This window comes from Hyperolius riggenbachi, chromosome 3 (genome assembly GCF_040937935.1).
Source record: "Hyperolius riggenbachi isolate aHypRig1 chromosome 3, aHypRig1.pri, whole genome shotgun sequence".
In the NCBI taxonomy this organism is placed as follows: domain Eukaryota; kingdom Metazoa; phylum Chordata; class Amphibia; order Anura; family Hyperoliidae; genus Hyperolius; species Hyperolius riggenbachi.
Window position 1 is genome coordinate 73,071,851 of NC_090648.1, and position 144,179 is coordinate 73,216,029.

Below are 144,179 nucleotides of genomic sequence, written 5' to 3' on the forward strand. Positions count from 1 at the left end.
TACATTGGGCTCTATTCATAAAACCTTACCGCAAGTTTTCCGCTCAAAACAGCGGATTTTCCCGTCCATTTAGCAAAGTGGGCATTCATAAAAGCTGTTCCCGCATGAAAATCTACAATCCCCCAGCAGAGCGAGAAATTTCCGCCTTCTCCAGTGTTTTTCTAGATTTATCTAGAAAAAAGTAACAAAACGGCCATTCATAAAGATTAGAGGAAGCGTATGTGGACGGGAAATACCGCTTCCTCTGATTTTGCGGATTACATACAAGTGAATGGGACAGACCTCCCAGAGAGAGCAGTGCACGGAGGGACTCTGGGCTCTATTCATGAAACCTTACCGCAAGTTTTCCGCTCAAAACAGCGGATTTTCCCGTCCATTTAGCAAAGTGGGCATTCATAAAAGCTGTTCCCACATGAAAATCTACAATCCCCCAGCAGAGCGAGAAATTTCCGCCTTCTCCAGTGTTTTTCTAGATTTATCTAGAAAAAAGTAACAAAATGGCCATTCATAAAGATTAGAGGAAGCGGTATGTGGACGGGAAATACCGCTTCCTCTGATTTTGCGGATTACATACAAGTGAATGGGACAGACCTCCCAGAGAGAGCAGCGCACGGAGGGACTCTGCCGGGGTGTTTCCACATGCCTTCCGACATTTTACCGCCAGCTTTCAGCGGGAGATCTCCGCTCTTGCATCGCAGCTGGCAAGATTTTTTTGAATGACCACCGAGGGCTCTATTCATAAAACCTTACCGCAAGTTTTCCGCTCAAAACAGCGGATTTTCCCGTCCATTTAGCAAAGTGGGCATTCATAAAAGCTGTTCCCGCATGAAAATCTACAATCCCCCAGCAGAGCGAGAAATTTCCGCCTTCTCCAGTGTTTTTCTAGATTTATCTAGAAAAAAGTAACAAAATGGCCATTCATAAAGATTAGAGGAAGCGGTATGTGGACGGGAAATACCGCTTCCTCTGATTTTGCGGATTACATACAAGTGAATGGGACAGACCTCCCAGAGAGAGCAGTGCACGGAGGGACTCTGCCGGCTGAAGTGTTTCCGCATGCCTTCCGACAGCTTACCGCCAGCCTTCAGCGGGAGATCTCCGCACTTGCATCGCAGCTTTCAAGATTTCTTTGAATGACCACCCAAAAGTGTGAAATACCGCTGCGGTATTTTCCCTCCAGGAGTTTTCTCGCAACAACTTTTTTATGAATAGAGCCCCCAGAAGTGTAAAATACCGCTGCGGTATTTTCCCTCCAGGAGTTTTCTCGCCACAACTTTTTTATGAATAGAGCCCCCAGAAGTGTAAAATACCGCTGCGGTATTTTACCTCCAGGAGTTTTTTCGCCACATCTTTTTTATGAATAGAGCCCATTATATGCATGTGGTGTGCGAATTCTGATAGCTCTGCTGTGCAGAATTTTTCTGCATAGGCCTGCATGCAGATTTTGTTTGTAGTTGAAAACAGGTCCATTGGACTTCTGAACGGAGCAGTGACGGCACACGGCCAGGTCTCATGAGAGAATCAGCTGCTCGCTAACTTTCACTTCCCAGAACGTTCCAAACCTCTCGCGTCTCAGCCAATCCACGCCGCCTGCTGTACCATGACGTCAGCTCCCGCCCCGCTGTGTGTTGTGACGAGAGGAGCCCCGCCTCTGACCTCTTATTGTGTGACGCTGCTGCTGCTGGGTCCTGCTGCTTAGTCACGGTGACTTCTCAGGAGTATGGCGGGGGCGGAGGAGTGCAGCGCCGTGGGCCGGTAAGGTATCGGGGCTGTGGGGAGCGGGGCCGGGGACTGCCCGATAAGGGGAAGTCGGAGCACGCATGCTTCTTAGTGGGACGAGTCTATCAACGGGGGAAATAATAATAGAGATCAAGTGGGAGGAGAGGTGGCATGACTGTACTGCACGTACACTGGCATATATACATATATAGCAGGAAGCAGCTGTCGGGGGGAGACACGCAGCTCGGGCGTCTGGGCAGGCAACCTGTGTACATGGGGGACAGTGATAGGAGCCTCAAACAGGTGGTGGGCACAACTCAGCCACAGGAGCCTGGGAAGGGCAGTGCTAGGCTTTGGTAGTGGCCAGACAGGCTCTGAGACCAGGGCAGCTGTGGCAAAACACTCAAGCATGACAAGAGACGTGGGGGGTCATGCAAGCAGTGAGGAGAGATGTAGTGGGCACACAAGTTTGATGAGAGGTCGTGGACACACAAGCTTTGGCAAGAGACGTAGTGGGCACACAAGCTTGGCAGGAGACGTAGTGGACACACGAGCTTGGCGAGAGACGTAGTGGACACACGAGCTTGGCGAGAGACGTAGTGGACACACGAGCTTGGCGAGAGACGTAGTGGACACACGAGCTTGGCGAGAGACGTAGTGGACACACGAGCTTGGCGAGAGACGTAGTGGACACACGAGCTTGGCGAGAGACGTAGTGGACACACGAGCTTGGCGAGAGGCGTAGTGGACACACGAGCTTGGCGAGAGGCGTAGTGGACACACGAGCTTGGCGAGAGGCGTAGTGGACACACGAGCTTGGCGAGAGGCGTAGTGGACACACGAGCTTGGCGAGAGGCGTAGTGGACACACGAGCTTGGCGAGAGGCGTAGTGGACACACGAGCTTGGCGAGAGGCGTAGTGGGCACACGAGCTTGGCGAGAGGCGTAGTGGGCACACGAGCTTGGCGAGAGGCGTAGTGGGCACACGAGCTTGGCGAGAGGCGTAGTGGACACACGAGCTTGGCGAGAGGCGTAGTGGACACACGAGCTTGGCGAGAGGCGTAGTGGACACACGAGCTTGGCGAGAGGCGTAGTGGACACACGAGCTTGGCGAGAGGCGTAGTGGACACACGAGCTTGGCGAGAGGCGTAGTGGACACACGAGCTTGGCGAGAGGCGTAGTGGACACACGAGCTTGGCGAGAGGCGTAGTGGACACACGAGCTTGGCGAGAGGCGTAGTGGACACACGAGCAGCGGCGAGAGGCCTAGTGGACGCACGAGCAGCGTCGGGAGGCGTAGGGGGCGCACGAGCAGCGTCGGGGGCCGTAGGGGGCGCACGTGCTGCGTCGGGGGCCGTAGGGGGCGCACGAGCAGCGTCGGGGGGCCGTAGGGGGCGCACGATCAGCGTCGGGGGCCGTAGGGGGCGCACGATCAGCGTCGGGGGCCGTAGGGGGCGCACGATCAGCGTCGGGGGCCGTAGGGGGCGCACGATCAGCGTCGGGGGCCGTAGGGGGCGCACGAGCAGCGTCGGGGGCCGTAGGGGGCGCACGAGCAGCGTCGGGGGCCGTAGGGGGCGCACGAGCAGCGTCGGGGGACGTAGCGGGCGCACGAGCAGCGACGGGAGACGTAGGGGGCGCACGAGCAGCGAGAAGAGATGTAGTACAGATGCCTTAGCAAGGCTTGCATCTGATTGGCTCAGCTGATCCAAAACTGTAGTTTGCGTTAAATTAGCATGCAAGCCAGAATTGTGTGCTTCTCATTGACTATCTCTGTTTATGATGTTTCGGGGATGCTCTCAATCTGTAATAAACATGATAAATCTAAATCACTTTTTTTTAGTTAGTTCTTGAAAGCATAAAGTTCATGCTATAATAATTCTAAAGCTTCGTACACGCAATTGATGAAACTCGTCCGAGGCGGTCTACACGGATCGCCTCTGCAGAGAATCCAGTGTGTGTACAGCAGCCTCTGACGCCTTGGCATGCAATCAGCCTAGTGGATTGCTATGGCCAAGAGCACTGTTCTCCCCATTTACTCCCGCCCCCTGCTGCGTGATGTCATTCCTGTGCTTTCTCCATCAGCCCTCCCTCGCATAGCAACAGGACACGCTGCGAGCCTGCAGGCTTGTGACCAGGGATGAGCGATGGATTAAAAGCAGATGAAATCTGAATGAAACCCATTTGGATTTCATCTTCCTAATTACTGCACCTGAGCGGGTGTGTGCCGGGGGAGTTAAACGTACCCAGCATGGGTCTTCATCCGTTTTTAGGCCTCTTGCACACTGCATGCATTTCTGGTTCCGATTTTGCTTTTTAATCGTTTTTTTACCTCCGATTCAGATTTTCAATCTTTAGTGCATGCTGCGTTTTTTGATCCGTTTTTCTGTTGAATGTATTCAGGGAAAATCGGAAACTGAATCGGAAAACAGATTTGCAGTGTGCAGGGAGCCTCAATCCGTCACTCATCCCTGCTTGTGACACGTCTGTACAGCTTCAGCCCTGCAATGACAAATACAAAGCGCAAATTTTTTCCTGTTTTTTACAATTGTATATCAGGCTTAACCACTTCACCACTGAGGGGTTTTACCCCCTGACCACCAGAGCAATTTTCACCTTTCAGCGCTCCTTCCATTCATTCGTCTATAACTTTATTATTACTTATCCCAATGAAATGAACTATATCTTGTTTTTTTCGCCACCAATTAGGCTTTCTTTAGGTGGGACATTATGCCAAGAATTATTTTATTCTAAATGTGCTTTAATGGGGAAATAGGAAAAAATGTGGGAAAAAAATTATTATTTTTCAGTTTTCGGCCATTATAGTTTTTAAATAAAGCATGCTACTGTAATTAAAACCCATGAAATGTATTAACCCATTTGTCCCGGTTATAAAACCATTTAAATTATGTCCCTATCACAATGTTTGGCGACAATATTTTATTTGGAAATAAGGGTGCATTTTTTTCAGTTTTGCATCCATCCCTAATTACAAGCCCACAGTTTATAAAGTAACAGTGTTATACCCTCTTGACATAAATATTTAAAAAGTTCAGTCCCTAAGGTAACTATTTATGTTTTTTTTTTTATTGTATTTTTTTTTTTTAATTACAAAAAAAAAAAAAAATTGGGGAGTGTGGGAGGTAATGAGTTAATTTATTGTGTAAATGTAATGTTTGTATATGTAAAATGCTTTTAGGGTGTAGTTTACTATTTGGCCACAAGATGGCCACAGAGTGTTTGTTTACATGCGACCTGTAAGCGTCCGGAAGGACGCTTACAGGAAGCAGTAGGAGGCTGGGAGACTCACAATGATCTCGCTGTTTCTGAAAGAAGCAGCAGATCATTGCGGGGGCTAGATCAACGAACGGGAATGGATTCTCCCGTTCATTGATCTCCGGGCGGGCGGCGACGTGCACGAGCGGCGGATGCGCGCGCGGGAGCGCGGACAGCGGCGGTAGCGCGGAAAGTACGGATTTCTCCGTCCCTGGTTTTTTTAGGGGGGAAAAATGGGACGGAGAAATTCGTACCGCTGGGGGTAAAGTGGTTAATATTATTAATATTATTATTAATATTTAGTATTTATATAGTGCCGACATCTTACACAGCGCTGTACAGTATATATAGTCACTAACTGACCCTCAAAGTAGCTCACAATCTAATCCCTACTATTATCATATGTCTATGTATGTATTATGTAGTGTAAATACTGTGGTCTAGGGCCAATTTAGGGGTGAGCCAATTAACTTATCTGTATGTTTTTGGGATGTGGGAGGAAACCGGAGTACCCGGAGGAAGCCCACACGGACCCGGGGTGAACATACAGACTCCTTGCAGATGGTGCCCTGGCTGGGATTCGAACCGGGGGCCCAGCGCTGCTAGGCAAGAGCGCTAACCACTACGCCGCCGTGCACCGTGCACCGTGCTAATAACTGGAATATGGTGTTTCCTGAGCAAGTGGATTGACTCTGCCAGGGCTGGTACTGAATGGTAAAAATAAAGTAGGGAAATTGGCTTGTGATTGCCTTGGCAGGGCTGGAGTTAGAAGCAGTTATTTGGTATGTAGACCCCCCGCTGCTCTTAATAAAGTTATATTGAAAAAAACTACAATCTGTACAAACACTGTATTTTACAGATAATGGTCACAATCGGGCATGGGCTGAAATTCGGGTGATATCACCCAGTAATGCTGTGCGGGGGGGGGGGGGGTCAAGCTTACCTATCTGACGTCTTCTTCACTCGTGCCTCCCACGATGCGTTCCAATCCGCCATCACGTGATTACAAACACTTCCTCCTTCCGGGTTGAAGGAGGAAGTGTTTGTAGTCACGTGAAGCCGCGTGGAACGCATCGTGGGAGGCACCGAGGGACTAGCGAAGAAGACGTCAGATAGGTAGGCTTGACGACACACACCCCCCCGCACAGCATTACTGAGTGAAATCCAAATACTAACTATCCGGATCGCCCAAATCCGAATTTCAGCCCATGCCTGGTCACAATAAAAGTATTTCTCATCCCTAAAGCTATGTATACTGTATAGCAGAGTCCCTAGTATCTGGCACCGGTGGGAATCGCCTGATGCCGAATACATGTGCTTGCCGGTTGCTTGAGCAACCGTCCGAAAAAGCGCAAACTGGGACCCATCGTACGGATGCCAGAGAGGCGCTAGGATCTACAGGAGGGCTAGAAGACGCCGATGGAGGCTCTGAGTATTTTATGGTCTGCAAAACCCCCAAAGCACAGTCCCCGTTATCCCCCTCAGGCATACCGGTTGGTTAAGTTCCAGATAACGGGCACTTCGCTGAACGCAGGCTAGATGGAAGTCAGCCGAGGCGGCCGCTTGACTTCTCATCCAAGATTCCAGTATGTGTCCATTGCACATTTATGGCAGCGCAATGTTCCCTTCCTTACCCCACCCGCCAGAATCTGCTGCTCGTGTGCCGCACCCTCGTCCCTCCCACCCATAGCAACAGTACCTGTTGCTATGGGAAGCAACTCTGGTTTCCTATATCTGTTCTTCCTATATCTATAAGTTTGTTCAGCGTTGTTGCCTTGTATTATCACCCACAGGACCAATCTTGATCCACATGGGTGGCCTAAATAGCATGTGTGTACGACCCTTGAAAATGATTATATAGCGCTGACATCATCCACCTTACTGAATATTTATAGTCCTGTGTAAATTATTCTCCCTCAGAGGAGCTTACAATCTAATCCCTATTATAGTCATATGTCCATTATAGTCTAGGGCCATTTTTGGGGGGAAAGCTAATTAACTTATCTGTATGTTTTTGGGATATGGGAGGAAACTGTAGTGCCCGGAGGAAACTCACACAGACACGGGGAGAACATACAAACTCCTTGCAGATAGTGTCCTGGATTTGAACCAGGAACCCAGTGCCAAATGAAGGCTGCTGTGTAGTTTCGCTTGTGCAAAGTCCAGCTGAGCTGTTGTGCAACCTGATAGACAGACAGATGTACGTACCTACCTACCTACTTGCATACCTTTTTAATCTGGATTATAGTTCATTGCTAAAAGTCTTGAGCTGTAACATGTTCATTTGAGTGTACACACTGTAGCTATTGTCAGCTTTAGGGCCGATTCCATGCACGTTTAAAACTCGCCCTGCTTACTAAATAAAAATTAGGTGTATTGGAAATTGTTGTCAAAATTTGCATATGGATTCATCTCCTGTATGGGATCGGACATAATCTCTCGGTCAGAATACCACACAGACGTGCTGTACAGACATTTCGCTAGCCTAGAGGCTAGTGACACATCTGCTATAGATGGAGGGGGAAGGGACACTTTACATAGTGTCTCACAGCGGGCGAGATGAGAAGGAGGGAAATGCATTGGGCAGTAGGTAGGGTGGTGTTGTCGATTTAAAGTTGTCTGGTATGCCTGTACATGTGCTAGATCCTTGGCGGAGAACGTCCCTAAAGCCCAATCTATACGATATGATTCTTTATACGATTCTATTTACGATCCGATTAAATCCAACATGTCCGATCAGGATTCGATTCAATTCGATTTGCCAGTGCAAAACCATGACGACTCAAATTGAATCGAATCCTGTTTGGACATGTCGGATTCAATCGGATCGTAAATAGAATCGTAATCGAATCGTATAAAGAATTGTATCGTGTAGATTGGGCATAACGGCCACATCAGCCTAGTGTCATCTAGTGTGTGTCACTAGCTTTAAACCAATAATATAACTCTTTCCTCATTCATCTTGGCAGTGACAGGCTTTGATGAGCAATAGGGTGGTGCGTTGCCTTCCTAATTGCTGCAGCTTTGCGGCTGGATAAGGGGTTATTTACCCAAAATTCCACCATCCTGCCTGTGCTTCAAATAGATTGGACGCGTTGCAAGCCTCACTACGCGCACTTCCTCCTTCAAGCCGGAAGCGCACTGTGGTGAGGCTTGCAATGCATCCAATAGGATACATGCAAGCTATTTGGAGCGCAGACAGGATGGGGGAATTGTGGGTAAATAACTCCTTATCCAGCCACACAGCTGCAGCAATTACGGCTCATTTTTATTACGAATTTGAGTCCTTACGGACTCGTGATTAGTCTTGAACCCATCCCTGCTGCCAAGCAACTGGTATTACTTTAAAAGGAAATGAATATGGCAGCTTCCATATTCCTCCTTGCTTCAGTTGTCCTTTAAAATTTCTGAGCTGTAGTAGTGGTGATATGCCTTGTTTGTTGCATTATTTCAACCAACATGGAAAATTATAAAAGAACAGGAGGTATCAAAAAGGAGTTGAGTCAGGATTTATGTACCAGTGCCACAGCCCTGCTTTTCAGGGACAGTTAGTGACATAAATCATTTGACGCACTGAAGTGCTGCAGAAGATATCAGCACTATAAAAATGCAAGTTAGTAGTGGAGAGGATGATGTGCCAGTTTATTGTTTACAAAATATATAGAATGGCAGTCAGGGAGTGACATTACATTTATGTACAGATACTCTGATAATGCAGAATAGATGCAGGTAGTAAATGATGTAGTAGTAGGTCCTGGGTGAATATGATAATTTAGTGAGAGGAATTTGGTCATGTAGGTTGCCAGGAAGCAGGTAGGACAAGTATTGCAGAGAACAGGATGAGTCATAGGCTACATTGTATCTTCTAGAAAAGTCATTTTGCAACTGAGCCAATCCATTTCACATTCCACACACAGTGATTAGTCATTATGTCCTATTCTGTTGTGCTGTGTCAACGTGTTCATGTTCACTGAAGCCTTGAAAACAACATTTCAAACTCCTTCCAGCTTTCAAAATAGAAACAGCGCTGCGTAATATGTTGCCGCTTTATAAATACAATAAATAGAAGGCTTTTCTGTGTAAGAACTCATCAGTCTACAAAAGGTGTTGTGGGTTTAATCAACAAATGGTACAGATCCTTGGAAAATCCCAGCTGAAGCAGGAGCTGTGTATTTAAAATGAACTCGAGGTTCCTTTTTAAAGTGAACCAGAGATGGTTCACAAGGCTTGAGTCAGGCCTCTTTCACAGTGTGACGTTAAAGTCGCACATTAGAAAATATTCTAACGTGGACTAACGCACAACAATAGAAAGTCTGTGTGACATTCACAGTGCACACGTTGCGTTGTGTGTAACGTGTAGCAATATTTAGAAAGTGCTGCATGCTGTGCGTTTGCTGCGTTGTGTGTTGCACATGCTCAGTAAGGTGTTTTTTTAAAATTGTAAGGCATGCGCCGTTTTCGTTCCTTCACTGTGCGATGAAAACGGCGCACCAAACGCAGGGCTAAATAACGTCTGTTAGTCTTTCAATGCGTTGCATTTGGGGCACGTTATGCGACCTTAACGTCGCACCAAAGCAACGTCCCACTGTGAAAGAGGCCTAATACTTACCTTGGGCATCCTCCAGCCCCATGCCCTTGCTGTCCTCTTCGCCCCCCCCCCCTCTGGACTGGTGCTACAACTGCCGGTAATCAGTCAGTGGTAGTCAGTCAAGGTCTTTGTAACGATCGGTGTAACACAGAGAGGATCTGATTACCGGTGATCTGCAGTATCACCGAGAATGCAGATATATATATACCCGATTATTGATGATCTGCAGTATCACCGATAATCAGATATATCTCTAACCTCTGGACACCTGAGTGATGAGTGTTTTGGTGCAACAGAAATACTTTGAGGATCGCACCTGTATGCCAGGTGCTAAAGCAATAAGGAGTATTGCAGCGAGTTCCTTCTGTTGGTCTGAACTCTCCGCAGGGAGGAGTCAGGCCGGGTGTAGGAAGGACAGAACGTGAGTGACACCAATGAGGGAGTGTCACTGACAGATCTGTGAACTATCTCTCAACAGGAGAGAGAGTTCTCGAGGTCGGGCAAGCCAGGTCGTTAACACGGACAGATAAAGTACAGAGACAGAAGACTGGTAGAGAATCCAGAGACTAGCCAAGTTCAGCAACAGAGTAACAGAATGACAAGGTACAAAATCAGAGATCAGAGGAATGGTCAGGGAAGCAGGTCATAACAAATAAACAACAATTCCTTGACTAAGGTGTGAGTTCCGTGGTCATAAACACCTTGGAAACTGGTCTAGATAATAACACAGATTATAACAGAATTTCCTAGACTAAGGTGTGAGTTCCGTGGTCCTCAACACCTTGGAAACTGGTCTAAAGTAACACAGATAGTGACAGGGTCTGAGTGCTACCACGTAGTGATCGCAACGCCAGACACCAGAGGAATGACCAGCACCCAGTATATATACACCAGCGCTCTCCAGCGCCTCCCCTAAATGCTGGACCAATGAAAACTGAAAGAATTGTCAGCTGACCGGCCTGGTCAGCTGACACCCCTCTGACTGCTATAAATGCTCTGCCTCTCCGCGCACGCGTCATTCTGAACCTGTGTGGACTATCAGTCCCAGCCACACCAGACCTGTGTTGTACTGCCTCTGCTGTTTTGAATGCGGAATCTGCCGCACCGCTGTCTGAGCGTGCGGCGTTTTCTCCGCGTTCAGCAGTACAGACAGGAGTAGGCCTATGCGTGCAAACCACCGCGTCGGACGCGGAATCCGCCGCCCTGTTCTCTGGGCATGCGGCAGTTTCTCAGCGTTCCGTCAGGCCAGTAAATGCAGGTCCCTGCGCGCAAGCCGTCATGCTGAACGCAGAATCAGCCGCCTTACTCTGAGTACTTGCGGCGGCTTTTCCGCGTTTTCTCACAGTCTTCTGTGCATGCCCAGAAAGCTCCAGGGGAGGGGAGCACGATGAGAGGTGCATGTGCAGCCGAGCTGTGCATGCACAGAAGCCCACAACTGCCCGGATTACCAGGAGTCATAGTGGCTTAATGGAAGAGGCGAGGAGGATGGCGAGGGACTCAATGCCTCTCATGGGGCTGGAGGAAGCCCTAGGTAAGTATAAATCAAGTCTAGTAAACAATCTCTGTTTCACTTTAAAAGGAAATAAATATGGCAGTCTCCATATCGCTCTCACTTCAGATTCATAAATTAAGCCTAGTGTACCATCTCTGGTACACTTTAAAGTGGATCAGAGATGAAAAATTAACTATAACAAGTAACTTATTTATATATCTTATCTAAAGTTTAGATAGTTTGCACAGCATATCTAGCTGCAAACAGCTTCAAAAGTTTTTTTTTTTTTATTTATTCCTGTGATATGAGGGCAGCCATGTTCTGTTTGTCACAGGCTGAGGGCTTGAGATGCTATTAGCTTGCCTGTATGTAAATTCAGTACCCTCTCCTCCACCCTCTTCCCCTCTGAAATCAATGGCTAGTAACCGCCTCCTCCTCCTGTCCAGACTGAGCTCCCATAAGCCCTTGCTGCAGTGCCAAGGCACAAAAGGAGCCGTGGGCAAGGCTTGTTTAGTTTATAGGGGTTCAGAGTATTAAAACAAAACAAAAAAAGCATTTGGCTTGAGTAATGCCCTATAACCTATATGTAAGGAACACAATTATGCAATGAGAAAAAGTTTCTCAGATCCACTTTAAGAAATACCAGTTGCTTGGCTGTCCTGCTGATCTTCTGCCTCTAATACTTGCAGCCATAGACCCTGAACTAGTATGCAGATCAGGAGTTTCTGACAATATTGTCAAAACTGATGAGATTAGCTGCATGCTCGTTTCTGGTGTGATTCAGACTCTAGTGCAGCCTGCTGAGGGTGGTGTGTAGTTTTAATCAGGGCTGTGGAGTCAGTCGGGGCAGTTTTGGGCACCCGGAGTCGGAGTTGGAGTCGGAGTTGTGGTTTCAGAAATTGAGGAGTCGGAGTCGCATGATTTTTGTACAAAATCCACAGCCCTGTTAAGTTTTAGGCTAAGGAGTCTGAGCAATTTTGGGTACCCGGAGTTGGAGTCGTGGTTTCAGAAACTGAGGAGTCTGAGTCGGAAGATTTTTGTACCGACTCCACAGCCCTGGTTTTAATACCTCAGCTCTGCCTTCAGGACATGAGCAGGTGTAGGCCTGTATGGCTCATGGTTCCTGAGGTGAGGGTGGTGAGTAGTTGTAACGCCTCATCTCTGCCAACAGGAAACAAGCAGGTGTAGGCCTGTATGGCGTCATGGTTCCTGAGAAGAGGGGTGTGTGTAGTATCAGAATCGGCTTTATTCACCAAGTGCAACAGGTGCCGCACCCGGAATTATTTGTGGGCACATAGCAGCATGGATGGTAGTGCGAGTTGACAGCATCAACACATTGCAGATAGCAGTAGTAGCTGCATAGGAATACAACAGTATAACAGCGACAATATAACATCGATAATAACAATAACAAAAGCATAGTGTGGATGAACAGCCCCATTGTGCAAGAGTAGCGTAATACGATTGTAACGTGTGGACTACAGGCATGCACGCTTGCTCTCATTCGTAGAGTAGGAGGACTGCCTGGGGGAAGAAGGTGTTTCTGTGCCTGGTGGTTTTGGTGGGGATGGTCCTGTAACAGCGGCCTGAGGGCAGGGGGTCGAAGAAGCGACTGCCAGGGTGGGATTGGTCGCCAGTAATCCTGTTGGCCCTGGACCTCATTCTGGATGTGTGGAGGAGGTCCAGGGGAGGCATCTGCCAATGGGTGGAGAGGTCTGAATGCTGCATGGATAGGTGCAAAGCTGCAGCAGCCACAGCTTCATAAAAGGATGATTGAACAGTAACTATTTACAGTAATTAACCTGATCACTTTCAGAACTTGCCTTGTTCAAATTTGGCTTTTGTATTGCTGACACCAGCTGTGAGATTCCCCACCTTGCTACTTTGCCTGACTTTCCAGAGTTCACATCCACAGTCACTGTGTAACCCAGGCCTGCCTCACCTTGTGGAAATGTTTAACTGTTGATGATAAGTTTTCGTGCAGCAGTAGGAAGGGGGGTGCTATAGATTACTGTGGGGCTGCTGCAGATGATGACATTGCACGTCCTGAGGTTAAACTAACATAGCATGTTTCCTAGTCTGTACAGGTCATTCACACTCCAGAACACAGGAGAGGGCAAAGGATAACTGATAGGACTGCAGCTTTTCAATTCTGGCTGGTTTATGGACTTGTTGGGAGATAAGCAGAGAGAGTGAAAGCTAGCTCTGCTATTTATGACAATATAGCTGCTATCAGACCAGAGGGTTTATGACAATATAGCTATAAGCTCACTGCACTACAAATCTTAGGGCCCATTTCAGGCCTGAACGATTTTAGGAAAAAATTGAATTGAGTGATTTCTGTCTGAAATTGCGATTTCGATTCACGATTTCCTTCAAATCAAGCTTTGTTCCCCCTTTGTCCCCCTGTCTCTCTTTGTGCCCCTTTGCCTCTTTATGACTCCTCTGGGTCTCTTTCTTGCCTCCTTTGTGTCTCTGTTCCCACTCTCTCTGTCTCTCTCTGTGCCCCCTCTGTGCCCGCTCTCTCTGTGCCCACTCTGTCTCCTCTGTCCTCCAAGCTGCATCAGTTCTGGACATAGCTTCAAGCACAAGTCCAGCGATGCCCGTCTATCCAACCTCCTGCAGGCTCTAATGCACGGAATACTTCCTGTATGTCATGTGACATACAAGAACCTGGAGTTTTTTGCCAAGCACAAGAGCCGGGGATAGTGGACGGACAGCGTTAGACTTGTGCGGAAGGTATGTCCAACGCTGCTGATGCTGCGGGCCGCACGCGTCGGGACTTTGGGGAAGTTTGAAGCCACTTCTTCAAACATCCCCATGTGTAAATTACGTGATAGCGATAATTGCTGCTTTGACGATTCCAAAATTGTGATCTTGGTGATCACGATTTCGGTTTAAATTCGATTTATCTTTCAGGTCTAGCCCATTTCCACTATCGCGAATTCGCATGCGTTTTCGCATGCAAATTCGCATAACAATACAAGTGAATGGGACTGTTTCCACTTGTCAGGATTCCTTTGCGTTTTTCTGTGCAGAAAAAATTTGCATGGCAGAGCCATCAGAATTCGCATATCGCATACCGCTATGCGAATTGCATACAATGTATTTAATAGGAAAATCGCATGAGGTTTGGGTATGCGAATTTTTCATGCGAATTCACATGAAAATTCGCATAGAAACAATGGAAAAGCACACCGGCACTGCCATGGTTAAATTCACATACATCGTAATCCATGCGAATTTTCGTGTGAATTCGCATAGACCCGCATGCGAAATTCGCATCCGCATGCGAATTTTTACCGCGGCGATTCGCACCGCACAAGTGGAAATGCAGCCTTACACAGGACTTCATGCTGGAATAGCTGTCACTGCACCAGAGCTCAAGCAGGAGTGGAATTGGGGGTGGCTCTGTCTGGCCACATGATAGGATCACAAGACCCTGCAGATGAGGGTCGGAGGTGAGTATTAAAGGGAAGGTTCAGGGAGGGTGGTTAAAAAATAAAAATCAATTTCCACTTACCTGGGGCTTCCTCCAGCCCGTGGCAGGCAGGAGGTGCCCTCGCCGCCGCTCCGCAGGCTCCCGGTGGCCGACTGGACCTGGCCAGGCCGGCTGCCAGGTCGGGATCTTCTGCGCTCCAAGGCCCGACACCTCTGCGTCCCACGCCGGCGCGCTGATGTCATCGGACGTCCTCTGGGCTGTACTGCGCAGGCGCAGTAGTTCTGCGCCTGCGCAGTACAGCCCGGCGGACGTCCGATGACGTCAGCGCGCCGGCGTGGGACGCAGAAGTGCCGGGCCTTGGAGCGCAGAAGAGCCCGACCTGGCAGCCGGCCTGGCCAGGTCGGGTCGGCCACCGGAAGCCTGCGGAGCGGCGGCGAGGGCACCTCCTGCCTGCCACGGGCTGGAGGAAGCCCCAGGTAAGTGGAAATTGATTTTTTTTTAACCACTCTCCCTGAACCTTCCCTTTTAAGTACATAGTTAGAATAGTTGAGAGGGAGGACATAGTTAGACTAGATTGAGCTTTAACCACTTCACTTCCAAGGAGTTTTCACCTTAAAAAAACAGAGCAATTTTCACCTGTCAGCATTCCTTCCATTCATTCACCTATAACTTTATTACTACTTAGCACAACAAAACAATCTTAATTTTTTTCGCCACCAATTAGGCTTTCTTTGAGGGGGTACTTTCTGCGAAGGATTATTTTATTCTAACTGCATTTTAACAGGTAAAATAAGGGAAAAAATGGAGAAAAAAATCATTATTTCTTAGTTTTCGGCCAATACAATTTTAAAACAATACATGCTACCGTAATTAAAGCCCGCCCATTTTATTGCAACGTTTAAAATTTTTCCCTAGTACAATGTTTGGCGCCAATATTTTATTTGGAAATAAAGGTGCTTTTTTTTCAGTTTTGCGTCCATCCCTAATTACAAGCCTATAATTTAAAATGTAACAGTAATATACCATCTTGACATATATATTAACCAGTTCAGGACCATAGGCTTACACCCCCCCCCCCCCCCCAGTGACCAGGCTATTTAGTGCTCTGCAGCTTTAATAGCCATACTACTCAGCATACAAATGAACCCCCCCCCCCCCCTTCTGCCCACCAACAGAGCTTTCTGTTGGTGGGCTCTGATTGCTGGCGCGAATGGTGGTGCGCGGCTGCATGGGACATAGTAGCTATGTCCCTGCAAGGAGATGCGTGATTTCTCGGGGTTGTGGTTACTCCTCCCGGGGAAGGCAAAGTGGTTAAAGCAGACCTGAAGTAAACAATACATTTAAGAGATGAATAATTGTATGTCTAGTACAGCTAAGGAATAGAACATTAGTAGCAAACATCGGAGTCTCATATTGTTTTCCAGTACAGGAAGAGTTAAACTTCAGTTGTGATCTATGCAAAAGAGCTTCTCTGAGCTATCAGCCCATTGGGTCAAAATCAGTCCTGTTTTCTGAAACACTTAAACAGCCAAGAATCAGTGAGAGACAGCTGGAGATAAGGTTTTACTGCAAGAAAGTTCATCATTTCTGCTTTGTTTTATAGTTTAAAATACAGAGTGTGGGTTTCTAAACTGCAAATATAGCATAATGTTGCAATGCTGTTTAAAAACAAACACACAAAAAAAAAACTGAAAATAAAAATGACTTATTTGCTACTAATTTTCTATTCATTATCCATAATACACATACAATTCATTATGCCATCTTTTTTTAATTTTTTTTTTTGGGGGGGGGGGGGGGGGGGGGTCAGGTTTGCTTTAAAGGACACCTGAAGTGAGAGCAGGGCTGTGGAGTTGGGACAAAAATCATCCCGACTCCTCAGTTTCTGAAATCTCCGACTCCAGGTACCCAAAATTATATTCATTTTTTTTTTTAAACAATACCAGTTGCCTGACAACCCTGCTCATCTATTTGGCTGCAGTAGTCTTTGAATCACACCAGAAACAAGCATGCAGCTAAAACTTGTTAGATCTGACAATAATGTCAAAAACTGACCTGCATATCTTTGTTCATGGTCTAGGGTTAAATGTATTCGAGGCAGAGGATCAGCAGGACAGCCAGGCAACTAGTATTATTTAAAAGGACATTTGTTTATTTATTTTTTGCAATAAATATCGGTCATTTGTCGTTCATTACAAAAGACTTTACCTCACGTGTGTAGGCAGTTTACATGGTAGTTGTATGTGTGTATGCACTACAGGTGCACTTGACACTCCGTAACACTGCAAGTCAGTAGTGAAATGACAGGCTTTGAAAATATTTGTGCTGGAAATGTTCAAATCTTGCCTGAAGCCCTGTGAGTCAGCCTCGGATTGTCAGTAGTTGGCTGTGGAGTGCTATGAAAGAATTGTATTGTCTCCGTAGCTCCCTCGTGGCTACAACCACAATCTCTACAGTACAAAAACATCAAGACCCCGATACTTTTACTACTTTAGCATTGCTGCAAACACAATCTAAACAATCTTGATTTAGTTCAGCACAAACATGAAGACTGTTTACAGTATGGATTATCTTAAAACTTTTAATGCATTTTACAGTATTGCTGGATGAAAAAGTGGCGTAGTCACCTTTTTAACCTCCCTGCCGTTATAAAAAATTGCTGCGCACGGCAGGGAGGGTGTTTTTTGGCTTTTTTTTTTTTTTTTTTTTCTTTTTTAGCATGTAGCTAGCCTAGCGCTAGCTACATGCTTTCCACCTCCCTGCGGCGTCCCCCCGAATGCGCCGATCGCCGCCGGCGCATATACCCATCCGGAAATCCCGTTCTGAACGGGATTTCCAGGAGGGCTTCCCCCGTCGCCATGGCGACGGGCGCGATGACGTCACGGACGTCATCGACGTCGTGACGTCAGAGGGAGTCCCGAACCACCCCTCGACGCTGCCTGGCACTGATTGGCCAGGCAGCGCACGGGTCTCGGGGGGGGCACCCTCTGATGCGGTGGGTTGCGGCGGAGCGGCGGCGATCGTAAGTTACACGCAGCTAGCAAAGTGCTAGCTGCGTGTAACAAAAAAAAAATTATGCAAATCGGCCCAGCAGGGCCTGAGGAATCCTCCGCGGCAGGTTACCCCGAGCTGAGCTCGGGATAACCGGCAGGGAGGTTAAAGGACAACTGAAGCGAGAGGTATATGGAGGCTGCTATGTTTTCTTTTCTTATAAACAATACCAGTTGCCTGGCTAGCCTGCTTGTCCTCTGCCCCTAATGCTGTGAATACACGGGTCGATTTTGCCGCTAGATTCTCCCGCCGGATCGTTTTACAGTTCAATACCGCAGTCAATTCTCTTATTTTCCGCTCGTTCTTTCTTATCTTTTTCCATGCACTTTCATCTGGAATCGAGCGGCGAAACAATCGTCTGATTGGACATGTCGGAAATTATCTATTGAGCCATCTTAATGGCTCAAAATCTAGCCGTGTTTTCTCAGCATTACACTTTTAGCCACAGACCCTGAACAAGCATGCAGCAGATCAGGTGTTTCTGACATTATTGTCAGATCTGACAATATTAGCTGCATGCTTGTTTCTGGTGCGATTCAGACACTGCTGCAGGGCTGTCTGGCAACTGGTATTGTTTAAAAGGAAATATATATGGCATCCTCCATATACCTCTCAGTACAGTTGTCCTTTAAATAAATATTGCAGCCTGTTCTTAGAACTGTTGACCGACAAGGAAAGTCCCGTGATCTGGCCTCTGGAAACAGGTTAAGCAGCACTGATTACTTCCTGCCGTCTGAGTCAAATGTGATTCCTACCATTTTAGGTCTGTTCTGTGGTATTTTTGTTAAATAAAAGTATTTGCACAATTATAACAGGTTTTGTGTGTGTAAACATATATAATCCTACTAATATTATAAATGGGAAAATCTGGATGTTTGGATGAATAACATATAGGATACTTTTTATCCCCATAACCAAAAAGTGGGCGGAGACCAATACAAATTTCACTGGGAAACTGTAAACTGCAGCCATTCTTACACTGTTAATGGCAGGGTTCTCACACGTTGCACAGTTGGTCACTGGGTGACTGGGATTAATATTCAGGAGTGGGTGGAGCCTACAACAGCCAATCAAAATGCACCTATTGATTTTCAAGGGAATATTTCATTACTGCCATTCTTGCACTGTTAATGGCACAAGCCTCAAACCTGGTACAGTTGGTCATTGGGTGAGTGGGTTCAAATTCAGAAAAGGGGGTGGTGTGTGTGTATCTTTTTTTTTTTTTATGAATTTTTTCCCCCTAGTTGATTAAGCAAACACACAAAAACTTATTTCAGATTTTCTTGCGATCCTGAGATTTAAAAAAAAAAAAAAATTCTCCCCTCCTCCATCGGAAATTGCACCTTGCAATCTGTCCGAATGTGTGCTAATTGCACCGCAAAGCACATGCTGTAGGCAGGGATGAGCTTCGATTGGATTCTGACTCAAAATCGTTCGAAATCCAAACATTAATTAGTGTACCTGAGCGGGAGGGTGAGGGAGGGCTAACTTACCCATGCTACCGTCTGCTTTAATCCGCTTCTGATTGCGTCCCACGTCGCGTGACTACCACGCATCCTTCTTTAACCCGGAAGGAGGAAGCGTGGTAGTCACGTGACGAGACGCAATTGCAATTAGAAGTGCATTTAAGAAGAAGACAGCCTGGGTAAGGTAACCCTCTCTCACCTTCCCGCTCAGGTTTACTAATTATCCAGTCAAAATCCATTTGGAATCCATTTGAATCTCATCCCTGGCTGCAGGTAGAGGAATTCGGACGATCGTGATGTCCCGGCACGTAGAAGGCCTCGCTCACACTAAACTTGTATACATTTCAGCAATGCGTATGGGCCCATATGCAATTACCTTTTTCCTCCTGAGTTTTCTCCAAGGTGATATTTTCAAACTTGTCACTAAACTGCCTTTTAAACCATCAGCAAGTAAAAAGATACTCAAACTAATTTTGATAGTACTTTTCACTCCTTCTTTTTGGTACTGCTGAAAACTCATGAGAAAAGGTTAATTGCATATGGTCCATGGTGTGCAACATGCAAGCAACACTCAGAAGTGTATAACTGCACCGCGTGACTTTCTTACGTAATGCTCTGCGCAGCAGCAATGCGATATCCTACCAGTGCAATGCATTTTTGCTAAAACGCAATGCTGGTTCAGCAGCACCAAGTAAATTGTGTGTTTGCGCTCCTTTGTCACGGCCACCTGCGTTGGCTAGTGTGAACGAGGCCAATGCCCTGAATTGTCTCATGCAATACATTAACGAGCTTGCGTTGGCCTGGAAGGTTTAAGCAAAGGTTGATTCGGTCCATGCGGTTTGGAAATGCATTGTTGAGGTACATTCCTGTTATCTCTGTGGCTTTGATAAAGGTGTCCTGATGATGGGAGCTGTAAAGAGATGAACTTGGAAGCCCCGCGTTCTGTTTCTCCCCAGCTTAGCGTACCGTGTAACAGTGCCGTGTCCTTCAGCAGTTTATTGCCTGTGGCCTGCTGCATATTACTGAGGAGGAATGTAAACCTGCTGACTCATAGAGTACGTGGTTTAGCTAGCGAACCACTGCCTGTTCATGTGACAGCCACAGGCTACATATAGCTATTCATATAGGATAGGAATGAACGCAATCTGTCACTGCAGCAACGTCTTGACTGGAACAAATGTTATCTGGAGTAAGGAAGATGTATGAACAAATGAGAATCAGTTGGAGGGTATTGGTCATTTTACTGCTTTGATATCAATCGGATTTCAGCAGAAATCCAACCAAAAGTCGGTCAGAGCACTACCGCCGCTAGCTTTGTGCTGCTTGATGCTAGTCAGCACTGTGCGTCCATCAGTCTGTCTCTTCTTTTACATTTACTGCACTGATAAAGTGACTGCAATTATCTCTCTCATTTATGCGATAGGTGTGGCTGGAGGTGGGCAATGAGATGCAAATGACTTGCATTGCATGTAAATTTAAAGGACAACAGAAGTGAGAGGTATATGGAGGCTGCTGTATTTCTATCCTTTAGTTGCCTGGTAGTCCTGATGATCTATTTGGTTGCAGTAGTGTCTGAAGCAGAAACAAGTATGCAGCTAATTTTGTTAGATCTGTCAAGGTCAGAAACACCTGACTTTGCTGAATGCTTGTTCTGAGTCTTTGGCTAAAAATATTAGAGGCAATGGATCAGCAGGGCTTCCAGGCAACTGGTATTGCTTAAAAGAAAATAAATTATAGCAGCCTCTATATCCCTTTCACTTCAGTTGTCCATTAAGTAAACCTAAGGCACCTGGTGTAACTTACCCGGGGCTCCTAGCCCCCTGTAGTCCTTCAGGTTCCTCGCTGTAGTTCCAGTCCGGTCCATTCAGCAGCTGTGACCCTCTGGAAGCTAGCCGACTGAGCCATTTGATGGCTACTGTGTATGCACAACCACATGCCCCCTTGGTCATGCTCCCGCACCCGGGAGTGTTCATCCCAGTAGCAATGTTTACGATCTACGCAAGTGCAGAATGCTGTCTTCCGCCATTGGAGTGGCTGTGTATTATATATACAATTTCAAAGTAAGCAAGCTTAGGCCACATACAGACATCAGACCATAGTCTTTGGAAAATGAAAGATCACAGACCAATCTTACCACCCTTCCTGTAGTATAAGAGCCATACTCTACTCAGTCTTTTCTATGGAGCTGAACTCCACACCAGGAAAAAAATCTCTGCAGGCTGCTGCACACACAGATGCTGTACAGACACAAAAGATCAGTTTCTGCAAAAGATCTGTTCCTGCCAAAAATCCATTCCTGCAAATTGCAATGATAGTCTATGAGATCTGCAGATCATCATACACACATGATTTAACTGACATTCATCTGCAGATCAGATCCACCAGGATGGATTTTCAGATCTGCAGATCTGTAGATGAATGTCAGTTAAATCGTGTGTATGATGATCTGCAGATCTCATAGACTATCATTGCAATTTGCAGGAATGGATTTTTGGCAGGAACAGATCTTTTGCAGATACTGATCTTTTGTGTCTGTACAGCATCTGTGTGTGCAGCAGCCTGCAGAGATTTTTTCCTGATGTGGAGTTCAGCTCCATAGAAAAGACTGAGTAGAGTATGGCTCTTATACTACATGAAGGGTGGTAAGATTGGTCTGTGATCTTTCATTTTCCAAAGACTATGGTCTGATGTCTGTATGTGGCCTTAGACTTATTTCTGCTAGTCCTTGTGTGCGGAGTGGCTTTGGGGCAGATTTGTAATTATATCGGCAAGACTGCAATTACTAATCGCTGTATCGCTATGTAACCTTGCTGTGACATGTGACTAGGACACGCCCAGAATTATCACTCATGTATTTCTGTTTCCTGTCTCGTCTGCAGGTACCAAACAAAAAATGAACTAGACGCCGTCTTTTTAGACTTCCTTTAGCTGGACTTTCTACATTCCGAATGGATTAATTTATATCTTTACCTTCCTGGACAGTCCCAAGGGTATCTGCCATGTAAGAAGTGAAATCCTCCGCTTTATGCCTTAAGACCATGAATTAATCTATTCCTACTTTCTTCAAGGATGGACTAGCTTCAAGTCGGATTACTTTTATTTATAGAATCCCGGGATAATATGAAGCGTGCACACATTTCAGTGTTTGTTTAAAACATTTTGTCTTTTTTTTTTTTTTTATTTAAATTTTTTTGGAAGGATTGTGTTGGGCCTCCTCAGTGGTGGTAGATGATGAGCAACAACTGAAGGTTGGCTGGTAGTGCGCTGGGGATGTATGCCACAGAGTGCCAGGCAGAAGTCACGCCTTCTAAGAACTATGGAAACCGCCAGTTCCACTACTCGCTGGCCGATCACACCAATCAGGCCTTCCAGATCATGAACGAGCTGCGGCTCAGCCAGCAGCTCTGCGACGTGACGCTGAGGGTCAAGTACAATGACTTGCAGGTGGATTTCATGGCGCATAAAATCGTGCTGGCTTCCAGCAGCCCAGTCTTCAGGGCCATGTTCACCAACGGGCTCCGGGAATGCGGCATGGAGACCGTCCCCATCAATGGAGTCCACCCCAAGGTCATGGAGCGGCTGCTGGAGTTTGCGTACACGGCCAGCATCTCCGTCGGGGAGAAGTGCGTCATCCACGTCATGAATGGAGCAGTCATGTACCAGATGGACAGCGTGGTTAAGGCATGCTGTGACTTCCTCATCCAGGAGCTGGACCCCAGTAATGCCATCGGCATTGCCAGCTTTGCCGAGCAGATTGGTTGTCTAGAGCTTCATCAGAAAGCACGGGAGTACATATATATGCACTTTGGAGAGGTGAGATGTGGAAGGTGCTCAGTGTGGGACTTGGGTGGGGGGTGCAAACGTAGAAATGGAATCTGCAGTTGTAGATTTAGCAGGGCTGGACAAAACCCAGGAACCAGGTAGCTGAAGGTGTGTACACACTTGTGTACACCAATTTTACCAATTCAATGTAGTATATGAACTTCCCTACACAATCTGTTAATAGTATTGGAAATCCAGGGCTGTGGAGTCCGGTACAAATATCCTCAGACGGCTCAGTTTATGAAACCTCTGACTGTGACTTAAACTCCAGGTACCTAAAAAAAAAAAAGCTCTGACTGCCGCCCCCTCCCCCCCCCCCCCCCCCCCCCCCCCCTCACAGCCCCTGCAGGGCAATGGAGTATAAGAATTCTCCAACTCCAAATCCAGCTACCCAAATATTGCTCCGACTCCACAGCCCTGTTGGCCCCCATGCTACATGGAGGCGGTAAAATTGGCCAGTCAAAATTGGATGTTTATGTACCCTAAGGCCTCGTTCACATATTTTTTTCTTTTTTCCCCTTCCCGGTGATTTCTGTTTGTTGTATGTTTTTGGTAAGCATTTTTGTAGGCATTTTTTTCAGAGCGATTCCGTATTTTCTCTTCCTGACGTTAGTCAGGAAGTGAACTTTCTGATCTGGAAAAGAATAAATACCATGTATTTATTCATAAAAACGTGAACGCAATTGCTGCACAAAGCGATTTTGTGAGTGGTTTGCGTTTTTTCTACACCTTCCATTGCAGCAAGATCTCCCTGAAAATAGTCCATGCCACTCTTCTGAGCGGAAAGCGGACGGATCGCCCTAATCTGAACTAGCGCATAGGATAGCATGGTGCAATTTTAAAAAACCGCTGGCGCTTAAAATAAATAAATAAATAAAATCCAAAAATGCCTGCAGTGTAAACGAGCCCTTAAAGGAAACATCCAAGCTAAAAAAACAAACAAAAACAAACTCCACTTACCTGGGGCTTCCTCCAGCCCCCGGCAGCCGTCCTGTGCCCTCGCCGCAGCTCCGGTGGCTCCCAGTGTTCTGCTGCAGAAGCCGACCTCACCAGGTCGGCTTCTTGTGCGCTCACGGCGCAGGTCACGTGGTCCGGCCGACGTCATCAGGATTGTACTGCGCATGTGCAGTCACGTGGTCCAGTCACGTGGTCCAGTCGACGTGACTGGACCACGTGACCCGCGCAGAAGAAGCCGACCCGGAAACCCGACCTGGCGAGGTCGGCTTCTGCAGCGGGGAAGACCGGGAGCCACCGGCGCTGCGGCGAGGGCACAGGACGGCTGCCAGGGGCTGGAGGAAGCCCCAGGAAAGTGGATTTTTTTTTTGTTTTGTTCTTTGTTTTAGCTTGGATCTTCGCTTTAAGCCTGGTACACACTTAATTATGATTGGCCAATCACTGACCAATATTACCATCTTCATGTAGTTTGAGGGTTAACTACGCAATCTGCTCATAGTATTCAATATTTGTTAATCCCCCATACCACAAAGAGATGGTAAAATAGTCAGTGATTGGCCAATCATAATTGAAAGTGTGTACGAGGCTTTAATGCTGGGAATACACCATGAGATTTTTTTGGCAGATGGCTGGTCCGATAGATAATTTCCGACATGTCTGATCTGATTTACGATCTTTTTCCTGACCGATTTTCTCATAGGCGTTAATGGAAATAGATTGGAAAAACAATCGGAAAATTGATCGGACAATAAATCTACTGAAAAATCTCATCGTGTATTCCCAGCATTATCCACTTCGATTTTGACTGGCCAATCACTGACCAGTTTTACCACCTGCATGCAGAAAGAGAGCTTGCACACAATCTTTTGGCCCTCATACTACATAGAGGTAGTAAAAATGGTACAATCATTTGCCAATCAAATTTGAAAGTGTGTACCAGGATTTAGACTGCTGCATCATTACATTGGGCACCTAACCTTTTTAGTTCATCCCCTAACGGTTGTCCATGTAGCTGGATGCTTAATGGACAACTGAAGCGAGAGGGATATGGAGGCTGCCATATTCATTTTCTTTTATACAATACCAGCTGCCTGGCAGCTGTGCTGAGCTATTTGGCTGCAGTAGTGTCTGAATAACACCAGAAACAAGCATGCAGCTAATCTTGGCAGATCTGACAATAGTGTCAGAAACCACTGATCTGCTGCATGCTTGTTCAGGGTCTATGGCTAAACGTATGAGGCAAAGGATCAGCAGGGCTGCCAGGCAACTGGTATTTCATAAAAGGAAATCAATGTGGCAGCCTCCATATCACTCTGTTCAGTTGTCCTTTAGGGCCCATTCACACTGCAAGTAGCAAAACAGTAGTGCTTAGTGCTACCATTTTGCACGGGTGGTATTAGCGTGGTAATAAACACTGGACACCCTTGTGATTCCTGAAGATCGTGATCCGCGCTTTAAGCACTGTACCGCGATTGCTCGGGAATAGCGGCAAAATGCTGCATGCAACGCGATTGCCGCTGATCACGGAAACGCCCGTGATCGTCGACAGTGAGATCACTGACATATAGTTACCATTGCACTACCACTTTAAAAAGGGCTAGCGCTTTGGCGATTAGTGGGAATCGCCTGCTAACCACCGTAGTGTGAATAAGCCCTGAATGTGGACCTGAACTCTTGCACAGGACAGATGGAAACGATCACAGAAATGCACCCTGAATTTTAGAGTTTGACCTGTTTAACCCTCCTGGCGGTTTAAAAAAATCCGCCAGGGGGCAGCAAAGTAGTGCTTTTTAAAAAAAAAATTTTTTTTCTTCATGTAGCGAGACAAAGTCTCGCTATAAGATAGCCGCTACATGATAGCCCAGCCCCTCTGATCGCCGCCGGCGATCGGAGATCAGGAGATCCCGTTCAAAGAACAGGATCTCCTGGAGGGCTTCCCCCGTCGGCTTCCCCCGTCGCCATGGCGACGGGCGGGATGACGTCATCGACGTCGTGACGTCAAAGGGGACTCCCATCCACCCCACAGCGCTGCCTGGCACTGATTGGCCAGGCAGCGCACGGGGTCTGGGGGGGGGGGGGGCGGCCGCGGCGCGGCGGATCGGCGGGTAGCGGTGGCGATCGGATGCTACACGCAGCTAGCAAAGTGCTAGCTGCATGTAGCAAAAAAAATTATGCAAATCGGTCCAGCGGGGCCTGAGCGGTGCCTCCCGGCGGCATAGCCCGTGCTCAGCACGGGCTTACCGCCAGGGAGGTTAATTCCCCCTCATTTGTGTATAATTACTAGTTGTAATTTGATCTCTCCCCTGTGTTACATGACTGCCACGGCAGATAAGCCCATTTGAAAGCACAGGCTGTAAACAATATGCTTCCATGAATCAGGAAGTAGAAACTGCAGATTTTAGGATTTCTACCAGCTGTAACAAATACATGTTTTTGTTTATAGGTTATTATGCTGTTGTGTATCTTTTAGAGCAGAGAGGAGTTCTGAGTTCAGGTCCACTTTAAATTGTGTTGCTGGCTCCTGGATGGGACAGACTGTTCCTCCTCAATGCAGTATTCATTTGTGCTGGATTCTGGTATTGTTTGGTTTTGCTGGGCCGTGACTGAGGGTCAAAGTGGAAAACAAGCGCTTCCAGACATCAGACAGGTTTGTTTTTGTTCGCAAGGACCGTGCAGAGGAGTTGGAATGTTTCTGCATGTTTGGGTGCCACTTATATAAAAGGGAAAGATTTCCATGCAAGGCCTCTGTTTGTTGATCTTATCTTATTGAGAAAATAAGAGCATGTCAGAGCGCAGGGGACACTGGCAGGCTTCTTACTGGCCAACATCTGCTTGTTTATAACCACCGTCTTTGGCTTCCAGTGACAGTGACCAAATGAATACTGTAGCCAAAGCACTTCCTCACCAAGTGGCTGAGCCCCTGTTCCTTCCATTGCTAAGCCCCTTCCTCTATACTGGCTACTGAGCCCCTCAGGTTGTGGACTGCTTAGTGGACCTGAACTCTTGCACAGGACAGAAGAAAGACATAGAGAAATGCACCCTGTATGTATCTAGAGAGTTTAGCCTGTCTAATTCCCCTCCTTATCTGTTACTAATCACCACTGTAATTTGATCTCTCGGCAGTGTCAGCTGGCTGCCTTGGCAGAGTAGCCAATCTGTAAACACAGGATGTTCACCTGCTGTCTGCTTCCATGAAAGAAGGAAGTAGACACACTGCAGATTTATTGCAGGATTTGTATCAGCTGTAACAAAACAAATACGAGTAATAAGTGTTTCTTTCAGAGTAAAATGAGCCATAAATTACTTTTCTCCTATGCTGCTGTCACTTACAGTAGGTAGCAGAAACTTGACAGAACCGACAGGTTTTGGACTAGCCCATCTCCTCATGGGGGATTCTCAGGGTTTTGTTTAGTTTCCGAAGCTTCTAGTGAATGTCAGTTGTTCTGTCCAACTGCCAAAAAAAACTGTGCAGGGAATGGGGAGGCTGGCCAGAATCATTGTATAAATCCTTTTTCAGAGAATGTCTTTATACAGGATAAAAGCTTTGCTGAGAATCCCCCATGAGGAGATGGGCTAGTCCAAAACCTGTGGGTTCTGTCAGATTTCTACTACCTACTGTAAGTGACAGCAGTATAGGAGAAAAGTAAATTATGGCTCATTTTTACTCTGGATGAAACGCACTTCTTATTTGTATTAGTTTACATGTATTTTAAATGTTACGATTTTTGCGATAGTCGTCCTGGCTGCACAACAGGAACTGGTGGGGTGTTGGGTAGGTACTCCGGCAAGTTCATAAAAGTGACCATCTGCTTAAAGAGAACCTGAGGTGGCTTGTAAGAATCCTATTAGCACACAGAGGGCTGGGTCTGTATATAATGCCCAGCCTCTGTTGCTATACTGCTGCCCCCCAGGGCCCCCCTGCTCTCTGCTGTCACCCATAAATCAAACGCCCTGCTAGCGACATCGCTAGCAGGCTGTTTACATCTGCACTGTCACTCAGCGCCGCTCCCCCGCCTTCTCTATCGCCGCTCCCCACCTGCGTCCCTTCCCTCCAATCGGTGGAGAGGGAAGTGACGCAGGCAGGGAGCGGCAACATAGAGGAGGCGGGGGAGCGGCAGAGAGTGACAGTGCAGATGTAAACAGCCTGCTAACGATGTCGCTAGCAGGGCGTTTGATTTATAGGGGACAGCAGAGCGCAGGGGGGGCCTGGGGGGAAACAGTATAGCAACAGAGGCTGGGCATTATATGCAGACCCAGCCTCTGTGTGCTAATAGGATTCTTACAAGCCACCTCAGGTTCTCTTTAATCTGGAGATCTCCAGAAAAGTGCCATAATAGCCGTATGGAACCAGATGCACAAACCAGTGGTAATATTTCCAAGCACAGGCAACTCACAGCAAGCATTGCTTTGGTAACGTGTTACAATACTTGCTTCTTGCACCTTACGATAGCAACACTCGCAATACCCATGTACTGTGGAGGGTGCTAATTGTGGTACTCTGCTGTTATTAGTACCAGTGGTACTTGCGTATTATACCACCTGAAGAGTTTGGCAGTTCCTTGTTTAAGTCCTGTTTGCTCCACTACCAAGATCTAACCCTTTTTAAAAAGCTGAAAGTCCTGACTTTCAATTACACCAGGTCCCGTGTCAGTGTAATGCTCTGTTGCCAAGTTAAAGTGGATCCGAGATGAAAAACTAACTATAACAAGTAACTTGTCTATATATCTTATCTAAAGTTTAGATAGTTTACCCAGCAAATCTAGCTGCAAACAGCTTTAATAGAATATGATTGATTATTCCTGTGATACAATGACAGCAGCCATGTTGTTTGTAAACATTACACAGAGGCAGGCTTATCTGCCCCCCCCCCCTCCCCCCCCTTTTCCTCTTTGCCTCTGAAATCTCTGGCTAGTAATACCTCCCCCTCCTCCTGCCCAAACTGAGCGCCCATGAGCCCTTGCTACTGTCTGAAAGTGCCTTGGCTTTCTGAAAACCTGTGGGCGAGGCTTCTTTAGTTTATAGGGAATTGGAGTATAAAAACAAAAAACTATTTGGCTTGAGGAATGCCCTATAAACAATAGGAAAGGAACACAATTATGCAATGAGTAAAAGTTCATCTCTTAAAGGCTTTTGAAGGAGGGGGTGTCGACTGCATCTTAGCTGCACAAAGCGTGATTGCAGCACCCCCGGGAGGTCGTCTTCTGTCGCAGGGGTCTCATTACAGAAGATGGAGCAGACAAACTATGCACCCTCCTGACCTCTCTCTGTGTGTTACTGGCCGGGGCTGGATACTCTATTAAGACGAAGGAGCAGCCCAGCTATACACCCTCTTCACCTCTCTTCCAGCTGTTCAAAAAGGGTTAAATCTTGGTAGTGGAGCAAACAGAACTTAAAGAGACTCCATAACAAAAATTGCATCCTGTTTTTTATGATTCTACAAGTTCCAAAAGCTATTCTAATGTGTTCTGGCTTACTGCAGCACTTTCTGCTATCACAGTCTCTGTAATAAATCAACTTGTCTCTCTCTTGTCAGACTTGTCAGCCTGTGTCTGGAAGGCTGCCAAGTTCTTCAGTGTTGTGGTTCTGTGATGCATCTCCCCCCTCCAGGCCCCTCTCTGCACACTGCCTGTGTTATTTAGATAAGGGCAGCTTCTCTCTTCTCTCTTATCTTTTACAAGCTGCATAAATCGTCCTCTGAGCTGGCTGGGCTTTCACATACTGAGGAAATTCAGACAAGGGCACAGCTGTTTGCAGGAAGAAAAGAGCAGCCTGAAACTTCAGTGCATGAGAGATGCAGGGGGAAAGAAACACACAAATGATCTCTTGAGATTCAAAAGGAAGGCTGTATACAGCCTGATTGTGTGTGGATGTATTTTCTATGTGTGGACATACTGTACATCAACCTACTTCCTGTTTTGGTGGCCATTTTGTTTGTTTATAAACAAACTTTTTAAAACTGTTTTTAACAACTTTTAATGCGGCGAAATTGTGACAGAGGGTAATAGGAGATGTCCCCTAACGCACTGGTATGTTTACTTTTGTGTGATTTTAACAATACAGATTCTCTTTAAACAAGGAACTGCTAATCTCTTCGGATGGTATAATACGTAAGTACCATATCAGTAATGTGCACGGCAATATTACCGGCACTTCCTGCATTGGGCCTCTTGCCTTTCCTAGTAGATTGATACTATTTATGCAACAATCTCTAGAGGTCTCCTTTAAAGGAAAGGTTCAGGGAGGGTGGGCAAAAAATAAAAATCAAATTCCACTTACCTGGGGCTTCCTCCAGTAGTTCTGCGCATGCGCAGTAGAGCCCGGAGGACGTCCGATGTCAGAGCGCCGGCGTGGGACGCAGAAGTTCCGGGCCTTGGAGCGCAGAAGAGCCCGACCTGGCAGCCGGCCTGGCCAGGTCGGGCGCGCCACCGGAGACCACCGGGAGCCTGCGGAGCGGCGGCGAGGGCACCTCCTGCCTGCCACGGGCTGGAGGAAGCCCCAGGTAAGTGGAATTTGATTTTTATTTTTTACCCACCCTCCCTGAACCTTCCCTTTAAAGCAGACCTGAACTCAGAACTTCCACTCTGCACTAAATGAGAAGCAACAGCATAATAACCTTTAAAGTTAAACATATATCAAACCACACCAGTTGCCTGGCAGTCCTGTTGATTACCAGCCTCTAATACTAGGTACACACCATGCAATTTCCCATCCGATCGGCAGGTCAGAACATTCATTTCTGACACGTCCAAACTGCTCCCGATTTGATAACTGGATCGAATTTTTTTTTTTGTTTTTTTTTCAGATCACTACGAAAATAATTTTCAAAATCATTCTTTGCCTCTAATATTGGCATCCTGCTGATCAATCTGTAATCGGTAGTGTCTGAATGACACACCTGAAACAAGCATGCAGCTAATTCCGTCACACTTCAGTCAGAGCAGCTGATCTGCATACTTGCTCAGGGTCTATGACTGAAAGTATTATGCTATACTGTATACACGCAATGAGATATTCTGGCAGATTTTACTGTCCGATCGATTATTTCCAAAATCAGATCGGAAATGTGGAAAATAACCGATCAGACAGTAAATCTGCATTCGAGGCAGAGGATTAGCACAACATCCAGGCAATTTGCAATGTTTAAAGGAACTTGGGGCTCTTTTCCACTATGGAATGCGATCGCGATTCCGATCGCGATCGCAATCGCGTCTCAATTTCCACCATGCGATTGTGCTACTATACTCATTATAGTCCAGCTCAATCGCATACAAAACGCGGCAGGACGACGATTGCGCTTTGACCAAAATCGCATCGCAATCGGATCGCACTAATGGAAATTGCTGCTGCAGTTTCCATTAATTTAATGTACCTTGCGATTTGCGATCAGCAGCAAATCGCAGGCTAGTGGAGAAAGGCCCTTAATATGGTAGCCTCCATATTTCTCTCGTGTCCTTTTTAAGGGATTTTTTTTTTTTAAAGGAACTTTATCTTTTTTTTTGGGGGGGGGAAGGGTGATCACCTCATTGTAGAATTGCCTTATTGCGAGCCAAACCTCTTTATTCTGCAGATCATCCACTGATGTTCCTATTTTGTTTTGTTTTTTTCTTTTAACCTCCTTGCCGGTTATCCCGAGCTCGGGGTAACCTGCGTAGGAGGATTTCTCAGGCCCCGCTGGCCCGATTTTTCACAATTTTTATTTTTCATTGCACGCAGCTAGCACTTTGCTAGCTGCGTGCAAATCTCGATCACCGCTGATTCGCCGCTACCCGGCGCGCCCCCCCCCCCCCCCCCCCTCCTCCAAACCCCTTGCGCAGCCTGGCCAATCAGTGCCAGGCAGCGCTGAGGGGTGGATCGGGATTCCCTCTGACGTCCCGACGTCAATGACTTCGGTGATGTCATCGCGCTCGTCGCCATGGCGACTGGGGAAGCCAAGCACTATTACCTGCTTGCAAAGATCGCCAGCGGCGATCGGAGTAGGTAGGGGGATGCTGCTTGTCAGCGGCTATCATGTAGCTAGCGCTAGGCTAGCTACATGAATAAAAAAAAAAAAAAAAAAAAAAAAAAAAAAGTGCTGCGTCGCCCCCTTGCCGACATAATTGGAACGGCAAGGGGGTTAAATACACTGTTCAGAGAAGCTAGGTATGAAAACAAAAAAAGTTGCACAACAGAGTTCTCCACAGGCTCTTTTAGCCGGGTTCTCTACCTGGCTAGTTTTTGGGAGCACCTGGCTGGCATTGGCTCACCTGCTCCTCTGCTGTAAGCAGAATTGAGGTGCATACACACATGCGACTATAGTCGTTTGAAACGATCGTTCCCCGATCGTTTCAAACGACGATCATTTAAAAAAAAGCAACCAACGATCATTAAGTCTGACGGACGAGCTAGATCGTTAAATACGAACGATCTAGCTTGGCGGATTTTTTTCAACGATGATCGTTTGCAAAAGTAGTACATCGTTGGAAACGGTCGTTCGTACTAGGCTTGGCATGCGCATTTCGCTATTTCTCCATGAAACTTCTCATTTTTATGCGCAAGCGCAATAGTTGCTTTACGTGATGTAACGTTCGTTCTAATGATCAGATCGTTACACACATTTAAAAACTAACTTTACTTAGGTCGTTCTTTCATCAATTAAAAGTTCGTTCGTCCTCAACGAACGATCGTTGTCGCATGTGTGTACGTAGCATTGTGCAGAGAAGTGCCAGCCCTGTATTCTCATCTCGCCCCACCTGGCTACTTTTTCATGCCACCCGGCTGGAAAAAATTTCGGAGGAGAACACTGGAACTTTCAAAATATAAATAGTAAATTATCTCTATTAGTATCTAAAGAGAAGGTAAAAATAACTGCAAAAACATTGTATAACAGTTCCTCTAATAGGTCTGACACGAGTACATGAAGTGCCTTTTTTTGCGTACGGTGATCAGGAATGACCACAAGGCCTTGAGTATAAATAGACAAAGCCTCTAAAACATAGAGTAGGGCCCTGTTCACAGTGGTCACTTGCGTTGCAGGATAATTCTGCATGGCAACTCACTGCCCATACAATGCTATGAGCCTGTTCACAGTACTGCATTGTAAATAATCACATTCTTGTAATTCGCTGCATGCTGGCTTTATATTAAAATCTATGTGCAGTCTCCATTGCAGTTCACAATCATTATAACATGTGCATTATGCAACTGACCACTGTGAACCTAGCCTGAGTAATGGCTAAATCATCAGCAACAAGAATCCATACAAAAATAGACCTGTGTACACAGAACAAACATGTCCGTTTACACCGGCTATACTGGCAGGTGCTGCAAAATACATCATGTCCAGTAATAGGTTTAGGTTTGCTTTTATATTAAGTTTTTTTTTTTTTTTTTTTTTTTTTTTTTATCATGAAGCTTGCTGTAATAAATTAACTGCAACAAGGTCTGGTACTTTCTGAGGCTGAGTCCAGTAGAAGTCCCGCCATGGTCACATACTGCATTTTGCAAAGGTCTTCAATTTTAAAGGACAACTGAAGCGAGATGTATGTGGAGGCTGCCATATTTATTCCCTTTTAAACAATACCAGTTGCCTGGCACCCCTTCTGGTCTATTTGGCTGCAGATGTGTCTGAATCACACCAGAAACAAGCATGCAGCTAATCTTGTCAGATCTGTCATTGTCAAAAAACCCTGATCTGTTGCATGCTTGTTTAGGGTCTGTGGCTAAAAGTATTAGAGGCAGAGGATCAACAGGAAATAAATATGCAGCCTCCATATTACTTTTACTTCAGTTGCCCTTTAACCATTTCAGCCCGCAGGGATTTTTCACCTCATGCATCAGAGCAATTTTCACCTCCCATTCATTCGCCAATAACTTTATCACTACTTATCACAATGAATTGCTCTATATCTTGTTTTTTCCGCCACTAATTAGGCCTTCTTTGGTACATTTTGCAAAGAATTATTTTTTTTCTAAATGCATTTTCACAGGAGTATTAGGAAAAAAAAAATAGGAAAATCATTTTTCTCAGTATTTGGCCATTATAGCATTAAAATAATACATGCTACCACAATTAAAACCTATGTATTTTATTTGCCCATTTGTCCCGGTTATTACACCATTTAAATTATATCCCTATCGCAATTTATGGCGCCCTTTTTTTTGGAAAGAAACATTTTTTCAGTTGTGTCCATCACTATTTACAAGCTTAGAATTAAAAAAAAATATATCGTAATATACCCTCTTCACATCCATATTTAAAAAGTTCAGACATACATTTTACATGAAATAAACAGACAATATTACATTTAAAATGAACTATTTATGTCCCACACCAAAAATTAGCCAAATAACATTTTTAATGGGAAAAAAAAAAAAAAAACTTTTTTTTTTTTTTTTCCCATTAAAAATTTTATTTGGCTAATTTTTGGTGTGGGACATAAATAGTTAATTTTAAATGTATTGTCTGTTTATTTCATGTAAAATGTATGTAGATGTAGTTTTACTATTTGGCCACAAGATGGCCACAGTAACAAAAAAATGTAATCCTGGAAGCAAACACACTCGCTTTCAGGAAGTGTAAAGAGGACGGGAAACGTTTTTTTTTTTGTTAGAAAGACAGCAGTTTCTGATAAGAAGCAGCCGATCTTTCTACCGGGGACTTGGTTCAATGTATGGGGACCAGGTTCCCATTCATTGATCTACGGGCTAACGGGAGGCAACGTGTGTGTGCACAACAGCGATACAGCAGCCGCCTGGACGTGACAATCACGTCCAGGTGGCATAAATGGTTAAAGAGGAACTTTAGTGAAAATAATGTAGTAAGAAAGTGCTTTATTTTTACAATAATTATGTATGGATGATTTAGTCAGTGTTTGCCCATTGTAAAAACTTTCCTTTGCCTGATTTACATTCTGACATTTACCACATAGTGACATTTTCACTGCTGGCAGGTGATGTCAGTGGAAGGAGATGCTGCTTGCTTTTTTGGCAGTTTGACCCAGCTGTACACAGCTGTTATTTCCCACAATGCAACGAGATTCACAGACAGGAAACTGTCAGGACCACTGGGGGAGGGGTCTCACCACAATATCAGCCATACAGCCCCCCCCTGATGATCCGTTTGAGAAAAGGTAAAGATTTCTCATGGGCAAGGGGGATATCGGCTACTGATTGGGATGAAGTTCAGTTCTTGGTTATGGTTTTTCTTTAAAGAGTAACTGTCAGGCTGCAGAAGCTAATTTAAACCTCTATTCTCCTGTGTTAAACAGTTTAGAAGGAAGCTCAAAAGCCATTAGTGAAGATAAACATTTCAGTTACCTTTGATGTGTGCTTATCTTAAAGTCTGTTATAGACCCATAAAGACGCAAGCCGCAGCTAAACTGCAAAGCATTCTGGGGCCCTCCCCTCGGCTGCTAATGAGACGGTACAGCAGCTTGTGTAATCAGTCCAGAGCGTAGCACTGATAAATCTCCGGGCAGACTACACTGCAGGAGTCAGCTATTGTTCTTAGCCACATGGCTCATTAATATTCACTGCACACCGTGTTGTTCAAGAACGAGCTTATCTGTGATCAGAAGCAGGCAGGACATGACGACACATTTGGCTTCACAAACATGGAGCCTGCCATGAGCTGTCAGGAGCATCTATCTCTGCATATACTATATACAAATTCTGTGAAATCCAAACGTGGACAGTGAAATGCATATGTAATGTAAGTACAGCCAATCTTTAGCTACTGATATATGTGTTTTTCTCTGAGACCCTATACCTAACAGCTCCTCTTTAAGGCATGGGTCACAAATTGCTTGTTTGTGGTTTTTTGTTTTTGGGCAAATGCAAAAAAGCGTTCCCAATGTACAACTGCAGTGCAGTGGGAGCAATGTGCAATTTCTTATAGAGGTAAAACAGCATTGCTTCTTTTTAATTTTTGTTTCTCACATCACATGCGATTCCCTATTGCCAACAGTCAGCTGCTCTCAGCTGGCTGTCCGCCAACAGTGAAGTTTCGTCCGCGTAAAAGTTTCCATTTTTCCATGGACTGAAGCGTGACCCCCGCTTAAATATATATATTATTTTCTTTGTAAACCATAAACTCGATAAATGACAACTTTTCGGCCTGGGTCACACTGCAGAGCGCTTTTTGATCTATCAGGGTTGCGTTTGCATTTCAAAAGAAACCCGCTCTGATTGATGCAAGTCAAAATTGCAGCAATCACAGTTTTTAAAAAAATCCTGATTGACAACCTTTTTCGTGTTTTTTTTTTTTTTTTTTTTTTTTTTGTTTTTTGTTTTTTTTTTTTTTTTTGTTTTTTGTTTTTTTTTTTGCAAATGCAGCGCTGACTGATCGCAAAGCGCTATGCAGTGTGTCTGAGGCCTTAGGCCCCATTCACACTTGAAATCGCTGGCATTTTGTGGGAGTGATTTTTCCACGATTTCACGTGGAAAAATCACTGGACACTGTACCGATTTTTCCGCCATTGCATTTAGCGCTTCTATAGCACTGAAACGCAATCGCCGGGAAATTGCCTGAAAATGGTGCAGGCTACGCGTTTGCATTTGGCGATTTGCGTTAATCACCAGCGATTAATGCAAATCGCCCAAGTGAGAATGGGCCCATAGGGATTTATTATACTAGCACTTTAAAAAGCGCTAGCGTTTTGCCGAAATCACCCGTAAAAGGCTCAAGTGTGAATGGGGCCTTAGGACTCGTTCACACTTTCTCAAATCGCCCTAAAAGCAATTGTGCAATGATTTCCTATGACAGTGTTCACATGTGAGCGTTTCTATTTTATTAAAATCCCAAACGTGCTACATGTACCATTTTCTGAGTGTTTTTGCTCAATGGAAGGTATAGGGAAATCACAAAGCACTTGAAAAAGCGCTTTGTATAGTGATTTCCCGAGCACTTTTAAGAATAAATACATTGTATTTATTCATTTCTGGGTCAGAGATCTCTTCCTAACGGACGTCAGGAAGTGAAAATCTTAATCGATCAGCAAAAGCGCTTTGAAAATCGCTCTGTAAATCGCTCAGCGCTTGCGATAGCGCTGGCGATTTAGAATGTGAACAAATCCTTTGTTAATAAAATGCAAAATGATTTGTGTAGCGCTGATGTCAGCCTTTTAGCAGACGAGAGGGAAATTCACATTAGCCATTGGAATGCTCTTGGATTTATAGTGTAGTATTAATAAGATCCATATGCAAACTAGTTGGAGAAAATCTCCTCTTGGGGATTTGGAGACGAGTTCCCATGTTGTGCGTTCTATAGACTGGGATGTCTGTAGTGTCTCTCCAGGAACAGGAGGCAGCCGGTCACATGACACGTTATTGGCCCTCTGTAATGTGATCCAGAGACCTTTCTCTTGCACGGTTACGCTGTGTTACTCGCTGTATTGTACGGTGCTTTCCCCTCGTCATGCTGATGGTGTATCAAGTTTTATACAATGGGGTCATTGTTTTGTCACTTGTAGGTTGCCGTAGTGATCATGTCCTTGGAATGTAGAGCGGCTAAAGCCAGAAGGCAATATTGTTTTATGATGACTAAGGGCTGGTTCAGACGGACGTCTGTGTGGCGTCGCGTCTGGGGGCGTTGCGGCGGCTGCGCGGTCAGGCTTTCAGTAGCCTTCGGTCGCGTCGTGATGCGGTCGTGTTTTTTTTCCCCGTAGGGGAACATTAGCCGTCGCGGTTGGCCGCTCCCTGGAAGCTACATGTTGCTTCCAGGGGCAGCCCGAACGCTCGCGAAAATCGGGACCCAAACGCCGCGTTCGGGTAAAAGCGCGCAAAAGCTCGGTGTAAACGCTCCCATTCACTTGAATGGGAGCGTTTACCGCGACGGTCCGAACGCTTGCGGTAAACGCTCCGCAAGCGTCCGTCTGAACCAGCCCTTAGTGTTAAAGGGGCAGTCAGTTTTAGTTTTTTTTTTTAGTGTTTTTTTTTTTTTTTTCCCCAGCCTACACATATAGGTGCTTTATATATGCTTAGACATCACACTCCACTATGTACTTTATCTGTAAACTGTATTGAGAATCTTATTTGGTGTTGAGTTCTTCATAATTCTTTTTTTTTTTTTTTTTTTTTTATATCTATCTAGTCTGTATTCTTTTGGTTTTATGTGGCCGGAGCATAGTTGATATACCAATTAAAGCGGATCTGAGATGAAAGAACAAGTAACTTGTCTATATATCTTATCTAAAGTTTATATAGTTTACACAGCAAATCTAGCTGCAGACAGCTTCAATATAATATTTATTTCTTCCTCCTGTGATACAACAGCAGCCATGTTGTTTGTAAACATTACACACAGGCAAAAGCTTATCTGCATCTTCAGCACTCAGCCTAATCCCCCATCCTCCTCCCTCCTCCGCTCTGCCTCAAGAATTTTCTGGCAAGTAATACCTCCCCCTCCTCCTGCCCAGACTGAGCTCCCATGAGCCCTTGCTACAGTGCCAAGGCTCTCTGAAAGGCTGTGGGAGAGGCTTGTTTAGTTTATAGGGAATTAGAGTATTAAAACACAGGAATGAGGAATGCCCTATAAACAATAGGAAAGGAACACAATTATGCAATGAGTAAAAGTTCATCTCGGATCCACTTTAAGCACTCCTACAAACGCTGCTTCCCTTCCGAAGCTGCTATGACACGCACTGTGCATAGTTAAAATTGCATTTTAGCCACAATTTTTATGTACACCTTAAAATCGGAGTTACAGTCTGGGCTAATACTCATTCTTTTTATTGTTTATACAGAGGTGATATTACTTGTGAACAAAAGCAAGTCCTCCCAGCTTATAGAACAGCAGTGCTAGGATCTGTCATTGCATAGAAATAGTAAATAATTAAATTCATTTGTAATTTTTTTGGAGTGAAAACTAACATAAAAAACAGTTTTTCTGTAGGTATGCATAGCTGTTCAGTTACTTAACTTTGCAGAAACAAACTCTGCAGCTGATAAGGGTTAAAGGGGAAAAAAGCAGTTAAGGTGGCCATACATGCATCTAGTGATTTTGGCTATACGATCGACCATTTGATTTAATTTTTTTTTTTTTTAATCGAATCGGGAGAGAATTCGATCACTGTGTCTCCGCTGTCTTCTCCTCCGCCCTGGGCTCCAGGTTCACTGTACTTCCTGTCCGGGGAAGTTTAAACAGTAGAGGCCGCTCTACTGTTTAAACTTCCTGCTGGAACATGAAGAAGTGAAGCCTGCCGGACCCAGAGCCCAGCGCGGAGAAGAAACAGCGGGGACTCGTGCCAGCCGGATCAGATAATGTATTGCCGCTAGCGTCTGTCGTCGGGCATTCGAACGCCGCTATCGATGCTCTCCTGACCCGCAGGCGATCGAGCGAAATCTTCTGCACGGAAAGATCAACGGGAACAATCTATTTTGGACGAAAATCGATCGTTCTGTTGGCGTTTGCGCAACGATTTCACAGTTGATTCGATCACAGTGATCGACTCGGCTGTATATCGACGGGAAAATCGGTAAGTGTATAGGCCCCTTTAAGGGGGCCACACACCATACAATCTTTTAAATATCTGTTCAATTCAAGAATTGCAATCCATTTTTCTGACTGATTGGTCATATTTTTGAAATGTTACAATGTGTACCACACACATGTTCAATTTTTCCCCAATTATGATAAAAATGATTGGAAACTCTGAGAAAATTGCTAGGGTGTGTATATTAATAAATTGCCAATCTAACACACACCATACAATCTTAAGAAAAATTGATGAAAATTTTCCAGCATTCAGGATTGATAAAAAAAAGGTAAATCCGATTGGATTTTTCAGTGGAATGGGAAAAAAAAGCTTTCATTTTTTTCGGGAGATCCGATCTTTATTAACTTGGCATAAAATCAGGTCATTGTATTATATTGTGTCTGTGGCCACCTTTTAGAGCCTTTCCGGTCCTCAGTCTTTCCCATCCGTCTAGACCAGGCATGGGCAAACTCGGCCCTCCAGCTGTTACGGAACTACAAGTCCCACAATGCATTTGCCTTTGAGTCATGACTGTGGCTGTCAGACTCCTGCAATGCATTGTGGGACTTGTAGTTCCGTAACAGCTGGAGGGCCGAGTTTGCCCATGCCTGGTCTAGACTCTAGGACCATCCTCCGGTGAAGTCATGTGACCATCTCTGTCTTCAGCCTTCCTCGGGGCAGCCTTAAAAAGTTCTCATGCCTCCGAGTGCTTCTGAAGACAGGTGCATCCGTAGTGTACATGCGTGAGCCCGGATGCGCTTGTGTTCGGAAGCACTCGGGGGCACAAGGATTTCTGATGGCTGCCCGGGCCGAAGGGCTATTCCACCCAGCATGTCATATAACTTCACTGGGGCATGGCACTGGTACAAAGCAATAGATCATGGAGGTTCCATGGTATCCAGAGCCTTCCTTCTACATATGTATGTAACCTGAGGAAAGTTACCTCACTTTATGTTCAATTTAAAAGGAAATAGAATGTCAGCCTACACATTACTCTCACTTTAGGTGTGCTCTAAATAATTCTGTACACAGATCAGCCATGGAAATCAATCAATATTTTTTTTTTTTTAAAGCGTGTGGAATGAGAAGTGCTTCCAAATTCGCACACGGCTGGACACTTCCTGGTTGTACACAGCGTGGCCCTTTTATCCTAGCGTGGCAGAGTGACACATCTGTATGGCGTTTGTACCCCACAGTGCCTCTCGGAAGATTGAGCTTAACATGGCACGTGTACACACCCTTAGGCCCCGTTCACACTACAAGAGCTTTTCTAAGCGTTTTGTGATTTTAAAAGCTCTTGCTAATGTTATCCTATGTGAGTGTTCACACTGGAGCGATGTGATTTTATAAAAATCCTCAGTGTTTTATGGCTGCAATTCCTCATCAGTGAGGGTTACGCTAGAGTCCGACCCGGTCCCGACCCGGACAGGAACTGCCACTTACATACCTGATTTTTAACTTTTTCAGGCAGAGAAAGAAAAAAAGGAAAAAAAAAAAAGGAACACAGCATAGTTATTTGTGTGCACTGTACATACACATGTCTATCTCATCATGTCACCTCGTGAGTCCTTTAAGGCTCGTACACATGTCTGACTGAAGCCAACGACTGGTCCGTCGGCACCTCCCACTGGGCGGGTTTTCAGCAGACAGTACAGCATGTGTACAGTCTGTCGGCGGACTGATAAGGCTGTTTCTGAACGATCCGCCAGCACCGCCTGTCCAAGGAGGTGCCGACGGACCCGTCGTTGGCTTCAGTCAGACATGTGTACGAGCCTTTAGGATTGTTTGTTTTTTCAGGATCCAGGATTGGCTATCGGGAAGCAGCTGTGCTTGACACAGTTAATATCGCTACACTGTGCACTGCATGGGGGGCAGTTTGGTATGATTTAAGGAGAACCTGAAGTGAGATAATGTGTAGGCAGACCTTTTTCTTTCCTTTTTTAAACACTGCTAAATGCCTGCCTGTCCCGCTGATCCTCTGCCTCTATGGGTGTGTACGCACATCCACTTTTGATTGGCCTGGTTTACCACTTCCATGCAGTGTGAGGGCCAACAGATTTTGAATACAAGGAACAGATTGTATAGGTAAGCCTTCATTCTACAGGTTAGTGGTAAAATTGGATATGTATACGCGCCCTAATACTTTTAGCCATAGACTCTGAACAAGAATGCAGATTAGATGTTTTTGACTGAAGCTTGACTGGATTAGTTGTATGCTTGTTTCAGGTGTGTGATTCAGACGCTACTGATCAGTCATGATGGTGCAGCTTAATGCAGCAGGATCAGGGGCTTCTCGTGATTACATACTTACCTTATCCGATGTAATCAACTCACAAATAACCTTCCACCGCCCGCCCACCCCCTCACCAAAGCTGTGGCTGCCAAGCTGGGTTTGGGCCATGGCAACGCAGGTAGCATGGCCAGAACCTTGGCAGAGATTTTGAAAAAAAAAACAAAAAACGGCCATGGCTAAAATATCGAGGGACTACCTGTCTGGAGGGATTATGACAGAACAGATAAGTATTAATGCTGAGGCAACCCCCCACCGCCCAATCCTCAATCACGGACCTGGTGTGACAGGCTCTGCCTTATATAGTGTAGCAGCAACAGCAATCAGCCTAGTGGACCCCGATCCCTCACCATAGCATAGCAGCGACAGCAGTCAGCCTAGTGGACCCTGATCCCTCACCATAGCATAGCAGCAACAGCAATCAGCCTAGAGCACCCCGATCCCTCCCCATAGCATAGCAGCAACAGCAATCTGCCTAGTGGACCCCAATCCCTAATTATAGCTTAGCAACGACAGCAGTCAGCCTAGTGGCCGCTAATCGTCACACGTTGCTTCGTCAGCTTGCCACCCCCATAGCTACAGAATAGGTTCGCATCTGTACAAACTCGGACCTGAACCTTGCAGGATCTAGTCCTGATCCCTGCCGGGTGACGGTTCTCGTACATGTTGTATGAGGCCATATTCGAATGTACATTTTCTGGCTCCTGAGTGCATGAAACTAAGGCATCAGTCAGACAGTGGGATGTTTTGTTTATTTATTTATTGTGTTTATAAAGAGCCAACATATTACGCAGCGCTGGACAATAGATAGGGATACATACAACATTTTGGGGTGACATACAGCAAAATGACAATACCTGAATACAAGAAAGACCAGATCATGCAGCACAGTATGAGTACCAGGTAATGCTTAGTCAGTCACTGGAGGGGAGCATGGAGATTAGGCAAGTTAGGTTCACTCAGATGCATAGCATGGGTTCAGTAATGGAGGTGCATGATCAGGTAGGACACAAAAGGAGGAGGACCCTGCCCAAAGGCAGAGGTAAGGACACAGAAGGTAGGGGACTAGAGTTCAGCTGTGGGTTTAGAGCACTTGTGAGGGGTAGTAGGCCAGAGTGAAAAGGTGAGTTTTGAGGGCTATGTTGGAGGGGGCTGCCCTAATGGGTGGAGGTAGAGAGTTCCATAGTGTTGAAGCAGCTCTTGAGAAGTCCTGGAGGCGTGCATGGGACTGGGTGATGAGGGGGGCGGTTAGGCAAAGTTCATTGGAAGAGCCGAGTGAGCGGCTAGGTGTGTACCTCTGAGTAAGATCGGAAATGTAGGTTGGACAGGTTTTGTGAACAGATTTGTAGGTCAGACACAGTATCTTGAATCTGATTCTGGACTGGATAGGAAGCCAGTGGAGGGATTCAAGGAGGGGATCCGCCATGGTGGAGCGATGGGAGCAGTGGATAATTCTGCTGCATTCATGATGGACTGCAGTGGGGCTGTTCGGGTCATAGGGAGACCGGGCAGCAGGGCATTGCAGTAGTCAAGGCGGGAAATTATGAGGGCATGGATGAGGAGTTTGGTGGTGGCAGAGGTCAGGAAAGGGCGAATCTTACAGATGTCACGAAGGTGGAAGTTGCAGGACTTTGTGAGGTTTTGGATGTGGGGAGTGAAGCAGAGTGCAGAGTACAGGGTGACACCCAGACAGCGGGCTTGAGAGGTAGGGTGAATGGTAGTGTGGTTAACAGTGACATGCACATCTGGGAGGTTTATGGATGTCCGGGGTGGGAAGATCATAAATTCTGTTTTGTCTAGGTTTAGTTTCAGGAACCTAGCGGACATCCAGGAGGAGATGGCTGATAGACAGGAGGAGACCTTGTCCATGGTAGTGGTGGATATGTCAGGGGTGTGGAGGTAGATATGGGTGTCATCTGCATACAGATGATAGTTAAAACCCATGGAGGAGATGACCTTGCCAATGGAGGATGTGTATAGGGTGAACAGTAGGGGGCCAAGGACTGAACCTTGGGGGACTCCCACCGAGAAGTTGTTGGGGGGTGGACGAGGACTCATTGAAGGCGGTCGTGAAGGAGCGGTTGGAGAGGTAGGATGAAAGCCAGGACAGGGCAAGATCGTGAATGCCCATGGACTGGAGGAGTAGGGGATGATCTACTGTGTCAAAAGCTGCTGAAAGGTCAAGGAGGAGGAGAATGGAGTATTTACCTTCAGCTTTAGCTAAGACAAGGTCATTGACCACTTTGGTGAGAGCAGTTTCGGTTGAGTGGGCAGGCCGAAATCCAGATTGCAGTGGGTCTAGCAGTAAGTTGGCATTGAGGAACTGGGTCAGGCATTTGTGAACCAGACGCCCAAGGAGTTTTGAGGAAAAGGGGAGGAGAGAGATAGGACGGTAGTTGGAGGGTAGCGAGGGGTCGAGGGAGGGTAGTATAGTGGCCTGCTTGAAGTCTGAGGGGAAGGTGCCTGTGGATAGGGAGCAGTTGAACAGAGTAGTGCGGACTGTGGCCAATTCCTTGAAGTGAGGGTGCGGTGGGGGGGGGGGGGGAGGGAGTTAAGCAGGGAGCTGAAAGTGGCAAAAAGACATCGGGGGTTGGAAGCTTGTGCTCCGATGAGCTTGGTAAATTATTCCTGCTTCGCATGAGCAAGGGCAGTGTGGAACTGCAGCAGGTTGGTCTTGTAATGTAGGAAATCCTGGTTAAAGGGAAGGTTCAGGGAGGGGATTCAAAAAATAAAAATAAATTTCCACTTACCTGGGGCTTCCTCCAGCCCGTGGCAGGCAGGAGGTGCCCTCGCCGCCGCTCCGCAGGCTCCCGGTGGTCTCCGGTGCCCGACCCGACCTGGCCAGGCCGGCTGCCAGGTCGGGCTCCTCTGCGCTCCATTTCCTGGGACTTCTGCGTCCCACGACGGCGCGCTGACGTCATCGGACGTCCGCCGGGCTGTACTGCGCATGCATTTCACTGGGTAAACTGGCATTTTTTTTTTTTTTTTGACACTTTTTTTAATGACACTGAATTGTTTTTCCCCAGTCCTGCTGGGGTGACCCAGAGGGTTTCCTGGTTGTGTGTCAGATGAGGAACTGAGTCACTGCAGCTCCTATCAGCTCAGGGTCAGGCAGCTGATATGGCAGCAGCCTTCCTCACTGATAAGATGAGTCATCAGTAGACCATCACTGATAGGACTCACAGGGAGCCTGAGTCATCCTCCAACAACTCCTGGAAGCTGAACTAGCTCAAAATGCCATGCAAAGCACATAAAACTAGTCTTAAGGGGCCCATACACTCAGCCGATTTTTTTGGCCGATCGATCGATTAATCGTTTGCAAATCGGTTGGCCAATCGACCGAACGATGGCCGATTTCGATCGATTTTGATGGATTTCCATCGAACTAGCAGGGTGGAAAATTTAGGTCGATCTGATGAGATTGCTTATCAGTTTGCATTGGCCTTAACCTCCTCGGCGTTCTATTGAGATCGCCAGGGAGGCTGCGGGAGGGTTTTTTTTTTATTAAAAAAAAACTATTTCATGCAGCCAACTGAAAGTTGGCTGCATGAAAGCCCACTAGAGGGCGCTCCGGAGGCGTTCTTCCGATCGCCTCCGGCGCCCATAATAAACAAGGAAGGCCGCAATGAGCGGCCTTCCTTGTTTTGCTTAGATCGTCGCCATGGCGACGAGCGGAGTGACGTCATGGACGTCAGCCGACGTCCTGACGTCAGCCGCCTCCGATCCAGCCCTTAGCGCTGGCCGGAACTTTTTGTTCCGGCTGCGCAGGGCTCAGGCGGCTAGGGGGGCCCTCTTTCGCCGCTGCTCGCGGCGAATCGCCGCAGAGCGGCGGCGATCAGGCAGCACACGCGGCTGGCAAAGTGCCGGCTGCGTGTGCTGCACTTTATTTGATAAAAATCGGCCCAGCAGGGCCTGAGCGGCAGCCTCCGGCGGTGATGGACGAGCTGAGCTCGTCCATACCGCTCAGGAGGTTAATGGAAATCTGATGGCAAAAAAATGCCATCAGATCGAATTTCAGTAGATTTCAAACTGAAATCTATTGGAATTCTATCCTGGTAAAAAAATGTTCTAAAAACGCATCAGATAGATCATCAGATGCATTTCTTATCTATCTGCTGCCAATCTGACGAGTGTATGGGCACCTTAATTCTTCCATAAGCGAGTTAGCATTGGTCCTGACTTTAGGGACCCATACACTGGTCGATTTCTGCTATCGATATACAGCCGATTGGACCGTTGTGATCAAATCAGCTAGGAATTTGATCTATCAATTACTGACCGATTTGCTCAATCGGTCCGGACAGAATATCTAGGTCAATCGGCTGCTGGCTGCAGATCAATGGCCTATAGAGTTGCATTGGATCGAATAGTGCAACACTGCATTTCGATAGATTTTTCAATAGATTTAATTCTGAATCTATTTGATGGTCAAATCTGCTGCAAATCTATAAGTGTATGGTTATCTTTAGGCTCTTTTCCCACTAGAGTGGAGAACGGACATATTTTATGCGTTCTCTGTGATACAGCGGGGAACACTGCCTTGATGGATTTATCCAGGTGCTCCAGATTTAATGTTAATATCTGTTTCGATGCATGAATTTAGAAACCTTGAATCAAAGAGACACGGAGACCATATTTATTAGATTCGTAATTTACAAGTGCCTTTATTGGGATGCAGCCCTTGATTTTATAGATTACATGACGTAACAATTAATGTTTGTTCATTTGAGGGACGGGTTATGGTTAGTAGAGGGTGTACATAATTATTTAGAGGTGTGTTAAAGGGATACTGTAGGGGGGTCGGGGGAAAATGAGTTGAACTTACCCGGGGCTTCTAAAGGTCCCCCGCAGACATCCTGTGCCCACGCAGCCACTCACCGATGCGCCAGCCCCGCCTCCGGTTCACTTCTAGAATTTCAGACTTTAAAGTCTGAAAACCACTGTGCCTGCATTGCTGTGTCCTTGTTCCAGCTGATGTCACCAGGAACATACTGCGCAGACACAGACCATACTGGGCCTGCGCTGTGCGCTCCTGCTGACATCAGCGGCATCGAGGACACGGCAACGCAGGCGCAGTGGTTTTCAGACTTTAAAGTCTGAAATTCCAGAAGTGAACCAGAGGCGGGGCCGGAGCATTGGGGAGTGGCTGCACAGGCACAGGATGTCTGCGGGGAACCATTAGAAGCCCCGGGTAAGTTCAGCTCATTTTCCCCCGACCCACCTACAGTATCCCTTTAAGGCCCATACACACGTTGGATTTTTTTCTGAACGACGGGACGTTTAAACGACCCATCCGGAAAAATCAGGCGTGTGTGTATGGGCCTTTAGGGTGTACATAATTAAATATAATGCAATCCGATGAGCTCCGTGTCCTTTGATGTCTAGGTCAGGCCAGCATTGCCAACTTGCTCGGCATCACACAACATCTTGTGACTGACCTTCAATGCTGATTGTTTTGTCTTTTGTCCCAGAGTTAGGACAGAGCTGACATAAGCTAAATTAATCGCAGCACATTACACGAGAATAAGCCGTCTTGTGTACAGCCTGCTCTACCCCTTCCCAACTGCTGTGTCCTGTAGTGATACTTGAGGAGCCTGGACATGGAGAGAAGGCGGAAGGGGGGCCCCATCCAAAGTTTTGCAGGGGGGACCCGTGATTTCTTGTTACGACCCTGGTCTAATCAATCAATCCTGGATTTAATCAATAAAATTAGAGGTAAAGAATGTTGTTCAATACCTAGTCAATAATATGCTCATGACATCTGCTTATTTCTAAGCGGAGAGTGAACGGCTTCTATGTTATACACAGGAGCTGTTCACACTTGTCACGCTGCAGCGGATTCACAGGATACATGGCAGTAAGCGGGCCGCGGGGCGTTAAAAAAAGCTGTTATTTCCCACATTGCAACGAGGTCCACAGACAGCAAACTGTCAGGACCATGGTCATGACATCACACTGTGGGAGGGGTTTCACCACAATATCAGCCATACAGATCCCCCCCGATGATCTATTCGAAAAAAAAGGTAAATATTGCTTGTGGGAAAGTGAGTATTGGCTACTGATTGGGTTGAAGGGCTATAGTTTCTCTGTAAGGGCTGGTTCACACGTGTGTCTGCCCACCTTTCGGCAGCATCGCGTTTGGCAGTGCTGCGGCGGCGACACGTTCAGGCTTTCCTTGGCTTTCCGTTGCGGTCTGCGTTTTTCTTCCCCATAGGTGGACATTACCCGCGGCGGTTAACCGCCCCAGGATGCTACATGAAGCGTCCAGGGGCGCCTCGAACGCCAGGGAAAATCGGCATCCGAGCCCTGCGTTCACGTAAACGCTGGTAGAAGCCTGATACAAACGCTCCCATTCACTTGAATGGGAGCATTTAACACCAAGTCCCGAATGCCGGCGGTAAATGCGGGGCAGACGCCCGTGTGAACCAGCTCTGAGTCGTTATTCTGCATAGAATCACAGTATTTGGGGTGAAGAGGTTAATGCCTGGGCCAGCACATTATATAGAATCTGGGGAGCATGCTGCCTGGATAAGCCTGTGAACAAATTTTTGTGTTTGCTGTACATTTCATGCGGTCGTCTGTCTTTCAGGTGTCCAAGCAGGAAGAGTTTTTCAACCTAACCCGCTGCCAGCTTGTCAACCTGATCAGCCGAGATGACCTGAACGTGCGCTGCGAGTCTGAAGTCTTCCACGCTTGTATCAACTGGGTCAAGTATGACTGTGAGAACCGGCGGCCCTATATCCAGGCGCTCCTGCGCGCCGTGCGCTGCCACTCGCTCACCCCCAACTTCCTGAAGCTGCAGCTCCAGCGCTGTGAGATCCTGCGCGGCGACAGCCATTGCCAGGATTACCTGTCCAAGATCTTCCAGGACCTCACTCTGCACAAGCCCACCAGGACTCACCCGGGCAGGATCCCCAACATACCACAGTTCATCTATGTGGCTGGAGGCTACTATCGTCAGTCACTCAACTTCCTGGAGGCCTACAACCCCATGGAGGGCGAATGGCTTACACTGGCTCCCCTGGAAATGCCTCGTAGCGGGCTTGCTGGCTCTGTTATCGGGGGACTCTTCTACGCGGTCGGAGGCCGTAACAACGCACCTGACTGCAATGAGGACTCTAATGCTGTGGACTGCTACAACCCCATGAATAACCAGTGGTCGCCCTGCGCGCCGATGAGCGTGCCCAGGAACCGGGTGGGTGCTGGAGTTATAGACGGACAGATTTATGCAGTGGGTGGATCTCATGGGTGTCTGCATCATAACAGCGTGGAAAGGTAGGTGTACACAGATGTATATGGATCTGCCAACCTCTAGAGAATGAATGGGTGATGGCCGCTTTATCCTCTGATCTGATGATTAGCAGTGTTCCTTCCTAGCTGGTAGCCCAACAGTCCTGTGGGTAGGATCTGGTGGACCAAGTGTAAAGGCTCATACACACATCAGACTATATAATCTTTGGAAACTGAAAGATCACAGACCAATCTTACCACCCTTCATGTAGTATGAGAGCCATACTCTACACAGTCTATTCTATGGAGCTGAACTCCCCATCAGAAAAAAATCTCTGCAGGCTGCTGCACACACAGATGCTGTACAGACACAAAAGATCAGTATCTGCAAAAGATCTGTTCCTGCCAAAAATCCATTCCTGCAAATTGCAATGATCGTCTATGAGATCTGCTGATCATCATACACACATGATTCAACTGACATTCATCTACAGATCAAGCAATCATCTGCAGATCTGAAAATCCATCCTGGTGGATCTGATCTGCAGATGAATGTCAGTTAAATCATGTGTGTATGATGATCTGCAGATCTCATAGACTATCATTGCAATTTGCAGGAATGGATTTTTGCCAGGAACAGATCTTTTGCAGATACTGATCTTTTGTGTCTGTACAGCATCTGTGTGTGCAGCAGCCTGCAGAGATTTTTTTCTGATGTGGAGTTCAGCTCCATAGAAAATACTGTGTAGAGTATGGCTCTCATACTACATGAAGGGTGGTAAGATTGGTCTGTGATCTTTCAGTTTCCAAAGACTATAGTCTGATGTGTGTATGCACCTTAAGCCTAATGTGTTAAAGTGGACCTGAACTCTTCCACAGGACAGAAGGAAAACCTAGAGACGTGCACCCTTTATGTATATAGAGAGTTTAGCCTGTCTAATTCCCCCTCATTTTCCCAAAATCTCCAAGATTGTCACATGTTGTAATAATTTGTTAATTTGCCAAAAAGGCATGGCTTCAGTTCACTAAGACCTGTTCGGTAATAAGTAGAAGTGTTAAAATCTTCGGAGAAGGTCTCTGCAACAAGCTGTGTTCTGCTATGGTGATTACCGGATGCCTGTTTGTTGGTTACTGCCAGCTCCAGGCTGGAGAGAAATACCGAACATCTCACTTGTTTTGGTATTTACCTCACAAGTTGCTGCACATTGCACAGGTGCACACAATGCTCCTCCTGTGCAGAGTGGTTGTGCCCCTACACTGGCGGTAACAGGGCCATGTTAACCTCTTCAAACAGCCTTTGTCAAATAGGTTCAGAGGGTCCTAGCGCTGGAACGATGAGCTCATGGGGGTAGTCTCTGTTTTATCCAGAGGCTTCTCTACTGCGGTGATTATCTAACTGTAACCACTTAATCCTATCTGGATGACTATTATTGTCCAGATAGGAGCCGCTCTATTCTATCTGGACATGTTTTTGCTCCCAGTGTTGCTGCGGCAGGTGAACACTGCTTGTTCACAGGATTTCAATAGCGCCAATTGGTGAAAGGGAACAAGCGTTCTGCGAACCACACAAAGTGCCTGTAATGAATGGACATGACCCCGTTCAGGGGCCATGTTCATTCATAATAATGAAAGTAAAAAGGAAAAAAAAAAAATAGAACACTTCCTGGTAACCCAGGGTAGTGTTTTATAGTGCCATCTAGTGGTGAAATAGTAAAAAAATAGTATACATTTTAATTCAGTTAATTTTAGCTAATCCATTTCAAAGGCCCTCTTTCACCCCCTCCCCCCATATAAACACTTGTAAATAAATACATTAAAAAAGTTAGTTGCCTTTGGGACTCGGCTTTTTTTTTTTTTTTTTCAATATGTATGTCATGATTTAACTGGTTTTGCAAATAAAGGCTTATATATATTATATTATATATATTGATGGGATACAAAAAAAGAGAAACAAAAAAATACATCTTTTATATCTAAATAAAATATTGTCACTCACCATACAATGTACTAGGAACATTGTTGGATGGTGCTTTGCCTACCTGAGAGCTGAACCTGGCCTATGGTGACCATGGGAGTAAATAGTGTCCTCTTGCACTTTGCTCTTTAGCCTGACAACTCTGTTCCTGGCATTGTGCCCCCACCCCCCCCACCTGGCAGCCTCCCTCCCTTCATACTGTCGGACTCTGGTCAGCTATCTGCTGACCACAGGATTGGTCAGCCCCGCACAGAACTCATCCTTCAAGCTGCTTTTCTTGGTAACATTGCAGAGTTTAATAAATAACTAATTGGCAAACCGGCATATGAAAATTGCATTCTGCAGCCGTTCCGAAGCCTGGTGATGTTGTCACCCTCACTGCAGCATATTATCAGTAAAAGCAAACTCTTCTGGACCCCATATGCATTTTTGCTATTATGCTAGGTACACATCATACGTTTTTTTTCCCGGCAGATAGATGGTTCGATAATTTCCGTCATGTCCGATCTTATTTTCGATCGGTTTTCTGGCTGATTTCTCAGTTGAATGGAAATAGATAAAAGATAAGAGAATCGCGGAAAATCAAATTGATTGGATGAAAAATCGACCGGAAAAAAACCTCCATCGTGTGTACCTACCATAACAATAGAATCTCATTATAGTAAACTCTGATACTGTAAACCTCTGGCTATAGTAAACTCAGTCTTTAGGTTTTGACCATGTGCCTGCATGAATGTACAATACATGACCAATCCTGATTAAGTAAACGTCATATATGTAATATAGATGGAATGATTACTGTGCAGTTTTATTCATAGGCACACACATAGGCAGCACGTAGTGTTTAGCGCTCTCACCTTGCAGCACTGGGTCCCTGGTTCGAGGGCACTATCTGCACAGAGTTTATATGTTCTCCGTGTCGGTGTGGGTTTCCTCCGGGCACTCAGGGTTCCTCCCACATCCCGAAAACATACAGATAAGTTAATTGGCTTCCCCCTAAATTGGCCCTAGACAATGATACATACCCCACACTATACACATTTGTCCTAGACTATGATGCATACATAGACATATGACTATGGTGGGGATTAGATTGTGAGCCCCTCTGAGGGACAGTTAAGTCACAAGACAATATACTCTGCACAGCGCTGCGGAAGATATTTGCGCTATATAAATACTAAATAACATGGTGTGTGGTAAACACTTAAATTGGATCAGAGATAAACTTTTACTCGTTGCATAATTGTGTTCCATTCATATAGTTTATAGGGCGCTCCTCAAGCCAAATACTTTTTTCTTTTTGCTTTAATACTCTAATTCCCTATAAACTAAACAAGCCTCACCCACAACTTTTCAGAGTGCCTTGGCATTTTCAGTTAGTAGCAAGGGCTCATAGGAGCTCAGTCTGGGCAGGAGGAGGGGGAGGTGTTACTAGCCAGAGATTTCAGAGGCAGAGGGGAGTGAATTTACACACAGGCAAGTTGATAGCATCTCCAGCCCTTAGCATGTGACAAACAGAACATAGCTGCCCTCATTGTATCACAGGAATAAATAATCATAAACTTTGCAGCTAGATATGCTGTGTAAACTTATCTAAACTTTAGATAAGATATATAGACAAAGTTACTTGTTATAGTTAGTTTTTCATCTCTGATCCGCTTTAAAGCCCTGCAAATTTATTCCCAGCCTAAGGGCCCATTTCCACTAGGGATGAGTCTGCAGTGTTTTTTCCCCAGGCAAGTTGCATGGGGAAATGCTGCCTATTTGGTCAATGGCTTTGTCATCCAGATGGCATGCTGCAGTTTTCTGCAACACACATCTGAATCCTTATAGCCATGCATAACTAAGCGATTCTGATGCATACTCTCATCACAAGAAGTGCCGGCGTGTGCCCTGCAAGATGGCAGCTAAGTGGAAATCGGCCCTTAATGTCCTAGGGGAGGTAAAGTCTGTATCCTGTCCATATACAGTGCTGCTCGCTGAGATTTCTGAATGAATTTGATGATGCAATGAGCGCTCCTTAAAATGCTGTACTGTGAGCAGGGCTGTGGAGTTGGAGTCGGGGCAATTTTGGGCACTCGGAGTCGTGGTTTCATAAACTGAGGAGTCGGATGATTTTTGTACAAAATTCACAGCCCTGTTAAGTATTAGACGGAGTCGAGTCGGAATCTGAGCCATTTTGAGTACCCGGAGTCGTGGAAGTAGATATAGTATGTATTACAGGCAGTCCTCTACTTACAAACCGACTCCCATCCGGGAGATTGTAAGTTGAATTTGTTTGTTTAACTGAATGTCCCCATTAACGGTACAATTTCCCGAACAGTCAATTGAATCGGGTACCGTTAATGGTGCCAATCATCAGTTTGAATTTTGGATTGATTCTACTAGTCTAATTAGATTGCTTATAATTTTCCCTCCATTGGTAGGCCCAAACTATTTATTTTCCAATGATCGGACAATGGATCGATCAGGAGATTGTATCGTTAATATTCATCTTAAAGAAAAATTAAATTTACATTCTTTGTTTAGTTTTGCATAAAATTTACATAAATACTTAAAATAAGCTAAAAGCTATTATACATTCCTCTGCATGCAGACTTCAGAGCTTTGTCCGTTCATTTTAGAATCCGCAGACAAAGCAGAAAGTTTCCTCCAAAACAATAAAAGCTGTCGGGAAACTGTTTGGTTGCCAGGAAGTGGTTTCCAGTGTCTTGGTTGCCGCGCTGCAGAGACTGATCATAATCTTCTGCTGTTATTGGATATCTCGCTCACTGGAACACTCTCTCTTTTCTCCTCCTCCCCAGGTATGATCCTGAAAAAGATGAGTGGCAGCTGGTGGCTCCAATGAGGACACGGAGGATTGGTGTGGGCGTGGCTGTTCTGAACAGGTTGCTTTATGCGATGGGAGGCTTTGATGGGCTGAATAGACTGAACTCTGCAGAATGTTACTATCCAGAGACAGACGAGTGGAAGGATATAGCGCCTATGAATGTGGTGCGGAGCGGTGCCGGTGAGTGTTCAGTGTTTGTGGTAAGATTCCACTTGGGGGTGTGGTCATTAACTGGTTGCAGTTCTAGGATGTAGGTTACTAAAAAGTGTTATGTCCAAGATTAGAAACTGCTGCCCGTCGCCACACGTGTGCGCTCCTGTGTGAAAGTGAAGTTAGTTTGGGGGGTATGGGAGGGGAGATTTTAGTTAAAAGAAGAAATAAATCAAAGTGCCAGGACACAAAGGCCTCAATTCACTAAGCTTTATCAAACACTTTATCAAACATTTGATAATTTACCTCATGAGTAAAATCTAATTTTGAATTCACTAAGGTGTTATAGATTTATTGAACGTTTTATCAATAAAACATTCAATAAATATATACCACCTTAGTGAATTAAAAATTAGATTTTACCCATGAGGTAAATTATCAAACGTTTGATAAAGTGTTTGATAAAGCTTAGTGAATTGAGGCCATAGTGTTTTGGCTCCACCCAACCCCAGTTTTTTTCATGTCAACCCCCCCCTGCCCGCCTAGTCTAATAACGTCTTGTGAACCCCTGTGCTACCTATACCTGTTTATGCCCAGTAATTTGGAATTTGGGAAGTCGGTGCAGTCTGGCCGCACACAGCCCCCATTGCGCTCCCTTGGCTAGGAGCATCCTGTGCAGTAGTGCAGGCCGAATTGCGGAAGAACCATGAGGCAGAGAACGACAGCGAGGGTCCGAGCTGGAGGAAGTCCCAGGCATGTATAAAACTTTTATTTTGGGCCATCTCAGGTTCTCTTTAAACATGGTACTAGTGGAGGGAGAGGAAATTTTGGAGCATGGGATGGGGCTGATGAGGGTATTGGGGGGGGAAAGGGCGCACAGAGCAAAGTGGAAAAAAGGGCGCTGGCAGAGGCTGCAATGATAAAAGCCATGATTAGTGGCAATAGATGGAACTTTTGAGTTGCCGGAAATGGCCGCAGTTTCCGTCCGGTCAAGATTCCATATATTGCCGCTAATTGCGTGGGGGTGGATCAGGTTAGGCACCACCGATGGGGGGGGTAGGGATAGACTTTAAGGTTTATGGGGATAAAGGTTAAAGGAACACTATCAAACCAAGTGTTCTATAATGACAATGTACAAAGAAAGCTCTCACACACAGGGTTAACTGAGGGAATTCCCCCTCCCCTCATGGCTCACTCTTTCCTATCAGATTAGAGCAGACTTGCCATCAGTTAATAGTGAAAGGAATTTAATACAGTAAACAAGACATAAGCAATTGAAATGTATACATCATTATTTACCAGCACTTCATTAACCGCCCTCCCCCCCCCCCCCCCCCCCCCTGGCGTTACAATAAAATCGCCAGGGGGGGGGGGGGGCGGCGCAGCACTTTAAAAAAAAAAAAATTTAATCATGTAGCTAGCCTAGGAATATCTACATGACGGCTTTTTTTTTTTTTTTTTTTTGTAAATCCAATATGCTTTATCCACGCTGCACTGGGCTGAAGGGAACAGACCATACTCTTTACTAGAATATTCATTGATCACATTGCATTCTCTTGTATTCCCTGCTGCAGGGGCCTGTTCTCTGGACACCTGTGTCTATGCAATGGGGGGATATGACGGAAGAGACCAGCTGAACAGTGTGGAGAAATACGATGTGGAGAAGAACACGTGGACTTTTGTGGCTCCCATGACACACCGTAGAAGCGCACTGGGGGTCACTGTTCACCAGGGAAAGATCTATGTGCTAGGTAATGCAGCTGGAACATGTAATCTTTCACCACACATGGGCTTTTCCTGCACAGATCTGAGTTTTGAAACTTACAGAGCTTAAAATAAGCTTGTAGTGGGAGGAATGTGGGGAGGGTACCATTACTGACATAAATGGTAAATGCCTGGCCGTCATGCTTATCCTTGGAATTATGTAAATTCATACCTGCTATAAGCAGGGTTACCCAATCATTATATCTGTTCTGGATCAGAGATCTGCAGAGAGAGAGCGGCATGACTGTTACCTTCACTATTGGATTTTTTTTTAACCACTTCCCATTTTTGGATGTAGATTCTACGTCTAAAAAAGTGCTACTGTATGTACAAAAAGCTGCCACATGTGCGTGCTCTTGTTCAATCACTTAAAGTGGAACCGAGATGAACTTTTACTCATTGCATAATTGTTTCTTTCCTATTGTGTTATCGGGCATTCCTCAAGCCAAATACCTTTTTTTTTTTTTTTTTTTTTTTTTTTTTTTTTGTTTTGTTTTGTTTCTTGTTTTAATACTCTTATTCCCTATAAACGAAACAAGCCTCGCCCACAGCTTTTCAGAGAGCCTTCGCATTTTCAGACAGCAAGGGCTTATGGGAGCTCAGTCTGGGCAGGAGGAGGGGGAGGTATTACTAGCCAGAGATTTGAGGCAGAGGGGAGGGAGGAGGGGGGGGGGCTAGATAAGATAGATATAGATCTATCTATCTATCTATCTATCTATCTATAGAGAGAGAGAGAGAGAGAGAGAGAGAGAGAGATATCTATCTATCTATCTTATCTCTATCTATCTGTCTATATAGATATATCTCTTGTTATATCTCTTGTTATCAAGTCATCGGGGGATGCCGGACACCACTGCCTAGCTAGCCTAGTGCTAGCGTGGTGGGAAGGGAGAAGTATCTACGTACCTGTGAGGTGTAGGAAAAAAAAAGGGGGTGGGGGGGGGGGGGGGGCTATTCCAGCTAACTTTTAACCCCTGCCTAGCCTGTGAACCCCTGCTATACCTGTTTATAAAAGTTTACCGACTGCGGCCTGTAGCGATCGGATGCAATCACTAGGGCAACAGTTCGGGGTGCCATTTCTATACAGCATGCATTTTTATGAACAGTGGATTGTATTGTCATTCTTCTGAATACAGTGTCTCCACTCTGGAGTGACAACAAACCAGGGCAAAAAAATATATATTCTTTTTAAAACATTAACCACTTGAGCCTTCAGTCGTTTTTCACCTTATACATCCGAGCAATTTTCATCTCCCATTCATTTGTCAATAACTTGCTTAATGCTTATCACAAGGAAATGATCTATATCTTGTTTTCCACCACCAATTAGGCTTTCTTTGGGTGGTACATTTTGCTAAGAATTATTTTTTTCTAAATGCATTTTAACTGGAATATTAAGGAAATAAAAGGGGGAAAAAAAAATCATTATTTGAGTTTTTGGCTATTATAGCTTTAAATAATACATGCTATCATATTTAAAACCCACATATTTTATTTTCCCATTTGTCCCGGTTTTTACACCATTTAAATTATGTCCTTATCACAATGTATGGCGCCAATATTTTATTTGGAAATAAAGGTGCATTTTTTTCAGTTTTGCATCCGTCACTATTTACAAGCTTATAATTTAAAAAGTAATAGTAATATACCCTCTTCACATGCATATTAAAAAAGACTCTTAAGTAACTATTTGTTGTTTTGTTTTTTTAAGTAGTTAAACATTTTATTGTGGTATTTTTTGGGAGTGTGGGTGGTAAACAGTTAATTTTAAATGTAATTTATTGTGTTTATTAAAAAAAAAAAAAAGTATGTTGGCTACAGTCGTTTTTTTTTTTTTTTTTCTTTTTTTTTTTTTTTTTCTTTTTTGTCCTGTAAGCGAGCGTTCTTGATTACAGGTAGTGTAGGAAGGATGTGAATTTTTTTTTTTCCTTTACAAAGATCGTGGCTTATCATACTGTAGAAGCCATCAGTCTTTCTAAGAGGGACTTAGATCAGTGAATGGGAACTGCGTTCCCATTCATTGATCTCCGGCTAACGAGCGGCGGCACGGGAACACGCGTAATTCTCCACGGGAGTGTGCAGCAGCAGCCTTTTGGATGTAGCAAGTATGTCCAAAAGGCTAAACTGGTTAATATATCATATTTTTCTATAGAGTGTAATTGTGTGCTATCATTATGTAATTGCCTCTAAAGCAAACCTGAAGTGAAAATAAACTTTAGATAATAAATGGTATGTGTAGTACAGCTAAAGGTGGCCATACACTGGTCGATTTGCCATCAGATTCGACCAACAGATAGATCCCTCTCTGATCGAATTTGATCAGAGAGGGATCGTATGGCCACCTTTACTGCAAACAGATTGTGAATCGATTTCAGCCTGAAACCGATCACAATCTGTGGAGCTGACGCCCCCCGCATACATTACCTGTTCCGGCCGGCGCAAGTCCTGCTGTCTTCTTCTTCTCTGCTCCGGCTACTGAACTTCCTGTCCAGGGGAAGTTTAAACAGTAGAGGGCGCTCTACTGTTTAAACTTCCTGCCGGGACAGGAAGTTCTGTGTAGCTCTGGAGCCCGAAGCGGAGAAGACCAGGGGACTCGCGCCGGCTGGAACAGGTAATGTATTACCGCTGTATTGCGTCTGTCGTCGGGCATTCTAACGACGCACTCCCGACCCGCCGGCGACTGAAAAAAATGGGTCGACGGGAACGATCGATTTCAGATGGAAATCAATCGTTCTGTCAGCGGTGTGCTCGGCGATTTCACAGCCGTTTCGATCACTCGAAACTGCTGTATATCGGCGGGAAAATCGTTAGGTGTATGGGCCCCTTAAGAAATATAACATTAGTAGCAAAGAATAAAGTCCTATATTTTCCAGTACAGGAAGGAAGGAAGAGAAACTGCAGTTATCTATGCAAATTAGCTTCTCTGGGCTTTTTTGGCACACTGGGTCAAATAAAGTCCTGTTTTCTGAAGCTTATAAACGGCTCAAGAAACGTGAAAGAGAGCTTGAGATAAGGTTTTACTGCATGGGAGTTCAAAGGGTCATTATTTCTCCTTTGTTTTATGGCTTAAAATACAGATGTGATTTTAAAACTGTAACTGTGACAGAACGATGCAATGTTAGTTTTATTTTCAGTTATATAGCTTTTTTTGAATATGAGACTCTTCTATGCTACCAATGTTCTATGCATTATCTGTACTGCACATACAATTCATTATATCATAAGTTTTTTTTCTTTCGCTTCAATTTTTGTTTTAAATGTTTTTATAGAGCAACAAAAAAAAGTTGATCTGATTTATGATGCATTGCATGAGCATTCTGTACTCTGAGCGTCCATCTCCATTTCTCTTGTCTTGTAGGCGGCTATGACGGGAACACGTTCCTGGACAGTGTGGAGTGTTATGACCCCGCTACGGACGTGTGGACAGAGGTGACGCACATGGTGTCCGGACGTAGCGGGGTGGGCGTAGCCGTCACCATGGAGCCCTGCCGTAAGAACCAATGCCCAGACTTCTTAGCGGAGAAGCAGAAGGAGGGGAACCCCACAGAGAAACAGAGGGGGCACTGCTTCTTCTCCTCACTCTGCAAGAAATGACCCCCGGTGTGAAGCTGCGCAGTGTTACACAGAATACCGGCCTTTCACCCTGGGGTGGGGCGACGCCATGGGGCCGCTGCCGGAACCATTATAAACTCATGAAATACCAGGTGCCATCAAACTGTACTATACATTTTTTTGACATACTCTTTGTAATGACATTATTAAAACGAATCTCTCACTGGGAAATCCCATACAAACTGTTATTACTAGGTGACAGCAGGCAATAGAAAGTGGCAGTACACCTAAGTGTTTGTGAAAAGCCCCTGGGGGTGCCCGGCATGGAAATCCTGACTTTGATCTGAGCCAGAAAGTGGATTTCTTGAGGTCACATGACACAGCACAGGCTCTTGAGCTACCCGTTAGGAAGCATATACACTGCATTGAGGGAATTCTCTATGTATTGGCATTTTATATGCAAGAGACTCCTGAGCAGTGATGTGCGAAACATTCTCCTGACAAGCTCACTTTCACAGACCATGACGGGAAAATAAATGGGAGTCGGTGAAAGCCAGTAGCTGCCAATCAGTATGCTGGCAGCTGGTTGATGAGCTAGCGGCTTTGATTGGCTAAGTTTAAACCCCTCCCTGGATCAGTGGAGATCGTGGAGCGGAATACAGAGCAGCCTATTGGTGTGTGCTGCCACCTTGTGGCGCCTCTCTCCTAGGAATTATTGATTTTGTATGAGATTTCTGCTAGTGACAGGCTCAACAAAGTACACCTTATTGGCAGCCTATTTTTGTACGCTTGCCATAAATATTGTACATAAAAATATTATTTTTTCTTCTCGTTTTAATACATTTTGTGAATTTTGGCCACGACAGTAGCTAAACTTTTAGCAGACTAATTCTTTGAGGATTGGAATATATAGCAAAGTGCAATGTTTTATTTTTATATCACTTGATGTGCTGCTGTGAGGACTTTTTTTTTTTTTTTTTTTTTTTTTTTTTTTTTTAAGCTATTCTAAATTGAGATGAAAACTTTCTTTATTTTTTTACGATGACCTTTTTTTTTCTGCTGTCCAGAGCACAAGTGTCTGACTCACTCTATCAGTGGCCGCTGAAGTGATGTCATCTGCTTTTAAGCCTGTAGAGGCCCTCGTTGCTATTTTTGGACCAAAAGGCGACAGTGAAGCCTAGTCTGACAGATTCGCAATTGGGACTTGCATGTCTGTGGCTGGATGGAATCCCTGCAGCTACTCACTCCTCGGTGTCTGGAAACAAACCCGGATGGTCTCCACTGCAATGGTGGGCTCACATGCTACAATCCGGGCAGTTTTTTTTACCACTTCTGCATAGTATGAGATCACTTCAAGCACATATCAGGTACTATGACATTAAGTCATAGATTTTTAACACCCAAATCCATCAGTTTCCGATTCTTGCTATGTTGAGGTCTACTTATAAAGTAGTAGCAATATGATTACAGGTGACCACTTCTTTGTTCGTGCCCCCCCCCCCCCCCAAAAAAAAAAGAAACTATAGAAAGTTTGTGTTACAAAGTTCTCTTTACTTAAAGTGTACCTAAGGTGACATGATGAGATAAACAGGTGTATGTGGAGAGCAATACCTAATAACCAGGCTGTTTTACTTGTTTTATTTTGCTGTTTGAAAGAGTTAATCTTCAGGCATGGAAGTGACAGCTTCTGTCTTGTCCATAGCTGTCAGGAATATACCATAGTAAGCATCACTGATAGGCACATTTCAGCCATAAAAGTTTTCCTGGCAGAATACAACTGAGGGCAGATGGTGATTGAAAATAAATGTATTGATTTTTTTTTTTTTTCTAATTCTGGGATACTTATTAGGCTGCCACTGAGCAGAGACAACAAACTATTCATTCTACTGTGTAAAAGTTTAAATCTAAAATAAAACCATGGGATAGCTATAAAAGGGTCATTTTGAGGAATAGGAGGATAAATACAATTGTTTATCTCATCAGTTTTTCACCTCGGGTTCACATTAAAGAGGAGCTGTAGTGAAAATAATGTAATAAATTGATTTAGTCAGTGTTTGCCCCACTATATACAATCCTTTCCTCTCCTTGATTTACATGCTGAGATTTATCACTGGTGGTGACGTCTTTAGTCCTGTCAGATGCATCTCTGCAGATGGTTTTTCTGAAGCAGTACAGAAAATACCTGATCTCCCAGAATGCTCTGGGAGAAGAATTCCGCATAGCTGAACAGCCAATGCTAACAGTTACTGGAAGCTACTGGGGCTGCATACAGATTATATACATTTAGGAAGTGTTCCTGATGCTGAAACCAGGATAATTACCATACAAGTGGGTATTCTGAATAATTTACTGCATTCTTACTATATGTCACTACAGGGCCTCTTTAAGGACAACAAAATGCAAATACTCCATGGGTGTATTGTGTAAGCAGTGTCACATTTATCGATTTTGTTCTTAGTTTTTGGCTCGGTTCACATTAGGCTGTTTTCAGCCTCCGAAGAGCAGCCACAGCAATGCTTTCCCGATGGGAAAGTTCTTATTGCTACGTTCCGCTCATCGGAGCGATCGTTCCCGACATGTCGGGACCTTGCGTTCCCGCTCCGCTCACCTCACGGAGCAGAACGCAAGCGTACAGGCGGATGCGTCCTAATGTGAACCTGGCCTTTCTCCATTGTCTGTGATGCATTTAACTATAGACTTCAATTAACAAATCAGAAGCACACAGTGCTGAAATCGCCCAGCATCCAGAAATCCACCAATCAGAGGGCAGGATGATGTCATCACACACTGACACTCAGTATAACTGGTGAGATTGAGCGAGAAATATTCAGTGGACAGACTGGGAAAGATGCCTGCAGTCAATTCACATTTATAAATATGATGATCTGCAGATTGCCACTGTGATAAACGGGCCTCATAGTCTGCAATCTATGTAGTATGCATTCAAGTAGATTCCTTATGCCCAGTGGCATAGCGAAGGAGCTGTGGGCCCAATGCAAGTTTTACAATGGGGCCCCCCTAGCACTCTATACATAACAATTGATATGGCGCACCAAAATCTACCAATGGCAACTACAGTGTCAGGTGCAAGAAGGGAATGGGGAACAGCTTGTCAATGATTACCCCTATCAAAGTATCTACAGAAGTTATTATGAGCACAGGACCAATAGAAAGCGAATACTGCAGTTGAAGGAGAGCCCTTTGGGGCCCAGATGCGGTTGCTACCTCTGCACTCCCTATTGCTATGCCCCTGCTTATGCCCTCCATACTACATAAATGTTGGTTAGATGGTTAAGAAGTGGCCCAGATCAGATTGCTGTGTGTGTGGTGGGCATTAGTTGACGTACAGGTGGGTGAACTGTGTCGTTTATCCATCCAGCAGCCGTGAAACGACCACCATGTGTATATATATCAGAAAGGGCAGGCAGCACTCTACTGAGCAGTTACACAGGGCTGCATCCTGGGGGCGATTTAATGGCGAAGGGGATGTGGTTTCCTTGGGTCACCCATTGTTAGGCTATCATATGGGAGCCGCAGGCAGTTGACCAACAACTACTAGCTGCCCACCTGTACTTAAGTAGTGATGGTCATGTCTTGGAAAAATCATGGAGAAGCATGTGGTTTTGTTTGATCAGCTGATAGATTTGCAGAGCTCTGATTTGCTGTGATCACATCCTGCTTTAGCACATGATCATGACTAGCGAATCAGAGCCTTCCATATCTATCACCTGACCAAACTGATCATGTGCTTCTCAATGAGATCTCCTAGACATGACCATCGCTATACTTGGGCTTAAGTCAGGTAAAAAAAAAAAATACATTGGAGAAAGGCTGCCACTGTGATCAGTGACTAATTCTGTGAAGTTTTATTAAATCATTTATATTCTTGCTACTATTGGTATTTTTTTCCCCACTTTACAATATGATTTGGGTCGGGGATACTTTTAGTACATTATGGAGTTATTCATTATGCTTAAAAATACAAACTGAGTCTCTTAAAGCAAACCTTTCTATTTCTGAACCAAAGCAAACAAAGGGCTAGAGAAACATTTTTTTACTTGCTCGTTTTTAGTATCTGCAGTCAGTGTCTGGATATTTTTAGGTGAGTAGTTTGTGCATCATCATTTCTGAAATGACTAACCAACCAGCTTCTACTTTCTAAGGGAAAAGGTCACGCCGCATTCTCAGTCTCTCATTCCATGTTTCTTGTGACAGCTCAGCTGATCATGTGACTCTCCAGGCTGTCAGCCAGTCTTACCCTGCACAGGATCCGCTGTCCGGTTTGCTATTAGGAATAAGCATTATCAAAATGAATGCCCTAAATGAAGGATTGTATCCTATTAATGTGTGTTAATAATTTGTCTCAAAGCGGCTTTTTGATGGTGTCATTGTTTAGCATTTGCCCTGCACCTAATGTATTGGTTAAATGTGTGTTGCTAATGAGGTAAATGACAAATACTGTGCTGCTGACATGTCACACAGCCATGGGAACGGTCTCAGTATAGTGCTCAGTATCTGCTCGGGTGACGACAAGCAGAGCTAGACTTTGTGCATCTCCTGCTCCCGGCGTCCCTTTCTCTGCTCCCGGCGTCCCTTTCTCTGCTCCCGGCGTCCCTTTCTCTGCTCCCGGCGTCCCTTTCTCTGCTCCCGGGCATCCCTTTCTCTGCTCCCGGGCATCCCTTTCTCTGCTCCCGGGCATCCCTTTCTCTGCTCCCGGGCATCCCTTTCTCTGCTCCCGGGCATCCCTTTCTCTGCTCCCGGGCATCCCTTTCTCTGCTCCCGGCGCTATAGGCATACATATGAATATGCTTCCGGGAGACTTGGGTGCAGGATACAGCCGATATACGGCTTACCCTGGCTCTGCACAAATCCCGGCGGTGTGAATTTACTATTCCCTCTCCAGGTCCATGTGGATGGTGGGGGAATAATGTAATTCAGCTTCCAGCTATTGCCGGAGGCCGAATTACAGTGTTTTAAAAGTAACTTCAGCTCCGTCTTCTGATGCAGCAGAAGTTACTCACTGTGTGCCGCTATAGCCGTAATTCCTATTATGGCCTATCTGCCCAAATCTCCTGCGCTGTAATTACAGCGCTCCTTCTGTAGGCACCTTCATGAGATAGCAGTTGCACAACTGTACCCACTTGCTTGGTTCTGCTATGACCCAGGTGAGGGCAGTGATCTCTTGCCTCATAACAGTCGATAAATCTTACAGTATTCAGTTTTAAGATCTAGATACTGTATATATCTCATGATGTTTCTGTTGGCTTGCTGGCTCACTTGTAATATCTCCACTGGAGACGCCTTAGGAAATTGGGCCCAGAGAGTCTACATGTCTCACTGTTGAGAAGCTGAACACAATAACATTTTGCCACCAGTACATTTACAAGCTGTTCACAAGTGGTGCAGTGACACGTGTGAGCGCCTGAACTGGTCATTGGTGATCAGCTGTTAACCCCTGGCTGTAAATATTCCAAGTAGTGTTGTGCACTATCAGTAGCTACTTGTAATATAAATTTAAAGTAGACAGCACTGCCCACGGCAGATGGGCATTAACTTACAATGCCACCACCCTAGCCAATGTGCTACATAGGATTGGCATGGATTAACTATCCTGCTGCCCTCTGGGAAAACTCTTGACGTGAATTGATTGGCAGGTGCTGGTCACACGGACTGCTCAGAATAGTCTAATTTAGTGCTGATTAGAGGTGGTCAGTGACGCGTTCATCCATTGCGGCTTGTCTGCCAATATAATGCAGATTATATTTGGGCATTTGATTGAACTAATAAAAAGCTGCATTAAATTTGCATGCAAGCTGCGAGAATTGATGTCTCATTGGCCATCTTTAGTTTTTTGCAGAAATAAAACTATTTCAATACAAGTGTAGCTCCGCCTTACAGACCACGGAGCTAGTGATCATTCAGCAAAGGTACTGGGAGCGGCCAGACTGGTTCACAAGGGTCCGCAGGTCCTCTGGGGGATGGGATGACCGCATTACTGACGGTGTATAGGGAATGCATAGCAATCTTTAAACCTATTCTATTTTTTTTTTTTGCCATTTGGTATGTATAGGATATTAAAAATGGTTTCCATTGTGTTGCTGTTTTCACCGATTGATTTGACTGGCCATACTTTGTTAGCAGAGGGTCTTGCTTTACTGATGTAGTATTAAGTCTGGAATATTACAAAAGTCAAGTTTGCTGGCCTGGTGACTGATAATGAAAGCATCACACTGAAATCAGCCCCAGGTCTTGCAGCCAGGGCCTGGCTGAGGCAGAGAGGCTCCAGCCTCAGGGCGCAGTGTAGGAGGGGGCGCACAACTCACTCAGCTATCATTCCCTTATTGTGTTTGAAGCAGAGAGGAATAAGAAAAGGGGATACATGGCAGTGACTGCAAGCCAGATAACTAGATATTAAGGTGTTGGGGGCCCTGGGCTGGGGGCCTCTTAGTCTAATAGCAATCATTGTGTGACAGCTGGGGTGGGAGGGGATGGAGGGGGGCGCTCTTTGGTGTCTTAGCCTTGGGTGCTGGAGGACCTTGTCCCGGCTTTGCTTGCAGCACTGATTTATGGACAGCAATCTGATGATGGTTTAACAATTTTTTTTTAAAAAAGCCACTATTTTTATAATGGCGTTTGCATGTCCTTTCCTGCTAGCGGGCAATAGCAGCAATATAAGGGTGTTGCCTGCATAGTGCTGTTCAGCAATGACTGACCACTGGGGATGATCCATGAGATGCAAATATTTCAGTTGATGCAAATTTTTATGCAAATGTATGCTTTTTGAAAATGGACCAATCAATTTAAACCCAGGTTTAAATTGATTGGTCCATTTTGAAGCTGCATATACATTTGCATAAACTCGTAAGAATTTGCATTTCTTTGATCATCCCTACTGAGCACTTGAGCAGAGCTATGGCTGGAGAAACTTCCCCCAGTCCCAATCACTTCAGGCTTAGGGCCCTTTTCCACTAGCAATCGCTAAACGCTAGCGATTGCGCAAGTCCCCTAATTTTTTCCACGATTGCGATTTTGCATATGAAATGTATTACATTGCACAATCGCGGTAAAAATCGCTCCGAGGTGTGATTGCGCTTTGGTTAAAATCAAATTGTGGTAGTGGAAAATACCTACGATTCCTGTTGTTTTGCAAACCCTAGCGATTTTAAAAATCTGTAGCAATTTGCGATTCAGCCGCGCAATCGCTGGTAGTGGAAAAGGGCCCTTACAGCGTTTTAAATAACATCTAAAGGAGACCATACATCTAATGATGTATGTGGGCCGATCGACCATCCGATTCAATTATTTTAACTATTTGGATGAAAATTGTCGCTATAACTTGTTTGCCTGAGTAATAATTTGATTACATGCATGCTGAAATCAGTCAGAGGCATGGATCAGACATGCTGGAAAGTGCTCAATCTGGTGCAAGGTAGTACCGCCATTCGATATCCCCACAACCGACATACATGACTGATCCCCCGCCGCCATGCCCCCAAGTGTAAAATGTTCCCCCTGTGCCCATGCTTTGTGAATTCTCACCCGCGACTCCCGGCACCCCTCGCTATCACCCCCGGTACCACGAGTGCCTGTATCATCTGGCATCAGGTGTGTGTGCATGATGTCACAAGCAGCATGTGGTACACGCCATGTGGCACTCGTGGTGGCGGGGGACGCCAGGAGTCACAACAGTGGGACAGGTGGAAATTTACAGAGCACGGGTGCTGAAGGGGGCGCTTAATGTATAGGCACCTTATATAGCATAAAAGGCCGAAAAAAGTGCATATAAACAAAGCAAGGTAGCTTATCTGTATCTGGAAGTGGGGCTTCTGTGTATTCAGGCAATTCCTTCAGAGACTCTCTGCATGGAGAGGACAGACTTGCTCCCTTGTATTGCTACTCCTCACTCTTGCCAGCTTAGTTGCTAGAAGTCTGCGTTGGGAGCTGATATCTTTGAGTCGCACATTTGCAGGTTCGAGAAGCAGAAGCCACAGAGCTGATCAGTCTGTTTTGTTGCTGGATTGCATTTAATTATTTTATATTATATACCTTAGTGCAGTTTGCCAAATGGATTTTAGTTTTTGAGATTAACCGTCCTGCAGGTTTTTTTGTGTACGGCTCTTTGCTTTGCAACAAAACCGCAAACCTTTCATAGGTACAAGACATGCAATTTAATTTAAACCACCAGGTGGAGCTATAGAGAAGTAACCCTTGACTTATAACCTTTCTTATTTTGCTGATTACAATATATATTATATTAATTTGTTAGTATTACATCTCATAAATAAAACAAAAGTGAAAATGTCACTGTACATTCCCTTTTAAGGAGGATACATAAGGTGACCCTGAATAAGGCCTTGGTGATAAAGACTGAGCACATGATGATAAAATACATGACGGGTTTCATATAAGTGAAGCTGTAGAATGGAATGGTTTCTTGTTCCAGAGCGACACGCAGGAGAAGTCCTTTGTTCCTGAGTTTGTCAGGAAGAGAAGTTCCACCCCTTTTAAACTTCCAAGTCTCCCTATTGGTTCATAATGTGATGAATTGTTTCACTGACCAATAGGGAGGCTGTGCTTGCATGTTCTGCATTCCTCATCTGCTCCAAGCTCTGGATCTACTGACATTGTAGGCATTGACTATCTGATACTTCCTATTATCATGTCATGCACAGTCCATATAGCCCAGGTCTACTATAAGGTCACCTATAAGGGAGGGCAGGGGGGATTTGAGGGGCGCAGGGCTGCACTTTTCTACTCAGTGTTACTCTGCTAATTTAACTTTTTTGATTTTTCTCTTCCTAATGTTAAGTTTATTTTATTAAAGGTAATTTCTTGTTCTTGTTCTTTAAGAGCTGAAAAGGCCAATCCAGCCAGAAGTGATGTTTGGAGTCCTGGGCGGTTACTGACTGGCTGGGTCACCCACTGCCTCATAACTCTTGGGTACCGGAGATCAGTGAGATCTCCCCCCCCCCCCCCCCCCAGAGGTTCCCAGCTCTGCCCAGTAGGCCATATCGTCCCTCCCTCAGTGCTCTGATATGTATATAAATCACAATAAACCAGTATGGAGAGTGGGACATCCTCATTGTGGCTGCTGGTAGTGGGTGGGGCAAGGAACTGTGGTGGGTGGATCTCTGCCAGGTGCCTGAGGGACTTACCTTTTTACTGTGTTCTTACGATGTGTATGTAATGTATATATCTACAGATGTATAGGACTTCTAACAAGGTAATTTGGTTTGTGTCGAGCTTTGATGCTGCTTTTCAATCTAATGTGTATATAGGCCTCTCTGTATACAGTGTACACTTCCTGTGCCACATGTATTATACAGTTCTGTTCATTGGCAATATTCACTTGTAATTTAACACAGTTTTCAATTAAAACTTGTCATTAAATAAAACTTTTGCCTCTTTTGTATTTACACACAGGTATACAGCTTCTGGACCGCGGTAATGGAAATCTACGCCCTGTTTTTGGCTGCTTATACCTGACAAGGTGTAGATTTTCCATAACTGCGCCACGTAGATCTGCCGCTCTCGCCGCAAGCCCCTTCCTCTGCTGTCGCTATGACGGGGGTCAATAGCCAATGAAAGCGGCTCACAGAGCTCTGCAGTCATAGCGACAGCAAAGCAAGGGATGGTGCGTATGTGCGGATTCGTTGGAAAAGCCTCGTTTTTTTGGTACCAGCAATGTCTGGTCCTTAAGGGTCCAGAGACTGCTGGTACAGAAAGGGTTAAACTAGTGCTGCACATGTGTAGCAGAACCTGTGGAGAAGCATGCGATCGGTATAATCAGCTGATGGATTTCCAAAGTTATGATTTGCTGTGATCACCTCCTGCTTCAGCACATAAATGAGACTTGCCAATCAGAGCTGTACAAATCTATCACCTGATTGAAGTATAACCGATGCAGTGCTCCCTGAGGTAAGCAGAGGTGTGTTCATGCTGGATCCACATATCTCTGCATTGCCCGTTCCCCTTGGTCCCTTTGGAGTGGACCTGAACTCTTGCACAGGACAGAAAAGAAAACCTAGAGAAATGCATCCTGTCCTGGTACACACTTTCAATTATGATCACTGACCACATTTACCACCTCCACGTAGTGTGAGGGTTTACCTGCACAATCTGCTGGTACTATTCCATATCCGTTGGCTCTCATACTACATGGAGGTGGTAAGATTGGCCAGTGATTGACCAATCATACTTGAAAGTGTGTACCAGACTTTAGTTAACCCCTTACACCTACGGATCATCTGTTGAGCTCTCTGCAAATAAATGGTCATTTTATTCACATTAAAATTACAAAACAAAGTGCAATGCTGTTCATGTTTTACACCAAATTTATTGTGAAGGTAAAATGTTAAATTAAAAAAATGGGTTCATAAAATGTATATTAAAATAAAGGGAATTGGAATTCTTATAATTGGCAGCTTTAAGTGAACGGAGCAAATGGAGTATGATAATAGAGATGGATTGCTTGAACAGGAAGTGTCCCTGTCTTTTCCAAATTGCCATATTGTGTATTCCTGAGTGATGTAAGCTAGAGGCACATTTTTCCCATAAATACTTGGGGGGGGAGGAGGGGGGGGGTTGGTGTTGGTGTTGGTTAAAGCAGTTCTATGCGTATCACTGAAGCACACATCCTGCATGATTATTGGTACAATGTTTGGTATGTTCTATTGCTGGAGGCCTGGGGTCAGTGCAGGCACCACTAGAGGGAAGTTCTCCTCGGAGTCGGCAAATATCTGGCCTCTCGTGATACATGAACTGGGATAACGTCATGGAGAAGATGCAATTAGGGGTGGGCAATGAGATGCAAATAATTTTGAGTTTAACGTAAATGTATGCAGCTTGAAAATGGACCAGTCGGATTTTACCTCAGCAGGATTTGATTGGTTCACTTTCAAGATGCATACATTTGCATGCAAAATTTGCTTTATGTACAACTCAACTCTTCAACTCAACATTATTTGAATCTCACTGACCATCCCTAGTTGCAATTGCTAGACGACTATGCGCCCTTCCACATTGGATATTGCCAGAGGCTTAGATCTGTGCTCTGAGTACTTTGTGAAGAGAGACAGAACCTTCTTCCTACCTCCACGTGTCTCTGCTCCACGAAGCGGGTCATTTGATCATGCGCTGTGCCTGACCTGGGAGCCGCCATAGATATGTTAGGTCTATGGCCATGCAGCAGTGTAATTCGGGTATCAGTGAACCCTGAATTACCTGCTCCCAGAGTTGCTACAACTCGGAAAGGGAATAGTAATTAATGCCGGACAGAATTTGAGTTGCAGCAGGATGAACTGGGTGGTGAGAATCCATATGTGCAATGCTCCGCCCCTCTGCATCAGCCCTGTTCACAGGCATAACATGTCTCCTCCTGTTGTTTACATGAGACCATTGCTCTTTTGCCACACCAACATCTTTCCACTCGCGAAGGCGAAACAGACCTTGAATTGTTGGTGTTCTTGTGCACCTCTCTTTAGAGCAGGAGCCTCTGACAGAGGCACCAACACTTTACTGTACACAAGTTTCTAAAATGGAAGACTGGTACAAGTCCGCCTTTAGTCCTCTTTTCCATGAGCAGTTGAACTGTGTGTTCAGCAAGCACTTACCAGGCAGCCGTAAATAGTTGCCAGCCCTTAAAAGAGAACCTGAACGGAAAATAAAAAGTCAAAATGACCATACACAAGTCATACTTGCCTCCTGTGTAGTCTACTCCTCAATCTCTTTCTCCTCTCCTGTGTCCCATTTGTCCACTGTGATCAATGGAATTCTCTAGCCTCCATTTTAAAAATGGCCATTACCTAACAGCTTCCTGGTCAGCACACTGTTAAACTGTAATATCACCCACTTGAGACATAGGGAAACATGGACATTACCTTGCACATTCAGTTGTAACTGACAGCTGCTGATATATAACTGACAGCAACTGGTATATTTCAGTTCTGACAAAATATTGTCAGAACTGGAAGGGATCACTGTAAGAAGAAAATGGTGAGCTTCTGAGAGGAACTGACTGCAAGGTAAGTATGTTTTATAAGTATATTTTAATATAGTTTTAAAGTATATTTTAAATAAATTTTACTCGCTTCAGGTTCCCTTTAATTGGCCAGAGGTTAAAGAGGAATGGCCTAAATTAGAGCGTACGTGAGTTTTGAGGGAGTGCTTAAAGGTTGGAGAGTGACGAATGTCCATATTATACATCACCAGCCAGGGTCTGGGCACTGTTTCTTATAACCTTCAACAATAACCCATGGGAACCAGAATTCAGATGTTATCTGCTTGGGTTTACCGAAAATAGCGGCTTGGACAGATTGTCAAAATTGTTTACTCTTGCATAAAGAAACACTAAAATAACAGTGGTTTCAGAAAGTTCCCACTAGAGGTCGCCAGAGAACTGTCATGGAGTCTCCAGGTTCACAGCTGTGGAAGATTAGTGTGGACTTTGGAAGCCTAGCACTCTTGCCTGCAGAATACATGTTGCTCCAGCTTAGTGTGTGTGATGACAAATATGTACTTTTTTGTAGACACTTGCCTTATTTCATAAGAACTTCTTTGGTGTCTGTGAGCCAGATAGTATTGAAGAATTCTGCTAAACTGTGAATAATAATGCAGTCACGTTGCATGAAGCCTGGAACACATGCAGGTGTGAGCCAGAAATCTTCTCAGAACTGTTAGATTTATGGACACGACTGTGGTAGAGAACACGTTATTTAGGCTACATAAATACTTTCTGTAGTTGTTGCCTGGAAAGCACTTTCTAGGAATATTATTCTGTGAATGATCTGTGTACAGAGACACACCTTGGAAGCATGTTATGTTCTATCGAGAGGGGAGGAGGGAGAAGGCCTGAGAGGTGTCGGCTGAAGAACAGCAGAGGTGAGCCATTAGTAATGTAACATTACAAAGCACTGATACAGGGCTGGGCAGAGGCAGAGGTGAGAGAGGCTCTAGCCTCAGGGCACAGTGTAGGAGGGGGCGCATAACTCACAGCTATCATTTCTTTATTGTGTTTGAAGCAGAGAGAAATAAAGTGTGTGGCCCTGGGGAGCCTTTTAATCTAATAGCAATCAGTGTGTGATGGGTGGGGTGGGAGAGATGGAGGGGTGTACTTTGGTGTCTCAGCCTTGGGTGTTGGAGGATCTCGTCTCATCCACCATCCCTCCTCTTCATGCATCTTCAATCTCGTCCAGAACATCCATCTCTGCTGCTCCAACACTCTACAGATATGCTCTCCTATCACTTGCTCACTCATGAGGCTCCAGGACTTCTCCAGAGCGGACCCTACTCTATGATACTCTCTCCCTCCACCAATCAGGCTTGCTGAAGCAGGCCTTAAAGAACAAGTCACCCCCATGTTAACCTAGAAATAAAAAAAACCCATATATAAGTAGATAAATACTAGTTCATAACAGATGTATTCCACACTATGATTCCTGTGAATTTTATAAAGGAAAAACATAATCTAGGCAGGTTCCATCTTTGTTACCGTTGACCTCCTGACATAATTTCCTCCCTCACTTTTTTTCTCCTCTTGCTAATTGTGGATTCCTTACCCTCCCTCCTCCCAGAGTCTTCAGACACTTCCACTGAGGTCTATGCTAGGAAGTGCACTGTCTTAAGTTATTAAAAGGAGGGGGAACTAAAAGGAAGAAGAGGAATATATTGTATATAAAAAGAACCCCGGCATGCAACTGTTTGGCAATGGCAATTAAAGGGCACCTAAGGTATGTGATAACTCCAAACCATAACAGCAGAAAAAGTTTTGAATGCAGGATTAGCATCTTTATCACTTAATACACTCAGACCAGTTGCTGTTGAAATTTGATTTTTATGGTGACAATTCCACTTTAAAGACTTCTCAGTTTGCCATAGCCTACCCATAATTTTCTTAACTCCAAATGCCCTATATTGAACTGCTACCCCACCCTCTTTAATGTGTCCCACTTTTCCACCTCTTAGATTGTAAGTTATTTGGCAAAGCTCTCTTCTCCCCCACTACAGATTCCACATAAAATAAACAGCCTAAAGGTGGCCACACACCATACAATAAAATGATCCGATTTTACAGCAATTCGATAAAAACGATCGTATCTCCCGAAAATATCGAGAGCTTTTTTTCATTCGACTGAAAAATACGATCGGATTTCCCTTTTTTTTCGATTTAAATCGATCCGGAATGCCAGATATTTCTTTTCAATTTTTTTAAAGATTGTCAATTTATTAATATACACATCCTAGCAATTTTGTCAGTTTCCAATCAGTTTTATCATAATTGGGGAAAGATTGAACATACGTGTGTGGTACATTGGTCATATTTTTGAAATGTTACAATCAGTCAGAAAAATTGATGGCAATTCTTAAATTGAACAGATATTTAAAAAATTGTATGGTGTGTGTGGCCATCTTTAGATAAACCTCAGTGGGAGGGCGGGGCTGCAAACCAATATATAGCTATAGGAAGCATTTTTGATGCTGAAACCAAAATATTTAATGCAAAATTGGGTATCCTGAATGCATTCTACTATATGTTGTTACAGTTCCTCTATAACTATTTTATTGTACAGCACTGTATGTTAGCACTTTATAAATAAAGTTTGATAATGGTATGTGTATGTAGCTTAAAGGGGAACTGAAGTAAGAGGTATACGGAGGCTGCCATATTTATTTCCTTTTAATCAATACCAGTTGCCTGGCAGCCCTGCTGGTCTATTTCTCTGCAGTAGTATCTGAATAACACCAGAAACAAGCATGCAGCTAGTCTTGTCAGATCTGACTTTAAAGTCTGAAACACCTGATCTGCTGCTTGCTTGTTCAGGGGCTATGGCTAATAGTATTAGAGGCAGAGGATCAGCTGGGCTGCCAGGCAACTGGTATTGCTTAAAAGGAAATAAACATGGCAGCCTCCATATACCTCTCTCTTCAGTTCCTCTTTAAAGGACACATCTGAGCACTACAAGAATAATAATAAAAAAAAAAAAACGACCTGGGGCTTCCACCAGCCCCTGCCAGCCGTCCTGTGCCCTCGCCGCAGCTCCGCTCACCGATGGTGGCCTGGGGTCCCCACTGCACCTGCACGTGCCGCACTGACATCATCCGGACTGTACTGCGAAGGGGCAGTACTGCGCTGTACAGTCTGGATGACGTCAGCGTGCCAAGTGAACCGCATGCTGGAGCGCAGGAGAAGCTGACCTGGCGATGTCGACATCTGCACCGGGGGCCACTGAAGCTGCGGTGAGGGCACAGGATGGTGCTAGGGGCTGAAGGAAGCCCGAAGTGTATTTTTTTATGTTTAGGTTACTCGGACCTTCCCTTTAAATGACAGCTATTGTAAAAAAAAAAAAAAAGCACCGTAAATTACCCTTTCCTTATGTAGCTGGCTCAGCCGCACTGTGCTTGTGCATGAAGAGGAACCTGGCTGCAGTCTTTCAGAGTCCCGGGCAGCAGTGGTGGTCTCAAGGGGAACGTGGGATGTCTCTTCGCAGCATCCAGAACCTTCCCTCTTTATAAGTATCCAACTTTATCGTTTTAATCTGCCTTGGGTTCTAAAGATAAAATAAACAGACCCCCAACCTTCCAATTCATATAAAAATCCTTACCTGTTAGAAGTCCTGCAGCACAGGTTATGTGGCCATTATAGATAGCAATTTATGGGAGGGACAAGTGGTCCATGGTACTAGGTGGGTGGTTACTTACCCAAGGAAGTCCTTTTTCGGTCATTGGCTTCAGTCGTTCTCTGGCTACCAAGGGGAGCTGCAAGGCATATTTCACATTTATGTACAGTATAAAAGTGGCCACTAATGATTCAATCTTTTTCATCCAATTTTACCAAATCTATGTAGTACAAGAGTAAACTGAGTGAATATATTAAATGGAAAATTTAGGTAGGTAGTTATCTTATATTATATAGAAATGGTGAGATTGGATGAAAAAAAAATGGTATCGTTAGTGGCCAGCTTAAGTTTAGCATTGAGGTTGGTCAGGAGTGAGTAGAGTCTAATCATCCACAGGCAGTTCCTGTAAACTGGCCAAGGTACCTGAAGAGGGAGACTGTTTTCTGAAGATTCCATCTTTTGCGTATTGGATGATGTTGGCCTTGGCTATGCTAAAAGCAAAGTGGATTATCATTTAATGATATCTAGCAAAATGCACAATCACTCGACTATTGCCATGTGTGAGTAATGTCTGCTGACAAACGGCTGTACCCGTCATCCATGGTGGCCTCAGAAATCTGATGAAGGTAGGACTGTCCTCTCATAACATGTTGAAATTGAACTAGCTAGAATGCATCTGGTGGGAGTACGGCAAGATCAAGGCACGTCATCATGTATCACTTCTTGCCTGAGATCTGTCGGTTGTTGATGGTACATCATACAGCAATGAATAATGGAATCGAGGAATCTCCAGCTGTACCTCAAGAAGGGAACTTGTGAGAGAAGGGAGTCTTTTTGTGCACTAGTGTGTCTAGAGCAGTGATTCTTAACTTGTGTTCGATCAAACCCAGGGTCTTATGAGGTTCTGTGGAGGTGTGTGTGTGTGTGTGTATGTTTGTTCCATTCAGTAAATATTGTTACTGGGGTTTTTCCCCCCAAATACGAAGGTTTTGTTGAACTCGTGTATGAAACTTGAGGAGTTCCATACCCCAACAGGGTTACAAACCACTGGTCTAGAGTCTCTCCTAGTGAGAGTGGGGGGCAAACTGAGTATTGATAACAACTGAATATTATGAACCCAGGCCTAGAGGATGATGAAGCCAGGATTGTGCAGCTGGATTATTTTCTAAGAACAAAGGAGCATGAAAGTCTAATTCACTTTTGTTGGACAAATGCTGCTGCATGCTCAACTGACACACAAACATGTTTGCAATGAAATATAAGTAAAAGGGCATAACAGCGAAAAATTATAAAATGTAAAATATGTGCAAACATATACAAATAAGTACATTTTTCCAGAGTAAAATGAGCCATAAATTACTTTTCTCCTATGTTACTGTCACTTACAATAGGCAGTAAAAATCTGACAGAAGTGACAAGTTTTGGAATAGTCCATCTCTTCATAGGGGATTCTCAGCAAGGCTTTTATTCTTTATAAAGATATTCCCTAAAAAGGATTTAAAGGGATACTGTAGGGGGGTCGGGGGAAAATGAGTTGAACTTACCCAGGGCTTCTAATGGCCCCCCGCAGACATCCTGTGCCCGCGTAGCCACTCACCGATGCTCCGGCCCTGCCTCCGGTTCACTTTTGGAATTTCAGACTTTAAAGTCTGAAAACCACTGAGCCTGCGCAGCTGCATCCTCGCTCCCGCTGATGTCACTAGGAGTGTATTGCACAAGCCCAGTATGGTCTTTGGTCTGCGCAGTATGCTCCTGGTGCCATCAGCGGGAGCGAGGACACGGCTATGCAGGTGCAGTGGTTTTCTGACTTTAAAGTCAGAAATTCCAGAAGTGAACCGGAGGCGGGGCCGGAGCATCGGTGAGTGGCTGCGCAGGCACAGGATGTCTGTGGGGGGTCATTAGAAGCCCCGGGTAACTTCAACTCATTTTCCCCTGACCCCCCTACAGTATCCCTTTAAAGGGGAACTGAAGTAAGAGGTATATGGAGGCTGCCATATTTATTTCCTTTTAATCAATACCAGTTGCCTGGCAGCCCTGCTGATCCTCTGCCTCTAATACTATTAGCCATAGCCCCTGAACAAGCATGCAGCAGATCAGGTGTTTCAGACTTAACCAGCTGAGCGGTCTGGACGAGCTCAGCTCGTCCAACACCGCCAGAGGCTGCCGCTCAGGCCCTGCTGGGCCGATTTTAATGAAATAAAAAGCAGCACACGCAGCCGGCACTTTGCCAGCCGCGTGTGCTGCCTGATCGCCGCTGCAGCGCGGCGATCCGCCGCGTGCAGCGGCGAAAGAGGGTCCCCCCAGCCGCCCGAGCCCAGCGTAGCCGGAACAAACAGTTCCGGCCAGCGCTAAGGGCTGGATCGGAGGCGGCTGACGTCAGGACGTCGGCTGACGTCCATGACGTCACTCCGCTCGTCGCCATGGCGACGAGGTAAGCGAAACACGGAAGGCCGCTTATTGCGGCCTTCCGTGTTACTTCTGGCCGCCGGAGGCGATCGGAAGAACGCCTCCGGAGCGCCCTCTAGTGGGCTTTCATGCAGCCAACTTTCAGTTGGCTGCATGAAATAGTTTTTTTTTTATTTAAAAAAAACCCTCCCGCAGCCACCCTGGCGATTTAATCAGAACGCCAGGGTGGTTAAAAGTCAGATCTGACAAGACTAGCTGCATGCTTGTTTCTGGTGTTATTCAGATACTACTGCAGAGAAATAGACCAGCAGGGCTGCCAGGCAACTAGTATTGATTAAAAGGAAATAAATATGGCAGCCTCTGTATACCTCTTACTTCAGTTCCCCTTTAAACAGTGATGCTTTAAACAGTGATGCTGGCCAGCCTCCCTGCTCCCTACACCGTTTTTGGCAGTTGGACAGAGCAACTGCCATTCACTAAAGGCTTTTGAAAATAAATATATCCCCGAGAATCCCCTATAATGAGATGGACTAGTCCAAAATCTGTCACTTCTGTCAGATTTCTACAACCTACTGTGACAGCAACATAGGAGAAAAGTAATTTATGGCTCATTTTACTCTGGAAAAAGTGTGCTTCTTATTTGTATAGGTTTGCACATATTTTACATTTTATAATTTTTTGCTGTAGTGCCCCTTTAAAATGACTTTTGCAGCTGAGTCTGGCTACTGTTCTCTCAAGTTGTTATACTTCTTTGTACTTCTAGCAACATTCCACTGTTTGGTCAGGGCCAGTTCTAAACTTTTTGCTGTCTGAGGCAAACTTGTGAGGGTGCAAAGTCTCCACCCACCCATACCAGTATAGGTTAGCCAGGTATAGTTGCCCCTATTATAGGTAGCCAAGTATAGATAACCAGGTATACTTGCCCCGAGTATAGGTAGTCAAGTATAGTTGTCCCCAATATAGGTATCCTGGCAGGTAGATTCTCCCAGTATAGGTAGGTAGGTAGCCAGCCAGCCTCCCCCCCCCCCCCCCCTCTCTCCCCAGCCAACACTAATTTACCTTCTTGAGTCCTCCTCACTAGACCTCAGATTTGTGGTGATCTGCAGGGCTGCAGTGAAGAGACAGGAGAGCTGTTCCCCTGGTAACAGTGCATACACAAGAAGTAAATACTTTCTGTAGATGTGGCGCTACAGGAACAGCTCCACCGTCTTTGGCCGGGTCACCACTGATCTGAGGTCTAGCGAGCCGCGGCTTGGGAGGAAAGGGGGTGGAAGGGATGCCGCCCATTGGAAGACACCCCCTGATGCAAGTCTTTCAGGCAGCGGCGTGGAAGGTCCACCCCGTGTTTGGTGCATGTATCTGCCTCAAATGTTTATTTATCTGCACAATGTTTAATTTGCTACGTCTTATTCTTGCAATCAGAAGTTGGAATTCACAATTGCAAATGTTTGTGCTCAGTTCAAGTGCAGCTGCACCCAATTAAATCCTCCAGTAGCACACCTGTGGGCCAGAAGGTGCAAACAAACCACAAAGAAAAAAAAAGCTTGCTAGTAGTATTTTAAGTTCTGCAATCCATATAGTTGTCCTCCTGCAGATCACTGCCGCTGTCCTCTCCAAGTTAGTGCCCTTGTGGAATGCTGGGAGCAGGGCCATTTCTGACCTATTTGGTTCCCCACACAAAGCAAACTAACACCACCACTACACTCACACATACTACTAATACAGAGAGTTCATTTTTTTTAATTATAATTATGAAAACTACATTGATATAGAATGAAATACTAATTAAAAAAAAAAGTGGTGTTGCTAGGATCTCAAAATATCCATAACAACTGAATATCAGGCATTACATAAAAATGTGATCCTAGGTTGCATTCTATAGGCAAGTCCGGATTTATACCTTTTATGCCCCTAGACCAACTTTCTTTTTGTGCTAGATTGCCCCTCCCATTCCACATCCAGCCCCCTCTTCTGTGTGCAACATCCATGTAAGTCCATTTCCTTCGTGTACAGCTGCCTTGAGCAGTATCTGTCTTCTTTCATATGTGTTCCCTGTTAGCACCCTCCCTTTACCACTTGCAGGCTTCTCTCTACTATATCCATCAATCACTATTCCATGTCCAGCCACCCCCTTGGGTATCAGCCACCTAAGGCCTGGGCCTTTGTGGCCTTTCCAAAAATGTGATACCTGGAGGGGAGTGCAGGTGGGCCTGGACCTCTCACACCCAGGCTCTGGACCTCTCACATCCAGAAAACCCACCAACACTGCCTCCGTAGTAAATGCTAAATTCAACACACACAAGCAATAGAACACAGCAGTACATGCATCCAGCTACATTTAAAAGTGGTCAGCAGGTGCTCGTCAGCCAATCAGGATGCACTGTCATACACCCTTTACCTGCCATACCACATCTAGCAGTTATTAGCATTCAGGTGAGAGGCCTCAGTTGGACGCCATCGCAAGATTGCGTCGCTATCAACTGAGGCCTCCCATCTGAATACAGCCCCAAGTGAGTAAAACGCATTTTTTTTTCTGGCATAAGTGTCCCTTTAAGACTCCGACCAGTACTGCAAAGTACTTAAAGATGCATACCTTTCTGTAGCTTGTGCTCTCCTCTTTCATTTGATTCCTGAATCGCCATTCTACACCAAATAGTTTTCGTTTGATTTCAATTTAAAAATCGTGGCTGCCATCTTGGCTATGTTATAACATCCGGGTCACCCCTGTCTTTTCTGTTAGAGAAGTGCATCACCGAATGAAGCAGGAAGAGGAAGTGACATGCATGGCCATTGCAAGAGGCTCCTCCAGAGGAGTCATAGCACGGCTTTGTTGGAAGTGGTCTGGCTTAACCTCCTTGGCGGTAACCCTGGACGTAGTTCGGGGTAAGCCGCGCAGGAGGTTTTCTCCGGCCCTGCTGGGCCGATTTGGTTAATTTTAATTTTTTGCTGGACGCAGCTAGCACTTTGCTAGCTGCGTCAGCACACTGATCGCCGCCGCCCCGCGCTCAATCGCCGCTATCCGTCGCGCCGCGCACCCCCCCCCCCCCCCCCGACCCTGTGCGCTGCCTGGCCAATCAGTGCCAGGCAGCGCTGAAGGGTGGTTCGGGACTCCCAATGATGTCCCGACGTCGATGACGTCATCCCGCCCCGTCGCTACATGATAAAAGAAAAAAAAAACCTGCTGCGCTCCCTCCTGGTGGAATTTTTTATACCGCCAGGGGGGTTAAAGGCATGCCCATGAGAGGAATCGGCGCGGGAGACTTGGGCGCAGGACACAGCCGGTATATGGCTGCTGCTGCAGAAATCCTGGCCGTATTAAATACTATTCCCCCTCCAGGCCGCCATGGATGTAGGGAATGAAATAATTTAGCTTCCAGCAATTGCTGGAGGCCGAATTACAGTGTTTTATAAGTAACTTCAGCGCCGTCTTCTGACGGCGCTGAAGTTACTCACTGCTGCCCCAAGTCTCCTGCGCAGGAATGAAAGTGTTTGCATGAGAGGTGCTCGGAGTCCCTTTAACAGGCAGCCGCAACCTGGCCTATAATAGCGTATAGTGTCTCTGCAGAGAAGAGTCGCACAATGAGCACTGGAGACAGGAAGAGTTGAAACAGATGCAATGTATTGTTCATGACTCTGTCCAGAAGCTGTAGTCCATGGTTTTGGTAAAGGTACATAGAACAGTGCAATGTGATAACAACAATCTCAGAAAGAACAACTCTACATTAATCAATTGGTCTATATTACACCATAGAAATATACAGAGAATGCAGCTATATGTCTCACCAGGAGCACTGAAAGCATCGTCACCTCTTAAACCCGAGGTGTCCACCCATAGAGTAATTGTACAATCTTAACATTACAGTATGTACAAAAGGAAAAAAAGAAATATATATATTTTCTTTTAATCATTTATTTTAAACCAACCACACTCGAAAAGAATTTAAAAAATAAAATAAAAACTGTACAAGAATCATTAAAGGATTCCATTGAGGCTTAACCCCCGTCATGGATGGAGCTGGGAACCACACTGGACTCCGGCACCATGCGACAGGGGGGCGAACTCCCAGCAGCCCCCGGGAGGCCTACAAATCTCCATGGGGTGTACGATCCTCCCTGGGGGTGTCTGGGGGTTCTTCAATAACGATGGCTAAATTAGAAAAAGAAAAAGCTACAGTACTGTGTACAGAAATGGCATTTTCAACTTTGCAATTTTCCCCCCACTCACTTGTTTTCCACACAAATAAACATTTTGTAAATTTTTATTTATTTTTTTGTTACTGTGATCTGTCTGGTTTACAGACATGTAAAATATATTCCACACAAGATGGCGAGGAGACGTCACAGCCTTTTTCACGCTATATATTTTTGGTGGAGATGGCTGCAGCGCCATTTTTGAAAATGCACACGTGTGAAGTAGATGCGGTGGGTGGGAGGGCATAGGCCAACGGTAAAAGATTAAAAAATAAAAAAACAATGCCGCCAACCCTCCACTCATGAATAGACACAAAAAAATCCATACTGGATTGTAGTATTGCCAATAGGAATGCAGCAAAAGAGATCGGAACACCACCAGAAAAGGACTATGGGTAATGACACTGACGTCTGACACAGTTAATCCAGATTGACACGCCCAACTCTGTTCTTTCCTAACTTCCATTGTGACAAAAAATGGGAACCCCACCCCTAATCTGGGCATACCCACCCACACCCAAACTCCACCCGCATCATAGCATAAATAGTACATTGAGAAAGGTGAAGATCAGATTGTGAGTTATTTCTACAAAAGATCACTGATCACTAAAGAAGGAATCAAGCCAGACCAATAAATAAGAAGCTACACAGTCATGTAAAGGACTTCACCTGCCAAAATATGTGCAAGTCCGCTGAGCCAGTCTCATTGTGTACATAGTTATTTGGGTTGAAAAAAGACATCCATCCAACAAAGGCAAGTGGAGAGCGTCGCTATTCTTTGCAAATTCCTCTCCTCCTACTTTCCAAGCTGCTCAATGGATTTATGAGGTGTACGCAAATTTAAGGCAAATAGTACGCAGCTGGAAAATGGACCAATCCAATGCACTGACTGCCAATTTGGAATGGTCTCATTTGCATACAGCTTGCATTAAATTTGCAAGCAAGCCAGAAAAAAATCACCATCTCATTGAGCAAGTCTAATCGAGCATCGCTAGGCTCCAGAGGCTTTTCATGCACCAACACGCAGTCTAAACAGTTAGGGTGCATACACACATCCAATTTTGATTGGCCAATCGATTACCCCCTCCGTTTAGTATGAAGACCAACAGATTGTGAATACTAAGAACAGGCTGAGTAGGGAAGCTCTCATACTACAGGAAATTGGTAAAACTAACTAATCCTTAGCCAATCAAAATTGGATGTGTGTACGCACCCTTACACCAGCCATAAATCGCCTGCAGACATGTTAAAACAATAGCACTGTGCTTTGTGTTCCCACCCTTGGTTTTACCAATAGATGTTATTGGAAATGATCTTTTCATTTCAATCTGCAGCCAGCTAAATATTTCCAGAGCGGACGTGAAGGTGATTTTTCTCCTCCTGGCAACCATGGTAACAGTTCTCTGAATTCTGAAGTACTGTTGCCATGAGGCTGTCCAAAAGCTCCAACTAGCTGCTTGGAGAACTTTGTGACTCTTTATCCACACTTGCCCTGATCCACAAACTTTCACGCGCCTATCTGCCACTGTATATGTGATAAAAACTGAACAGAAAAGTGGAACTGACATTGCGGCTGATTCACAAAACGTATCTCTCTGATTATCTCTCCTTATCTAAAGCTCACTTTATCTATGAAATAACTCGGCGCTTTCCAAGCAGGAGCATTACTCAGACGTTAAATTAATGAAAAACTACTTATTCTGTTACTTTTCTTACCTTATTTTTATTTCTACTTTGCTTGTTGGAATGATAAAGGGAATTGCACTGATAAGATAAAAACAGACAAGGGCCTTAATTCAAATCACTTTTCTCCTGAGTTTTCTCACCTTATGAATAATTATTGTTTTGGCTCCTCAGCAAGCAAAAATATTCTTTTAAAAAGTTATTCCAAACTAACCTAACCTGTTATTTTCTTCATTTTAGTAGCTTTTCAGTTGCTAGGTGCGGAAAATGTATTTTGTAGATAAGATGAGAATATATCTCGCGCAAGAAAAAACTGAAGCTAGTTTTTTCTCCCAGGAGATAATCTTATTTACAAAATAACTTTTCAGCATTTAACTATTGAAAAAGTAGTACCAAGTGGAAAAAAAAATGTATTTGCAAACTTATTTTCCTTATATTTCCTTACTCGCCGAAGAACTTAAAACATATTTTATCAATCAGGTGTGAAAACATCTCCAGTGAGAAGATTCTGGAGAAAAGTTAACTGAATAGGAGCCCTGGGCACATGTGCTATTCACTTTTTTCACCTTAGTTTTTTCCTAGGAGATCATTTTTCATCTCTTTCAAATAATTTTTGTACTGAAAAAAAAAAGTATAAAAAAGCAGCTGAAAAGGTACCATCCAATTATTCTGAGTATTTTCTTGCTAGTTGGTGGTTTTAAAGGCATTTTATTCACAGGTGTGAAAATACCACCTAGGAAAAAGTGAGGCTCCCTTTGCCATATCGACTTGTTCATTTGGCACTTTTATTGGCCTGATGAAGCGGGCTTGGACCCGCGAAACTCGTTGCCTGTGCTAAATAAAAATCTTTTGTCATATACAAGGATTTCGTTATTGAGGTAAGCCACCTCATATTATTTCCTCGATTTTAAGCTGTTTTTAGATGCTTTTATTTCAACCAGGGCGCCTCTTTACCTTCAATTGTGCATAGCTATATCCCCAAACAATCTGTGTTTGAGGGGTGGTGACAGACCACCTGAGGGTGCCCCACAGTGGACACCTGTCCCTACTTTTTCAAGGAGAGCGACCACATCCAGGTCCCGGCTGGGACTACCCCGAGTGGAGTCGGGTTTATGGTCTCCACCTGCTTCCTACGGTTGGTTGCCCTTGCAACCTCCTTTTGTGAGTAGTAATTTATTGAAATTCCTATTTTCAATTGCATACTAATATACTACACTATTGGGCTCCCGTATTTGTCTCCTATATTTTTTTCCAGGCAAGGTGCTGAGACACCCCCACTACACTACACACCTAGGAAAAAATTCAGGAGAAAAAGTAAGTTGCATATTGCATAAGAGAAAAGTCTATTGAATTAAGCACATTTAAGGTGGCCACTAACAGTCCAATTTCTAGCAAAAAAACGTTCAAGCGATCAGAAATTCTGATCGGATTGGTTGTAAATAATCTCAGTTGATGGGCACAATTGATAACGAACGATTATAAAAACAATCGTCCGATTGAATTTTCGTCGAACCAAAATTTGGATTCTCTTGTTGGTCGTGATAGATCGGAAGCAATGATTGGTTAGTTGATGGTGTAGTGAACGATTTTTCGTCCGATCAGAATTTCTGATCGCTCTGACGATTTTTCACTGGAAATTGAACTGTTAGTGGCCACCTTTATGTGTAAGATCATGGCGGAACTCTGAAACTGCAAGATCATTATTTTTATATGATGAAAGTTGTGAGCAACAAATTAATAAATATATAACATTATATATATATATATATATATATATATATATATATATATATATATATATATAAAAAAAAATATCGACAGTCTTTATACTGTACATTTATTTTGAACTCTGCTAATATATGCACTGGAGAAATATTTTCTCTGGACTGCTAACTACCAAACCAAGAACGCCGTCAGCTTGTTCATATGAAGTCATACGTCAGGCGTCAGATATTTGTCTGTACAGATTTGGGCGCTTATCATTTTAACTTATATCTCTTTTATATAAAGCTACGTACAATTTTGGTATACTGATCCTCCAATAAAACTATAAGTGGGAGAGCAAGGACCCCGGTGCTATGATACAGAACACACAGGGTAGGGATTGGTCTTCAAATCTACAGGTACAACACTTGGGGATCGGCCACAAGGCCATGTAAAAGCAGCCAAGTTACTGTGAAAAACTCTGGGCTTTTATGAGTTAAAGATCTGTTAAAGGGAACCTGAAGTGAGAGGTATACAGAGGCTGCCATATTTATTTACTTGGAAGCAATACTAGTTGCCTGGCAATCCTGCTGATCATCTGCCTCTAATGCTGGGAATACACGAGTCGATCCGCCGGATCGACCCCCGCCGCGTCCCCGCTCATCCGCGCGGATCGATTGCCGCTCGTCCCTGCCGGCGCTTATTATCAGAGCTCGATTTCCTGCCATTGTCCGCCAGCGGGGATCGAGCGGCATGATCGGTCCAGCTGAATATTATCAGCTGGCCGGATCAGCTGGTCGATACACGGTACAGAAACGTACCGTGTATCCCCAGCATAATGCTGGGAATACACCATACAATTTTCTGTTAGATTTACCTGCCAGATAAATAAAGTCCAACATGTTGGGAAATGTATCTATCTTCCCATCTATCTGCCCAGCGAATAGGCATTGTTCTACTCAGCAGGAGATACACAGAAGACAATGCACCAGAAATAATGACCATTCATTATGCATTCTAACAGAAAATCTAACAGAAAATTGTATGGTGTATTCCCAGCATAATACTTTTAAGCTAAATCTACACGCAGCGACCCCGCTCGCCTGCGCCGGATTCGATACCCGCTCGGCACCGCGCTGCTTATCTTCCGCTCGATTCCCTGCCATTGTCCCCTTGCGGGGAACGAGCAGGGAATCGGCGGTGATAACACACATCGGAGCCTCATCTACGCGTGTAGATGAGGCTTAAAACAGACTCTGAACAAGCAGATCAGATGTTTCTGACAATATTGTCAGATCTGACTGGATTAGCTGCATGCTTGTTTCTGGTGTTATTCAGACACTGCTGCAGCCAAATAGACCAGCTGGGCTGCCAGGCAACTAAATATGGCAGCTTCCATATACCTCTCACTTTAGTTGTCCTTTGAGATCTACTTAAATGGCAACTCCTCATCTCCACACTTTTCTGGATAAGTTAATGTTTAAAGCAGGGGTAGGGAACCTATGGCTCAGGAGCCAGATGTGGCTCTTTTGATGGCTGCATCTGGCTCACATACAAATCAGTAGGGGTTGATTCACTAAGCTATATTTATCAAGCAGTGCAGCTTAGTGTGGCAGCGCAAATAACATTTTCAAAGTAGGCACACTACTGCTGTAGCACGCACTACTAACTTACTCATGCTCCCCCCAAAACTAACGGCTGCTCCAATTGTCCCAACCTGGACCCTGTCAGGTCCAGTGACTTTGTAGGACGAGATCCCTGCACTTTGATTGGCCCAATAGGCTGTCTGCCACTTGACGAACAGCCTATTGGGACAAAGTGTGGGGATCTTGTCCTACAAAGTGAATCAATCTCCAAGTCAGCTTGCTAATTGTACAAGCTGTTAGTCAGTATTTCTGCTGTCAGGGAAATTTCTGATGTTACAGAAACCCAAGAGAAGCTAAAGATGTGTCTGACACTTCCGCTGCCCGGAGGATCAACTGTATACACATCACCATGGCAACAGGGATGCAAGCCCTCTGCTCCGCATGGGCACTGTCCCAGTTAGAAACATATTGTATGGCTCTCAAACAATTACATTTTAAAATATGTGGTGTTTATGGCTCTCTCAGCCCAAAAAGTCCCTGACCCCTGGTTTACAGCATACCCTGGTAAATAAAAGAATAGATACATTGGCCTCAATTCACTAAGATCATGCTGGAGATAATAAGGCAAGAGAAAACTTACCTCCACACAGTTTGCCTGAAGTAAAATGTTTCCTGAATACTACATGCCTTATCACCATGGTGATAACTATAGAAACGCAGGAGATAAGCTTAGTGAATTGAGGCCATTGTGTTTGTAATACAGCTCACCAGAGCCATGTTTAAGCCAGGTTCCCACATGTAGCTGCTTTTTCATCAAGGGGGCGGAGCTACATACCGTAACCCGATAAAATGGGGCTCTGAGAAACTACTACTACTTTATTTATCCATTATAATTATTTGTAATTTTTATCATAGGTACTCCTTAAGCTAGTGCGGTAAAATAATAAAGTTTGTAGATGATTTTATTACTTACTCCATTTCAACTAGCTTATGCAGGAACTTGAATTCAGCTCTGTGTTTAATGAAGAATGCTCAGATTTGTTTGCTGCCAAGTGGGAACCGCAGAAACCATATTACATTGTATGGGAATGCGCACCAGATAAACATAGATCCTCAGGCCAACAAGCAAAGTGTAAACATTACCAGTATGGCAGTATGGATGGTTTATAAGCCTGAACAGACTTGACCTAAGATTAGAAAGTAGTAGTGTTATAATTTGGGACCACGTGGTTCAGCATCCAAACAGACACATTCAGCCCCATTTTAAAGGACAGGGTGTGCTCCATTTAGCTCTGATCGGGGAAGGCCACCAAGGCCCAAGCATTGGGCGGCAGCTGGACATGGTACTGGGATTGCTGCAAATGGAAGAAGAGGCTGTGAATGGGAGCACCACATAGAAGAGGGGAGCTGCTGCACAGAGATCTGTATATAACTGAAGGGGGCTGCTGTACATGAATGTTAGGGCGCATCCACACTAGAAATCGCAAAACGCTAGAGTTTTACGCAGGTGATTTCTCCACAATTTAAAGCGGAAAAATTTAAAGCGAAAAAAATCACTGGACAAAAACGCGTTTTTGGAGCGATCGCAAGAAAACTGCTGCAGGTAACGCGTTTGCAATTAGCGATAATGGCGAAACGTCCGCGATTGTCGACAATCGAGGCAATGGGAACATTGCCATAGGGTAGAATAGCACTAGTGTTTTTAAAAACACTAGCGGGAATCGCCTGCTAATCACCCTAGTGTGAATGGGCCCTTAGACATGAAGGAGGGGGCTGTACAAAAGTTTGCCTAGGGGCAGAAAAAGTATAAATCCGTCCTTGGCTCCGATACTTCCTCCTCCTTCCTCCTCGTAGCTTGGAATGAGGAAGTATCAGAGTTAAATGGAACGTGACCCTTCCTGCTGTTTGATGCTGATTGTGTCTGTTTGGGTGTGAACCACGTGGCCCCGAATTCAAACATCAACACTACAGATAAGTGTCACTTACAGAGCAAAGTGCAAGCCTTTTATGCACACTGGCAGAATCAGGCAAAAAGCTTTCATATGAACACCAAAAAAAACGCAATTTCAGATGTCAAGTATAACATACCTACAGTATCCCTTTAAGTGGAATGTGTATGAAAGAAAGTCAAGCCCTAAAATAAATAACAGTGTGGTTTTGTTGTAACATGGGAGTCCAGTACAATGGTGCAGGGCATTCACAGAACGCAGGGTGGGTGAGATTCATATCCCCCTTAATTATACTGTTCACCCTTGTTTCTCCTAAGGATTAAAAAAATACAGCTCCATTGGGCACATAGTGGCCTTGGCTATTTTGTATTGGTTTTCTAATAATATAAAACAACTATGCTTTCGGTCTGTGATATACCAATTGAAATTGTTTGCATAGAAGCCTCCGACAAAGCAGCCTTTGGGCCGTGAAACTTGTTGGATGGGATTTTCCACTGCATGATGTTGGACATATGATTGGATGCAACTGGTACTGTACAATATATGCAACCCAGATAACAGGCTGCTATTGTATCAGGGGCTGAAACAGATCTATGTATGCACCGTATCTGAAAGGAAGTTTATTCAAATTTCTCATTTTAACCTAAGGAAATGTTACGTTTAATAGATTTTAGGGGTTGAAGTTCCATGATACATATTCCTCTTGAAGCGTAATCAATTGCAATTCATCAGAAGATCTATAAGGGTGTGTATACTGTACGTTATGCAATAAGTAATAGATAAGGCAATACAATCAGTATCTTCCAGACATTAGCCATTTACCTGTGTAACCACTTTGCAGCACCTGTTCTATACAAGACAAGATGTTGCCACTATTGATCAATCCAGTACAAAATGATGGGAGGTTTCGTTTGCGCACTGCTGCTACACTCGGCTCCCTGCTGCTTGGTGGGACCCCCTGGATACATTGAACGAAAGAACGAAGATGTCCATTCTATAGTTGAATGGTATATCAATTAAAATATTGTAATGCTAATTGATTTCCCTCTAACTAAAACTATTTACAAAGCTGATTATTTTGGAACTTTAGCTTAGAGTAATTAACAACGTCCCCAGAAAAGAATGTCAAGTTGGAATTAAGACTTTATGACCGCTGTGTTGTATCTATTTTTTAAAGTAAACCTGGCAGTTGCCCACATGTGGTGACATCAGATCTCCCAGCCCTCTTTGTAATCTTTTCTTTCCTTTGCATTGTAATTTTCACTCAATATGCCTGCCGCCAGCAGGATGCCTCCATGGCCAACAGAGAAGCATCTGATTGGACATTTGCACATCAGAGGGTGGGGCTAAAATTAACTTTATTTATAGTTCCATGTGGGAAATTGTTACTTTCACTTTAAAGGGTTTGTACAGTGCTCTTTTCAGTTAATGTGTTGTGTTTATTCATTGTGATAAAAAATATTTAAATTATTTGTAGTATACATATATATATTATTTTTTTTATCAGGAACACATTAATTCTTTACAAATAAATGTTTCATTCTGTTAAGAGCTCCACTTGCTGCCTACAGGTAAAGTAGTGAAAGCAGAAGAAAGTGTTGCTTTATTGTTCTTTATGGTGCTACCTTATCTTTACTGCACTGCAGTACACAAAGCTTCCCAGCCAAAACAACAGGAGGAGCGCTAAACAATATCACATTTTCATTTTGTGATATTTAATATTTTTCTGGTTGGAAAAAAATACTCCTGGCAAAAAACAAAACAAGATGGCACATGAACATCTTTGGACCAGTCCATACATGATGTCTGACAAAAAGAAATTGGGATAGACATCAAATACATAGTAAAGTGAAGAAGTTAACAGAAGACTAATTATCTATCTAAACATGGATCTGTTGTGCAGTAGTAAGAATAGCTCGGAAAAAGATTTACAAATAAACAGCGCTTGATATCAAACACCAAAAAACCATATGAGGCAACCACAGTCACCAGATATTCTGGCATAAAATCACAGAGGTCAGAAAAAGCTGTTGTCTCCTGGGGAAATAAGGCAATACATTTGTTCAAAGGCCTGCGCTCCATGCCCACCACCAAAAAGATCCAACAGGCCGTGTGAGGCCATCACTATGAAGTTAAATGCGCTCACCAGATATCCTACATTAAAATGCTAAAAGTCAGTGAAAGCTGCATATTTCAGGAGATCAAGGCAATCAGATGGTCCAAAGGCCAGGCCATAGTTTGCGCTAGTATAAAATGAATGTGAAATTCCTCTGTAGTTAGAGCAGGTATGTACACTCTGTGCTACACAATACCCAGAGGCCTTCCATTATATAGTCTACTTGCATGAAGTTCACTTTGCACTCCTTATTCGCCCTTCTATCAATTCACTTTTTCTCCAAAGTTTTCTCCTCGATTATACGATTATATTTTCAAAACTTAACAATAAAATACATTTCAAGCTACTAGCAAGCAAGAAAATACAGTACTTTTTGGTTTGTTTTTAATTGCACAGTGCTGAAAAGTTATTTGAAACAATAACCATAACATTTCTATAGCGCTTTTCTCCCATAGGAGTCAAAGCACTTCGGCTCTCTCAGATTCAGTAGTTGGTAGTAGGATGAAGTATTAACATAATAAAATAATATTTCTGCAAATACCAAACTGAACAGGGGGGTTTTCAGTCAACAGAAGATGAAAAATTATCTTCTAGAAGAAATCTTAGGAGGAAATGAGACGGGGACATCTCTTACAGCCAACGCTAATGAATTACACAGCTTGTATCAAAGTACAAAAATAAATCATAATTTGACATAGCTTCACTGGCTGTCCATTTTCTGTAGGTTGATTTTGTAGAACATAAGATGTCTAGATACATTACTGCTCCTACCACAGAGGGATTTGGGATACAAGTTATACTTGCATAGACAAAGGACCAGACATTTTACAAACCTCCTGCATTACTTCTTATAAATTGCAGATTATTCAGACTTTTCTAATCTTGGGACAGAACATCCTCTGAATATGATTGGTTCTTTTGGTGATGTCCTCACGAGGACTTTAGATTTTTTTTGGGTGGTGGATGACCGTTGCTTATTTGTTCAACTTGATTCAAACGTTTCTGTAACACTCGGTGCTTTTGGACTTTTTATTGTTAGACACAATAGAATGACAACGGCTGTCTCTGATAATGCTTTTTTAAATAAGATGTCGATTTACTAGATGATAAGAGCAGTGAAGACCAAGGGAGTTTCACTGTGTTCTTTTCAAAATACCGTTCTTCCCTCCACATCTTCTACAATGAATCTTTTTCCAATATATCTTCTCCATTTTTTGACAACTATGATGATGGACAGGTCAAAAGATGCTCATATGCACCTATGCGAACGGCGTCCGTAAGATTCAGATAAATATTTGAATGTCTAAGTAGCAGCAAAGCTTTCTGGGTGACCAGAAAAAGGGTGTGGTGTTAGCATTCCACCAGGAAAGACAACATTCATTTCATCCAATACAAATGCACATCCTTCCACCTGTATACAGTAGCAGCTCTTTCTACAAGGAGGAAAAGGACAACACAATTCAGGAGAATAGTCCTACCATAGTAGGCGCTTGTCTAATTTAGGAGACCCATCAGGGAATCTCATAGGGGACAGTTCTCCAATCACAGCACAAGAGTGTAGTGATTAGTCGAATAGTGTGGGTGTGGTTTACTACAACCTATTGGAAACCTCGCAGTTCAAGAGGCTGCCGTCCGCCCAATCACGGTAGTTGAATTTCCCTATGATTTTTCCGCTGGGTCTCCTAAAGTAGACTAGCGCCACATAGTAGTTGCTGGACGACAGAATCGCTTCTTTAAACACACAGGACAGATGGACAACAGATTTTAAGAACCAACTATGGCAAGATTACATTTCATGGCCATCTACCGTTTTGGGGGTTTAAAACGAACAAGCGGAGCAATCAATTCATAAGTAACCACATAGCCCAAAAAGTAACTATAGACCTGTCCTCTTAAAACACTGATAAATATTACGTTTGGTGCCACTTAGCCCTTAAATACAATTTGCTTGGTTTTCAGTATTCAGTGGAAAGGAATGAACAATGGCTTACAAGATTCTCAAGTCACTGCTAAAGGCAAAAAATAAATCACATTAGGCGAAGTTAGATCAGATGCTGCCTTATAACAGACTGAAAAGGTCAAAACCTGGCTCTGAATGTTTAATGAGCACCAGATCCCTGGACCTAACCAACATTGTGCTATAACTAGTCTGAAGCTTCACCAACCCAGAATTGTGAAATATCCCACCAAAACATAGGCAGCTGGGAGGCCGAGTAACACTGAACTAGTATTAGCAAGAAGCAATAAATCATGTGATATCACTAATGCGACAGTGTGGGTGTGAATGACAACACACTTGCTGGACACACCTCTCCTTTCTCCTGGGAGCAGTGGGGAGATACTACAAGTGAGTGTACAAATCAACTCTGTATTTTTAAGATTTCCACAGCTCAGTTTTGACTTATGTTTTAAAGGACAGCTGAAGCGAGAGGGATATGGAGGCTGCCATATTTATTTCCTTTTAAGCAATAACAGTTGCCTGGCTTGCCTTCTGATCCTCTGCCTCTAATGCTTTTAGCCACAGACCCTGAACAAGCATATGCAGATCAGGTATTTCTGAGAAGATTAACTGCATGCTTGTTTCTGGTGTTTTTCAGATACTACTGCAGCCAAATAGATCAGCAGGACTGCCAGGCAACTGGTAGCAGCATGGCGGCGTAGTGGTTAGCGCTCTCGCCTTGCAACGCTGGGTCACCGGTTCAAATCCCAGCCAGGTCAACATCTGCAAGGAGTTTGTATGTTCTCCCCGTGTCTGTGTGGGTTTCCTCCGGGCACCTCGGTTTCCTCCCACATCCCAAAACATAGATAAGTTGATTGGCTCCCCTCTAAATTGGCCCTAGATGATGATATATACACGACTGCATGATACATACATAGACATGATTATGGTTAGGGATTAGATTGTGAGCCCCTCTGAGGGACAGTTAGTGACAAGACAATATACTCTGTACAGCGCTGCGTAATATGTTGGCGCTATATAAATAAATAAATAAATAAATATGGCAGCTTCCATATCACTCTCACTTCAGTTGTCCTTTAATCAATCCTACAACAATGTAATCGAAGCAGAATGGGACGAGGTGGAACTTTGATTTCTGCTACCCAATCAATTTACGGTCACGGATTTCTTGCTAGATAGAACAGTGGCTGCCTTAAGAGATACGTTCAAACACGTGATCAGTATACTTCATCCAGGTCAGTCTTTTAGGAAAGTGTTTTAGCGAGAGAGGCGGGGACTGTAGCCCGGAAACCGGCATTTCCTGGAGGAGGTAACCAATAGACACTCCATATATTCCCAGAACAGATGTACATGAAAGACTCACTAATTGGAAGGACAGCAACATCCATAAAAGTGACAGTGGTGATGCCAGATTCCACACCACCCAAGTGCTCATTTGTTCGTTAAAGCAAACATCACATGATCATTCTGTAGGGGAGGAGCCTAACGTTTTCCCACAGAAATGGAAATGATAAAACTCAGTAGTGAAAGTGGCACAAACATAGAAGAGATGAATGCAAATGGCTGATCTATTCCTCAATACAGGTTTGTGTCAATGGAAAAAGGCTTTTCATCGTAAAGGTGAAATAAAGTGCTACCGGAAACTTTCATATCGAGACTTTCGAATAAGAATCTCCGACTAATAAATACAATCCAACATTCTATATAATCTGTACATAACTGGTCCTCTTTGTCATCTACTGTGTATAAATATATTGAAATATCCTTCTTCATGGTCCTGGATCATTCCCAGATAAACCGCTAACAACCTTCACCATTGTGGGGCTTATTAGCACCACCCTCCTTGTTGTTTGGGTATTACAGTCTCTGATACAGGTAGTGGCACCACAGGAAGGTAGGTGGCGACAGCTCCACGCTGGAGAAGGTTGTGAGCAACACCTAACCCAGCTGCACACTGGTGGCCTTTGAGCCTCTTAAGGTGCGTACACACGCACTACTAAAGAGAACGACGGGTCCGTCAGACTCTCCCGCTGGGCGGGCGTTCTCCCGACAGTAGTGCGTGTGTACAGTCTGTCTGCTGACTAATAAGGCTTATCAGTCTGCAGACAGACTGTACACACGCACTACTGTCGGGAGAACGACCGGCCAGCGGGAGGGTCTGACGGACCCGTCGTTCTCTTTAGTAGTGCATGTGTACGCACTTACAAAGATGTCAAGTGGGGAAGCTTAGGACTGCTCTTCTGGACCTGGTGGGTTTAGTGAGGACTTGTCACCAGGTCTGACCATGAGTGGTCATACTAAGTGTCAATCATTTCCTGCTTCTGAGAGGCTTCAGCCTAAGGTAATTCTTTTACGAAACAATTCCTCCTGTTTATTTTGTGGGACAATTTAGGAATTACTGTTGTACATATAGACTTGCTGCTCAGCTATGTGCTAACCAGCCTATTCTGTACCATAGAGAGGAAAGGGAGAAGTATGGACAGAAGGCACCCCCCACTGCAGGGACAACAGCAGGTTGCCCTCTCACAATGAAGAATGGTGGTAACAATGGAACTGTGATACAAAGCTAAGGTGTGTAATTAGCTTAAAGGGAACCTTAAGTGACATGATAAGATAGACATGTGTATGTCCAATGGCAAGCATACAAATACCTATGCTATGCTCCCCCATCTTCTTTTCTCTGCCTGAAAGAGTTAATATTCAGCTATGCAACTGACAGCTTCTCTCCATTCAGAACCCAGTCAGATTATAGCATTCCTACTGATGAAACATTACAACCATAAAACACTTTCTTGGCAAAGACCTGGGCTTCTGAAAACAGGGGATAAATATAAATAAAAGGTCAATAGTTCGCATATTTTAGCTTCACAGGACAGACTGTCATTGAGCTGAGACAAAACAATACATTTACTTAAGTTTTTAAACATAACATAAAACTGGGGGATATTATTTTCACTTAAGGTTCATTTTAAGTTGTAGCTGGCCAACCTCTTCCTCCAGCAGGAGAGCTGATACAGCCAATCACAACAGAGGATAGAGGATGAGTTCTGATAGGAGCAGCAAAAGAACTACTGCTGCATTATATGCATTAACAAGGAAAATGGTAAATCAGACAGGTACACCAAACTTTGGCTATAGCAACTCGCTACAATTTCTTTTTCAGTTTACCACATGGCACTATTAACATGAGAGGAAGAATGTGATTGGTTGCTATTGCAGTTTGGCTGTTTACGAGGTCCAACGGCTGCACCACAGACGTGACAGGCTATTCAAGCTTACTTGCACCACATTGCAGCTGGTTGGTTGTTCAGCTCTACTGGGACAATTCAGGATACAATACTTTTAGTTTGCCCCTCACATTCGCATATCGGGTCTTATTTATAATGACCAAAAGTAAGAAAAAAGAAACAACAGTCAGTAATCACGTCAGCTCCCATCCTCTAACCTGCGGTTCAGATAATGGAAGCTGATTGGTTGCTGTCAGCATCACCTTCATTTTCTTCTACTTTAGTTGTAAATAAAACCAGAACCCCAGAAGGCCTGAGCACACTGGTCACCGGCAACAGTTTCCACACACATATACAGCACTGTATATCATGATATAGGGGGTCCATTCACAAAGACTGGCAGAACTGTCAGGTTATAACATCCCGCTCCTTCTGTACCAAACCTGCAGCCACGCTACATGAAAGGGACTCCGAGCACCCCTCATGGGCATGCCTTTAAGCCAGACTTCCAACAAAGTCGTGCTATGACCCCTCTGGAGGAGCTTCTTGCAATGGCCATGCGTGTCACTTCCTCTTCCTGCTTCATTCAGTGATGCACTTCTCTAATAAAGAAGACAGGGATGACCTGGAAGTTATAACATAGCCAAGATGGCAGCCGCGATTTTTAAATTGAAATAGAACGAAAACTATAAGGTGTAGAATGGCGATTCAAGCATCAAATTAAAGAGGAGAGAACAAGCTACAGAAAAGTATGCAAGTCTTTAAGTACTTTGCAGTACTGGTCGGAGTCTCTTTAAAGGCATGCCTATGAGAGGTGCTCAGAGTCCCTTTAAAGAGGAATACTTCCAAACAGCTACATTTTCCTAACCGCCTGTTATTTGCTATTTTTTCCTCTCCAACCCTGGCTGGTGATATACAGCTGTTGGACACATAAGGACCCATTTAAAGCAAATCTGTAGTGAAAGTGAAAAAAAAAGTCAGATACTGACTGCTGATTCTAGAGCCTTCCCTGTCCTCTCCCGATCCCCACATTCCAGCACTTGCTGCCTCCAGGAGTCCCTGTGTCCCCAAGTGCCTCCGAAGACGGGCAAGTTCCATACTGCACATGTGCGCAAGCACACTTGCGCAGTATGGAGTGGCCTCTCTTCAGAAGCACTAGGACCAGTAGCTCCAATACCTGAAACAGGGGTGACAACGCTGGAACGAGGGGACCCTGATAGGAGCAGATAGGCTCTATAGGATCCAGAGCCTTCCCTCTCCATAAGCAATTACTTGACTTTTTTGGCTCCAGTTTTACTTTAAAGTGGTCATTGAGGAATTCTGGGATACTAGAAATTTCCTATGCACATTCCTGACCTTACTCTGATTGGGTTCATTTTTAAACATTTCAGAAAAAATGCCTGCAGACATCGCAGAAGAGTTTTGACGATCAGCGTGACGTAGGACAGAAGATTCCACAAGATACTTTTTCTCGCTCTGCAACGGGTGTCCCCTTCTCTGAGCAGGAACTTTGCACAGGTCTAATCACATTGCTAGTGATTGACACCTGTCAGCTTCACAGATTAGCGGTCAGGTTTTTCCTTAAATTTCGGTATCTGATAAGCCCTTTACAAAGTCCTGGATCTGCCCACAGTAATGGACTCCCGTTTTGAAGAAATGTGGCCATTTTTTTTAACTAAAGATGAGTACAACAATTTTCATCAACCTTATTGAATATATTGGTACAACCGATCTTTGACCTTTTCTTTGTACACAGAGTTCCTCTTTAACACGATGTTACACTCTGATTACAAAGACCCCCATAGCATTGCTATGCAAGACAATAAAGAGTATCCTCCCTGCATAACAATCTAAGACGCCCACCCTGCTCCATGCGCAGTCACCAGTCCTTGTTAATTTGTGGTGCTGGACTCCCTACAGGAAATGACATCATTAGTCCCTCTGGGGATGGATCTATGCACAAATGGCCATGTGATCTGTCCCAAGGAAGTAACCTATCGACAGAGGCACCAACAATGAGACGTGGGTGACTGTACTCGCAGCAGTCTGTGCATGTTAGATTTAATATGTGGCAGCTGGGCAAGGATCTTTACTGTATACTACATTATGAGAGGTGCTAGCAGAAACAGTGAAATACTCACTTAAGGGTGTTAAACCACTTGAAAGCTGCTGTGAACTGGTACAGAAGAGGAGCGGTTATACTCCCCATATTCCTTACTTTCCTTGCAAACCGACCCCCCATTCTTTGGAAGGTGCAAAAACCAAGCAGAGATACAGAGAACAAAACATGAGATAAAATGTGTCAGATGGTAATAAAAAAAAGTCATTATTTTTGTTGTTCATTCTCTTTGCAGCGGACAGCCCTTTAACATAAATAATAAAACACAACACTCACAGAATGATCGCTAAGACTATGGCAAATAAATTTTGGCTTAAGGCAAAATGGAATTATAAATAAACATGGATATACTGCAAGGTCTGTAAGCTGCTTCTACAGAAAGGCCAAACGCAAGCGACATCGCTCACTAACGCATCACTTGTCTTTACAATGATGGTGAGGTGACATCGCCCCCTAGAGGGCTGGCTTTGTATTGCATTGACGTTGAGAACGTGATCAGTAAGACAAAAACAAATGAGTGATGAGGTTTGAATTTGTGTAAGCTGAAGATAAATGGCCCTCAGTTACCATGACAGTCAAGGGTTAATGTACTAAAGTAAGGTATCTGTACTTACTTGCAGAAGTATATTTATCCATCAGTGCTTCACTTATCTCACATTTCATCTTTAGAGATGGTCATGTCTAGGAGAACTCATGGAGAAGCATGTGATTTGTTTGATCAGCTGATAGTTTTGCAAAGCTCTGATTTGCTGTGATCACATCCTGCTTTAGCACATGATCATGACTAGCAAATTAGAGACTTACATATCTATCACCTGACCAAACTGATCACATGCTTCTCCATGAGTTCTCCTAAACACGATCATCTCTAATCCTCTTGTCTCGCTTAGACAAGGCCTAACTGAAATCAATATAGTCTTGTATCTGCAGCCTCAATAAGCCCCTCCTTCTTCAACTTCCCTTCGATCACTTCCTGTGCCAAGGCATACACCGGAAGACAAAACTTAACAGAAGTTTTTTTTATTATTATTCATGGCAGAAAAGAGGAATTTTTTATTTATTGTAACATCCCTGAATTATCAAAAGAGGTGGATGAGGAAACTTGTGAAGTCCATTATGCTTCAGTTGGGGAATGAAGATTAATTCTTTGCACTTGTCCTGATAAATCAGTGATCTTACAGCTCTCACCAGTCACCTAATGATTCAAGTGAAGTGTGATTTGTTTATTTAATCACGTTGAAAGCAACATTAAATCTCTTTGATTGGACCTTAACGGTTTCCGGACTAGGCTGATTGAAATAGACGCCCTGTTTGGGACTTAACGAATATGAAGAAAATTCAAGTCAAAGACATGAAAAGCTAAATTCAGTTGAGGACTAAAGGCAGTGGGGTACAGTCTTTAGTGTAAGGGCCCAGCAACACGGCAGACAAATGGCTCTGCAGACACGCGACAATTGTGCTGTGTGTATGCAGTGTGCGACAAAGACTGTCTGCAGACTAGCTGTGTTCTGAGCGATTGAAATTCCCAATCGCAAACGGTCGCGCAGACTCGGCACGTTGTGCTGTGTGTACGACTGTTTGCTAGAGACGGCAGAATCATTTCCAGCAGGCGTACACAGAACATCCGTCGCTATGTGGTCTTTAACTTATGTGAGCCAGCATCGTCGCTGAGGGCAGTTTCTCTCCTCAACTCCAAATCGCAGGACCTTTATGCTGACCTTCGGATGTTTGTATGCGATGTGCCTCTGAGGAAGCGGTTGTTGACCGTGAAACACATGTCAGGCTATCTTTTTATATGAAAGTGACGGTTCGGCCTTTGTATCTACATACTTTGTCCACGATTTGGAGAGACTGTAAAGAAAGAATAAAGTATCAAGGAGGAAAAAAAACTCTGGTTCTAAAAAAACCCAGTTTTGTTGTCTGTTGGAACTGCTATGTGGTCTTTGACAGACACCTTCCGCTGTGATATCGCTATGGATGTAGTCGCGTGCGTACAACTGTCACTAGGATGAACTGTCACTTGTGCCAGCAGGCTGAAATCTTTTGTCTTTTGTCTCTGCCTTGCAGCTAAAGACATTTGTCTCCCGTGTGTATGTGCCTTAACAGGATCATGTACAGTATGGTCTTTTTGTACCTAGTTGTAATCTTTAACGCAAAATAAACCATTCGTTAAAATTCTCCATGTGATAAGGTAGCACATTAAACATTCATTTGAAATGAAGGTCATGTGATCGCCAATTTAAGCAGCGGTGTCAATGTACAAGTATCTGAATCTCTGGCTGGTTTAAAAGATGTATGTTGGAAAGAATCACTGTGAGGGCAACTTTACACTAACATGCAATTCCGATTTCCAATTTTGATGCAATCTTATATGGGATTCCAATTTTTGATGCGACTAAAAAAAGTCCTGCATGCTGCGTTTTTCTTCTTTGTTGCTAGCATCCAGTGAAAATCGCAAATCGGAATTGCGATTTGCAGGATAAAAGTAGCCTCACTGGGAGGTGTTTATAAAGTTAGGAAGGGTGAAATGATCTTAAACATGAGAAATGAAGTCAGACAGAATGATGCTGTAGAACATGTATGTAGGCATGAGTGGAAACAGCCCTTTCTATGGAAACTGATCCAGTAATAACCATTCGTCAGATTAATAGATTATGTGTTGTATTTTGTACTAAGATGAATATATTTGAAATGCCTTAAAGTAGAACTCCAGAGCAAGAGAGGGCAGCAAAACAACCATTTGTAAATAATATGCATTGTGTGTACAGTCTTTCCAAAGACACATTGTGCTTGATTCAGCAAACTGCACTAAATATACTGCACCCTCACAGCGGGGGTTAATATTACTGCATGCAAACAGTGCACAGTTACATTAGCGCTGCGTGCACAACTACCATGGTACTCAAGTAGTGCACCTGCTACTATTGCACGGTAGTCACGCGCACGCTGTGCCAATGTAAACGTGACACATTGTGCTGTAATATTAACCTGCGCTGAATGTGCGTGGTATATTTAGTGCACATACAGCGCACTAATATATATTACTAGTATGCCTGCTCATAAGGGCACGGAGTCCCCCTCTTCCTTTGGTCTATTCCATCTGAAAGTACTCCTAACAGCCATTCGTTTGCTGCTTACAGTAGCCGGTCTGTCAGTTGCCACAAACCAGGCCAGAGGGTAAAGACTAACTAAACAGGGCAATCTCTTTACTTGTCTGTAGAGATGCTCAAAGAGATGCTTTGCTTTTCTGCTTGCAAACAAATTTATGCAAATTGTATTCGGCTTGGAACTAGGCCAATCAAATACACTTCCTGCAGAATATGATTTGCCCAATACCAAGCAATAATTTGCATAAAAGCAGCAATTGTCACCGTCTCATTGATCATCTCTGCTTGTCTGTAGCCCTGCAGACTGATATTAAAAAGTATTTCTGAGCATTTAAAAAAAAAAAAAAAAATAAATTGACTTATTTTTTTATTTTGTTTTTACCACATTAAACTTTTGCTATAGTGGTCTTTCCATGCTGGGAAGGAGTATGACAGATATACAGATAAAACGTTCTGTTTATGGGTAAAGCACACTGAGAAACGTATCTCGCTCAGTCTTCATTCTCAGAAACTGATTTCATGCGTAACGACTAAAAATAGGACGCCTGACTGTGAAAAATAGGAATCGGCATTTATAATCTCAGTTTTCTGTAGATGCAGCTTACAGATATGCAGGAATTTGGCAACAACAAAAAAAAAACGCATTCAAATAAATAATTATAAAATGACAAAATATCACAGAGAAACAACAGAAAAAAAAAATCATTAAAAAAAAAAAATAGCAAAGGAAAGGAAAGATAACATTGCTGGTTTGGGGAAAATAAAAATAAAAACCAACTTTTCTTCTTCTACCCTGCACATTCTTTTGCAACTTGTCATCTCCTAAAAACAAACACCTTGCTCTGTGTGTGTTGCCAGAATGCGCACAAGAAAGTAGTAATATTAAAGGATACCCGAAGTGACGTGTGACATGATGAGATAGACATGTGTATGTACAGTGCCTATCACACAAATAACTAGGCTGTGTTCCTTTTTTTCTTTCTCTGTCTGAAAGAGTTAAATATAAGGTAAGTAAATGGCTGACTCAGCTCTGACTCAGACAGGAAGTGACTACAGTGTAACCCTCACTGATAAGAAATTCCAACTATAAAACACTTCCCTAGCAGAAAATGGCTTCTGAGAGAAAGAAAGAGATAAAAAGGGGAATTTCTTATCAGTGAGGGTCACACTGTAGTCACTTCCTGTCTGAGTCAGGACTGAGTCAGCCACTTACATACCTGATATTTAACTCTTTCAGGCAGAGAAAGAAAAAAAGGAACACAGCAGTGTTAGCCACTGTACATACACAGGTCTACCTCATCATGTCACATGTCACCTCGGGTATCCTTTAAGGAAGACTGATGGCCAAGCTGCAAGATGCTTCAACAATGACAATCTCTCTGTCTCCCACATCTTAGTCCTTTTTTCACTTTCCATAAAGACCGACAAACGTTCACATTTCTATGGCATTGACATGGGACGGGGAGAGAAGGCGATCAATAAATTATAAGCGTTTAGAAAATATATATATAATATATATTATATATATATATATATATATATATATATATATATATATATATATATATATATAGATCGATATATCTATGCTGACAGATTAAAGAGAAAGATAGAATTAAATAAAATATTAATTTTTCTTTTTTGTTTTTTGATTTTTTTTTTTTTTTACCAAAAAAGTGTCTTTTGGAGGCTACAGGTTTCCACATTCATTCACCATTTGGCTACCAAAAAGAGAGAGGTTGAGATTTGAGTTCCACCCTCCTCTCCGGCAGTGGAAAGGTCCATTTTAAAATATTCCACTATGTTGAGATACTAAGGCCCGTACGCAATTAACTTTTTCTCCTGAGTTTTCTCCCAGGTGAACTTTTTTAAACTTGCCAATAAAATGCTTTTTGACCCACCAGCAAGCTAGAAAATACTGAAAATAAATTTGATAATGCCCTTTCACCAACTTTTTGGTACTTTTTTTTCAATTGCAGATTGTTGAAAAGGTATTTAAAATAGAGGATTAAACATTTTCTCCTAGGAGAAAACTTAGGGGAAAAGTTAATTTCCTGTGGGCCTAAGTGTACTCCCATCCCTGTGACCCGTCAGAACTAGTGCTATTCGCTGCTGTTCTATTTTTTAAATATTTTTACCCAGAAACCTTTGCCACTGGAGCGCCATCTGCTATACAACAAAAGACACAGAAATGTACATAAAAGGCACACACCTCTTCCACAGTCTCTGGAATCCTACTTCACTCCCAGAAGACAAGGAACACTCTCTGGAGTGAGCTCAGCTTGGCTGGGCCAGTAGGTTTCTCTTTGTTTTACAAATTAAAAAAAATTATCAACGCTTCACGTTAAGAAATAAAATATTTCAAATTTGTTATGCTTCTCCTATTAAGTTCTCCATGGGTAATTTTTGTTCTTTTTTTTCCTGAAAAAAATTAACAAAAACAAATGGCTTTATCTTTGCATGCGCAAAAATAGGAATAAGAATTGGTTTTTTTCTTGTTGCATCCGTTTGAAAGGGAAATAAAAATGTTTTGAAAAAGAAAAAAAAAAAACACGCATATAAAAAAAAATATATATATATTACAGATTTTTTTTTTGTTTTTTTTGTAGAGAGTGTGTTGTAACTTACTTATGGCAACAAACTCCTATTCTGTGCAAAGTATCTGAATCTACAGTAATTGTGTTTGTTCCCCTTGAGAGTACAAAAACAACCTTAAAAGGAAAAAAAAGACAAAAATAAATAAATATGAAACTGGAAATTAAACACATTTTTGATCTCCATTTAAAACAGGTCTTTGTGTGTTGTTAAATAACATCTTAAGAGTTTTTCGTTTCCCATTGGTAAAGTTCAGGACTCCGTGGGAGATGTGTTATTTGATAGGTCATCAGTCTGTACTGGCTGCTCTTCCTGCGTCGTGCGTGAGTCATCCTCAATGTCTAGCTCAGGTTCTTGGATTTCAGGTGTTTGGAGTGTACAACTGCACTCGTCCTCCTCAATGCCGCTATTCCTGTCTTTGTCAGATTCCTCCGCTTCTTCCTCCAGTGTCAGTTCAAACTGGAACTTTTCCATAGCAGTGTCGTCGTCTTTTTCTGGGTCATCTGGTGGCGGTGATGGGCTTTGAGGGATCATGCCTTGGTACCAATCCCGATTATCTTCCAAGGTGTCTAGGATATCCTGCGCATCAGGGTGAACAAGATCTGCCCATGTCTCCCAGAGCGGATGGACGATGTAATCAATGAAGCCGACCTATTGATGCACAGAAACGTGCATTTTAGATTATGGATAAAAATAAGCACTCTACTGACCCGTTATTGCATTTGGCTAGACCACATTGCAGGGTCTTGTTGTAATTTTAAGGTTCTGGCAGACTGGCAACTGTTTAATTATACTCTTATGCCCTTATCTCCTGTCCCAACTACTGCAACTCCCTTCTGTCTGGCCCCTCTACAATCCATCATGAATAAGGCGGCCAGACTGATCCATTCTTCCCATTGCTCCGCCTCCACGACTTCCCTCCGTAAATCCCTCCACTGGCTCCCTATGAGCTCAAGGATCAGCTTCAAGATTGAGCGTATAAATTAGTCCATAGGACCTGCCCGGCCTACATCTCTGAACTCATCCACAGACGTATACCCAGCCTGACCATCCTGCGCATCTCCCACTCCCATGCGAGACTGCAGGACTTCTCAAGAGCTGCTCCCACTCTCTGGAACTCACTTCCACCGCCCAACATCCTTCAACACCTTCAGACAAGCCCTCAAAAAACTCACCTCTTCAAAATCGCCTCCCCCCTGCATCAATGCCATAACTTGCTCCACTGAGCACCCATTATGTAACTCATACCTAGTATTGTAAGCCTCTGGCAGGATCCTCCCATCTAGTGTATCCAACTTCATCATGCACCCCTCACCATCTGGTACCCTTCTAGTGGACGACTTGGATTTTAATTATGTGGTCTCTAAAACTTAAACTCCATTACATGATCTTATATCTTGCTGTCCGTCTCCCAAAGTATCTACTGTTCAGCGTTGTGTAATATGTGTGCACTTCATAAATACAATAAATAATAATTCTTACCCAAAACTAATTTCTAATAAAAATAAAAAATAAAAAAAATTGCAGATATTAAAAAAAAAAAAAAATGCCTCCACTCACCTTTGCCTGGTGGTCATGTTGACATGACCATTTGGCTTTTCCTGGATCCCTTATATCACGGAAGTGAAGTGATCTGTCTTAGGAAGTCAGTAATACAGTCACCATCCACAGACTTCTCCCTCAAAATTGCGGTCAGTGCGTCTTATATTCCAAAGGTGTGCCCAGAAGTCACCCCCCCCCCCCCCCCCCGCCTCTGTAAATGGACAATTCCGCTGCTGTATACAGTTGTCCTCCATGGCTTCTGTCCTTCCGAGTTCACTGGTGCCCTTTAGCTGCGCATGACATGCACATAGATAGCTGAAATCTTGCAGTCAGTTACCTGTGAGTCAGTCAGTGTAGATGGCAGTGTAGTCAGTGTAGCTGAGCAGTGTATTTAGTGCAGCTGGGCAGTGTAGCGAGGATTGAGACAGTTTAGGTGGAAAAAGGTCCATAATAGGTCCCAGTACCAGGTATAGTATTTTCCTTTCCCCCCTGATTTTCGCCCTCTAATCCTAGGTGCGTCTTATAGCCCAAAGCGTTTGTTGTAAAAATATGGGTAAGTACTAATTTGTCTTTTCCACAAAGAAGGGAGTGTGTAATTTCATGTCAGGGTCTGTTTACATAGGCCCGGAAGGACAAGTGAGCTGTCATCTGCCCAATCACTGTAGGGAACCTGCTTTGAATACACTCAATGGGAAAAAGTCAAGCGTACCTGTGATTTTTCCACAGAGGCAGTGTGCTTGTCACACATAGGGCTAATCTCCATCCCCCTCTCCCTCTCCTTGTCTCCTTGTCTGAAGAATTCCTCCAGGATGCGGTCAGTCCACTGGCGGTACAGCTCCAGGGGTTTGGTTGGGTTGCTGAGATCAGCACAATGCACCATATTGCGTAGAACCTGTCAGAGCACAAAGAAACAGTCAGAGAACAGGAACAGTGGTCTAATTATAAAGTAGCATAAACAGTCTTCATGTACAACCCATGTTACTGCAGTTATCTGAGTACTGCTCATTTATCAACAGAAATAGCAGAACTGAAATGGGAATGTTGATAATGGGATTTTTAACCCATTAGTGCCTCAACTCAGCAAAGCCCCTACCTATAGCTAAGGCTAAACTTAAAGGGGGGTTGTCACCATAAAAATCAAATTTAAACAACAATTGGTTTGAAAGTATTAAGTGATAAAGATGCTAATCCTGCATTCAAAACTTTCACAGTTTTTTCTGCTGTTATGGTTTGGCGTGATCACATACCTTAGGAGCACTGGCCCTTTAATTACCACTAGCCGACCCGCGGCCTAGCATACTCCGCATAAGAGGGTAGAGGGCAGGAAGGGGGTATTGGGCACAGCGGGTCCCCCATGAGTGCTCTACCTCCAGCTTAAGCTCAGCAGGAACCCCCCCTCCCCTCACCTGGGGCCCCCATGTGCGCTTCCCCTCCTGCTTAAGCACAGTAGCAGCCGCCACTATTAGTAAGAGGCAGCGGGCGGGGATGACTCACCTCTTCCGTGTTCCATCGTGCGTTCCACTGTCGTCACTTCCTGCAATGCCGCACACTGTATTGGTTTAATTTGCTTTTTTAAAACAGAAGGAAATCTGCAATAATCCAGCTATAAGTGAACATTTGTGGTTACCCACAATGCACTGCTACTAAATATGCAAATTACCCCTTTTCCCCCTTGGTAAGCCAAGCAAGCATCCAGAGCCGCTGGTGTATAGCAAGCCTATAGCTTTAAATTTTACACAGTCATATCAATCCCACATGTAGACAGCCTGTTTCAGACTTTTGGTCCTCATCTGTACATGGCAAGGATTGATATGGCTGTATGAGATAGGGCTTGGACCAGTACAACAGAGTAACCAAGCAGCTCAGGGTGACCCAAACCACTCGGAATGTATAAGGGGATAAAAGGGACCAAAAAGACCTCCTACTAAAAAAAATGCAAAGCTTGGTGTAATTTGCCTTCCTAAAACAGAAGGAAATATGCAATAATTCAGCTATAAGTGAACATTTGTGGTTACCTACAATGCACTGCTACTAAATATGCAAATAATTCCTTTTCACCCTTAGTAAGCCAAGCAAGCATCCAGAACCACTGGTGTATAGCAAGCCTATAGCTTTAAATTTTACACAGCCATATCAAACCCACATGTGACAGCCTGTTTCAGACTTTTGGTCCTCATCTGTACATGGCAAGGATTGATATGGCTGTATGAGATAGGGCTTGGACCAGTACAACAGAGTAAGGCCTGGTTCACATTAGCATTCCCTGTCCGGATCCGCCTGATCGGATCCGGACCGTATGCTGTGCAAACGGAATGTACATTCCGCATAGCAATGCAAAGTCTATGCGGATGTTCACATGCGTACTTTCCGTACAGAACGGAGCCGGATCGGATCCGGACTCCGGACACTTTTCCAACATGCGCTATTTTTCGGGTCCGGATCATCCGGCCCACGCACCCGGACCGGAGCCTGACTGCACCATCCGGAAATAGAAACCTATGGGGAACGGAAAGCACAGAACACACAGGATACAAACACCTGACGTTCTACCCCACTTCCTATGCATATTCTAGCAGCCATTTCGGATGGGGACACATGGGCAGCAGTGGAGCAGCAGTGACTAACGTGCTGGAGCTGATTGGCAGTATGTCGGAGGTGGAGGTGAGGCCTAAACAGCGGAGGACCTGATTCTACAGGTGCACCAGGTGCACCTTCTGCTGACCCCAACAATTTTATTAGTAATTTCACTGTTTTTACCACACGGATCCGGATGGCAGCCTGATACATTCCTGATGCAAACGGACCGGATCGGATCCGGATCAGAACCGTACGGTCCGATCCGTTTGCATGCCAAAACGCAAGTGTGAACGGGGCCTAACCAAGCAGCTCAGGGTGACCCAAACCACTCGGAATGTATAGGTGGATAAAAGGGACCAAAAAGACCTTCTACTAAAAAAATCAAAGCTTGGTGTAATTTGCCTTCTTAAAACATAAGAAAATCTGCAATAATTCAGCTATAATTGAACATTTGTGTTTACCCACAATGCACTACTACTAAATATGCAAATTATTCACCCTTGGTAAGTCAAGCAAGCCTATAGCTTTAAGTTTTACGCAGTCATATCAAACCCACTTGTGACAGCCTGTTTCAGACATTTAGTTTTCATTAGTACATTGCAGGGATTGATAATGCTGTATGAGATAGGGCTTGGACCAGTACAACAGAGTAACCAAGCAGCTCAGGGTGACCCAATCTACTAAGACTGTATAGGAGGATAAAAGAGACCAAAAAGCCCTCCTACTAAAAAAAAAGCAAAGCTTGGTGTAATTTTCCTTCTTAAAACAGAAGCAAATCTGCAATAATTCAGCTATAAGTGAACATTTGTGGTTACCCACAATGCATATGCAAATTATCCTGGTTTGATATGACACTACTTCTTCTTCTTGCTTGGACCAGCCCCTTCTTCTTGCTTGGACCGGCCCTGGGGGCAGGGCGCTACTTCTTCTTCTTGCTTGAAGGTTGAGGCACTTACTCAATTATATATATAGATTGCCAAACAGTTGCATGCTGGGGGTCTATCTATAATATATTCCACCTCTTCCCTTTAGTTCCCCCTCCTTCTAATGACATAAAACAATGCAATTCCTAGTATAGACATCAGTGGGAGTGTCTGAAGACTCTGGGAGAAGGGCGAGTAATGAATGCAAATTAGCAGGAGAAAAAGAGTGAGGGAGGAAATGATGTCAGGAGGTCAAAGGTAGCAAAGATGGAAACTGCCTAGAATAGGATTCTCTGCTTTAACTTTATAAAATTCACAGGAATTCACAGAACTAAAGATGTCAACACCGGTGATACATTTCAAGAGGTAAATCAGGGAGAGGAAAGCTTTTACAATGGGCAAACACTGACTGAATGATCTATAAAGGAATACTGTAAAAATAAGCAATTTTATTTATTATGTTAATTTCATTGCAGTTCCTCTTTAACCTCGCCACCCCCTCAAGTAGTTTAGCAATAAACTTACCCCCTAACCTTAGCCTAAACACTATTATTGCCTTTCCGCTAAACCTAACAACAGATATAGGTATACATACTGTATACTCCATGCACAAAAAGAGATGCTTCTTCCTTGGCAGTTGGCACACTGTGGGATTTGTTTCACCACAATATCAGCCACGCAGCGCCCCCCCCCCCCATGATCTATTTGAGAAAATGTAACAATTTCTCGTGGGAAAGGGGGTATTGGCTACTTGTTAGGATGACATTCAATCTTGGGCTAAGGTTCCGCTTTAAACTTCGCCTAACACTACACAAATCCTGCTGAATAAGATCTAGCACGCTCTCCATCTACAATTGCTATGACTGGCAAAAGTTTTCCTCATAAGGATTTATATAGAAATACAGGGCTGTGGAGTCAGTACAAAAATTTCCTGACTCCTCAGTTTATGAAACCTCTGACTCCGAATCCAGGTACCCAAAATTGCTCCAACTCCTCGACTCCGACTACTTAGTCTAATTTTTACAATAGCTATGGATTTGGTTAAAAAATCATCCGACTCCTCACTTTATTGAAACCACCACTCCGACTCCAGGTACCCAAAATTGCTCCAACTCCTCGACTCCGACTAAATAAAAAATAGACTAAAAAAAAAAATCTATGCAAATCGTGAAAGTTACCCTAGGCTCTAAACTTCAAAAACTTCACTGGAAAAATGCTTATCTGTACCTCACGAGCACCTTCCCATCTAGAGGCTGCCATTCAATGCAGCACCACACAAGGGCCAGAGCAAAAGAGGAGTCACTGTGTGAAATGACAATGTATAGCAGATGACTCCCTGGTTTTCAAAACGCCATGTACCTAAGAGTGGATTGGCAGCTGGAGGTCACATGACCAGAAGGAACACCATAAGTAAGATGCAAGAAAGTTGAGAATTCTAGAGCCATACAAGTTTTGATACTAAAGGAAGCATTGGAAAAAAACCTGTAATGCTAGTTTCCTTACTGCTCTCTTGCCAAGAGTTCTTTAAAGCGTAACTGTTGGGCACAAAATCAAAAATAAATTCTCTATTTTTATCTGGTAAACAAGTAATAAGGATGCTAACCAGACAATCCAAAAGTTAAAATCTCTATTACTTTTCTTGTTGATAAATGATCATTCCCCAGTTTACCTGACTCTTATTTGGTACACACAAAATTTGGTACATAAAAAGGGCATGCTGGGATGTCCTTTTTTGCTGCTCTACTTCCCCCCAGACTTTACTAATGCAGCCTGATTGGCTGAAGCCTCTTTTCCTCCTGTTTTCCCCTCCCACACCTCTGTTCCTCTCTGATTGGCCAATATTTCTCGTGCTGAGACAATGCACTTTCTATAGTGAAGGGCGGGCAAATCAGGCAGAGGAGAGTAAGGGAGGAAATGACATCAGGATTGGCTTCAAAATAGCCACAGTTGAAATGGGAAATACTTTTTTTTTACTGTAGAAAGATCACAAAAATCAAAACGTGGACAGTGCAATACATACAGTATGTTATGTAAGTAGAGCAAGTATTTATCTACTTATATATGTGATTTAGTTTTCTGAGATAGTATGGCTGACAGCTTCCCTTTAAGAAAATCAAACTATTCAAATATCCGGCACTAAATTTCACTGCATTGTCTGCCACAGCTGAAGTGCAAAAACTCAGAAACATCCATATCTTATGCTTTCCAGTAAAAACAATACCTGCAGCAGGCTTGACTTTAGAAGTACTACATGTGGCTACTGCTTATTGGCCAGTAGGTGGATTTTCTCACTTCCCTCACCAGCCCCGTCCAACAGTGCACAGCCTGCGGTTCATCAGATACTTGCCTGTATCCTGTCTGTGTAGTTATCGAGCAACAAGACACCAGAGCTGGTCACTTTCTTGGTCTCCACCATGGTCTTCAGGTCAGCCAATAAGCTCATGTGTTTGGACATGTCAGTAGCCAGAACCTGTTCGTAAAAAAAAAAAAAATTACTTTTAGATTATTATTTTCCAATCAAGCTCAGAAAAGCACATCCCAAAAACCCACCCAGGCTGCTCATGATGTCAAGCAACTTACTAACTCTATTAAAAAGAGACACTGAAGCGAGAATAATCTCGCTTCATTGCTTATATTCAGCAGGGGCATGTGTGCCCCTGCTAAAACGCCGCTATCCTGTGGCTAAACGGGGGTCCCTTACCCCCCAAACTCCCCCTGCAAAATCTACAACCAACTTGGTCGTAGATTTTGCTGCTGTTGAGGCAGGGCTAACGGCTGCAGCCCTGCCTCTCAGCACCGTCTGTCAGCGGCGCATCGCCGCCTCTCTCTCACCTCTCTCAGCGAAGGAAGACTGAGAGGGGTGGGGGAGAGGCGGAGATACGCGCTGACAGACGTGCGTGAGGCAGGGATGCGGCCATTAGCCATGCCTCAATGCGGAAGTGATCCCCCGCTGCACGAAGGGGATTTGGGAGGTAAGGGACCCCCGTTTAGCGGCGTTTTAGCAGGGGCACACATGCCCCTGCTGAATATAAGCACTAAAGCGAGATTTATTCTCGCTTCAGTGTTTCTTTAAGTACAATATTGCCTTATAAAGACAGGAGTTAAGGTCATCATTTTTAGAATGTAACCAAAAATCAAATCTATAGTTTGTTCAAGATGGTAGGTAGTGCCATGTAAATCAATCCATAATGGCACTATAGGCCAAACACAGATCCTTAACTGTAGTTTGGGTTTTTTTGCGCACTTACAGCAATAAAATACCCTCAGAAAGAGAGGTGATTAAGGTAATTTACCGTAAAGCTGGCCACAAATGATAATTCAAACATTACAATCAATTTTTCTGATTGATTGTAACATTTAAAAAATCTGACTAATGTACCACACGTGTACAATTTTTCTCTTAAAAACCACTTAAGGACCGGCTGATTATTCTGTGATCTGTGCTGCGTGGGCTCTTCAGGCCCCAGCACAGATCAGGTTTTAGGCAGGGCGATCACACTTCCCCCCCTTTTTTCCCACTAGGGGGATGCCCTGCTGGGGGGTCTGTTAGCCGCCGCTGCCTTGTGCCTAGCGGGGGCTCCTCAAAGCCCCCCTCTGCAGCGCTATTCCTCCCTCCCTCTCCTCCTCACTATAGGCGGTACAGGACAGCGATCCGTCCTGTACCGCCTCAGATAGGCTTCAGCCTATCAGATGGGGGCGATTTCCCGGCCAATCAGAGGATCGCCGATCTACATTACGACAGCACCGCCGTACGATGAAAACACCGTGGAATTACTTCCCCGGGTGTTTACATTTAGCCTGTGAGCTGCTGTTTACGGAGCCCCCCTCCGTGAACTGACAGGAAACCCACATGCGACCAGCTGCCGCCTATCGGCGTTGGCTGGTCGTTAAATGGTTAATATGAATACAAAGATTGAAAACTCTGAAAAAAATTGCCTGGGTCTGTACATTAATACATTGACAATCTACCCTACACCATTCAGTTTTCATAAAAACCGATCATAAAAATCCACCACTCCTGATCAACATATCGAAAAAAAACAGGAAATACAATCGGCTTTCTCGTTTGAATGAAAAAAAAAAATTTAAATTTTTCGTGCCAACGAATGGTTTTCTTCAAAGTGCCGTATAATTGGAACATTTTATTGTATCATGCGTTTAGTCTCTGTGCTCATTGCCATGAATGGGGGTATGGGTATATACTGCAGAACAGTAGAACAGTAGAAATTATTATTTACGAATGGAGCAGCTGATTATGGAAACATAGATATCTCGTTACTTAGAATTTTTTGTTTTGTGACTTTGGGTTACTTTGTATGTTTACAGTTAAGATGTTGAGAAGCAGGCTAAATAAGTACCTGTGCTGAATGTGGCAAAAGTAAAGTACAGTATTTAGCCCACGACACTAGATTTGTGACAGGCTAGCTTCAGCCAATAACTTCAGCCAATCCCATAGAGTTTCAGCTTCCTTGGGACTGTCAGATCTGTGGCATGCAGCAGTTGTCAGGTGTATTAGACTGTCATGCAGAGAGGGATTTATGCATTATTGATGGGCTGACAAGTACATGGAAGACAGTAGCGGTGTAAGTCAGTAATACAATGTTTGTTGGCCTGTGTACAGAAGGTTATGTATTACACTTGTCTTGCAGGATGAGCTGTGCCCAGATAAGTGTCACGTGTGCACAGAAAACATTCCGACACCAACATCAGCACGCCACAAGGTGCTAATCTCTACCGCAATGCCTGGCATGACACACGGTATAAAGGCCATGAAACTGATTACATAAAACTTGCCAGAAAACTGATTTAGCAAAGCAGGACGGTAATACAATAAAATTTGAATGGCCTGTATACTTCTTTCTTTGGAGTTTTTATACAATTTTATTTTAATCAGGGGCAAATGAAAGCATTAGGTATTTGTATTTACATTTGGCTTTACATTAACATTTATGTAAATTTACATTTATTGTACATTATATGGTTTACATTTACATTAGGTATTTGTGTTTGTACATTAGATATTTGTCCATAGTGACAATTGGGGATTTGCCTAGCAACCATAAGGTGGCCATACACGTATAGATTTGCTGCAGATTCGACCATCAGATAGATTTCTGTCAGATGCCTGTCAAGACGAATATGACAGGAATCTATCTGATGTATGCCACACACTAGGAACAGATTTCCAATAGATTTCAGAATGAAATCTATTAGAAATCTACCTAAATGCATTACTGGATCATTAGATCCAATGCAACCATGGGCCATGGATCTGCTACCAGCAGCAGATCGACATAGATTTTCCATCCTGTCAGACAGATCAAATCCATCGAAATTAGCCGCAAATTGATCGATTCATAGAATCGATTTCTGATCGACTCTATAGAATCAATCGATAGCTGAAATTGACCAGTGTATGGGTCCCTTCAGTAAAAAAAAAAAATATATATTTTTTGCTTTACTGCTGAACAGTACACGTCTCTAAGGTTACAGAAACCAAGTCAGTGATCCTAACTGATGTGCAGACATATACATGCATTTGTGTGTCTGCACATCAGTGAGGATCAAAAAACTAAAGTGAACCTCTTCCATAGAGCATCCATTATACAGAGACCTGACCAATGCAGCCAACAGTACTGTCTGTTATAAACAATGATCTTACACCTAATACCAGGGCCGGATTACCGACCAGGCAACAAAAGCAGTCGCTTGGGGCCCCATTCAGAGTCAAAGGGGCCCCATCAGCACATAAACCAGCCCTTGCCATCCTGTCAACGGTGGCTGGATGGTATAATGGTTAAAGGGACTCTGAGCAGTGCAGTAACTATGGAAAGATGCATATCATTTTAAAGCTCTCTTTCTCCTCTTTCCAATGATATACAAACGGCTGCTCTATGCCTTTTAGTTTTTGATATTTTCGCAATTCGAAATCGCGGCCACAGGACGACTTTTCTCCAAAGTCAGCGGTGGCTGGATGGTATAATGGTTAAAGGGACTCTGAACAGTGCAGTAACTATGGAAAGATGCATATCATTTTAAAGCTCTTTTTCTCCTCTTTCCAATGATATATAAACGGCTGCTCTATGCCTTTTAGTTTTCGATATTTTCGCGATCGAAATCACGGCCACAGGACGACTTTTCTTCAAAGTTGGCAGCTCGATTCAGCACAATGCAATGAAATATAAGGAACCCAGGGGGATATAATTACAAACATCATGCTGGTAGGTGTGAGGATGTAATGAATTAGTTGTGGGTATGCTTAAAGGCATATCCACAGGCACTGCTCGGAGTCCCTTTAAGGGCTCTGCCGCTGACACAGGAGACCAGGGTTCGAATCTCAGCTCTGCCTGTTCAGTAAGCCAGCACCTATTCAGTAGGAGACCGTAGGCAAGTCTCTCTAACACTGCTACTGCCTATAGGGCGTGTCCTAGTGGCTGCAGCTCTGGCGCTTTGAGTCCACCAAGAGAAAAGCGCGATATGTTATTTGTCTCGTCTTGTCAAATGATGCCGTGCGCTGCTGATTGTCTTCAGAGCCAGGCTCTCCTCCTAGGTCCCCCTCCTGCTACTGTGCGCTCTGCCGCTGCCCACTCCACCCTCCCTTCCCACAGAGAACTACAGCTGCAGCAAGAATGATAGCAGCAGATGGCAAACGCTCACTCGCCTATCCATGATCCAAGCGATAGAGATCCCGTCATCTGAAACCCATCTGTCTCTTCTACAGTGCAGCCGCTCGCTCTGAACTTCCTGATTCTCAGATCAGACAGGAAGTAGGAAGTAGTAATAGTAGTAGTAACAGAGCGGCAGCACTCTAGAGGAGACAGATGGGCTCCGGATGACGGGACCTCTATTGCTTGGATCGCAATAGGTGAATGTGATTCATCTGGTGCTGTCATTCTCCCCCACTGCGGCTGCCTTCTCTGCTGGACTATCGTATTCACTGGGATGGAGGCTGCATGGTGGCTGTCTAGTTTGGGAGGAAATTGGTTGTTCGGTGGTGGGAGTGGTTATGTAATTCTGTCTGGGGAACGGCTTCCGGTTTGGCGGTGTCCAGAGCTTTCTGCTATTGCCAGGCTGGAGATGCAGGGGAAAGTGCTGCTGCTGTGATATCTGGCGCCCTCTTCACAGGGGTGCCCCAGCCCCTGAGTGCAAATGTCCCAGCCATTCATCTCTCACTCTGCATTTTGCCGCGGCTATTCCCTGCATTGTGCACCCACAGAGGAAAGCGTGCTGTTGCCCATAGCAACCAGTAGCTCGGCTGCCCGGTGTGTGCGGCATATTGCTGTGCAGCTGCATCTTCTGATTCTATTACAACATGATGGGGGGGGCCCAAATCAGTTACTTTGCTTAGGGCCCCATTTAGCCTTAATCCGGCTCTGCCTAATACACACAATACAATTTTCTATCAGATTGACGGGTCATCCGATAAGAAGTTGCATCATGTGTAGTTGTCCAAACTGCTCTCACTCAATAATGTGATCGGTTTTCAGCTAACTACCCAAAATCGGTCGCGTTATCGATCCAATTGGACAGATCATAAATTATCTTATTGGTCCACCGATCTGCCAGAAAATTGTACGGTGTGTACCCAGCTTCAGCTCCAGTCTACTCAAAGAAGATTAGCATAAAATAAGGAAGTGGTCTCGTAATTGTAGGGCAAAATTGAAGAAGCCCCGCCCACAGTTCTCCTGTCACATTTACTTAACTGTGTCAGTACAGTTATCTTTTAAACCTAACTGGTCCCTATTGACTTGTCTCCAACAGTATTTAGTGATAAAAAAGAAAAGTCAAACAAGCAGGTGTACCTCCATAAACACAACTAGTGATGGTCATGTCTAGGAGAACTCATGGAGAAGCATGTGATTTGTTTGATCAGCTGATTGATTTGCAGAGCTCTGATTTGCTGTGATCACATCCTGCTTTATCACATGATCATGACTAGCAAGTCAGAGACTTACATATCTATCACCTGACCAAACTGATCACATGCTTCTCCATGAGATCTCCTAGACATGACCATTACTAAACACAACATTTTCATTTGCAATACATATTTTTATTATTATTCAATACTAAGCTTAATAAATGAAACTTAGCACCCAGTAGTGTAGTTACCATATCAATCACCATCTTCCTCATCGTTTGCCGCTGGCGTTTGCTCAGGTTTTGGAAAATGTCGCAATTCTCCTCCTGCAGTAGCTTGAATCCCACAGCCAGGTGGTGGTTCTCCAGGACAGACTCATCGTTGTACATTAGGGCCAGCTCTGAATCTGAGAGTCACACAACAAAGGACAGTCAGTGTGGTGCAGATTACATCATACATCACATTGGAGTTTTCAGAATGATACCATTTCAAAATAAGATGCTGTAAACAGCAGTATAAATTATATGAGTGCTTCAAGGCAGCCCTGTCAGCATTAAAGCATAACTGTCAGGCATAAAATCAATTCTTTATTTTTGTCTAGTAAACAAATAAGGATGCTAACCAGGCAATCCAAAAGTTAAAAATCACTCATTTAGTACATTACCTCACAAAGGAAGTTGCAGGGCATGCTGGGTTGTCGTTTTTTGCTTCTTTACTTTCCCCTCAAACTTAACTAATGCAGCCTGATTGGCTGAAGCCTCTTTCCCACACCTCTGTTCCTCTCTAAATGGCCAATAATTCTCATGCTTCTCAAGTTACAGTCACACAATGACAATGCACTTTCTATCGCAGAGCTGGGTAGTGTCTGAAGACTGCCTGTGTTTGCATTGGCAGCCCTCCTCCCAGAGCAAGGGAGGAAATGACATCAGGATTAGCTTCAGACACAGGCCAAAATGGCAAATGCCCTAAACCGTTTTCTCTTTATTTACCATATAAAACTCACTAAAATCAAACCGTGGACAGTGCAATATATTACGTACGTAGAGCAAGTATTTATCTACTTTTATATGTGGGTTTGTTTTTTATATATAGTATAGCCGACAGCTCCTCTATAAGGCTGTTGGAGCTAATACACATGCCCAACATAATGCACAAGCAACTGCACAACATGCACCAGCTGCACTTTACATGACAAGTACTGTACCATACACAAACGCCAACCAACTAAACAACAAACTCAATTAAATACTATGTGCGCAAGCTAATTGACAAACTGCACAACATGTCTGCATTTAATAACAACAAAGCTATACGAAAGACTTGTACACACGTTCCATCCTGCCTGATATTTAAGGTGGCCATACATTTATAGATTTGCAGCAGATTGGACCATCAGATAGATTTCTGTTAGATTCCTGTCAGATTCGACTTGACAGGAATGTATCTGATGTGTGCCACACACTAGGAACAGATTTCCAATAGATTTCAGGAGGAAATCTATCGGAAATCTATCTAAATGCATTATTGGACCATTAGATGCAATGCAACTTTATAGGCCATCGATCTGCTACCAGCAGCAGATCGACCTAAATTTTCCATCCTGTCAGATACATCAATCGAGTGATAGATTTGATAGAATCGATTTCCGATCGATCGACTATCGAATCGATCAATGACTAAAATCAACCTGTGTATGGGCCTCTTTAGGAAGGTAGATCCATCGGTTGGATCTGGCAAAGAACCTGGTATCAGTTGGTCGTCTGGTTGTTTGCCAGTCTGGTTGTTTACACTATAAAGAGGCCCCACACTATGGCAGATATCATGAGGAATCGTGACAGGCTTGGGATTGCCTTAAAATGATCAGAAAAGCGCTGCGGACCCCATCTCACACAGTGAGTGTCCACTTCTAAAGGTAGCCATACACTGGTCGATTTGCCATCAGATCCGACCAACAGATAGATTCCTCTCTGATCGAATCTGATCAGAGAGGGATTGCATGGCTGCCTTTACTGCAAACAGATTGTGAATCGATTTCAGCATGAAACCGATCACAATCTGTGGTGGCGCTGCCACCGCTCCCCCCCGCATACATTACCTGCTCCGGCCGGCGTGTGTCCCCTGGTCTCCGCTGTCCCTTCTCGGTTCTCAGCTCCTCCAGCTTCACTGAACGTCCTGCCGGGGAACAGTAGAGGGCACTTTACTGTTTAAACTTCCTGCCGGGACAGGAAGTTCAGTGAAGCTGGAGGAGCCGAGCACGGAGAAGGGACAGCGGAGACCAGGGGACACAGACCGGCAGGAGCAGGTAATGTATTGCCGCTAGCATCGGTCGTCAGGCATTCGAACGCCACTATCGACGCACTCCCGACCTGCCGGGGATCGAGCCGAAATCTTTCGCATGGACGGATCGACGGGAACGATTGATTTCGGACGGAAATTAATTGTTCGGTCAGCGTTTGCGCAACGATTTCACAGCAGATTCGATCACAGTGATCTAATCTGCTGTATATCAGCGGGAAAATCGTTAGGTGTATGGGCCCCTTTAGAGTGAGGTGGTGGCTGTCAACTCATCCTGTCACGGTGGTCTGATGCTGAGGACTGTGTTGAAGAATTGATTACTGCTGCACTAACAATATTGGGACTTACTTTAGAGTGTGAAGTGCTTTTTATGTCTATTAATCACAAATGATCACTTTGGGCGACAGAAAGTGTGTGCACAGCTCATCTCTCTTTACTTGGAAGCAACAGCTGCAGAATCCAAATGGTAGACTTTAACTATTCATATATAAAATTTTCCATTGACCGGATTAGAAAATTAAAAACAAAAATACTTCTTAATGCTGAATATTATAAAAAAAATCAGTAGGCTCCATTTAATGATAAAAATTCATAACAAAATAAATAGATATAAATGTTCATTTCTCCCAGACCAAAATGCACAATAAAATACATTTTTTCTGAGTTGCTGCCGCTTACAGTAAGCCGTAAAATTATGACAGATCTGTCAAGTTTTAGGCTAGTCCATACCCTCATGGGGGATTCTCAGTTATTTCTTTATTTGCAAAAGCACTAACTGAACTGCAGTTCCTCAGTCCAACTGCCAATATAGTGTACAAACGAGTAGAGTAAGCTAGCAGGCATCTTTGTATAGATCTTTTGCGGGCAGTGCTTTTGTAAAGATTAAAGGTAATACTGAGAATCTCTCATGAGGAGATGAATTAGTCCAAAATCTGTCAGCTTTTTACTACCTACTGTACGTGACAGCAACACAGGACAAAATAATTTATAGTGCATTTTACTACGGGTGAAATGTACAATTTATAATGTATGTATGTATTTTAAATCTTACAACTTTCTTCAATGGAGCCCCTTTAAATGTTATGCTTTCAACTGTAAGTGCTTCTGTCTGACAGGCGTTCAATCACGTGGCCAGTGGTGCTGGGTTATAATCCCGCACTGTGCTCTATATGGTACAGGCGGGGGAAGGGAGTGTGGCTGCTCTGACAGATTGTCTTATTACAGGACAGATGCTGTGTGATTCGGCCACCCTAAGCCATTCATACGCTGAAGATTTCCCATGGCATAAGCTCTTCTATCTGCACAAGATGCCGCCTCCACTTACTTGTGTTAATAAGAAACTGATTGGAAACGCCGGGATGGTCCACGTCATGGATGGCCGCAGCAAACAACGCTGCTAAGATCTCTAGGTCCGTAAAAACAGCCTGAAAGTGAGACACGGAGCTGGTTACACAGTGTAATGTACAATATATGCATACAAGAATAAAAAGCCCTGGGAAAATAGGGCGCAGGGGATTACCGCTAGTAGAGTATTGTTTAATTAGCCATATTCTACTGCTGGATTCCGATAGTAAAATATTGGTAACTAGTACCGGGGCATTGCGAGTATAGAAATTGCTCCATAGTATAGCGGGCGTTCCACTCCTGCTATGCAATGCTGTAATTTGCATATCCGTAAGCCCCCAGTGCCTCTGGCGACGAAATTTCGCTTGTTTACCGCATATCATGGCCATTATAAAAGCCGCAATACCAGGTGGGTTCGCTGCAAAACTCAGCTTTTATAATAGGCGCCTGTGGCAGCGCCATTTTTTTCCATAAGGGCTCCTGCGTCCCTTTTTCTTTATTCGCACTGCGTAACATGTTGGCGCTTTATAAATACAATAAATAAATTAAATAAATTTGCAATATATATCTGTCATAAGATATGACAAGCTTCAAAAGGGCCCTGTGGGGAACAGAACATGTCCTGCCCACATTTATAGCAATCCCAATCATTCTCTCATACCTAGGATGAAATCTGATTGGCTAATAGGCAAATGGCCTACGCTTAGGCCTAAAATTTACAAGGCAATCTTTTTTTTGCATGAACCTTTAATATCCATACACAACCTGTACAGACAAAAGGAAGGCTAGGAAGCTGGAAGATGTAGAGCAGAGCTGTGAAGAAGGAAGCTCTTATGCATTTATGAGATGTGTATACATTGTATTTCCTGGCTACAGCTCAGAGTCATCTATTATTAAACAGAACCCAACACTGGGATGCCTGACTGGGCTGAATGGTGTAGCACTGAGAAGACCGGCGAGAAGGACAAGCTGGAGAGCGGCTCTGGCGTCAGCAGGCCCCGGATCGTGTTACTTGTGACGTCCATGTTGCTATCTCCATCTGTTTACATTGTGCATTATTAATATTTTTAGAGGGCTCAGTAGGACAGCTTGAAACTCCATCATTAATGTTTGCCTGTAAGTGAGCTTAGCAACTGAAAACCGTTATGTCTGGTTCCCCTTCATACAAAGCTGCCTCTCGTTCTATGCAGTGCAGCAGCTGTAGCTTTGGAGATTCAGGCTTTCCTGGGCAGCGTCCCCACATGACACCTAGCCACTCTGCTAAGAGGCCAGGCCCCATTCAGTATATCTATGTGGAGCAGTGCAGTGCCATGCATTATAGCTGTGCCGAGCAGATCAGCTAGATTAAAGTGGAGCGAGCAGCACTTTTAGCACCCAGGGCATTTCAATAGCACAATAAAAATGCATGCTAAAATGTGGCTCATTACTAAAACAAATTCCATTCTACCTCTTAATTTTACATTTAAATGTTTGTTAGAGGCTTATATTGCCCTACTTCCATGGCCCGCCATCATCAGAAAGTGCAGGCAGACAAGGACTGCCCTGTAATTAGCAGTAGCAATGAGCAAAAACAAGCTTTAATCAGCAGGGGGGGTAGGGAGATTGGACACTGTATTTCACTTTGGATAAGTCCCACTCAATTAACTTCACACCTTCCCCTGCATAAATGAAAGGGGGGGGGGGGGGAAGGTCCTATAGCTATTAGAATCCAGGGCAAACTGCAGAAAAAAATGCTTGGATCCCTTTAAGAATAACTATGTTGTGCAGGCAGCTCCAGTCAGTGTAACTATGTGGTGTTAAGCTTCCCAACTCTATATGACTATGCTGTGCAGTGCAGTCCCATTCAGTATAACTGTGGTGCAGTATAGAGCCATTCATTCAGGACTGAGCAGGGGGTATGTGGTCCCACAAAGTATAACTGTGTGATGTGGCCCCACCCAACTATGTGTGCGTTGCAGCTTTATTCCATAGAACTACATTGTGGAAGCATATAAAGAGGAACTGTAGTGAAAATAATGTAATTAATTAAATTGCTTGTTTTTTTTCACAATAATAATTTATAAATGATTTAGTCAGTGCTTGGCCATTGTTAAATCTTTCTTCATCCTGATTTACATTCTGAAATTTAGAACAGGTGGTGACATCTTAAAGGTGGCCACTAACTATACAACTTGCTAAACTGATGATTTACGAACAATATTTCTGATGAACGATCGGAAAATGCTGCTAATCTGATAGGATTGGTTAAGAGATTTTTGCCCATTAGTGGTCCCAAATGATAATTTCCAACCGTCCATATGAGAAATTGTTTGTAAACGATCGCTCGACAGATTGTATGGTAAGTGGCCACCATTAGTCCTGCCAGGTGATCTCTGTGCGTAGAACTCTCAGGAAACAAACATTCCGCAGAGGGAGAGGTTGCTGGTTTGGTAGTTTGAAACAGCTGTTATTTCCCACAATGCAACGAGGTTCACAGATAGCAACTGTCAAGAACGTGGAACGTATCAGTTTTTAAAGGCACACGTTTTCTATCTGTGACCCTCTGTCGATCTGGAAAAATCTCTTCAGACCCAGAGGGTCTGGAGGGAAAAATGCCGAACTGATCTGTTTGAATGGACCAATGTGAATGGAACGGATTGGTTAACATTGGATCTGTTCTTGTCTGGTGTGTTACTGTCTGTTTTTTAGGGCCCCCCCCCGACAACTCTATTACTAACTAATACACATCTAGCGAAGCTATTGTTGCCTTGGACTGAACCTGCTATTATATTGATATACATTATATATTATTTAACCTCAGTAGGGTTGGGGGTTTTCCTATGGGTATCTGGCCTAGCTGTGAAGGTTGCTACCCCCCACTTCCTATGGGTAGCAGTGACCACTCACAATAAGGATGTTATTTGTCATACACCACCACACAGAACAGACCTCTGCCTGAACACAGTAACAGAACATTTCCTGACTTACATCTAGTGCCGGCGTGGAAAGGAGGACATGTGTGGACTGCGTGACGTCCGCGGCGTGCAAGCTGTTGTGGTACGCCACGTCGGCGTGGTAGTGGTCTTCTAGGGTCATCAGGTAAGTGATTAGCGAATCCACAGGTATTTTAAAGGTTTTACACAGCTCTCTCTCCTGCAAAAGAGACAAATAAGATGACTTATAATGCAAACAACGTATGAATACAAGAAAAACTATTCAAGAAAAAATAAAAAATTGAAAAACAACTATGCAGCTTTTGCAAATCAAAAAAGAAAGGTATCTGTACACAAATTCAGAGATCGTTAGCGACTGACTATTTCCTGCTCATTCCCCTTTTAGTCACATGACCATGAAGGCAAAGGGCTCTTTCAGCCAAAAACAGCACAAAACCAAAGCTGTAGCAATCAAGTAAACTCCCATGATCGCTACACAGCAGTACAAAACAAGCAAGAGGCCAGGCACAGCTAAAGCCACACCTCCCTACTTCTATCAGCCTATTAGACTTCACACTGATTAGGAAGGGGAAGTGAGCAGGCACCTGCACATAGCTGAGGAGAAAACTAAAGAGCTAGAAATTGGTGCCGCACATTTTTTTCTTTGATAACATTTTCTATAGGTGTTCTTCCTATATGGCCATATTCTACTACATGTATATTTAACCTCCTGGGGGATACAATAATATCGGCAGGGGGCGGCGCAGCACATTTTTTTTTAATTATTATTTTTTTTTAATCATGTAGCTAGCCTAGCGCTAGCTACATGATAGCCGCTGTGCAGCGGCATACCCCCACCCCCTCCGATCGCCTCCAGCAATCAAAGCAAACAGGAAATCCCGTTCAGAACGGGATTTCCTGTTTGGCTTCCCCCGTCGCCATGGCAACGATCGGGATGACGTCATCGACGTCGTGACGTCAGAGGGAGTCCCGATCCACCCTTCAGCCCTGCCTGGTACTGATTGGCCAGGCTGCGCACGGGGTCTTGGGGGGGAGCGGCGCGGCACGGCGGGTAGCGGCGAATCAGCGCGGAGCGGCGGCGATCGGTATATACACGCAGCTATCAAAGTGCTAGCTGCGTGCAACAAAAAAAAAATTATGCAAATCGGCCCACCAGGGCCTGAGAAATCCTCTGTGGCGACTTACCCCGAGCTCAGCTCGGGATTATCCCCCAGAGGGTTAAAAAAACAGTTCCTGAACTTGGATTTTAAAGCAATCCATTCTTGATATCCACCCAGTGACTGAGGACCAGTACACACGACCCAATTTCCACTCCTGACTGGTCAAATGAACCGATCAAATTGATTGGATTTGCCACTGATGGGAAGTGAATTCTCCTGCCCATCAAATCGTACAGGTTATAAAAATGTTGTTCTTTCACAGTGTCTTGGTGCTCGTGGATGAGCAATCACTGATTGGAAAACTGACTGGAATGACTGATTGGCTGGAAGCATGCGCCCACATGCAATATGTCGACAGTGTGAAGAAGAGTTGTGGAAACGGAGACAGAGGCGGACCCTGACAGGTAAAGTAGTCATGCACAGGCATCAGGGGGGTACATTTTACACCGGGGGGGGGGGGGGGGGGGGGGAGACTGGGGGCGGGAAAGGCGACAAGGCGGAGTCAGTAGGCTGATTCCCAAAAGTTTCATACTGAAATCGCTCGGGAAACAACCTATGGCTAATGGCAGCTACACATCTCTCTCCAGTTCTTATCAGAGAGAGAGAGATCCTTTCTTGGTCGATTGGCTGACAAAATCGCTAGATGTGTGGGAATCTTAACTCTTTCAGGCAGAAAAAGAAAAAAAGGAACCCAGCCTAGTTATTCATAAACTAAGCAGTGGATTTCGGTTGTACAGACTCCTCAGCTGACTTCTCTCAGACAAATTACCTGAAATATGGTGTACATTATACAGCTCAGCGGACGGTTATTGGAATATTCCGCTACTCTGAAGATATTAAGGCCCCACTTGTTTAGATTATCCAATTCCTGAAAAGAAGAGAGACATGGTATGAAGCTTAACTGAAGTTTAAAGGAAAAGTATACGTACAACATAAATAAATCCAGTCAGCCTCTGACTGATGATGCTGCTACAATGCATTACTGATTGTGTCCACAGACTCATACAGCATTGTATTCTGTTTACACTGTATGCCATCTCTGACACCTGCCAGCTTCCAAGTAATCCGGGAGTGGCCTGCTTCCAAGTGATCCGGGAGTGGCCTGCTTCCAAGTGATCAGGGAGTGGGCTGCTTCCAAGTGATCTGGGAGTGGCCTGCTTCCAAGTGATCTGGGAGTGGCCTGCTTCCAAGTGATCTGGGAGTGGCCTGCTTCCAAATGATCTAGGAGTGGCCTGTTTCCAAGTGATCAGGGAGGGGCCTGCTTCCAAGTGATCAGGGAGTGGCCTGCTTCCAAGTGACCTGGGAGTGGCCTGCTTTCAAGTGACCTGGGAGTGGCCTGGGCAGTATATATATATATATATATATATATATATATATATATATATATATATATATATATATATATATATATATATAGTTTAAGCCAAGTTCCTTTGTATAAGAAATAAAAGGTAATTACCAGCAGGGCAGAAAATGTTGATTTGCAGTAAGTGTTGCTGCGCGGTAGTGTTACATAACACACCATTTAGTTGTGCTGCAATCAGTTAACATATAGTTAAACAGACTGCATTATTTTCTTACAATTTCTATTTGGTATCCACCATTGGAATCCCTAAAGAGCACCAAGGCAGTTCACCTGGCAGTTCTGCTGGTCTATGAGGACTAACTTTGCATATCTGAAGAATTGTTCTTAAGATCCTTTTTTGTTATGTGTTAATAAAGTTTTTTCTATTTTTTGCACTACAAGATTGCGTCATAATCTGAGTCCATTTGCCTAAAAGAAACATATGTAAACACAAGTGAGCAGAGGATCGTGTTTCAGATAAGCAGCTAGGCAGGGAAATAAAGGGAAGAGGAGGAATAGATTATAGATCAAAAGAAACCCCAGCATGCTACTGTTTGGCAATGACTAATAAAGGGCCAGTTTTCCTAAGTTGTGTGATAACTCCAAATCATAACAGCAGAAAAAGTTTTGAATGCAGGATTAGCATCTTTACCACTTAATACACTCAGACCAGTTGCTGCTGAAATTTGATTATTATGGTGACAATCCCACTTTAAGGGTCTATGGCAAAAAGTATTAGAGGCAGAGGATCATTCATGCATCAGAAGTGTCTGAATCACACACCTGAAACAAGCAATCCAGTCAGACTTCCGTCAGAAACACCTGATCTGCCTACGCTTGTTCAGAGTCTATGGCTAAAAGTATTACAAACACAGGATTAAGTGGACTGCCAGGCAACTGGTATTGTTTAAAAGGAAATAAATATGGTAGCCTCCATATCCATCTCACCTCAGGTTCCCTTAAGAAGCTATGGGCCTCATTGTGAGGTTGACACTGGGCCTCCTCAACCAGCCTATACACAACAATTGATATGGAGCATCAAACCCAGGGCATCCACAGTGTCAGAGAGGCATCAGGAAAGGGAGGGGAACAATCTGTTAATAATAATCACCATTCAAAGCACATAGAGAGGTTATAATTACCAGCATAGCAGGAATGAAGTAATAGAGCAGTTGAAGGAGGGCCTCTTATGGGCCCCTCTGGTCCAGGAGCCCTAGTATGGTTGCACCTCTGCATTGTTATGCCACTGCCAGCCAGTGGCCACTAGCTACATTCACCTGTAATCATACAGTGGTTTGCTGTACCTTCCCAAGAGGCTCCTCCTGGTCAGTCTTCACTCCAAAACGAGGTATTGTAGAGTTGGTCAGGCTGGAGCTGTGGGTTAGCTTCTTGACACCGCTGATTTGGCACATGGTCTGCTGTTGTTGTTGTTGCTGCTGCTGTTGTTGCTTCTTCTTTTTCTCACGATCCTTCTGAGTCGGGGATGGGATATCCACTTCATTCTGTTTGTCTGAAAGATAAAAAGGCTGTTTTAGAACAAGATTAAGTAATGACTTGGTGCAACCAAAGAGAGCATCTGCCCATGTAATAAGACGGGAGGGATAGTAGTGGAGTGTCTACACATAGCGGTCACTCAGCCTTGTAGATATAAGCTGGCATAGGAATAGCTGCTGAATGATACAGAAAATGTCTACTTTCCACTCATATATACCAGACCATGGGTGGACAAATTGGAATTATGCAGTCAGTCTGTACAATCCAGAAGCCACAAGGAAGCTTTTAGCTCCGCAGGCAAGGAAGGGAAAACTCAAAAGTTAGATATTGGCGCTCATTTGTATGGAGCCCCGAATTATCTGGCTTCTGAGACTTGTCCAACTCTAAATATACTCACATCTCAAAACTATATATTAGTGATGAAAAAAACATAACATGAAAATTTCCACTTCTCCAGGAAGTTAAAGAGAACCCGAAGTGAGTATGATATGGAGGCTGCCATTTTTATTTCCCTTTAAACAATGCAAGTTGCCTGGCTGTCCTGCTGATCCTCGATACTGACAATTACTATTGATAATAATAATAATAATGCCACAAGATCAACAGTACTGCCACGCAACTGGTATTGTTTAAAAGTAAATGAATATGGAAGCCACCACATTCCTCTCACCCCACGTTCATTTTAACCACTTAAGTACCAGCGGTCTATGCCCCCTTAAGGACCAGAGACCGCTGGTACCATAAACAGCAGAATACCAACGAATCGCCATGTATACCTGCCGCAACCGCCATCCACACCGCCCACCCACTCTACTTACCGTCTCTTATGACGGCACAGCTTTGAGAGCCAGTCAGGAGCCGCTTTCATTGGCTTCTGACCCCTGACCGTGTGATCAATGTAAGCCAATGGGAGTTGCTTACATTGATAGACAAGACAAATAAAAGACAAATAACATTTATATCGCGCTTTTCTCCTGGCGGACTCAAAGCGCCAGAGCTGCAGCCACTAGGACGCGCTCTATAGGCAGTAGCAGCATTAGGGAGACTTGCCTAAGGTCTCCTACTGAATAGGTGCTGGCTTACTGAACAGGCAGAGCCAAGATCCGATCCCAGGTCTCCTGTGTCAGAGGCAGAGCCCTTAACCATTACATCAGGGTCGGGAGCCAATGAAATCAGATCCTGACCGGCTAACAGGGCTCTGCCATTATAGAATGACGGAGCGAGCGAGCTGTGGTGGAGAGATAGTGGCAGCGATGAGATCGACAGGAACGCGCGGGGGTAGTGAGCTGAAATCTAAGCCCTGGCAGCCACATCAGCATCAAAAAAGGGTGTAGATTTCAACTAGCATCGTCATTAACTGGTTAAAAAGAACCAGAGCTGAACCCGAGCTCAGAAACATACTTACCTAAGGAGAGGGAAGTCTCTGGATCCAGCTGATCAGGGTCAAGATCCTCTTCGTGCACCAGTGGCTGCTCCTGCACAAACAGCTCCGACTTATTGTGCAAGCCTCATTAGGATCCAGCTGCTTCCATCTCCTTAGGCAAGTATTTGATTTTGCACCCGAGTTTGGCTCGTGTACACTTTAAAGAAACAGAGCCAATCAAAGCTAGCAGTTGCCGGATGCTTTAGATGCAAGTTAAATTTTTTGCTCATCACTGTATGCTATATATACCACATTCGTGTTCTCTCGATGCGGCCTTCACACTGAAGATCCTACTCCCATTTTCCAGGACCAATATTCCAAGCGTTAGGACAGTGGTCGGCAAGAAAGTGAGAAAACCAAGCAGGGGAAATTCCATGTTCTCAGCAGAGAAAAGTCCGGGAGAGTCTATCAGACTGAGGAGAGCGAAGCTCAGCTCTCTGTCAGGTGCTCAGGGCTCTGTGAGGAGCATGAGGGGAGTAGACAGGCCATTTAAACTCCCGGGAGGAACAGGTGTACCATCTGTACAGCCACCTTACAGGAAGGATGGTGAAAATGTCCATTTACTGACCAGGGATCATGTGATTAAGAGGGTATCATGTTTCTTTTGGGAAAGCGATTGCAGTGTTTACGCTGCAGAATAAAACCCAATATCCATTTGTGTATCTGTAACCTAGCAAAATGTTACTAAAAAAGTTTGACTCCCGCTACTGTTGTACTGACCGACACACCCAGCACTGTGTGGCGTAATCCCCACTATGTACCAGAGTCCCGTTTCACAGATCCTGCCTCTGTCTGCCAGTCACTGTATAGGCTGCCTGTATTCTGCAGGATACATAATACTGAGGCTACAGTCACTAACAAAACCTTTTCCCAGTAGTTAGAAAGCGTGCTGGAAAAATGCAAACTCATTTACCATTCAGCCAGTATCTGGTACTGCCATTATCACACATGGCTGTATACATATGCAATGTTATAGTCATTGCAGACAACTGCAATCATCTCAAAAAAATATCTAGCAATAAGATAAAAGAAATCCAGAGATCAACTGTGGTTTGGTAGTGAAAGTAACGTAATATATATATATATATATATATATATATATATATATTCACAATATTGCAGTAATTTCTAAATTATTTCTCAGTTTTTACCACAGGTGGCCACAGCTTTATTCCTGCCAGGTTATCTCAGTGGAATGTTTGTTTGCTGAAAGTTCTGTGCACAGAGGGAGATACTGCCTGCTTGGCAGCTGCAAACAGTTGCTATTTCCTACAATGCAAGGAGGTTCACAGACAGCAAACTGTCAGGACCATGGTCATGACATCACACTGTGGGAGGGGTTTCACCGCAATATCAGCCATACAGACCCCCTGATGGTCTTATTTGAGAAAAGGTAAACATTTCTTATGAGAGAGGGGTTAGTGGCTACTAATTAGGATGCAGTTCAATTAAAGTGAACCAGAGACGAAGCACCCTCATGTATTTTACCATATATATTAGTGGGAACATTAGAGAAAACCCCTACCATGTTTTCTGTTTTATTCTTTGCTGCTCAGCTTGCTTCTAATCAGCCCTGATAAATTCCCTGACTGAGCATTCAGTCTGGCATTGCTCAGAAATCATTATAGCTGAGTCATTATAGCAGAGCCAGAAGGGGGCAGGTTTGGGCTTGAAAAGACATCAGAGAAGACAGACTCAGCTATAATGATTCCTGAGCAAAGCCAATATTTTTTGGTAAATTGAAAGTTGCTAGGAAGTTGTTTGAGGTACCAGAGACGTGTGTTCGAGATTGCCCTAATTTCGTAAAGAAAAGATTGCATATGGTGAAAAAGTTGGTTGAATTGAAAAGCATTCCACTGAATAATCAACTCTTGATCTTTTTGATTTTTAAAATGAATACCTTTTTTTCAATGGATTTTTGTCATTCTCATTTTGGTGTTTATTAGCCTACCATCATTATTCTCCATTTGGTGAGTATTAGCCTTTGCCCAAGAACTCCTTACTAGTTAGGTAGTGGTTCAACCCAGGATTCAAAACCCGATCTCTTGTGTCACCTAAGGACACTTCAGTTGGTGTCCTTAAAGAGAAACTTAAGCCTAAACAAACATACTGTCATTAAGTTACATCAATTAAAATAGATAGGTAATATAATCTCTTACCCACCCTGTTTTAAAAGAACAGGCAAATGTTTGATTTCATGGGGGCAGCCATCTTTTTGGTTGAAAGGAGGTGACGGAGCATGAGACACAGTTCCAACTGTCCTGTGTGCTGATCACCCCTCCCAGTTGCTAGGCAACTGAATAACAACATAGGAAATCCCATCATGCTTTGCACAGCATCAGGGAAAACAAATCCGGGAAGTTTTTTTTTATGGGTGGAGCTTAGCTAAAAATGCAGCTTAAAATGATGCTTTGGTAAGAAAAACAAAGTTCTGAGGCTGTGAAACTGTTAAAAAAACACCAAGCCTTTTCAGTTCTGCTGAGTAGATTTTTAGTCCGGAGGTTCACTTTAACCAGTACACTATCCTGCCAGTCTTAGCAGGGTTTTCATCATCAGGCTGTCACCTGACCCAATTATTGCTTCAGGTGACAAAACGCTTTAGACTGCAGGGAAAAGCTGCCACTTTGTATGTGTACCACTGACAACATCAAGGAGTGGCTGTATGGTAGACAAAAACAGGTCTTAAAGCTGACCTGTAATCAGAACTACCTCTCTGCTCTAAAAGATAAGCAACAGCATAATAACTTAAGAAAAACATTTCTTTCTGTGTCTACTTACTGCTTTCATAGAAGCAGATATAGGGTTAACATCCTGTGTTTACAAATTAGCTGCTCTGCTGAGGCAACCAGCTGTGAGATCAAATTACAGTTGCGATTAGTCACAGATGAGGGGGAATTAGACATGCTGAACTCTCTAAATCCATACAGGGTGTATTTCTCTGTTTTCCTTCTGTCCTGTGCAAGAGTTCAGGTCCACTTTAACTGATAGATACACTTAAAAATCTCCCCTCTTTGCCGCAGATCGGGGCTTTGCGGCAGGGGATAGATTAAGGTTGGGGCGGGGAGGGGGGTCTAAGTGTTAGGCACCACCTGCCTGGGGGGAGGGGTTATGCATAGGTAGTAGGAGGTCTTAGGGATAGGCATCAGTAGTCTGTCTTTTCCCATTGTGAAATCTTTCTTCACCCTGATTTACATTGTGAAATTCATCGCAAGTGGCACTATCTTTACTGCTGACATGTGCATCGCTGTGGAATTTGTTTTTTACTGTGTTCCGAAGCCAGTACAAATAATAACTGGTCTCCCAGAATGCTCTGGAAGAATTCCGCATATCTAAACGGCCTAGGCTAAGCATCACTGGTAGGGTGGGGCTACATACCTATATACAGCAATATATAGCTATAGGAAGTGTTTGTGATGCTGAAACCAGGATAATTAGCATATAAGTGAGTATCCTGAATAATTTACATTCTATGACAGGTCGCTACGGCGCCTCTTTAATACTGACTCTCAAGTGAGACTAGCAGTCTGCAGAATGGCCAGAGCAGCCAGATGTCTCCAGTCACGGCTGACCCAGCCTCCAGGAAATTCAAGGGCTCCTCCCCCTTTTCCCACAGCTGGCATCTTGCAGGGAAAACTAAATATACATTCCTGCAGCAATAGACATAAATAATCCGTAGCAGGCTCTGCATCATTCCCACGTCACAGGATTAATAATCTATAATGGGGCTGCTGTCCCAAACTGTAAACTCTCCGAGCGCCTGAGAACCGCGACTCCCAAATCCTCCTGTCCGGCTCACAGTCTGCAGCTACTCTGTGATATGTAACAGACGTCCTGGGAACCTGCCCAGATCAGCATAAGGCTGGCTCCATGTAGAAAGCAAGGTTACAGGGGGCCATCCCTAAACTCAGATGTCATTTTCTAGTAAAAGATAAAGTGATCTGTAATGACAAAATGTAGGATGGATATTTAGTGATATCTCCCTAGTTGCAGACTGATCCCCAGAATGTTGTGACCGCATTATGCTCCAAGTCTGCTAGCACAGGCTACTTTTATATGGCTTGTATTATTATTTTATATCTATATACCACCGACAACTTCCGCAGCACTTCACAGGGTGTACATAGGTTGTCTTGTCAGCAAATGTCCCTCAGAGGAGCTCACAATCTAATGATAGGCAGCAGGGAGTCGGATACGGGAATTTCACTTCCATCAGGTGACTTGTGTATAAGCCGAGGCCCCCACTTTTTAAGGCTCAAAAGCTCTGCTTATACACAAGTATATACTGTATGTTTTAACCAGGGAGTAGTAACATTCAACAGATGGTGTAATACGCAAGTATTCAAAAATGTTTGATTTGTTACCGTTTCTGTCCCTCATGGACATGTTTTTCCACTTCCTGGGTAGACAGGAAGAGAGGGAAATGCAGACAGGTAAAAGGGAAGGGTTAGTCAGTTGTGTGTGGTCCGGTGTGATCCGCAGACACTACAACAAAAGTTGTTTAGGTGATACCTTTAATCAGGGCCGGCGCTTCCATAGAGGCAAAGGGGACAATTGCCCCAGAGCCTGTGGGGGCCCCCCTATGGTGCCCCTCCTCCCCTCCAGCTATGGGCACCCATGACAGTGGGGATGCTGTGTACTTACTCTGTATAGGAAAAGGAGGTGAATAATGGGAACCCCAAAAATGCTTTTTAGGGGACTTATGATGGTCACCTAATGGTGTGTGTGTAAGGGAGAGAGGGGGGATTGGATCGGGCCAGGCAGCCAGCTCAGAGCCCTGGGGTAATTTGGTTGGAAGTGGGGTGTCAGGGGTCCCCCGAAGTTACTTTTGCTCCAGGGCCCCATTGTGGCTAGAAACAACCCTGCCTTTAATGACTAACTGTACGAGATTGTTTTGCAATCCTTTAAAACTTTGAGTTTCTTCTTCAGGCATGAAACAGAACTGGGAACAGGTTCTGATCCACACTGACCGGTTCTGATCCAGTTCTGTACCATGCCTGAAGAAGAAACTTTGAGTTTCGAAAGCTTGCAGAGAACCTCTTGTACAGTTTTTGTTGTTCGGTCTAGGGAAGTGATAGAAAGATAATATTTTATAACCAGTTACCACACTATTGAGAACTACAATAAAGATGTAAACGAAACCCCGTGATTATTGACTGCGTGTGGAGTGTAGAGGGGGACTCACCGAGAAAGGTGCTGGAAATGTATTCTGAGACTTGGTTCCCGGAACGGCTCATCTCAGACAGGTGTGTTAGCTCACGGTTCAGCATTCTCTTGAACTGTTGGGGAGACAGAAAATACTCCATTAAAATAAGTCATTTATCATAACTTTCTCATTCTCAGCCATGCAGCAAATGATCTGAACACCGTGGCCCTCCGATTGTCTTTTCTGCTGGGTTTTCTCACAGGCAAAGTTTTCAACAGATTATGAATAAAATACCTTTCAAAGCTACGAGCAGGAGAATACCCAAAGTGAGTCAGATATGACCTTTTTTTTTACCTACCTCTAAGTACTTTTTCCATTGGCAGGTACTGAAAAGTTATTTTGCAGGTAAGATGAAAAATGATCTCCTCCGAGAGAAAAGTTAATTGAATAAGAATCCATATCAACTCTTTCGGCAAATTGTTTATTTTTGTATTAATTTACTGCATAAGTCCCTGAGCCCTCTTTTGCACAGGCAGCTGAAGGCGGTGAAGTCACCAAGCCACAAGTACAAGTGGTAGACAGGCGGACGTACCCCAATTTCCAGAGCAATTTATGGGAAAGTGATTTTGGGCCCTGCTTTCCCTTAGTGATGGCTTTAAAAATAACGAGTTTCTTGCAGATTCCATCAAATTTGTTTAAAACTTTTTGAGCTATGTACAGACACTCCATTACTGTCACTCAAGATGACCATTGCTGACAGTTGAGGAATGACTGGTGTACAGGCATGGTGAACATGTACGTATGTATACACAGCTGGTGAGTTGGGCACAGGGTGAGCCGAATAGCTCACCCTGCTGCCCTCAAAATCCCAGCGGTGTAAAATACTATTATACCTCCCAAGTTTTTTCTATCCACAGTACAGCTGTCCTTTAAAGAGACACTGAAGCGAAAAAAAAAATGATGATATTATGATTTGTATGTGTAGTACAGCTAAGTAATAAAACATTAAGATCAGATACATCAGCCTAATTGTTTCCAGTACAGGAAGAGTTAAGAAACTCCAGTTGTTATCTCTATGCAAAAAAGCCATTAAGCGCTACGACTTTTAAAGTCGTGGAGAGGGCTGTTTTCTGACTTTTATTATCTCAACTATTCCTGAACTATTTACTTTTTCTCTGCCAGAGGAGAGGTCATTAGTTCACAGACTGCTCTGAAAGAATCATTTTGAATGCTGAGCGTTGTGTAATCTGCACATATTATAGAATGATGCAATGTTAGAAAAAACACTATATACCTGGAAATAAAAATATGAGAATATTTTCTTTGCTGCTAATCTTCTAGTAATTATTCATAGTACACAACCAATTCACTATATCATATTTTTTTTTTCGCTTGAGTGTCTCTTTAAGTATACCTTAGAGCTGCATAGCAAGCAGGGCTGTGGAGTCGGTACAAAAATTCACCGAATCCTCAGTTTAGGATTCCACCGACTCCAACTCCTCTAATTTGCATATTACAATCTCGTTGATTGAAAGTATGTAACATGAAATTCGTCTCTTAAAGTGAACCTCCGGACTAAAAATCGACTCAGCAGCACTGAAAAGGCTTGGTGTTTCTTTAACACTTTCACAGCATCAGAACTTTGTTTCTCTTATACAAGCCTCATTTTTAGCTGCACAGAAAAAAACTGCCCGGGCTTTTTTCCCCTGATGCTGTGCAAAGCATGATGGGATTTCTGATTTTGTTGTTCTCTTTCTGCTGTTTTGGTGCAACTTTTTTTTTTTACATTTTGAATTTGACATTTGAAGCCTAGCGTGTGCAGCTGGGAGGGGTAATCAGGACACAGGATAGTTGGAACTGTGTTTCCTGCTCCTTGTCACCTCCTTTCAGCCAAAAAGATGGCTGCCCCTTGACAAAGATGGCAGCCCCCATGCATCACAAACATTTGCCTGTTCTTTTAAAACAGGGTGGGTAAGAGATTATATTACCTATCTATTCTAATTAACATAACTAATGTAATTTGATGACAGTATGTTTGTTTAGGCTGAAGTTCCCCTTTAACTGCCAACGCGTAGGAATTTTAAAAGACGACTGCAGTGAGAAGGATATGTTGACTGCCATATTTATTCCCTTTATTCATAGAGTAAAACTAGTGCTTGGTAAGAGTACTTGTAAAAGGTACAGGACGGAACAAAGAACATCTATCAGGCCCTAGGCAATGTAAGTGTGGGTACATGTAATGTGATGTGCAGGTACTCTGTAGGGGAATAAGGAGATTCTTCCTCTATTACACATTCTTCATGCACAATCTGAACCAGGTTTATGGGTGATAGACAACTCCTCTGTGTTCAATGTGCTCAACATTCTCAGTGGATTCCCTGCAGCTCTGTGGGGAGTGCATATGAAGGAGTAGTACTACTGTGTAGCAAAGTAAACCTGAGATAGAGGAAATTAAAGTTTTATACATACCTGGGGCTTCCTCCAGCCCCCTTCAGGCTAATCAGTCCCTTGCTGTCCTCCTCCGCCACCTGGATCTTCTGCTATGAGTCCAGGTACTTGAGCCAGTCTGGCGTAGTGCGCATGCACACACTCCGCCGCCGGGAGCGTACTGCACCTGCGCAGCACTATTGCGCATGGGGAAGAACGCTCCTGGCTGTGGGAGCGGCATGTGGCCGGACTGCACTGACTGGCTGAATTACTGAGACTCATAGCAGAAGATCCAGGTGGTGGAGGTGGACAGCGAGGGACTGATTAGCCTGAAGGGGGCTGAAGGAAGCCCCAGGTATGTATAACACTTTTCTTTTCATCCGTCTCAGGTACCCTTTAATTCATTGTCACCAAACAAAATTTTAACAACATATACAATACAATAATACAATACAATAACATTTGTAAAGCGCTTTTCTCTCATAGGACTCAAAGCGCATAGCTGTGTCTCAGATTAATACAGGGTTTCAGGCTGGGTTGTGTTACAGAGGAGATAGTCAGATGTTCATGAATGCCAGACTGAAGAGGTAGGTTTTCAGTTTAGACTTAAATGCTTCCAGGGATGGGGCTGTCCTGATTGGGTGTGGCAGGGAGTTCCAAAGTGTAGGGGCAGCATGACAAAAGGCTCTGTCTCCAAAGGTTTTGAGGTGGACTCTGGGGGTGACCAAGGTGTTACGTCCTTTTGATCTAAGATTGTGGGGGGTGTGATGTAGTTGCAACAAGTCCTTCAGGTATCCAGGTCCCAGATTGTGCAAGGATTTGAATGTCAGTAAGCCAATCTTAAACAGAATTCTCCATTTTATCGGTAGCCAGTGGAGTGAGCTCAGGGTTGGTGTTATGTGGCAATGGCGGGGTTGGCTCGTTAACAGCCTTGCGGCGGCATTCTGTACTAATTGCAGGCGGCGTAAGTCTTTCTTATGCAGGCCTGTGTAGAGGACGTTGCAGTAGTCTAACCTTGATGTGACGAAGGCATGAACTAGGGTTGGAAGATCCTCTGAAGGAATTAGGTGTTTAATCCTTGCAATATTCCTTAGGTGAAAGAAGGAATGTTTCACAACAGCTGAGATTTGATTCCTGAAGCTTAATTTCCCATCAATCAGTACTCCCAGGCTGCGCACACAGTCTGAGTTGTTCAGGTCTGAGCTCCCTATCCTTAGCGGTGTTGGTTGAGACTGGAGCTGCTTTGCTCTTGAGCCCTGGCCCTCGATAACAAGAACCTCAGTTTTGTCAGCATTAAGTTTTAGCCAATTATTATTCATCCACTCCTGAAGCTCAGCTAAGCATGCGTTTATTTGTGGAGTAGGGTCTGTGACGTCAGGTTTGAATGACAAATATAGCTGGGTGTCATCAGCATAGCAATGATATGTCAGGCCATGTTTTTGTATGATTTCTCCAAGTGGCAGCATGTATATGGTGAACAGTAAAGGGGATAATATTGCGCCCTGAGGTACACCGTATTTTAGTGGTACAGGGTTGGAGAGGAAGGGCCCTAAGGCTACCCTTTGTGTTCTGCCAGCCAGGAAGGAGTTGACCCACCGGAGAACAATGCCATCTATGCCACAGTACTCTTGTAGCCTGTTGAGTAAGATTTCATGATCGACTGTGTCAAAAGCCACTGAGAGGTCGAGCAAAATCAGGATGGAACATTGACCCTTGTCTCTTGCAATGAGCAGATCATTGCAAATCTGGGTGAGGGCTGTTTCACAGCTGTGATATTTCCTGAAACCAGATTGAAGAGGGTCAAGGATGTTGTTTCTGGAGAGCCTGGCTTCAAGTTGGAGGTAGACAGCCTTTTCAATAACTTTTCCCAGAAAGGGGAGGTTTGAGACAGGTCTGTAGCTGTTTAGAGCATCTGGGTCTAAGGATGGTTTCTTGAGTAGAGGCCTGACGATTGCTTCTTTCAGAGTAGAGGGAAACCACCCTTCTTGTAAGGAGCCATTGACTATTTTGTGGAATGCCGGTGTAAATAGTTCAGGGCATTTCAACATGAACTTAGTGGGGCCAGGGTCCAGATCGCAGGTAGTCTGGCGAAGGTTTGAGAGGATATCCAAGATGTTTTTTTCAGTGATTACCTTAAAATCAGACCATGGTGGTAGGCTATTTTTGCACCTGTTATATGGCTCTGCATGGGTTTCTGGGGCTGTGAATTGAATGGCAGATCGTATGGAGGAGACTTTGTCTGAGAAGAAGTGGGCAAATTTCTCGCACAGTTCCTGTGAAGGTCTGATGCTGGATTTCCTGCAAGATGGATTGCAGAGACTGTCAACCGTGCGGAAGAGTTGGGCAGGTCTGTTGGCTGCATTTGCAATTTCGTGAGACAGGAATAAGGACTTCTTTTTGTTAATCATCGTTTGATATTTTTTCAGGTGAGCAATTAGGGAAAGTTTGTCATCAGGAGACTGATGTTTGCGCCACCTTCGTTCCAGTCTGCGTCCCTGTTTCTTTAGTTCCTTTATAGAGTTGTCAAACCAGCGAGCATGATGTAATGGTGCGGAACGTTTAATCTTTAAGGGAGCTATGGCGTCAAAAGCGGCTGAGACATCGTGGTTATATTTAAGGACCATGGATTCAAGGCCGAAGTTGTGATCTGTCAGTCCACCTAGATTGAGGCTGTTCTGAAGGTGTTGGGGTGTCAAACCTTTCAAGGAACGATATTTTATTAGTTCTTTCACTTGGTGTTTTGTAGCCGGTGCTGTAAAGGAGAAGTGGACAGTGTGGTGGTCTGACCAAACTACTGGATCAATTTCCACATTGGATATTAGGAGTTCTGAATGGAAAATGAGGTCCAAAGTGTGTCCTTTTTTGTGGGTAGGGAGGTTGACGGCTTGAGAGAAGCCCAGTTCATTCATGGAGAGAAGTAGCTTAGTTCCAAATTGGGAAGAGTGTGTATCGACCCGTGCGTTAAAGTCTCCAAGAATTATCCACCTAGGGTGTTTCAGTGTTATGCAAGATACAAGTTCTGCTATTTCCTTGAGAAAAGCTGAGCCAGCGTCAGGGGGTCGGTAGACAAGCAGTATGTTTATTATTTTTCCAGCTGAGAGCTGGGCTGCTAGACATTCAAAAGAGTGGGTGGGGGCTACAGCAAGGGGTTTAATATTCAAACTGGATTTGAAGCACAGAGCTAATCCTCCGCCCTTGCGGTTTTGCCTTTCACAGTGTAAAACTGAGTAATTGTCTGGTACCGCAGCTGCGAGAGTGGGTCCTGAGTTCTGATCCAACCATGTCTCTGTAATTTAAGCTAGATCTGAAGCCTCTATTAGATCATGAATAACTGCTGTTTTGTTGTTTATGGACCTGGCATTGCAGAGTACTGCTTTAATGTTGTTTGCCTTAACTTTGAGGTCTGTGTTCCTAGCTCCTGGCTGGGGGTTGTAATCAGGAGTGTGGCAGCTGTCTCTGTTATCTGGGTCCTTTACTGATACAGCTGATTTATAGATATGTGATGATTGCTTTGGCTTTGATTTATGGGTGCCTGCACGTCCTCCCCTCTTCCCCCGCCTTGTTTTCTTGAGAATCCCAAAGGATTTTAGAGGAGTAATCAAAGCAGAATCTATTTGTAAGAGTTTCTTGGGAACAGAGGTTGCAATATAGATAAGCATCTCAGCTGAGTATTTTAATGGTGGCATTTGGACAGCTGATAGACACCCTGCTGAGATCAAAGGGAAGGGGTCTTTTGCAAGCTGTACTTCTCAGAAAAAAAAAGGAGATGCTCCAGATTAAAACAAATTAAGACAGTTCCTTGTTTCAATTTAAAAAGTTTGGAATACATGTAGAAATAGGATAGTCATAACATAGAAAGCTCACAAGGTGTTTTTTGCCATTTCCGTTACTTACAGAAGGATCAGGAGCTGAGGGTTGAAGAAAGTTGAAGAATTTCAAAGTTTGAGGTCAGCTCCTAGCAGGCTAGGCATTTTCAGTCCAAGTCCAATTTTACTATAACAGAAGTGTTATTTTATCCGGTTTTACTATATCAGGCGTTGCTCCCAAATCAAATTATTTGATTTCATGAGCAAAGAGAATGCGTATATTTGCATAAATCAGCATCAATGCAGAATTATTTCCATCTCATTGACCATCTCTATTAGTGACACGGCTACACATCAGGCTTTATTCTTACAGCATAGATGTTATTTAGTATATATAAGAGATTCCTGTGTACACATCATCAGGGCCGGATTTCTGGCAAGCCCACCTAGGCCGTGGCCTAGGGCGCCATATAACTGACCCTTGTTTAGGGCGGCTGGGGGGCATTTTATTACTTGATTTAAAAGCAAACATACTTTCAAAGCGCCCGCCACCCGCCCGCGCTATCATTCATTCTGGCCGCCGGATCCACTCTCCTCCACCATTACACATGCAGCCAGCACTGTAACATGACATGAGGCAGCCAGACCCAGTCCGTCCGCAGCCGCCCTCTGCAAACTCTGATGCAGGGCGGCTGGCCGCGGACAGAGCGGGTCTGACTGCCTCATGTCATGCTGGCTGCTTGTGTAATGGTGGAGGTGAGAGTAACCGGCGAGCTGAATGAATGAAGGATAGGGCGGGCAGCGGGTGCTTTGAAAGTACGTTTGAACAGTGCAGCAAGGCTGGATGGTCGGGGCTGAAGTCTGCAGACACACGTGGAGGAAGATCCTGTGTGCAGAAGCAGCAAACATACAGCTGCAGGCAACTTAAGTGAGCCTGCAGTTCAGCCTGGCCTGCCCGGGAGAAGAACGTCCACTTCCTGCAGAAATGAAGAGACGCAGGGCAGCTGTTTGTTCCTCTCCCCTCCCGTACAGTCAAACACATCAAAGCACGGGGGAAGGTGAGACTGCTCAGCTGAACGGAATTCAGCTCACATGGGAGAAGCAGGATTCTTGTGCAGCCTTCACTGGCTAGTGGCTGCAGGAAGCTGGAAGATCCTGATGTGTCTGTGTCCCTGATGCTGTTTCTGGCCTGCATGCATGTGAGTACCTGTCCTACTCCTGAGTCCTGACACCTTCTTCCCCACCCCACAGCGTTAGGTGGCCTATTTGACCCCTTGCTCTCTATTGAGGTACCACTTCTCCCAGCAAATCCACCCCATTTATATAGGTACTACAGCTATCAGCCTGTCCCTCCTCCTCAGAGCTCCCAGCAAGCACTCCAGCCCCCCTCCTTTGTAGAGGCACTACAGCTGCCAGCATGCTCCAAGGAGGCACCAGAGATCCCAGCATTCTCCACCCCCCTTCCATAGAGGCACCACAGATCCCAGCATGCACCTCCTCCATATACAGTAGTACTGTATTGTGATTTCCCTCAGGGCCCCAGTGCTATCTGGTGACCCTCCCTCTTGTCTCTCCCAAAGTGAAATATGGTCCCCTGGAGCTTCTGTGTATTTGCACAAAAGCACACAGACACCCGGCCAGCATGCTCCTCTGCATGTTTTTCCGTCTTGAGTATGCACATGTCCACTGGAGTATGTACACGCCATTAGGTTACAGAGATGAGGTGCCCACAAGGATAAAGCACACAGAAGAGCAAGCGGGCCGGACAGGTGAGTGTGATCCACTAAAAATGTTCTGCATGGGCTTCGGGGGCCCAGCAGCCGTCTTTGAGGCCCTAGGGGACAATCCAATACTATATGGGAGCTGTGGTTCCTCTATAGAAGAGTAGGTGCATGCTGGGAGCTGTGGTGCCTCTATGGAGGGAAGGAGCATGCTTGGAGCTGTGGTACTTCTATAAAGCGGGTGTAGGGCTTGCTGGCAGCTGTAGTGCCTCTATAGAGGGGGAAGGGGTAGTCCAGGGGCTTCCTGTATCTTCCTATACCTCAACCTTTCCAGTGGTGAGTAGGTTCCTTCAGTATGCAACTGCAACTGTGGGCGAGTGTATCTGTACTGGGCATGGCTGCACAAGTAAGGTCCGCACATGCCCAGTAATGTGCACAAAAAGTAAAGTAAAAAATAGCCTTGCACAAGTGCCTTAGTTCTATTGGGCATGCACAGACCTTACTTGTGCATGATCTGTATGGACACGCTCACCACGCCTGCAGAATTAAGAAACCTATTCAAGCAGAGAGTGACCCAGTGCTGGAACAGTGGGGTGTATGACGTCTCCTTTAGTAGTTTCAGGTACTGTTAGTTTTAGGTACTGTTCTTTTTTTATGTTTGGGAGGGGGGGCGGTGGTGAAATTTGTTGTGTACTGATATATATTAGGGGGGGGGGGGGGGGGGCTGGTGACAGACGGCCTAGGGCGGTAGAAAGTACAAATCCGGCCCTGCACATCATATATACAGTCACAATCAGATATGTATATCTGACTTAAAAATACGGGGACTGCTTTATTAAAGCAGCACAAGTACAGTAACTATTTCTGATTGGTTTATTTCATTTTTGCAGACTAAGCAGAGCTATTACAGTATGTATAAATTATTTATGATGACTATTATCTGCGAAATAGAACATTGTATCATATTTTCTATTTTAATTACAGTTTAAATTCATTAGGAGTCGGTGCATTTTTTCCCGACTCCAGGCACCCAAAATTGCTCCGACTCCACGACTCCGACTCCACAGTCCTGATAGCAAGACTGGACATTTTGCTGGCACAGTATCCAGGGCTCCTTAAAAATTGCAGCCGTCACTGAATAGAGGCAGCCCCTCGCTTCCTGTGAGTGGCTCCGATACCTCCGCGGGCGGGACTTGCAGCACCAGCCTGGAGAGAGCAGCTGACCATGGATGTCACACTGACATATGACGCATGCACCGCCCACTGTTTACTATATCCAGAGTAAGAGTCACATAGGAGCCAAAAAACATGTTTACTATAACAGAAGTGTTATTTTATCCGGTTTTACTATATCAGGCGTTGCTCCCAAAGGCTTATAATGGAGATTGTCCGGGACCTGAAGAGGTAGTTTACTGTACCCAAATGTTTACTATAACGAGATTATAATGTATCAGTAAACTAAATTACTGATACTTTACTACTTGTGGCACCACCCGGCGCCCAACTGAAGCAGTGCCGCTGCAGAATGTACTCTTTTAAAGCGGACCTGAACTCAGCACTTCCTCTCTGCTCTAAAAGATAAGCAACAGCGTAATAACCTTTAAAGAAAAAAAAAACATTTCTTTGTTACAGCTTAAACAAACCCCGCAATAAATCTGCAGTGTGTCTACTTCCTGCTTTCATGGAAGCAGACATAGGATTAACATCCTGTTTTTACAAATTAGCTGCTCTGCCGAGGACCGCTAAGATTCCTGAGCTGACACAGCTGAGAGATCAAATTAGAACTTGTGATAAGGCACATCACAGATGAGGGCGAATTAGACATACTGCTAAACTCTCGAAATACATACAGGGTGCCTTTCTCTATGTTTTACTTCTGCCTTGTAGAAGAGTTCACTTTAATGACTATGACCAGCCAAAGGCTACTCAGCGACAAAAGACATGGCTTACTGGTTTCTTGATCAATTTATCAGACACAGCACAGAGAGTAAAGAGAATCCTGTCTGATCACAGAACCACAGGCAACAGTGGCAAATATTGCTTCCAAGCAATGGAGATTCTCAAAAGCATACTGTGTACAAATGTGTATTGGAAAAAAAAAAACCTGACATGCAAAAGCATCAGCCTGTTAAAACAGACGGTTTCAGCTTTACACATCAATTGTTCAGACAGCACTGGTCGCTATGCTGAAATTAGGATGGGGGGATGGAACCATTTTTTGAATTGCCTGAAAAAAAGATACTAAAGATCTTGTTTGATGAATGAATACTCAGCTCACAATTAGGTAACTCATAGCCAGGGCCTTGAGCTCCTCATCCTCGCTGGTCTTTGTGTTAAAGGGTCCATTCACACTATCAGGGCCTCTTTCCACTACAGAGGCGCTCACTTCTGCATCTAGACCCATTGAGTTATACTCCTGTTTGCCTGATGAAGCAGGACCACACCTGCGAAACGCGTTGCACTAAGTGGAGTTAAATAAAACTTTTTTTGTATTGATATATTGTGACTCAATTGAGTTCTATATTTTTGAGGGAGGTAAGTCCACCTGAACATCCCCCTCTTTTAGACGGTTTTTAAACATTTTTATTCTACTCTGGCGCATTTGTACACCATGCCTTGCTGAAATCTTGTTTCCACTACAAGCAGATTCTGGATGCAGAAATACTGGATACAGAAAGACTCTAATATAAGCCTATGGGCCTGTTTCCACTAAACACGATTTTTCTGATGCAGATTTCCCACAGGCATTCATTGGAGTCAGTTTTCTGCATCCAGAATCCGTGTAGTGGAAATAGCCCCTTAATCGCAAAACAGTAGCGCTTAGCGGGTGATTTTACCACGATTAGTGCGGTAAAACCACTGTTCACACTTCCACGATCG

The 144,179-nt window shown here is 44.3% G+C and overlaps 2 protein-coding genes across 10 annotated transcripts in view; one reads left to right on the forward strand and one right to left on the reverse strand.

Annotated features, from left to right (window-relative positions):
* Positions 1 to 1,702: 1,702 nt before the first annotated feature.
* Positions 1,703 to 60,003, forward strand: KEAP1 (kelch like ECH associated protein 1). Its single transcript, XM_068272210.1, has 6 exons — positions 1,703 to 1,755; positions 21,909 to 22,842; positions 48,137 to 48,822; positions 53,557 to 53,762; positions 55,307 to 55,483; positions 58,855 to 60,003. Exons 2-6 carry the CDS (start codon positions 22,300 to 22,302, stop codon positions 59,088 to 59,090), a joined length of 1,848 nt encoding a protein of 615 aa, XP_068128311.1. The 5' UTR covers positions 1,703 to 1,755; positions 21,909 to 22,299; the 3' UTR covers positions 59,091 to 60,003.
* Positions 60,004 to 103,473: 43,470 nt separating this feature from the next.
* The window catches only part of PDE4A (phosphodiesterase 4A), a 479,899-nt gene continuing 439,193 nt past the window's right edge, over positions 103,474 to 144,179 (reverse strand). For all 9 annotated transcript variants that reach the window (XM_068274376.1, XM_068274377.1, XM_068274379.1 and 6 more), the window contains 9 exons: positions 133,385 to 133,478; positions 126,590 to 126,795; positions 124,710 to 124,808; positions 122,815 to 122,979; positions 119,828 to 119,927; positions 116,460 to 116,614; positions 110,695 to 110,817; positions 105,557 to 105,739; positions 103,474 to 103,956 (listed from right to left, as the gene is read on the reverse strand). In XM_068274376.1, the coding sequence (XP_068130477.1) occupies positions 103,558 to 103,956; positions 105,557 to 105,739; positions 110,695 to 110,817; positions 116,460 to 116,614; positions 119,828 to 119,927; positions 122,815 to 122,979; positions 124,710 to 124,808; positions 126,590 to 126,795; positions 133,385 to 133,478 (1,524 nt within the window). In that variant the 3' untranslated portion in view covers positions 103,474 to 103,557. The remainder of the gene's footprint in view (positions 103,957 to 105,556; positions 105,740 to 110,694; positions 110,818 to 116,459; positions 116,615 to 119,827; positions 119,928 to 122,814; positions 122,980 to 124,709; positions 124,809 to 126,589; positions 126,796 to 133,384; positions 133,479 to 144,179) is intronic.

What these genes read in the sequence shown, in the direction of transcription:
- KEAP1 (XM_068272210.1), top strand. Translation starts at nt 22,300, where the DNA reads ATGTATGCCACAGAGTGCCAGGCAGAAGTCACGCCTTCTAAGAACTAT. An exon ending in TATATATGCACTTTGGAGAG is followed by an intron (nt 22,843 to 48,136) that starts GTGAGATGTGGA and finishes TCTGTCTTTCAG; the next exon opens with GTGTCCAAGCAGGAAGAGTT. An exon ending in GGGAAAGATCTATGTGCTAG is followed by an intron (nt 55,484 to 58,854) that starts GTAATGCAGCTG and finishes CTTGTCTTGTAG; the next exon opens with GCGGCTATGACGGGAACACG.